This window comes from Salmo salar, chromosome 04 (genome assembly GCF_965601325.2).
Source record: "Salmo salar chromosome 04, fSalSal1, whole genome shotgun sequence".
Classification (NCBI taxonomy): Eukaryota; Metazoa; Chordata; class Actinopteri; order Salmoniformes; family Salmonidae; genus Salmo; species Salmo salar.
In genome coordinates, this window is record NC_138294.1 from 57,078,003 (window position 1) to 57,202,716 (window position 124,714).

The following is a 124,714-nucleotide window of genomic DNA, read 5'->3' on the forward strand; positions in this document are numbered from 1 at the left end:
TTCCCAGAGGAGTACATCCCCACCGTGTTCGACAACTACAGCGCCCAGATAAGTGTGGACGGCCGCGCCATCAGCCTCAACCTGTGGGACACGGCTGGCCAGGAGGAGTACGACCGCCTGCGCACCCTCTCCTACCCCCAGACCAATGTCTTCATCATCTGTTTCTCCATCGGCAGCCCCTCCTCTCATGCCAATGTACGACACAAGTGGCACCCAGAGGTATCCCACCACTGTCCTGGAGTTCCAGTGCTGCTGGTGGGCACCAAGAAGGATCTGCGTGGAGATGTGGAGGCAGTGAAGAAGTTGAAGGAGCACGGCCTGGCCCCCACCAACCAACAGCAAGGCAATGCCTTAGCCAAGCAGATCGGCGCCGTCAAATACCTGGAGTGCTCAGCTCTGATGCAGGACGGTGTGAGGGAGGTGTTTGAAGAGGCCGTGCGAGCTGTGCTCTACCCCATTACCAAGAAAAATGGCAAGAAGTGTGTTGTGTTATAACTATGTGCCTAGACTGTAGGGGGACTGGGGGAAGAGACACGATTGGCGCTGCCATTTTGGCTCCCAATATGCCTTCCATGTTCTAACCCTCACCACTTGTTAGCATTGCCTGGCTTCAATATTAATTGATTGTTTGTCAAGAGGTCCTCTACACTAAGATGTGGTTTTAATTGATGCCAACAACCTTCGTATGGATTCTTTTTTTGTATCTCTGAAATCAAAACTACAGCGACGATGCTAAAGGATTTCAATTGTGCCTTCTCAGCAACTTGCTGCCTTGTCCTCACTGGCTGTATGTTTAAGAAGATTACAATTGATTTGACACCTTTGCTTTTCTCCTTCGTCAGGCCAGTCTTGTAATGTGTTGGTCTTTTTCTGTGAGCTTTGCCCATGTTTTCATCTGATGTGATTCATAGGAATGTTGTGTCAATCAGTAGCCACTGTGTTAAACATTATTCATCCCTCTGTGCCATTACAGTAATAGTTGTAGTGTGGATTGTCAATAAGATAGTTTGCCTTTAACGTGGTTCATAAGCCAGGGTCACAGGATATCTGCCGAACTAGCCTTGCAGGTCTGAGACAAGCAAGGGTGTATGTATGACACTGTCACCCTGAACACATGCACACTTTGATTAGAATAGTCTCTCCTATTGCTCTGTTACTCACACTCTCTCTTACTCTGTAAAACCATGAGCTTGCCATTCCGCACAATGCTTTGTCAAAACAAAGTTCTGATTGTGTCAGAGTGAATACAGATTTGGGTAGCTGCTAAGTAAACATTCATCTTTAGGGCATCTGTTATTTTTGTATTGCTGGTGGGACAAGTCAGGAAGCAATAACAATAATTTGAGTTTAGTGATTACCCCCCCCCAGTCTAACTCTGTCAGCTGACCTGCTTATGGGTAGTCTTTTTTTGTCTGAAGGCAAACAGAAAACACAAGTAAACTGCATTCTATGTTCTATTGTAACTAACTGAAATCGGTGCTGAATAATGCTACACATTAGGATGTCAAAAAAGTTGTTTAGCGTTAATGAGGAACGCTAAACAATGAGGAACGCGTGTTGAAGGTACCACATATCAGCAGTAATGATGCTCATTCCTTGTTAACTTAACTTATCTAAGTGTAATGGCAAGTATGTATGGCTAATACTGCAACAGGAGCTGCAATCCTAACAGTTACTTGTGTTGCATGGGCTGCATGAACATGCTTGTTGGAGAGTGGAGGAGATAGGCCTACATTTTTACCCAAACCACTCTAGCAGGATTTTTTTCAGTGTCTGGTGGTATTATTGGTATGAATGGTTCTGTCGTTTGCCTTGCCCCTTTGTGATGTCATATGGGATCTGTAATGAGTTGGTGTGCAGCTTCTGTAATTAAGGGCCACAGGGTCAGCTGGTTTTTCCCATCAGACCGCACCACTAAATTGAATGTGAAGTATTGCATTTTAGGTATAATTCATTGTAAATTTGCTGACTGGACAATACATGTGGTGGAAACCTGCAGAGTCTGTAGCACTTGAGAACTGAAGTTGCACTTCCTCTGTGTGGAAGTCTTTGCCTTCTCAAAAAGATGGAATGAATTCCACCCCAACACTGACTGATAACAGATTGGTTCTGGTGGAATGTAATAGTTTTTTTTTTGTTAACCAGTAACCTATGACATGTACATCTAATTGCCAAAATAAAGGAAACACTTGAGTAAATGAGGAATAAAACTATATTGAAAGCATGTTCTGCCACACAGGTGTGATTCCTGAGTTTATTAAGCAATAAACATCCCATCATGCTTAAGGTCATGTGTAAAAATGCCCAGTTGCCTGTTATTTTGGCAACCATGGCTAGAAGAGATCTGTTACTTTGAAAGAGGGGTCTCAAATGAGCATGGGGATTTAAAGGATGTGTGTGTGTGTGTGTGTGTGTCAGTCACCAGATCTCAACCCAATTGAACACATGGGAGATACTGGAGCGGTGCCTGAGACCGCATTTTCCATCAACATCAACGAAACACCAAATTATGGAATTTCTCATGTAAGAATGGTGTCTAATATATTTCTAGACACTTGTATAATCTATGCCATGCTGTTCTGGTGGCCCAACACCCTATTTAGACATTTTATGTTGGTGTTTCCTTTTTTTTGGCAGATACCTGTATACAGGTTATAATGGTTAAACTAAGTATTTTTAAGTAGGCCTACATATTCCCTTATGTCTTTGGCACTCAATGCCATTCTGTACTCCAGACTAAAGAGACTTGGTTGTGGTATTTATGATCCAAGAGAGACATTTTGGTATTCATTTTATATTCCATTTAATTCCAGATACAAGTGTCATGGTCTTTACCTTTATGTGTAAAGACTAAACTTTATTATATATTTTTGATTCAATCCTTTTTTACAATGAGAAGTCAATATGTGTACTGTACAATAAATATTTCAGATAAACGATTACCTTACGTTGTGTAGTTACCTTTAGAAAGAATCACATGCATTACCTTTACAAATAATTACTTTGATAAAAAGATGTTTACCCATTTTCTTTTAATTATATAAGCTTAGTAATAAAAGGCAATGTAAATGAATGGGCAACCAATTTCTTCAATCTATTAATGCGTTGTCAGAGCAGTTGCATCAAGGAAACATCACCTGGTAATAAAACATAGAAATAAATAAAAAATTGCTCTCGTATACTTACAAATCACTGACAGGCTCGGTCCTGTATGGTACAGTGAACCCAAACCATAGATTTGGCATTACCTAGACTTGCCCTTCTGCATACAGCCATCGTTTGATTTGGTTGCTGTTGGTCTATCAGTGTACAGATTTACTTCATGAAAAGGCACATTCTAGCATTAGGTAGTGCCAAAAACTCAAGTTTTACCATCTTTTTTAAAATGTTTTTATCTCTACCTGAAAGGGATGACTTGGCATTGAAGTGTCTCAAAGGAGTGTGTGGGTTTTGACTCAAGCACTGTGGAACTTGATTTGTGAGTTAATGTCATTTTAACTGCAAACAAACCCACTTGCATTACTAAATAAATGCAAAAGTTTACATTTGTGTGTATTTCATCTGTGTTCTGTTGTATATAGTGCCTTCAGAAAGTATTCACACCCCTTGATTTTTTCCACAGTTTGTTTTGTTACAGCCTGAATATAAAAAAAATTGCCATTTGGCCTACAGACAATACCCCATAATGTCAAAGTGGAATTATGTTTTTTGAAATGTATACAAATAAATTAAAAATGAAAAGATGAAATGTCTTGTGTCAATAAGTATTCTACCCCTTTGTTATGGCAAGCCTAAATTAGTTCAGGAGTCAAGATTTACTTAAGTTGCACAGACTCAATCTGTGTGCAATAGTAGTGTTTAACATGATTTTTGAATGACTACCTCATCTCTGTACCCCTCACATACAATTTTCTGTACAATCCCTCAGTCGAGCAGTGAATATCAAACACAGATTCAACCACAAAGACCAGTGAGGTTTTCCAATGCCTCGCAAAGAAGGTCACCTATTGGTAGATTTTTATTTTATTTAAAACAGACATTGAATATCCCTTTAGAGCATGGTGAAGTTATTAATTACACTTCTGATGGTGTTTCAATACACCCAGTCACTACAAAGATACAGGCGTACTTCCTAGTTGCCGGAGAGGGAGGAAACCACTCAGGGATGTCACCATGAAGCCAATGGTGACTTTAAAACAGTTACAGAGTTTAACGGCTGTGATAGGAGAAAACTGAAAATGGATGAACAACATTGTAGTTACTCCACAACATTAACCTAATTGAAAGGGAAAAGAAGGAAGCCTGTACATAATAAAAATATTCCAAAATATGCATCCTTTGTGCAACAAGGCACTAAAGTAATACTGCAAAAAATATGGCAAAGCAATTCCCTTTTTGTCCTGAATACAAAGTGTTATGTTTGGGGCAAATCCAATACAACACATTACTGAGTACCACTCTCCATATTTCCAAGTATAGTGGTGGCTACATCATGTTATGGGTATGCTTGTAATAATTTTTCAGGATATAAAATAAATGGAATGGAGCTAAGCACAGGCAAAATCCTAGAGGAAAACCTGGTTCAGTCTGATTTCCACCAGACACGGAGATTAATTCACCTTTCAGCAGGACAATAGCCTAAAACACAAGGCCAAATCTAGAGTTGTTTACTAAGAAGACAATGAATGTAACTGCGTTACAGATTTGACTTAAATCTACTTGAAAATCTATGGCAAAACCTGAAAATTGTTATCTAGCAATGATCAACAACCATTTTGACAGAGCTTGAAGAATTTTGAAAAGGAAAATGGACAAATGTTGCACAATCCAGGTGTGGAAACCTATTAGAGATTTACCAAGACTCACAGCTGTAATCACTGCCAAAGGTGCTTCTACAAAGTATTGACTCAGGGGTGTGAATACTTATGTAAATGAGATATTTCTGTATTAAATTGTCAATACATTTGGAAAAAGTTCTACAAAAATGTTTTCAGTTTGTCATTATGGGGTATTGTGTGTAGCTTAGTGAGAAAACAATATATTTAATCAATTATGAATTCTGGCTGTAACACAACAAAATGTAGAATAAGTCAAGGGGTATGAATGCTTTGTGAATGCACTGTATTTGAGGCACTACTGAATGATGAAAACCTCACCTCCGCAGATAAAATTATTAAATATGAGAATATACACATTTTCTATGAACTGGAGGAGCATTCAGCACCTCTATTGACAGAGCCAGCAAGGGGAAGTCACCAGAAAAAGAAAAAAAAATAACACTTTCAAGATAGTCTGTGATTTTGTTTTACAGTTTGCTCAAAGCCCACAACAAAAGACAGAGAGAGTAGATGCAGTGCATTCTCATTGAACAATCTTACATCCTACCTTGCTGTTCCACCACTGTACTGCTGGTAGCCTAGTGATTAAGAGGTTGGGCCAGTTACCAAAAGTTTGCTGGTTTGAATCCCCTAGGTGAAAAATATTTCAATGTGCCCTTGAGCAAGGCATTTAACCCTAATTGCCCCCGTAAGTCACTCTGGATAAGAGTGTCTGCTAAATGACAAAAATGTACACAAACATCTCATTATCACTTTACTTGGTGAGATGGGCTGACTGGGCTCTTGCCCTGGTGTTTGTCACACAGATTCTTAGTGGGAACAATAGGATAAATGTTGCAGGACACTGTCATAAAGGCAGAGACACCTCAAGCCAAGGATGTTTGCTCTCTTTCTCAGACCAGTGAGCTTGGTTACTTCTTAAGGCCTAAGAAGGGCTAGGAGTCAGGTCAGGTCACATCAGGTAACAACAACACTAATCATGTTGTTTTGGTCACATCATGTCACATCACGTGTGTCAGTGTGTTACTGCACTATCTTCACACGGTCAGTGGTTTGCATTGAACGGCCCTGTACAAAAAGAATGAAATACGCTATCCTGTAGATGGCGACAAATCACGCACCAAAGGAAACAACTGCTGGGGGCAATCCTTCATGGGGCGGAAATGAATTATGCGCACGCGCATTGAACAATCTCACTAGTGTTGGTTGGTGTTGTCTGCATGGACTACACTTGAAAATAAATGAAACCATTACATTTTCTTTCCAAATAACCGTCCTGTGAATTACTTTATACTACGTGCAAGCGTACTCACCACTTTACTGCGTGTGGATAATGGCGTAGTGAAAGGAGATCGCATAGGGTGTTATGGCTAATGTTAGCTTGCTAAACTAAGCTTCGGTTAGGGTCCGAAGATATTATCAAGCTGGCCTCAACCCGAGGCCAATTGGCCTTCCTAACTGAGTAAAAGTAGCGCAAGGTAAGATTAAACCTTCAACAGACCAATTTTTTTTGCATGCATGCAACTCCTGTTTGACATTCCATCCCATTTGTTGTGATCATGCATGCATGAATGTCATTGACACCCCTTTAACTGCTTTCCATTTCTCCTGACAAGTAAGGACTAAATAAACAATGTAAGAGAGAATCTACGAATCACACATTGATATGACTAATTGATCAGTAAATGTTTCTCTCAGGATGTCGGAATCAGACAGTGATGAAGACCAAGACCGCCCCTTCTCTCTCACTGGCTTCCTCTTCGGGAACATCAATGAAGATGGTCAGCTGGAGGGAGACAGCGTGCTGGACACTGTGAGTGACTATTTTGTTACAAGAGAAAACACTCTGCATAGTGTGCAAAAAACACAACTGTTTTGAATGCATACATTAAAGCAGGAATGGGCAATCCTCATGATGAGTTCACAAAAATAAAAGCCCTAGGCTTTTGGGGACCCAGAGTAGGGATGTGACAGAAAAAATGCTTAACTTTTAAACATACTTTTTAAAAATCGGTTTTCCATTAAAACGCAAAGACATTTTTTTATACAATTCAATGTGAATGCAGCTGAGCTGCTGCCAGCAATGGTTTGGGTCTTTTAAAAAAAATGTAATTGTTTTATTTAAGCATTATTTAACTAGGCAAGTCCGTTAAGAACAAATTGTTATTTACAAATACGGCCTACACCGGCCAAACCCGGACGACGCTGGGCCAATTGTGCGCCGCCCTACGGGACTCCCAATCACGTCCGGTTGTGATACTCACGGTGCGTCTCTTTCAGATGGTGAAGCATTGCACCCTTACTAGCTTTACTGTACCTCAAATCCACCTCACTAAGTTTTAATTTCCTTTTCATTTATCTTGTCAAAGTATTACATTTACATTTCAGTCATTTAGCAGACGCTCTTATCCAGAGCGACTTACATTAGTGAACGCATACATTTCATTTCATTTGATGCATTTTTTAAAAATATTTTTGTTTTGTTTTTTGTACTGGCCCCCCGTGGGAATCGAACCCACAACCCTGGCGTTGCACACACCATTCTGGCGTTGCAAACATCATGCTCTACCAACTGAGCCATACAGGACTTTACTGCTGTCGCTTGCCTTTCTCTGCCATTTTTCAGACTGTTAACAATGATGACATAGTAGTGGAGAGTCGACTCCAAAATAATTGATTCCTCGACTCCAGGTGTCAACTCCAATTTCTTAGTGTCAAGATTCAACTCTGCTAGGAATCGACTCCTAAGATTCAATATTTTTGGAACGGAGGAGACCAGTGCTTGACTTGAGCAGTAGCTCACCGGAGCTGAGTACCGGCACCTCACATTTTCCAGTGCTTGGGCTCCCGTTCCTCTTATTTATTTAATCTAGAATATTTTCCCAAAAGTATTGTGGAGCTCCTGCATCTAAATGTAAACAGTACCGACTCACTGCTCCTATTTCAGTCCAGGTCAAGCACTGGAGGAGTCTGATTAGTTGCTGTACTTCCGAGAACACAAAAACTCGCATCTTTCATAGCCAGCTAGCGAGGGATGGAGAGAGAGGGGAGGGGCACAGTATAGGCAGGTCGGCGGTCAGAACCGTGCACTAGGCCAATCTATTGGCAATCAATAGCTGTATCTCGCAATGGAATGCTGTATCTCACAATTTCTTGGCTTGCAATGTCTCACAACTGCAGTGAAGCAGGGCCTATCATTAATGAAGAGGCTAGGATATTGAGATGAGCGAGGTTCAACACTTCACTCTCACACAGTCACACACAGTATCTGCGCACGTGCATGTGTTTGCTTCACACTGTTCACAGTGTGGTAGCCAGGGATATCAAAACAGCAGAGAAGTTGAGCATCGTGCTTTAGAGTCTTGGTTGTTGCGGAAATTCACCCACTATGCGGTTTACTTTCTGCATCTACGTAAAATGTTAATTAATCAAATTTCAATCAAATTGATTTCATAAAGCCCTTTTTACATCAGCAGATGTCACAAAGAGCTTATACAGAAGCCCAGCCTAAAATCCTATGGAGCAAGCAATGCAGATGTAGAAGCACAGTGTTTAGGAAAAACTCCCTAGAATCTAGGAAGATACCTAGAGGGGAACCAGGCTCTAAGGGGTGGCCAGTCCTGGCTGTGCCGGATTCATAGCCCTAGGGCTCAGGTCCTCTGGGAGGGGACAGAGGGAAAGATCCCAATTTCATTAAAAAAAAATATATATATATGTTTACACCCCTAGCCCTAAGCGACATTTGTGAGCAAAACATTTTAGCTGACCCCTTCTTGACAGTGGAGTTTTAGAGTTCGCTTTCATGCAATCTGCTAGTGTTACACGGTATACTGAAACGTAGGTTATTTTTCGATGCTAGAACAGGAAAAACGGTTCGGTATTCCAGTTGTTATTACTTTCTATACTTCTGTCAAAATGTGTCCCACGTATCAACTCTATCAGCGCAGCCAATGTCCCCTTATAGCGCAAGGTGTGCCACGTGCCTGCTCCACCTACTCACTGCTAGCCTACACTGGGAGTCTGGGCTGCATCATGTTAGCTCCACCTACTCACTGCTAGCCTGTACTGGGAGTCTGGGCTGCATCATGTTAGCTCCACCTACTCACTGCTAGCCTGCACTGGGAGTCTGGGCTGCATCATGTTAGATCCACCTACTCACTGCTAGCCTGCACTGGGAGTCTGGGCTGCATCATGTTAGCTCCACCTACTCACTGCTAGCCTCCACTGGGAGTCTGGGCTGCATCATGTTAGATCCACCTACTCACTGCTAGCCTGCACTGGGAGTCTGGGCTGCATCATGTTAGCTCCACCTACTCACTGCTAGCCTGCACTGGGAGTCTGGGCTGCATCATGTTAGCTCCACCTACTCACTGCTAGCCTGCACTGAGAGTCTGGGCTGCATCATGTTAGCTCCACCTACTCACTGCTAGCCTGCACTGAGAGTCTGGGCTGCATCATGTTAGCTCCACCTACTCACTACTAGCCTGCACTGAGAGTCTGGGCTGCATCATGTTAGCTCCACCTACTCACTGCTAGCCTGCACTGAGAGTCTGGGCTGCATCATGTTAGCTCCACCTACTCACTGCTAGCCTGCACTGAGAGTCTGGGCTGCATCATGTTAGCTCCACCTACTCACTACTAGCCTGCACTGAGAGTCTGGGCTGCATCATGTTAGCTCCACCTACTCACTGCTAGCCTGCACTGAGAGTCTGGGCTGCATCATGTTAGCTCCACCTACTCACTACTAGCCTGCACTGAGAGTCTGGGCTGCATCATGTTAGCTCCACCTACTCACTACTAGCCTGCACTGAGAGTCTGGGCTGCATCATGTTAGCTCCACCTACTCACTACTAGCCTGCACTGAGAGTCTGGGCTGCATCATGTTAGCTCCACCTACTCACTACTAGCCTGCACTGAGAGTCTGGGCTGCATCATGTTAGCTCCACCTACTCACTGCTAGCCTGCACTGAGAGTCTGGGCTGCATCATGTTAGCTCCACCTACTCACTGCTAGCCTGCACTGGGAGTCTGGGCTGCATCATGTTAGCTCCCCACTCATGCTGCACAGAAGTTAACACAGTTGAATAATGTGACACGGCTTGTAGAAAAATCAAAACAATGTCCATACAGATGAGAACAATGCAACAAGATACCGCCGCTAGCTTCCAGCTCTGTAAACTTTCCTTGCTAGCTTACAGCTTAAGTGAACATCAATTCACTACCCTGGTACTTTGTGATCATATGCAAACCATAACGCAAGATGTGCTGATTTCAAAGCTGATTGCAACCGAAAACTTTTCATTCACTTAATCAGTCTCTCCATTACGTCGTTCCATCAGCCAAAGGTTATCAATTTTCTCAGTGAACTGTCAGTGTGTGTGAATAGGGCTGTGACAGGCCGTACCCCACTTGCCTCGTGAATTACATTACTGGTTAAAGAGACTTTTATAAAATAAGTTATTTATATGCTAATGTTGATCAGTACAACAAAATAAGTCCCAAATGAAAGGGAAACAGATTGTTTGTCGTCTGTAGCCCCGTGAAATCAGCCAAAACAGTAATTCAGTAATTCAATACGTCCATCTCTGTCAGATGGCGCCGACAGAGATGGTTGCCTCGCTTCAGATCCTTAGGAAACTATGCAGTAATTTGTTTTTTTAATGTATTATTTCTTACATTGTTAACCCAGAAAATCTCAGGTGTTATTACATACAGCCGGGAAGAACTATTGGATATAAAAGCGACGTCAATTTACCAACATTATGACCAGAAATACAACTTTCCCAAAGCGTATCCTCTGTTCGGACCTCCACCCTGGACGTGGGATCTTATCTCAGAGGCCGACCCAAAACAACGCAGTCTCCGCAGGGGAGGCAGACGGAGCGGCCTACTGGTCAGACTTAGAAGGCGAGCACACCATACACCGCTTCCAAGCATATTACTCGCCAATGTCCAATCTCTAGACAACCCAGCACAGTTACAATACCAGAGCTAGTGTTATGTCTTATAAAATCCCAAGAGTAAACAGTACTGCGAGGAGCACCTTTTTCTATACATGCATTTGTCTATGGAATAGCCTCCCCTTGGAGATCAATATTTAGTTTTTATAGAAGTAGTAAGTAAACGCAGGCAAAGGTTTTCATTTGGACAAGGTTGTCTAAGTAAGAGAAACCACTACACTGTCTGCTGGTCAGTATATTTTATTTATTTATTTAACCTTTATTTAACTAGGCAAGTCAGTTAATTACTAATTCTTATTTACAATGACCGGCCTACCCCTGCCAAACCGGGACGACACTGGGCCAATTGTGCGCCGCCCTATGGGACTCCCAATCACAGCCGGATGTGATGCAGCCTGGATTCGAACCAAATCAAATCGAATACAACAGGTGGAGACCTTACAGTGAAATGTAACTTACTTACAAGCCCTTAACCAACAATGCAGTTTTAAAAAGAAAAGTAAGAGATAAGAATAACAAATGATTAAAGAGCAGCAGTAAATAACAATAGCGGGGCTATATACAGGGGGTACCGGTACAGAGTCAATGTGCGGGGGCACCGGTGTCGAGGTAATTGAGGTAATACAGTTGAAGTCGGAAGTTTACATACACCTTAGCCAAATACATTTAAACTCAGTTTTTCACAATTCCTGACATTTAATCCTAGTCAAAATTCCCTGTCTTAGGTCAGTTAGGATCACCACTTTGTATTCAGAATGTGAAATGTCAGAATAATAGTAGAGAGAATTATTTATTTAAGCTTTTGTTTCTTTCGTCACATTCCAAGTGGGTCAGATGTTTACATGCACTCAATTAGTATTTGGGAGCATTGCCTTTAAATTGTTTAACATGGGTCAAACATTTCGGGTAGCCTTTCACAAGCTTCCCACAATAAGTTGGGTGAATTTTGGCCCATTCCTTACATTTACATTTGAGTCATTTAGCAGACTCTCTTATCCAGAGCGACTTACAGTAGTGAATGCATACATTTCATACATTCTTTTTTTATTTTTTTGCGTACTGGCCCCCCGTGGGAATCGAACCCACAACCCTGGCATTGCAAACACCATGCTGGCGTTGCAAACACCATGCTCTACCAACTGAGCAACAGGGAAGACAGAGCTGGTGTAACTGAGTCAAGTTTGTAGGCTTCCTTGATTGCACACGCTTTTTCAGTTCTGCCCACACATTTTCTATAAGATTGAGGTCAGGCCTTTGGTATGGCCACTCCAATACCTTGACTTTGTTGTCCTTAAGCCTTTTTGCCACAACTTTGGAAGTATGTTTGGGGTCATTGTCCATTTGGAAGATCCATTTGCGACCAAGCTTTGACTTCCTGACTGATGTCTTGAGATGTTGCTTCAATATATCCACATACTTTTCATTCCTCATGAAGCCATCTATTTTGTGAAGTGGAACATTCCTTCCTGCAGCAGAGCACACCTAAAACATGATGCTGCTACCCCCGTGCTTCACGGTTGGGATGGTGTTCTTCAGCTTGCAAGCCTCCCTTTTGCTTCCAAACATAATGATGGCCATTACGGCCAAACAGTTTCATTTTTGTTTCATCAGACCAGAGGACATTTCTCCAAAAAGTACGATCTTTGTCCCCATGTGCATTTGCAAACCGTAGTCTGGCTTTTTTTATGGCGGTTTTGGGGCAGTGGCTATTTCCTTGCTTCAGCGGCCTTTCAAGTTATGTCGATGTAGGACACATTTTACTGTGGATATAGATACTTTTGTACCTGCATCTTCACAAGGTCCTTTGCTGTTGTTCTGGGATTGATTTGCACTTTTCGCACCAAAGTACATTAATCTCTAGGAGACAGAACGTGTCTCCTTCCTGAGCGGTATGACGGCTGCGTGGTCCCATGGTGTTTATACTTGCGTACTGTTGTTTGTACAGATGAACGTGGAACCTTCAGACGTTTGGAAATTGCTCCCAAGGATGAACCAGACTTGTGGAGGTCTACAATTATTTTTATGAGGCCTTGGCTGATTTCTTTTGATTTTCCCATGATGTCAAGCAAAGAGGCACTGAGTTTGAAGGTAGGCCTTGAAATACATCCACAGGTACACCTCCAATTGATTCAATGTCAATTAGCCTATCCGAAACTTCTAAAGCCATGACATCATTTTCTGGAATTTTTCAAGCTGTTTAAAGGCACAGTCAACTTAGTTTATGTAAACCTCTGACCCACTAGAATTGAGATACAGATTATTTCACTGTATGTAAACAATTGTTGGAAAAATTACTTGCACAAAGTAGATGTCCGTACTTGCCAAAACTATAGTTTGTTAACAAGAAATTTGTGGAGTGGTTGAAAAACGAGTTTTAATGATTCCAACCTAAGTGTATGTAAACTTCCGACTTCAACTGTATGTACATGTTGTTAAAGTGACTGTGCATAGATAATAAGAGAGAGTAGCAGCAGTGTTCCAGATGGGGTGGGGAGGGGGGGACAGCAATGCAAATAGTCTGGGTAGCCATTTGATTAGCTGTTCAGGAGGCTTATGGCTTGGGGGTAGAAGCTATTTAGGAGCCTCTTGGACATAGACTTTGCGCTCCGGTACCACTTGCCGTGCAGTAGCAGAGAGAACAGTCTATGACTAGGGTGGCTGGAGTCTTTGACAATTTTTACGGCCTTCCTCTGACACGGCATGGTATAGAGGACCCTCTGTAGTGCCTTGTGGTCAGGGGCCGAGCAGTTGCCATACCAGGCAGTTATGCAAACCGTTAGGATGCTCTCTACGTTACAGCTGTAAAATCTTTTGAGGATCTGAGGACCCATGCCAAATCTTTTCAGGCTCCTGAGGGGGAATAGGTTTTGTCGTGCCCTCTTCATGACTGTCTTGGTGTGCTTGGATCATGTTAGTTTGTTGGTGATGTGGACACCAAGGAACTTGAAGCTCTCAACCTGCTCCACTACAGCCCCGTCGATGAGAATGGGGGTGTGCTCGGTCCTCTTTTTCTGTAGTCCACAATCATCTCCTATGTCTTGATCACATTGAGGGAGAGGTTGTTTTCCTTGCACCACACGGTCAGGTCTCTGACCTCCTCCCTATAGGCTGTCTCATCGTTGTCGGTTATCAGGCCTACCACTGTTGTGTCATCAACAAACTTAATGATGATGTTGGAGTCATGCCTGGCCGTGCAGTCATGCGTGAACAGGGAGTACAGGAGGGGACTGAGCATGCACCCCTGAGGGGCCCCCATGTTGAGGATCAGGGTGGCGGATGTGTTGTTACCTTCCCTTACTAACTGGGGGCGGCCCGTCAGGAAGTCCAGGATCCAGTTGCAGGGAAGTATTTAGTCCCAGGGTCCTTAGCTTAGTGACGAGCTTTGAGGGCACTATGGTGTTGAACGCTGAGCTGTAGTCAATGAATAGCATTCTCACATAGGTGTTCCTTTTGTCCAGGTGGGAAAGGGCAGTGTGGAGTACAATAGAGATTGCATCATCTGTGGATCTTTTGGTGTGGTATGCAAATTGGAGTGGGTCTAGGTTTTCTGAGAAAATGGTGTTGTGAGCTTTCAAAGCATTTCATGACTACAGACGTGAGTGCTACGCGTCGGTAGTCATTTAGGCAGGTTACCTTAGTGTTCTTGGGCACAGGGACTATGATGGTCTGCTTGGAACATGTTGGTATTACAGACTCAGACAAGGAGAGGTTGAAAATGTCAGTGAAGATACTTGCCAGTTGGTCAGCACATGCTCGGAGTACACATCCTGCTAATCCGTCTGGCCCTGCGGCCTTGTGAATGTTGACCTGTTTAAAGGTCTTACTCACATCGGCTGCGGAGAGCGTGATCACACAGTCGTCCAGAACAGCTGATGCTCTCATGCGTGTTTCAGTGTTACTTGCCTCGAAGCGAGCATAGAAGTAGTTTAGCTCGTCTGGCAGGCTCGTGTCACTGGGCAGCTCTCGGCTGTGCTTCCCTTTGTAGTCTGTAATGGTTTGCAAGCCCTGCCACATTTGCCGAGCATTGGAGCCGGTGTAGTACGATTCGATCTTAGTCCTGTATTGACGCTTTGCCTGTTTGATGGTTCGTCAGAGGGCATAGTGGGATTTCTTATAAGCTTCCGGGTTTGAGTCCCACCCCTTGAAAGCGGCAGCTCTACCCTTTAGCTCAGTGCGAATGTTGCCTGGAAAATATTCCAGTCTGTGCTAGCAAAACAGTCCTGTAGTTTAGCATCTGCTTCATCTGGCCACTTTGTTATAGACCGAGTCACTGGTGCTTCCTGCTTTAATTTTTGCTTGTAAGCAGGAATCAGGAGGATAGAATTATGGTCAGATTTGCCAAATGGAGGGAGAGGGAGAGTTTTGTACGCGTCTCTGTATGTGGAGTAAAGGTGGTCTAGAATTATTTACCCTCTGGTTGCACATTTAACATGTTGATAGAAATGATGTAAAACTGATTTTAGTTTCCCTGCATTAAAGTCCTCAATCTCTAGGAGCGCCGCCTCTTGATGAGCGTTTTCCTGTTTGCTTATGGCGGTATACAGCTCATTGAGTGCGGTTTTAGTGCCAGCGTCGGTCTGTGGTGGTATGTAGACAGCTACAAAAAATACAGATGAAAACTCTCTAGGTAGATAGCGTGGTCTACAGCTTATCATAAGATACTCTACCTCAGGCAAGCAAAACTTTGAGACTTCCTTAGATATCGTGCACCAGCTGTTGTTTACATTAATGCATAGGCCCCCGCCCCGTGTCTTACCAGGGGCTGCAGTTCTGTCCTGCCGATAGAGTGTATAACCCGCCATCTGTATGTTCTTAATGTCGTCGTTTAGCCACGACTCGGTGAATCATAAGATATTACAGTTTTTAATGTCCCGTTGGTAGGATAAACGTGCTTTCAGTTCATCCCATTTATTTTCCAGGGATTGAATGTTAGGTAGCAGGACGGAAGGCGTGGGCAGATTAGCTACTCGTCGCCTGATCCTCAGAAGGCACCCTGATCTCTTTCCACTAAATCTGCGTTTCCTTCTCCAGCGAATAACGGGAATCTGGGCCTGGTCGGGTGTCTGTATTATATCCCTCCCGTCCGACTCATTGAAGAAGAACTCTTTGTCCAGTTTGAGGATGAGTAATCGCAGTTCTGATGTCCAGAAGCTCTTTTCGGTCATAAGAGACGGTAGCAGCAACATTATGTACAAAATTAGTTACAAACAACGCGAAAAAAAATAAAAAATAGCATGGTTGATTAAGAGCCGATAAGACAGCAGCCTTCCCCTCCGGCGCCATACTATTTAAGGGTGCTATTGAACCAGGGACTACAGTGACGCTCTTGCACTGAGATGCAGTGCCTTAGACCGCTGCGCCACTCGGGTGCCTTTTAAGGACGCAATGTGAAATGAATACGGTTGATTTTTAAGTTTTGGGAAAAGTGCAGTGAATAGTGCCACTTTCTAGGATGTCAATATCAATGAATGTATTTATGTTTGTTTGTAATTTTGTCTTGACTTTTAATCATATGTGTTATTGTTTTTACCATTGAGGACCACTTTGGAAACAAGCATTTTAATTCATACTTTTAATGAATATCCTCAGGGTCCACATTGTACATTTTGTTGTATGTCTGTTACCCAAAATAAGTTTAATTTAATGGATGTCTTTGAAACATTTTGACGTAAACAATTACAAATGTAATGATATTGAACTCAAAAGATGCCCAATGATTGAACAGAGCAGTAGCTGAGTTTATCTGTCAGAATCAAGTGCCGTTCTGTGACTGGCTAATATACCTTGTATTTTTTTCAGTGGTATCGTTTTGGTATCGAGTACAAAGTCCAAAGTCAAAATTCTGGTATCGTGACCACACAACATTTTGCCTTGGGGCGTAGAGAATGTTTTGTTCAATTTTAAAGCAAGTTTGCTGCAATTCTACATAATTTTGCCATTGGCCAAAGAGAAGATTTAGCAATTTTATAACAATTTGCTGCAATTCTACACATTTTGTCATGCAGTGGATTTTTCCATGACTTATGTCATGTTAATATGAAATCTGATTGAGAGTGAAAACAAACAGTGACTGACATAAAAAGAGAAAATGCTGATGCACAACCAAATTTCGAAATTGCACCTTGTGTATTCTACTATTCTAACTCTCAACAGTAAGTTCAGAACCCGGCTGAGTTCCCCCATCCCTGCACAACAGTATGCCCAACAACAGGACTGAGATGTCCATTTGCTGATTATGGGTTTCTTGTTACACTATATATAAACACTATATATACAAAAGTATGTGGACACCCCATCAAAAAATCAGAAGGAAGTTTGTTCTGAAGTGTCTGTCCTATATCTGAGAGATGCAGTATGAGATGCAGTATGAGATACAGAGAGATGCAGTATGAGATACAGAGAGATGCATTATGAGGCAGTATGAGATACAGAGAGATGCAGTATGAGATACAGAGAGATGCCGTATGAGATACAGAGAGATGCAGTATGAGATACAGTATGTTGATCACTTGTCCACTGTCCTTTGTGCAATGGTACTTTTATAAATGTTCTTTCTAGACAGAAATGTTAACACCTGGTATTTTCCAATACACTTGGGCATATCAAATGCTGTGGTTGTTTGACAATGGTATTTCCCTCCACACCCTCAGGAATCCAAAAAGCACTTGGCTGGCCTGGGCTCCCTGGGACTGGGCAACCTCATCACAGAGATCACTGCTAGTGAGGAGGACGATCTGGACGAGGATGGAGAGACAGGGGGCACAGACTCAGAGGGTAAGAGTAAGGCTGTGGGTGGGGTAGTTCCTAGCCCTACAGAGCTGTCTGTCATGTACAGTGCCTTCAGAAAGTATTCATACCCCTTGACTTATTCCACATTTTGTTGTGTTACAGCCTAAATCGATTTGACAAAGTGAAAACCTGTTTTTAGAAATGTTTGCTAATTTATTGAGAATGAAATACAGAAGTATCTAATTTACATTGGTATTCATACCCCTGAGTCAATACTTTGTAAAAGCAACTTTTGCAGCGATTACAACTGAGTCTTTCTGTGTCTCTCTTAAGAGCTTTCCACACTTGGATTGTGCAACATTTTCCCATGATTGTTTTCAGAATTCTTCAAGCTCTGCCAAATTGGTTGTTGATCATTGCTAGATAAATATTTTCAGATCTTGCCATAGATTTTCAAGTACATTTAAGTCAAAACTGTACCTCGGCCACTCAATGTCTTCTTTGTAAGCAACTCCAGTGTAGATTTTGCCTTGTGTTTTAGGTTATTGTCCTGCTGAAAGGTGAATTAATCTCCCAGTGTCTGGTGGAAAGCAGACTGAACCAGGTTTTCCTCTAGGATTCCGTTTCGATTTTATCCTAAAAAACTCCCCAGTCCTAACGATTACAAGCAAACCCATAACATGATGCAGCCACCACTATGCTTGGAAATATGGAGAGTGGTACTCAGTAATGTGTTGGATTTATGCTTGCCATAACAAAGGGGTTGAATGCTTAATGACTTTTCAAACATAATGACATTATGGGGTATTGTGTTTAGGCCAGTGACACAACATCTCAATTTAATCCATGTTAAATTTAGGCTGTAGCACAACAAAATGTGGAAAAAGTCTAGGAGTCTGAATACTTTCTGAAGGTACTGTGTACAGGATTACAGGTAATAACAGTAAGTACAGTTATTTTAACAGTAACCTTCCGTTTTAGGGCATGGGGGGGGGCGCACGCGCATCTACAAAAATTGGATTTCATTATTTTTTGGGTGGGCACTGCTCTGCAATGCAAAGACAACCTCCTAATCAGAACCATCTACCGATTACGGATCTACATATGAAAAGTGTTGCCAAACAGGCACAGCTACGGGCGGCTAATAACCTGCAAGGTGGGTTATGTTGTAAAACCAGACCAGAGTTCCACTCAGGTTAAAACTGGGCTAGGGGAGTTCTGTGGCTGAGAACTGTCATTTAAATGGCTCAACATGAACAGTCAATATGCTTCTTAGTTGTGTTTGTAAGTTGTATGTCTGTAAATGCTGTGATAAATGAGTGACGTTTTAATGTCCTGTTTCTTATGCAGGCTGGGTGAAGAACGATGCCGATGCAGTTGATTATTCTGACATCAACGAGGTGGCTGAAGATGAGACTAAGAAGTATCGTCAGGCCATGGGAAGCCTGCAGCCTACCAGGAGAACAGGTGCAGTAATACCCATGCAACTATTCACATATAATGAGTATATAAAAAATTAAGAACACCTGCTGTTATGTATGTACAGTTGAAGTCGGAAGTTTACATACACTTAGGTTGGAGTCATTAAAACTAGTTTTTCAACCACTCCACAAATTTCTTGTTAACAAACTATAGTTTTGGCAAGTCGGTTAGGAGATCTACCTTATGCATGACACAAGTCATTTTTCTAACAATTGTTTACAGACAGATTATTTCACTTATAATCCACTGTATCACAATTGCAGTGGGTCAGAAATGTACATACACTAAGTTGACTGTGCCTTTAAACAGCTTGGAAAATTCCAGAAAATTATGTCATGGCTTTAGAAGCTTTTGATAGGCTAATTGACATCATTTGAGTCAATTGGAGGTGTACCTGTGGATGTATTTCAAGGCATACCTTCAAATTCAGTGCCTCTTTGCTTGACATCATGTTAAACTCAAAAGAAATCAGCCAAGACCTCAGAAAAATGATTGTAGACCTCCACAAGTCTGGTTCATCCTTGGGAGCAATTTCCAAACGCCTGAAGGTTCCACGTTCATCTGTACAAACAATAGTACGCAAGTATAAACACCATGGGACCACGCAGCCGTTATAACGCTCAGGAAGGAGACGCGTTCTGTCTCCTAGAGATGAACGTACTTTGGTGCGAAAAGTGCAAATCAATCCCAGAACAACAGCAAAGGACCTTGTGAAGATGCTGGAGGAAACAGGTACAAAAGTATCTATATCCACAGTAAAACAAGTCCTATATCGATATAACCTGAAAGGCCGCTCAACAAGGAAGAAGCCTAGACTGCTCCAAAACCGCCATAAAAAAGTCAGACTACGGTTTGCAACTGCACATGGGGACTAAGATCGTACTTTTTGGAGAAATGTCCTCTGGTCTGATGAAACAAAAATAGAACTGTTTGGCCATCATGAATATCATTATGTTTGGAGGAAAAAGGGGGAGCTTGCAAGCTGAAGAACACCATCCCAACCGTGAAGCACGGGGGTGGCAGCATCATGTTGTGGGGGTGCTTTGCTGCAGGAAGGACTGGTGCACTTCACAAAATAGATGGCATCATGAGTAATGAAAATTATGTGGATATATTGAAGCAACATCTCAAGACATCAGTCAGGAAGTCAAAGCTTAGTTGAAAATGGGTCTTCCAAATGGACATTGACCCCAAGCATACTTCCAAAGTTGTGGCGAAATGGCTCAAGGACAACAAAGTCAAGGTATTGGAGTGGCCATCACAAAGCCCTGACCTCAATCCTATAGAAAATTTGTGGGCAGAACTGAAAAAGCGTGTGCGAGCAAGGAGGCCTACAAACCTGACTCAGTTACACCAGCTCTGTCAGGAGGAATGGCCAAAATTCACCCAACTTATTGTGGGAAGCTTGTGGATGGCTACCCGAAACATTTGACCCAAGTTAAACATTTTAAAGGCAATGCTACTAAATACTAATTGAGTGTATGTAAACTTCTGACCCACTGGGAATGTGATGAAAGAAATAAAAGCTGAAATAAATCATTGTCTGTACTGTTATTCTGACATGTCACATTCTTAAAATAAAGTGGTGATCCTAACTGACCTAAGACAGGGAATGTTTACTAGGATTAAATGTCAGGAATTGTGAAAAACTGAGTTTAAATGTATTTGGGTAAGGTGTATGTAAACTTCCAACTTCAGCTGTATATCCTATACACAGACCTCTAGAAGTGCTTGTACCCTAGGTTACCAGAACAGATAAATGAAGCTTATTTCATTTCCTCCATAGTCATCAGAGACTTTGCATAGCCGGTAACTGGATACTTTTTTCTCTCTCTATCTCTGTCTCAGATGATGAGGATGACTATGATGCGGATTGTGAGGATATTGATGCCAAGCTTATGCCCCCTCCACCTCCTCCATGTCTTCCCACGCCTGGTGGCAAGAAAGACGACTCCTCTCCCACGTCTGCAAGTGGTAAGGATCAGATAAGGAAGGGCCAAAGGGTGGCGGTCAATTGTCATTTATTTTGTCTGATCAATCTAGTGCCAGTGAAAATATACTTTGTTCTTGTACTGTACAAGCATAATTCTTCATAATCAGTTAAAAAGTAAACAGGGATATTGATGTATTTAATGTCAAGAATACATGCTAGTAAGTTAGCACTCATCAGAGGGGCTCTAACCCCAGTGTATGCTATTGTGTTATCCACAGTTGGGGATGAAGGAGATGGGATCATCCTGCCCTCCATCATCGCTCCTTCCTCTCTGGTAGACAAAGTGGACTTCAGCAGTTCCTCAGACTCTGAATCGGAGACAGACCGGCCCTCTGCAGGCCCTGGGTCAGGGGGTTCTCCAGCCTGCCTCAGCCTGCCCCTGGCTGGCATCATGCAGAAGGATGCTGCCAAAGCCCTACCTGGCGTCACACAGCTCTTCCCAGAGTTCAGGCCTGGAAGGGTGAGCTGTCCTTTTTGGAAACACTATATAGTACACCACATAACAGAGAGTTGTGATTGGATGATTAAAACATTTCAAAATGAATACCTATCCACTCCTCTGAATCCCTCCAGGTGCTGCGGTTCCTTCGACTGTTTGGCCCTGGGAAGAACATGCCGTCGGTGTGGCGGAGCGCACGGAGAAAGAGGAAGAGGAAGCACCGCGACCCTCAGCCAGGGACACCCCCACCAGAGGGCGCTGAGCCCATGGAGCAGCAGGGACCAGAGAAGAAGTCTGGCTGGGACTATGAATACGCCCCACCTCCACCCCCAGAACAGTGCCTGTCTGACGACGAGGTCGGTGTGCAACAACAATGGTCTTAGTCAAAGATATGTAGGACTGTGAAAACTTGTTTGAAATCCCTTTGACACTGTGTGGTTATTTACCAGTATAGTTTGTCACAGCTAATTTATGAGAGCTTATTAGGTTTAGTAATGTGATTCAGTCTCAGTATAGTTCTGTATGGGATCTTTCTCCTTACAAAAGGAAATGGACAAAAGTGATTGCTATAAGAAAGTCTTCAATAGTTCATTCCTTGTGACTCTGCCCCAGATCACCATGATGGCCCCAATAGAGTCCAAGTTCTCCCAGACCTCTGGAGACGGGGACAAGGTGGCAGAGTCCAGGCCCAAGGTGGCAGAGTGGCGCTACGGTCCGGCCCAGCTCTGGTACGACATGATGGGGGTCCCTGACGATGGCAGTGGCTTCCACTACGGCTTCAGACTGAAGGAGGAGGACGACGATGAGCAGGAGAAACGGGAGAGGCCAGAACCACCGCCACCTTTACAACATCCCAAAGAGGTTAGCACCCATACACTACACTGACGCTTTAGGATTAGATATCATGGAGTTCCTTAAAGGGGCATTCAGCAGTTGAAACAATAACAAAGCGCCCTCCCACCACGATTTTGGTAAAAAGCTGAGGGATGGGGCTTAAGAAATGTAACCACTCTTGATAGCTTTAACCATGTAGTGAGGCTATACAGTGTTTGTTTACAAACATATTACATTGTTTACAAACATTGCAGTAAAACAATCATATATTTTGGGTTCTGGGGGAGTAGGACTGTTGAACTAAGCTAATGAGTAATAAGTTATATTCTTCAAGAATCAATGGGTACCTATCATTAATTGATACGTCCAAAAATGGATGTAGCAACTGCAGATTGCCCCTTTTTAAGAATCAATCACCCATTTCTAGCTACAACTCTAAGTTAGAAGAGAGCAGATTTTTCTGCGAAGAGACAGAATCATTAGATCATTTGTTTTGGTACTGTCCATAGGTAGCATGTTTTAGGTCGCAAGTTTAGGAATGGCTGAAGAATTGCAACAATTACCTGGAGCTAACTCTGCAGATAGCTGTAATGTAATAATACTCTTAGCAAAAATCTTTATCTTAAATTTACAATCTGTAGAAACTATGAGACTGGAAAGCTTCAGAACTTTTGTGAAACAGCACAGTTGAAAAATATATGGCAAATAGAAATCAAAACTGGATGGTGTTCCGAGATAGATGAGAGGGGTTGAGGGTAGCTGAAGGATGGGACTAAAAACAAACAAAGGATAACTATTGTAAAATATACTGTGTCTGTAAAATGTACAGTATATAGTATGTATAAGCTGGAAGTAGAAGCTTAAGGGTTGTTGTCCATTAGTTTACTCCAATTAGGAGAAGGGTGGAAGGGTTAGGTGAAAAAATAAAGGAAAATATATTTTAAAATATATACAGTACCAGTCAGAAGTTTGGACACATCTACTCATTTGCTGTTTAAGTGTGCCTTGAATTCAAAATTGATATCTGACAGTGTAACCAGCAAACCACCCCCACCACATCACACCACCTCCTCCATGCTTCACGGTGGGAACCACACATGCGTAGATCATCCGTTCACCTTCTCTGCGTCTCACATAGACACGGCGGTTGGAACCAAAAATCTAATTTGGACATATTCCCACCGGTCTAATGTCCATTGCTCGTGTGTCTTGGCCCAAGCAAGTCTCTTCTTCTCATTGGTGTCCTTTAGTAGTGGTTTCTTTGCAGCAATTAGACCATGAAAGCCTAATTCAAGCAGTCTCCTCTGAACAGTTGATGTTGAGATGTGTCTGTTACTTTAACTCTGTGAAGCATTTATTTGGGCTGCAATTTCTGAGGGGCAGTTAACTTAAATGAACTTATCCTCTGCAGCAGAGGTAACTCTGAGTCTTCCTTTCCTGTGGCGGTCCTCATGAGATCCAGTTTCATCATAGCGCTTGATGGTTTTTGCGACTGCACTTGAAGAAACTTTCAAAGTTCTTGAAATATTCCGGATTGACTGACCTTCATGTCTTAAAGTAATGATGGACTGTCGTTTCTCTTTGCTTATTTGACCTGTTCTTGTCCTAATATGGACATGGTCTTTTACCAAATAGGGCTATCTTCTGTATACCACCCCTACCTCGTCACAAAACAACTGATTGACTGAAACGCATTAAGAAGGAAAGAAATTCCACAAATAAACTTTTAACAAGGCACACCTGTTAATTGAAATGCATTCCAGGTGACTACCGCATGAAGCTGGTTGAGAGAACGCCAAGAGTGTACAAAGCTGTCATCAAGGAAAAGGGTGGCTACTTTGAAGAATCTCAAAAAATAAAATATATTTTGATTTGTTTAAAACCTTTTTGCTGACTACATGATTCCATATTTTAAAGGTTTTATTTTTTATTTAACCTTTTATTTAACTAAGCAAGTGTTATTTCATAGTTTTGATGTCTTCATTATTATTCTACAATCTAAAAAATAGTAAAAACAAAGAAAAACCCTGGAATGAGTAGGTGTATCCAAAATTTTGACTGGTACTATATACAGTTTACATACACATTAGCCAAATACATTTAAACTCAGTTATTCACAATTCCTGACATTTAATCCTAGTAAAAATTCCCGTCTTAGGTCAGTTAGGATCACCACTTTATTTTAAGATTGTGAAATGTCAGAATAATAGTAGGGAGAATGATTTATTTCAGCTTTTATTTATTTCATCACATTCCCAATGGGTCAGAAGTTGACATGCACTCAATTAGTATTTGTTAGCATTGCCTTTAAATTGTTGAACTTGGGTCAAACGTTTCAGGTAGCCTTCCACAAGCGTCCCACAATAAGTTGGGTGAATTTTGGCCCATTCCACATGACAGAGCTGGTGTAACTGAGTCAGGTTTGTAGGCCTCCTTGCTCACACACGTATTTTCAGTTCTGCCCACACATTTTCTATAGGATTGAGGTAAAGGCTTTGTGATGGCCACTCCAATACCTTGACTTTGTTGTCCTTAAGCCACTTTGCCACAACTTTGGAAGAATGCTTGGGGTCATTGTCCATTTGGAAGACCCATTTGCGACCAAGCTTTAACTTCCTGGCTGATGTCTTGAGATGTTGCTTCAATATATCCACATAATTTTCATTCCTCACGATGCCATCTATTTTGTTAAGTGTACCAGTCCCTCCTGCAGCAAAGCACCCCCACAACATGATGCTGCCACCCCCGTGCTTCACGGTTGGGATGGTGTTCTTCAGCTTGCAAGCCTCCCCCTTTTTCCTCCAAACGTAACAATGGTCATTATGGCCAAACAGTTCTATTTTTGTTTCATCAGACCAGAGGACATTTCTCCAAAAAGTTCTATCTTTGTCCCCATGTGCAGTTGCAAACCGTAGTCTGGCTTTTTTATGGTGGTTTTGGAGCAGTGGCTTCTTCCTTGCTGAGCGGCCTTTCAGGTTATGTCGATATAGGACTCGTTTTACTGTGGATATAGATACTTTTGTACCCGTTTCCTCCAGCATCTTCACAAGGTCCTTTGCTGTTGTTCTGGGATTGATGTGCACTTTTCGCACAAAAGTACGTTCATCTCTAGGAGACAGAACGCATCTCCTTCCTGAGCGGTATGACGGCTGCGGGGTCCCATGGTGTTTATACTTGCGTACTATTGTTTGTACAGATGAACGTGGTACCTTCAGGCGTTTGGAAATTGCTCCCAAGGATGAACAAATTATTTTTCTGAGGTCTTGGCTGATTTCTTTTGATTGTCCCATGATGTCAAGCAAAGAGGCACTGAGTTTGAAGGTAGGCCTTGAAATACATCCACAGGTACACCTCCAATTGACTCAAATTATGTAAATTAGCCTATCAGAAGCTTCTAAAGCCATGACATCTTTTTTTGGAATTTTCCAAGCTGTTTAAAGGCACAGTCAACTTAGTGTATGTAAACTTCTGACCCACTGGAGTTGTGATACAGTGAATTATAAGTGAAATAATCTGTCTGTAAACAATTGTTGGAAAAATTACTTGTGCTATGCACAAAGTAGAAGTCCTTACCGACTTGCCAAAACTATATTTTGTTAACAAGAAATTTGTGGAGTGGTTGAAAACGAGTTTTAATGATGTCACGTCCTGACCAGTATAGGGGTCTATTTGTTATTGTAGCTTGGTCAGGACGTGGCAGAGGGTATTTGTTTTCATGGTTTTGTGTATATGTTTAGATAAGCCTAAGCCACCTCCACTGTAGGAGGTTTGGGGAGGGGGGGGTGTAGCACAGGAGCCGTCGTTGACGGCAGCCACCCTCCTTTCCCTCCCTTTAGTTAGGGGTTTATTTTCGGGGGTTTTGTTGAGGTGCATACGGGGTCTGCACCTTTGGGGGGGAGGGGTAATGTCACGTCCTGACCAGTATAGGGTTCTATTTGTTATTGTAGCTTGGTCAGGATGTGGCAGCAGGTATTTGTTTTCATGGTTTTGTGTATATGTTTAGATAAGAGGGATATTTTGTGTAGAGTGTTTTGGGGGATTATTGGTGTGTGTGTATTGTAGAGGGGTTATGTTGGGTATGTTCTTGTGTTTTGTATTTCTAGGGGCTGTTCTAGTTTTTGTAATTCTTTGTTGGCCTGGTGTGGCTCTCAATCAGGAACAGCTGTACATCGTTGTTCCTCATTGAGAGTCATATTTAGGGAGCTTGTTTTCACCTGTCGTATTGTGGGTAGTTGTTTTTGCACTGCTTTTAGTTAGCCTGCAAAACTGTTCCTGTCGTTCTTTGTTTTCGTGTTTTTCCCGTGTTTTCATATAAATAAATTATGATGAGCACGCAACCCGCTGCGCCTTGGTCTTTACATTACGACACCCGTGACAGAACTACCCACCAAACACGGACCAAGCAGCGGAGGAAGGAGCAACGAGTGGACTGTCTCGAGTCATGGACTTGGGAGCAGATTCTGGCCGGAGAGGGCCCATGGAGGAAGTCTGGTGAGGACCGGGAACGCTACCGGGGAACACGGCTGGCGAGGAAGCCAGAGAGGCACCCCCAATAAAAAATGTTGGGGGGCACACGGGTAGTTTGGCTGGGCCAAGGGTGAGCCCTAAGCCAGCTCCCCGTGCTTATTATGAGGAACGTATGGAGTGGAGGGCACTGAGGTATGCAGAAGTGCGCACATTCTTGCCCATACGCACGCACAGTCCAATGCGAGTGATCCCAGCCCCTCGCAAATGCCGTGCTAGAGTGGGCATCCAGCCTGGTAGGAGGATGCCTGCGTAGCGCATCTGGTCACCGGTGCGCCTCCTAGGTCCAGGCTACCCTACGCCCGCTCTACGCACGGCAACCATCAGGCCCCTGCACAGCCCAGTTCGCCCTGTACCAGCACTCCGCTCGTACAGGGCTACTAGTTCCATCCAGCCAGGACGGGTTGTGCAGGAGGTGCGGTCAAGACCGCCTGTGCGCCTCCAAGGTCCGGTATATCCACAGCCAGCATCACGCACCAGGCCTCCAGTGCGTCAGCCCAGTCCAACTCAGCCTGTTCCCGCTCCCCGCACTAGCCCTGAGGTGCGTGTCCTCAAACTGGCACATCCAGCACCACGCATCAGGCTTCCAGTGCGTCAGCCCAGTCCCGAGTGTCCGGCAACAGTACCTCGTCCAGAGTGTCCGGCAACAGTACCTCGTCCCGAGTGTCCGGCAACAGTACCTCGTCCCGAGTGTCCGGCAACAGTACCTCGTCCAGAGTGTCCGGCAACAGTACCTCGTCCAGAGTGTCCGGCAACAGTACCTCGTCCAGAGTGTCCGGCAACAGTACCTCGTCCAGAGGTAATGACAAATGACTCCAACCTAAGTGTATGTAAACTTCTGACTTCGGAGCTGTGAGGGGAACGGCACCGCCGTACCTTCAGGCTCTGATCAGGCCCTACACCCAAACAAGGGCACTGCGTTCATCCACCTCTGGCCTGCTCGCCTCCCTACCTCTGAGGAAGCACAGTTCCCGCTCAGCCCAGTCAAAACTGTTCGCTGCTGTGGCACCCCAATGGTGGAACAAGCTCCCTCACGACGCCAGGACAGCGGAGTCAATCACCACCTTCCGGAGACACCTGAAACCCCACCTCTTTAAGGAATACCTAGGATAGGATAAAGTAATCTTTCTAACCCCCCCCCCCCTTAAAATATTTAGATGCACTATTGTAAAGTGGTTGTTCCACTGGATATCATAAGGTGAATGCACCAATTTGTAAGTCGCTCTGGATAAGAGTGTCTGCTAAATGACTTAAATGTAAATGTAAATGACTTCAACTGTATATTTAAAAAAAAAATATATATGGGGGATTAGAAATGATGCAGACAATTACATTGATGGAATTTACAATATTAAAACTGATCTACCCCCTAAAATGTTTTATAAATAATAATTTAGAAGAGAACAGACAACATGATTTAAAGACTTATTATTTGTGTGTATTTCTGTCTTTTTTTTGTCTAGGATGGCAGTGGTGACGAGAAGGACAAACAGGCCCTGGAGAATGAGCTCTTCCTGATGGTCACCCAGCTTCAGTGGGAGGACGACATCATTTGGAACGGAGAGGACGTGAAACACAAGGGCACTAAGACCCAGCGAGCCAGTCTGGCAGGGTGGCTGCCTTCCAGCATGACCCGCAACGCCAATGCCTACAACGCACAGCAGGGTGAGAGACCCACTCACTCCAGTACCAATTAACAGACTGACCTGCATAATGGAGATTCCTACCTCATTGATATCCTATCACCAAAGCAAAAAACCCAATTGTCTTGGGGACTTAGGACAAAAGTGGCAAATATAAACTGTTATAACTGTTGTGTATTTGTCTGCTTTGGGTTATCTAGGTATTCATGATGTCTATCTACACTCTACAGGTCTGAGTAGGAGTAACTCTCAGCTGGTGCCCCCCACTCCTCCACCCATGCCCAAAGCCCCTTCCATCGGCTCTGGCTCCAAGAGGGACAAACACCACCACGACCATCATGGTACTATGAGGCTATTTTACCTGGAATCTGTTGTAGAGTGTAATTTACTTTTAGAATGATGAATAATGTGATATTACAACATATTCCTACATATCTCCGTTAATTGATGTGTTAAAAAGTACCACTAAAGCAGGGGGCTCCAGTAGGTCAACCGCGAGCTACTAGCAGCCCACCTATGAGTAGCTCGCCAAACAATTCTGAAAGTACATGCAATTTTCACGTTTCACCGCAAACTGTCATAAACAAACCTCACAAGTATCAGACACCTCAAGCTCCCAGCTACTATCTAATCAATGCAACATTGATATTATCCCAAGGCCAGAACTCGTGGTTAGCCTTTATTGGCTAAAAAAGCCAAACCTAAAACAATATCTGCCAATTAATTTCCAACAATATTGTCCCTGTCTGTCTGTGTGGGCGCACGTTTTTCTATCACTCCCGTGTGTAGCCAGTTGATGTGATAACCATCTTGTGGGTTTGCAGAAATACTTTCCCCAAAACCTTCTCACTTAAATATTAACTACAAAGTAGGCTTACCTGGAAGAAGTATATCATGAGTAAGTATATACAGTGTATTCAGACCCCTTGACTTTTTCCACATTTTGTTACGTTACAGCCTTATTCTAAAATTGACTGAATTCATTTTTTCCCTCATCAATCTACATACAGTCCCCCATAATGACAAAGTGAAAACAGATTTTTAGAAATGTATGCAAATGTTAAAAAAAAGAAATACCTTATTTACATACGTTTTCAGACCCTGCTATGAGACTCGAAATTGAGCGCAGATGCATCCTGTTTCCATTGATTATCCTTAAGATGTTTCTACAACTTTGTTGGAGTCACCTGTGGTCAATGAAATTGATTGGACATGATTTGGAAAGGCACACAACTGTTTAGATAAGGTCCCACATTTGACAGCGCATGTCAGAGCAAAAACTAAGCCATGAGGTTGAAGTAATTGTCCGTAGAGCTCCGAGACAGAATTGTGTCGAGGCACAGATCTAGGGAGGGGTACCAAAATATGGCCTCCATCATTCTTAAATGGAAGAAGTTTGGAACAACCAAGACTCTTCCTAGAGCTGGCCGTCTGGCCAAACTGAGCAATCGGGGGAGAAGGGCCTTGGTCAGGGAGGTGACCAAGAACCTCATGGTCACTCTGACAGAGTTCCTCTGTGGAGATGGGAGAACCTTCCAGAAGGACAACCATCTCTGCAGCACTCCACCAATCAGGCCTTTATGGTAGAGTGGCCAGACGGAAGCCACTCCTTAGTAAAAGGCACATGACAGCCCACTTGGAGTTTGCCAAAAAGGAACCTAATGACTCTCAGACCATGAGAAACAAGATTCTCTGATCTGATGAAACCAAGTTGGAAATCTTTGGCCTGAATGCCAAGTGTCACTTCTGGAGGAGACCTGGCATCAGCCCTACTGTGAAGCATGGTGGTGGCAGCATTATGATGTGTGGATATTTTTCAGCGGCAGGGACTGGGAGACTAGTCAGGATTGAGGGAAAGATGAATGGAGTGAAGTATGAAGAGATCCTTGATGAAAACCTGCTCCAGAGTGCTCAGGACCTCAGCCTGGGACAAAGGTTCACCTTCCAACAGTACAACGACCCTAAGCACACAGCCAAGACAACACAGGAGTGTCTTCAGGACAAGCCTCTGAATGTCCTTCCGTGGCTCAGCCGGAGCCCGGACTTCAACCCGATCGAACATCTCTGGAGAGACCTGAAAATAGCTGTCCAGCGACGCTCCCCATCCAACCTGACAGATCTTGAGAGGATCTGCAGAGAAGAATGGGAGAAACCCCCCAAATACAGGTGTGCCAAGCTTGTAGCGTCATACCCAAGACGACTCAAGGCTGTAATCGCTGCCAAAGGTGCTTCAACAAAGTACAGAGTAAACATACTGAATACTGAAGTCGGAAGTTTACATACACCTTTGCCAAATGCGTTTAAACTCAGTTTTTCACAATTCCTGACATTTAATCCTAGTAAAAATTCCCTGTCTTAGGTCAGTTAGGATCATCACCTTATTTTAAGAATGTGAAATGTCAGAGTAATGGTAGAGAGAATGATTTATTTCAGCTTTTATTTATTTCATCACATTCCCAGTGGGTCAGGAGTTTACATACACTCAATTAGTATTTGTTAGCATTGCCTTTAAATTGTTTAACTTGGGTCAAACGTTTCGAGTATCCTTCCACAAGCTTCCCACAATAAGTTGGGTGAATTTTGTCCCGTTCCTCCTGACAGAGCTGATGTAACTGAGTCAGGTTTGTAGGCCTCCTTGCTTGCACATGCTTTTTCAGTTCTGCCCACACATTTTCTATTGGATTGAGGTCAGGGTTTTGTGATGGCCACTCTAATACCTTGACTTTGTTGTCCTTAAGCCATTTTGCCACAACTTTGGAAGAATGCTTGGGGTCATTGTCCATTTGGAAGATCCATTTGCGACCAAGCTTTAACTTCCTGACTGATGTCTTGAGATGTTGCTTCAATATATCCACATCAATTTGCTCCTTCATGATGCCAACTATTTTGTGTGGTGAACCAGTCCCTCCTGCAGCAAAGCACCCCCACAACATGATGCTGCCACCCCAGTGCTTCACGGTTGGGATGGTGTTCTTCGGCTTGCAAGCCTCCCCCTTTTTCCTCCAAACATAACGAAGGTCATTATGGCCAAACAGTTCTATTTTTGTTTCATCAGACCAGAGGACATTTCTCCAAAAAGTACGATCTTTGTCCCCATGTGCAGTTGCAAACCGTAGTCTGGCTTTTTTATGGTGGTTTTGGAGCAGTGGCTTCTTCCTTGCTGAGCGGCCTTTCAGGTTATGTCGATATAGGGCTCGTTTTACTGTGGATATAGATACTTTTGTACCTGTTTCCTCCAGCATCTTCACAAGGTCCTTTGCAGCTGTTCTGTGATTGATATGCACTTTTCGCACTTTTCGTACATTAATCTCTAGGAGACAGAACGCGTCTCCTTCCTGAGCGGTATGACAGTTGGATGGTTCCACTGTGTTTATACTTGCGTACTATTGTTTGTACAGTTGAACATGGTACCTACAGGCGTTTGGAATTTGGTCCCAAGGATGAGCCAGACTTGTGGAGTTCTACAATTTTTTCTTCTGAGGTCTTGGATGATTTCTTTTGATTTTCTCATGATGTCAAGGAACGAGGCCCTGAGTTTGAAGGTAGGCCTTGAAATACATCCACAGGTACACCTCCAATTGACTCAAATCATGTCAATTAGCCTATCAAAAGCTTCTAAAGACATGACGACATTTTCTGGAATTTTCCAAGCTGTTTAAAGGCACAGTCAACTTAGTGTATGTAAACTTCTGACCCACTGGAATTGCGATACAGTGAATTATAAGTGAAAATTGTCTGTAAACAATTGTTTGAAAAATGACTTGTGTCATGCACAAAGAAGATGTCCTTACCGACTTGCCAGAACTATAGTTTGTTAACAAGAAATGTGTGGAGTGGTTGAAAAACAAGTTTTAACGACGCCAACATGTGTATGTAAACTTCCGACTTCAACTTTATGTCATATTTCAGTTGTTTTTTTTTGTTGCAATTTGCGTACATTTCTAAAAATCTGTTTTTGCTTTGTCGTTATGGGGTATTGTGTGTAGATTAATGAAGGACATTTTTTTTTAATCCATTTTAGAATAAGGCTATAACAAAATGTGGAAAAATTCAAGTTGTCTGAATACTTTCCGAATGCACTGTAATTTGTATGTATTGAACAAACATATAAATGCTCTAAGATCCCAGAAATGTTACATATGCACAAAAAGCTTATTTCTCTTGGATTTTGGGATCAAATTTGTTTACGTCCCTGTGAGTGTTGTATAATTTGCCAAGATAATCCACCTATCTGACAGGAGTGGCATATCAAGAAGCTGATTTAACAGCATGATCATTACACAGGTGCACCTTGTGCTAGGGACAATAAAAGGCCACTCTAAAATGTGCAGTTTTGTCACACAACACAATGCCACAGATGTCTCCATTTTTGAGGGAGCGTGCAATTGTCAGCTGACTGCATGTATGTCCACCAGAGCTGTTGCCAGAGAATTGAATGTTAATTTCTCTACCATAAGCTGCCTCCAGTGTCGTTTTAGAGAATTTGGCAGTATGTCCAACCGGCCTCACAACCGCAGACCACGTGTATGGCATCATTTGGGCATGCGGTTTGCTGATGTCAACGTTGTGAACAGAGTACCCCATGGTGCCGGTGAAGATATGGTATGGGCAGGCATAAGCTATGGACAATGAAGACAATTGCATTTTATTGATGGCAATTTGAACACACAGAGATACTGTCACGAGATCCTGATGCCCATTGTCGTGCCATTCACCCACCGCCATCACCTCATGTTGCAGCATGATAATGCACGGCTCCATGTCGCAAGGATCTGTACACAATTCCTGGAAGCTGAGAATGTCCCAGTTCTTCCATGGCCTGCATACTCACCAGACATGTCACCATTGAGCATGTTTGGGATGCTCTGGACTGATGTGTACAACAGCGTGTTCCAGTTCCAGCCAATATCCAGAAACTTCGCACAGTCATTGAAGAGGAGTGGGACAACAGGCCACAGTCAACAGCCTGATCAACTCTATGCAAAGGAGATGTGTCGCACTGCATGAGGCTAATGGTGGTCACACCAGATACTGACTGTTTTTCTAATCCACGCCTCTACCTTTTAAGGTATTGTATCTGTGTCCAACAGATGCATATCTGTATTCCCAGTTATGTGAAATCTGTAGATTAGGGCCTGATGAATTTATTTCAATTGACTGATTTCCTTATTTGAACTGTAACTCAGTAAAATCTTTGAAATTGTTGCATGTTGCGTTTAAAATTTTTATTCAGTATATTATTTCTTAGTTGCGAACTTTGCCATAAAATGAGCACCAGAAATAGGCTCCAGAACCATCGCTAGACCGTCACATTACATGGCACATTCCTCACTCGCTAGATGTGGACGTAAAGGGCATGATTACACACACAATTTTTATTTTCTTCAAGACCAAAGAAAAATGGTTTTTTTATGTGATTTAAACATTGATATGGACTCAGAACATCCAATTCAATTGTTTCTCTATGAACAATTCTAATTTTGAGAATGAAAAACAACACAATTCTAAAACCAGGAAAAATCAAACTGAGAACATAATTTGAGAAAATATAAAACAGAATTTGGTGGGGGGAATCGGTGAATTTATAGGAGCCTCCTTAGTTGTTTATTAACCATTATTTGACCAGGTATATTAACAGAAAACATAGTGCACTACTTTCTCTTGTACGCAAAGGACCAGGAGAAGAGTTGCAGGGCAGAGGAGCTAGAAAACAATGAGTAGCTTGTGACATGTACATTTTTTGGAAGTAGCTCTCATGCTAGAAAAGGTTGGAGACCCCCACTCTAAAGAGAGAGTAAATCTATCACTACTGTTTTCCTATTGGTCTTTCCATAGCCACTCATGAAGACGATGCCCCCTGGTTCTCCATCTTCCCCATTGACAACGAGGAGCTGGTGTACGGGCGCTGGGAGGACAACATCATCTGGGACGACCAGGCCATGGACCGCATGCTTTCACCCCCTGTCCTCACCCTGGACCCCAACGATGAGAACATCATTTTAGGTACTGCCCCTTTCTTAGTGAACTGTGTGTACACTGTTTTTCAGTCAGTTTAAACAAGATCTGAAATATCTTGATGGTCTCTGTAACCTATTGAATGCTTTGATCTATCCACTAATCTCTAAATTTGGCCTCTTGCAGAAATCCCAGATGAGAAGGAGTCTGAGTGTATGTCCCACTCTCCGTCCAAGGAGAACAAGAAGGAGTCATCACTAAAGAAGAGTCGCATCTTGTTGGGGAAGACTGGGGTCATAAAGGATGAGCCTCAACAGGTACTACAGGACTGGAACATAACATAGATCTGCCATTCAACAGGGACTACAGTCCCTGAACTAACCTGTTCTAACTCCTTTTCTGTTTTGTCTGCTGCCTACAGAACATGTCCCAGCCTGAGGTGAAGGACCCATGGAACCTGTCCAATGATGAGTTCTATTATCCTAAGCAGCAAGGCCTGAGGGGCACCTTCGGTGGCAACATCATTCAGGTGGGCACTAGATTCTCTCCTGTGAGCTCTGTTCCTATACAGGTTGATTAGCAGTTAAAGAGGATCATCTTAAAGATGGACTATGCCGAAATCACTCTGCAATTTCCTGGTTGCTAAAATTCAAATAGTTCACCTAAATTCAGTTTGTGACAAAACAAGCAGTCATTGTGTAGAGAATAATCTAAACCGCTCTGAAATATATTTTCCATAAAATGATCGTTCTTTTCAGCTGTTTGAAGCTGGTGTACGAAACCCAAAGTAAAAGACGCAAAAACTAAACTTGGTAACGGGAAGCATAGAAATAGCGCACATAGAACATATCTAACACTTTTTAGACTTGCTTTTAAAGAGAATTAAATATCTATAACTCACATTTATATGTAAATTTTGTCGAGTCGCACAACAAGTTACATATTGTAGCTTTAAGGTCGATGTCCACACCCCCGCGGAAATCTAATTAGCATAATAATAATAAATCCCCATAAAAATCTGTCAGTTTAATATAGAGATCTGTTTTTTTTTTTGCATTGGATGCATCTCAATCCACCACATCACCAGTGTCACACTTCCGCATCTGAAAGGTGACAGAGCTAGAGAGGTGTTTGTCAGACCATGAGACATCCCGAAAATCAGAACGGTTTGGCCTACACGACTCAAAAAAAAGAGATACAGTATCTCTCAGATGTAGAACAGACATTTCAGAACAAACGTCCTTTAGATTTTTTGGCTGGACTATCTGTTGTTTCATGTAGTGAATCTGTTATTCAATGCATTTGTATGGGCTAATAGCAGTAAGGATGAATTTTGTTTTTCATTAAAGAAATTTGTTCTATTTAAAAAAATGTTTAGACTTCAAGAGGTCTTAAAATTCCAAATCAAATAGCAAAATGATCCTTGGTATGACCTTCTTTAAACAATTCCATATAGCTTAGTAGAACCCCACCCCCGGTTTAGACAGTTCTTAAACTGGTTATTGCCAAAAATAAAGGATTAAATACATGTATTAAAAATAGCTAAGTAGAACCACCCCCGTCTTAGACAGGGCATAGACTCTTATGGGTTAACTATAGTGTAGGATAATCTTAACAACACTGTAGTTAGCATATGCTATATGAAACATTTCCTTGTCTATCTTTCTCTCCAGCACTCCATCCCTGCAGTGGAGCTGAGGCAGCCGTTCTTCCCTACTCACATGGGACCCATGAAGCTGCGCGGGTTCCACCGGCCCTCTCTGAAGAAGTACTCATTCGGGACGTTGTCCCAGCCAGGTCCCCACGCAGCCCAGCCCCTACTCAAACAGATCAAGAAGAAGGCCAAGGTGAGGCCCCAGCACACCTCATTCACCTCCATCTTTCTCTCCGTCTTGACACAGGTCGTCAAGAATGCTTCTGCCTCTCTGTCTGTGTTGATAACCTTGTTTGTGTGATTTGTGTTAAATGTCCCTTTTTGTGCCTGTAGATGCGAGAGCAAGAGCGCCAGGCTTCCGGTGGAGGTGACATGTTCTTCATGCGTACAGCTCAGGACCTGACAGGGAAAGACGGAGACCTGATTCTGGCAGAGTACAGCGAGGAATATCCTCCACTCATCATGCAAGTCGGCATGGCAACCAAGATCAAGAACTACTACAAGAGAGTGAGTCACTGCAGTAGTCTTTCAATTACCATTTCCCTTGTTTCAACATTGTTTAGCATTTACTAAAAGCTGAACCACCTCAGTCGTTCTTTTCCTTCCTCTGTTGATATGAGTTGTTTTTATGTGAAGAAAATGCATTTTAAGGTCTAATTAACGTGAAACATGGCTGTTTTCCCTCAGAAACCAGGGAAGGACCCTGGAGCTCCAGACTGTAAGTACGGAGAGACCGTGTACTGCCACACCTCACCGTTCCTGGGATCCCTGCACCCCGGACAGCTGCTGCCGGTCAGTACCACAGTCATTACAGTCAGTCACATGACAATTCATTCAGCTGCTGCCGGTCAGTCCCACAGTCATTACAGTCAGTCACATGACTATTCATTCAGCTGCTGCCGGTCAGTACCACAGTCATTACAGTCAGTCACATGACTATTCATTCAGCTGCTGCCGGTCAGTACCACAGTCATTACAGTCAGTCACATGACTATTCATTCAGCTGCTGCCGGTCAGTACCACAGTCATTACAGTCAGTCACATGACAATTCATTGATGTTTGAAAAAGTCATTCACTGTGAATGTGAATAGCCTGATACCTAGAAAGAGAACATTTAGAGACCTAATTGCAAATCTGTGTCTTTCTTTTAGGCTTTTGAGAACAACCTTTTCCGTGCCCCCATCTACCTCCACAAGATGCCAGAGACAGATTTCCTGGTGCTGCGTACACGGCAGGGCTACTTCATTAGAGAGCTGGTAGACATCTTTGTGGTCGGCCAGCAGTGTCCCCTCTATGAGGTCCCTGGACCCAACTCCAAACGAGCCAACACCCATATCAGAGACTTCTTGCAGGTATACCTTACGATACACACACACACACACACACACACACACACACACACACACACACACATTATGACATCTGCAAATCCACACACACACACACACCCACCCACCACACACACATTGTCAAATGAGTTGTTCCACAAAATAAGTCCCTTTTAGGTAAACAAACAAACAATAGGTTTATTTCACAAAATTGTCAAATTATGTCATGACGAGTACATGTTCAACTTCATGAAAAACATGTTTTCCCATCTCCAGAGGTTAAGTAAAAACAATACATAGTATGTGTCTATTAAGTGCCAAATAAACAGGGTTGACCGTGCCAGGGTTGACCGTGCCAGGGTTGACCGTGCCAGGGTTGACGATTTCATCTTAAATCAGCAATAAATCTCACTGTAACAGCTTGTTGTGTGCAGCAGGGAGGGACAAAAAAATGCAAAATTTCTATCTAATGGTAACAGGGTTGATGTGTTATGCCGACCCACTCAGTTTTCCACCACGGAACACCAGAACATGGAGTAGAACCATCTTACCTGGTTTGAACTATGATATGACTGTTAAATGTTTTATTTTGAACAAAATATTAAAAAAGTAATAGTTTCACCATATTAAATGAGAGTTGAGTTCACGTAACAGTGTTGACCTTAGAATGGCCAGATTATTGTTTTAACCTTAAAATGTATCACTAATAACATTAAATAAATAATAATCATCAGAAATGACTTTGTCAAAGCAAAACATAACATAACTAGGACTTTACAATGATGGTGACATGTTTTAGAAATGTTGGGGTTAAGTAGGTAAAAATGTTCCTAGTCACAAAGGGTGCACAGAGGGACTTCAAAATGCTGAATTTAGAATTTTCCACGCTGTTTATATTAAAGGGCACTTCATTTAATATAACAGGCTTTTAAAATCAAATATTGATGCACAATTTCTACTTCAAATATCAAAGGGATGCAAAAGGGACTCATTTCATGGAATGACCCACATACAAGAGAAAGCACACTTACAGAATGCATGCTTGCCTCATGTCTTCTCTTCTCCGCTCTTCTGTGCAGGTGTTTATCTATCGGTTGTTCTGGAAGAGTAAAGATCGTCCTAGGAGAATCCGCATGGAGGACATAAAGAAAGCTTTCCCCTCACATTCAGAAAGCAGCATCCGCAAACGCCTAAAACTCTGTGCTGACTTTAAGCGTACAGGTAGAAACGGCTAACCCTGCCATAACCCAATACAACCGTATAACCTCATGTTTGTCAATAGTACGGTATGACACACTGCCCTTCATTGTTTGCCCTCACAAAGATGAATAAGTAATGCAGAAATGTGAATATGCCTCGTGAACGTTGTCATTCACAACTGTCCAACAATCCTGATTTCCTCTTAACGTTTCTACTCCCGTGTGATCTCAGGGAAGTGTTGAGGTGTAAGAGAGAGTGTTTAGCTGTGTGATCTCAGGGAAGTGTTGAGGTGTAAGAGAGAGTGTTTAGCTGTGTGATCTCAGGGAAGTGTTGAGGTGTAAGAGAGAGTGTTTAGCTGTGTGATCTCAGGGAAGTGTTGAGGTGTAAGAGAGAGTGTTTAGCTGTGTGATCTCAGAGAAGTGTTGAGGTGTAAGAGAGAGTGTTTAGCTGTGTGATCTCAGGGAAGTGTTGAGGTGTAAGAGAGAGTGTTTAGCTGTGTGATCTCAGGGAAGTGTTGAGGTGTAAGAGAGAGTGTTTAGCTGTGTGATCTCAGGGAAGTGTTGAGGTGTAAGAGAGAGTGTTTAGCTGTGTGATCTCAGGGAAGTGTTGAGGTGTAAGAGAGAGTGTTTAGCTGTGTGATCTCAGGGAAGTGTTGAGGTGTAAGAGAGAGTGTTTAGCTGTGTGATCTCAGGGAAGTGTTGAGGTGTAAGAGAGAGTGTTTAGCTGTGTGATCTCAGGGAAGTGTTGAGGTGTAAGAGAGAGTGTTTAGCTGTGTGATCTCAGGGAAGTGTTGAGGTGTAAGAGAGAGTGTTTAGCTGTGTGATCTCAGGGAAGTGTTGAGGTGTAAGAGAGAGTGTTTAGCTGTGTGATCTCAGGGAAGTGTTGAGGTGTAAGAGAGAGTGTTTAGCTGTGTGATCTCAGGGAAGTGTTGAGGTGTAAGAGAGAGTGTTTAGCTGTGTGATCTCAGGGAAGTGTTGAGGTGTAAGAGAGAGTGTTTAGCTGTGTGATCTCAGGGAAGTGTTGAGGTGTAAGAGAGAGTGTTTAGCTGTGTGATCTCAGGGAAGTGTTGAGGTGTAAGAGAGAGTGTTTAGCTGTGTGATCTCAGGGAAGTGTTGAGGTGTAAGAGAGAGTGTTTAGCTGTGTGATATCAGGGAAGTGTTGAGGTGTAAGAGAGAGTGTTTAGCTGTGTGATCTCAGGGAAGTGTTGAGGTGTAAGAGAGAGTGTTTAGCTGTGTGATCTCAGGGAAGTGTTGAGGTGTAAGAGAGAGTGTTTAGCTGTGTGATCTCAGGGAAGTGTTGAGGTGTAAGAGAGAGTGTTTAGCTGTGTGATCTCAGGGAAGTGTTGAGGTGTAAGAGAGAGTGTTTAGCTGTGTGATCTCAGGGAAGTGTTGAGGTGTAAGAGAGAGTGTTTAGCTGTGTGATCTCAGGGAAGTGTTGAGGTGTAAGAGAGAGTGTTTAGCTGTGTGATCTCAGGGAAGTGTTGAGGTGTAAGAGAGAGTGTTTAGCTGTGTGATCTCAGGGAAGTGTTGAGGTGTAAGAGAGAGTGTTTAGCTGTGTGATCTCAGGGAAGTGTTGAGGTGTAAGAGAGAGTGTTTAGCTGTGTGATCTCAGGGAAGTGTTGAGGTGTAAGAGAGAGTGTTTAGCTGTGTGATCTCAGGGAAGTGTTGAGGTGTAAGAGAGAGTGTTTAGCTGTGTGATCTCAGGGAAGTGTTGAGGTGTAAGAGAGAGTGTTTAGCTGTGTGATCTCAGGGAAGTGTTGAGGTGTAAGAGAGAGTGTTTAGCTGTGTGATCTCAGGGAAGTGTTGAGGTGTAAGAGAGAGTGTTTAGCTGTGTGATCTCAGGGAAGTGTTGAGGTGTAAGAGAGAGTGTTTAGCTGTGTGATCTCAGAGATGGTGTGCCTTACTTTGACAGACAGGCGCCAGGAAAGAGAGAGATCAGCATATTATGGATATGGAATTTACTGTGGAGGTAAGGTGTGGTCTAAGGAAAGCATCGATAAGGACCCAGAGGTTTGCAGGGTCCTTCGTTAATATCTGCTGTTCTGCTCCTGCAACACCTCTGCTTTAAGCCTACAAGACACTTCAGTTGAATGAAATGATGGTAAATTTGATGCGGCAGGGAAGCTTTCTAATCAAATGTATGGCCATGCAAAATGCATCCATGAATCTTACAAAGCTGTAAGTTGGGCAGTAACTGTGGACTAAAGAGAACGTGGGTAATACTTGTTATATGATTGAAGCTCATTTGCCCTGCCTCTGTCCCCAGGGATGGACTCTAACTGGTGGGTGCTGAAGCCTGACTTCAGGCTGCCTACTGAGGAGGAGATCAGGGCCATGGTGTCTCCAGAGCAGTGCTGTGCCTACTACAGCATGCTGGTGGCAGAGCAGAGACTGAAGGTAAGACTGACAGGCTATTGTGTGGGTACCGGCTGTGATACCGATTCTCTTTACGGCACTGTGTGAACTATACCAGAACTTTTCTCTCTCCTCCAGGATGCTGGATATGGTGAAAAGTCCTTCTTTGCCCCAGAGGAAGAGAACGAGGAAGACTTCCAGATGAAGATTGATGATGAGGTACAGCTCTATTTTTTTCCTTTTCAGGAAACATTGATTTTGATGCTCCATTGATGTTGAAAAAAAGGATGATCCATGATTTCACCAATATTTCTTTGGTGCACCTTAGGTCCGCACAGCCCCTTGGAACACGACGCGAGCCTTCATCGCTGCCATGAAGGGGAAGTGTCTGCTGGAGGTCATGGGGGTGGCCGACCCCACAGGCTGTGGAGAGGGATTCTCTTACGTCAAAGTGCCCAACAAGCCCACTCAACAAAAGGTACTTCCTCTCTCTCTTACCCCCAGTGCTCTGAAACACTTCTGCCAGATCAGGGGGCCCTAATTCCATTCATGCGTTCACAGCCTCCAGAAAAACAAGACCTATTTTCCTGTTCTAACCATTCAACGGTTGTTTGGTGATTATTACTAAAGCTTACGGTTATTTTGTTATTTGTCGTGTTCAGGCCCAAGACGACCGGGAACCACAACCCGCTAAGAAGACTGTGACAGGGACAGACGCTGATCTGAGAAGACTGTCACTCAAAAACGCCAAGCAGCTGCTGCGCAAGTTCGGTGTTCCAGAGGAGGAGGTAACAACACAGTAACAACATTATAATAATCATAATTTGGGAGGTGCTTATATTTGTCCTGTAATGAAAATGTGTTTTTTTTTGCATATCACAACTCCCCCTGAGACAGCCACAGGGAGTGGGCTCACGGCCAGGGTCACCATTGTACAGCGACCCTGGAGCATTTAGAGTGAAGTGCCTTGCTCAAGGGCACAGCAACAGATTATTTTACCTTGTCGGCTCCGGTATTCGAACCAGCAACCTTTCAGTTACTGGCCCAACACTCTAACTTCGAGGTTACATGCCACCATATAACTTAAATGTCTTCATTCCCTCATTTCATCCTCCAACCATTTTCATTGGTCTTCCCTGTGGCTCACTTGGTAGAGCATGGTGTTTGCAACGCCAGCATGGTGTGTGCAACGCCAGGGTTGTCGGTTCGATTCCCACGGGGGGCCAGTACAAAAAAAAAAAAAAAAAAATGAAATGTATGCACTCACTACTGTAAGTCGCTCTGGATAAGAGCGTCTGCTAAATGACTCAAATGTAAATGTAAACCTACGTATGATCAATCTTTCAAACCAGTGTTTCTGTGTGTGTTTCAGATAAAGAAGCTGTCTCGTTGGGAGGTGATTGACGTGGTGAGGACCATGTCCACAGAGCAGGCCCGCTCTGGCGAGGGGCCAATGAGCAAGTTTGCCCGTGGGTCCCGCTTCTCTGTAGCCGAACACCAGGAACGCTACAAGGAGGAGTGCCAGAGGATCTTTGACCTGCAGAACAAGTGAGGCCCTCCCATCCTCCCCTTTTCCAAATAACCATAATTCACCACCCGTTTCTTATAGGGACGCTGTAGTTGTACACTATCTGATGTTCCAGCCTGTCTGCCTTCCCTCCAGAGTATTGGATTCCACAGAGGTCCTGTCCACAGACACAGACAGCAGCTCAGCGGAGGACAGTGACTTTGAGGAGATGGGGAAGAACATTGAGAACATGCTGCAGAACAAGAAGACCAGCTCCCAGCTGTCCAGAGAGAAGGAGGAGCAGGAGAGGAAGGAGCTGCAGAGGATGTTGATGGGAGAGGAGAGCGACCGCGACCACAAGGGACGCAAGGGCTTCTGTAAGTGTTGTGTTTGCGTTTCAGGCTTTTTTTGTGTGTGTTTACAGGAGTGTGTTTTTACAGGAGTGTGTGTTTACAGGAGTGTGTGTTTACAGGAGTGTGTATGTGTCAGGGTTTACGCTAGGAAAATGTGGCGCCGGACAACGTGACCAGGAAGATTCATATTTACCGGACCCATATGCAATGGGTGCATAACTCATTATGGCGTCCACCCACTGCTCAGAATGACAGAAATCACATTTATATTATGGTAATGCTCTTAACAGAACGTTGCAACTCATGTAATGAAGCAGCCAATAAAACGGACTTTTAAAACATTTGGCAAAATGCAATTTGTGGGAAAACACCTTTCTAAGCAGCACACCTGGGAAAACACCATTCTAAACAGCACACCTGGGAAAACACCATTCTAAGCAGCACACCTGGGAAAACACCATTCTAAACAGCACACCTGGGAAAACACCATTCTAAACAGCACACCTGGGAAAACACCATTCTAAGCAGCACACCTGGGAAAACACCATTCTAAACAGCACACCTGGGAAAACACCATTCTAAACAGCACACCTGGGAAAACACCATTCTAAACAGCACACCTGGGAAAACACCATTCTAAACAGCACACCTGATAGCGGTTGCATAAGTGAACGAGATGAAATCTCAGTTAGAAAAAGAGGGTTAATCTAAAGATGCAACAACCAAGATGGGTTGCTATTATGACTAGTACAGTATGGTGCCTTTGGCTTCTGGACATCAATAGAAAGTTGAGATGAAAACCAATAGAACAGGAGAGAAATGGCATAGCGGTGGATCCAATAGGAAAGTAAATGGAAATGACTCCTATCTACTCCTATCTATAAGGAAATAAATACAATTATTCAAAACACTTCACAGAAAGCATGACTTAGCCACAAAGGAATCAAGGATCATTAGCTTCTTTAAAAAAAATCCTGTGGATTGTTTCAAATCACAAGCTTGTAGGCCTATTCCTATTTAGTGGCAACACACATGGCAATAGTCCTAGCTGATTATTGAGTTGCGGCTGTCAGTTAAAAACATCTAAAATATGTGTGAACATAATGTGTCTTGAGTATAATTTCAAATGTTGAGACAAGAAGAAGGGGAGGGAGGTGTGTGGCGAAGATAGTCTCTCGCCAGAATGTCTCAGCTGTCTCCTGCCAATTGTTACACATTCGTTGTTTCATTGTGTGAATTGTTTGCCCTTTTTATTTTATTTTGATCAATTCCTCATTACATACAGTACCAGTAGTAAAAACATCATTAATTCCCGTCATTTGGTTACATACATTTCTGTTAATGCATGTATTAATTACAGCCGTTTACCGTTTTCATTCTCAGAGTAGACATGTTTGCAGAGTTCACACCTGCTACACTTGAGTAACAGGTTTTGGTTTATTTCATGGAGTGCTCCATGTGAGCAATGAACATGTCTGGTTTCTCTGTTCTGATAATGTTGAGGGAGAGTGTGCCTGAGTACGCATGGAAGTACCTGGCCTGCTGCGCAGAAATGTAGGAAAGTGTTTTTTTTAACATCCATAGCAAATGATAATACATGGTGTGTACAAAACATTAGGAACACCTTCCTAATATTGAGTTGCACCCACTTTTGCCCTCAGAATAGCCTTAATTCATCAGGGCATGGACTCCACAAGGTGTCGATAGCGTTCCACATTGTTACTGGCCCATGTTGACGGTAATGCTTCCCTCCGTTGTCACGTTGGCTGGATGTCCTTTGGGTGGTAGACCATTCCTGATACACACAGGAAACTGTTGAGCGGGAAAAACCCAGCATTATTGCAGTTCTTGACACACTCAAACCGGTACGCCTGGCATCTACTACCATACCAATGGAGGCTCCTCAGAGGAGGAAGGGGAGGACCATCCTCCTCATTGAATTTCATAAAAATAGTGAAACATTAAAAAAGTGATCCTTTTTAGATTAAACTATACTAAATATATTCACATCATCAAATAATTGATTTAATCACACTGTTTTGCAATGAAGGTCTACAGTAGCCTCAACAGAACTCTGTAGAGGAGCACAATGGTGTAGCCGGAGGACAGCTAGTTTCTGTCCTCTGTGCCCTCTCCTCTTCTCTCTATACACCAAGTCACTCGGCTCCGTCATATCCTCACATGGTCTCTCCTATCATCGCTATGCGGATGACACTCAACTCTTCCCCCCTTCTGACACCCAGATGGCGACACGCATCTCTGCATGCCTGGCAGATATGTCAACTTGGATGTCGTCCCACCACCTCAATATCAACCTCGACAAGACGGAACTCCTCTTCCTCCCAGGGAAGGCCTGTCCGCACGAAGACCTCTTCATCACGGTTGACAACTCCAAAGTGTCGCCTTCCCAGAGTGCAAATAACCTTTGCATGACCCTGGACAACACCCTGTCGTTCTCTGCAAACATCAAAGCAGTGACTCGCTCCTGCAGGTTCATGCTCTACAACATCCGTAGAGTACGACCGTACCTCACACAGGAAGCAGCGCAGGTCCCAAATTCAGGCACTTGTCCTCTTCCGTCTGCATTACTGCAACTCGCTGTTGGCTGAGTTCCCCGCTTGTGCCATCAAACCTCTGCAACTTATCCAGAACGCTGCAGCCCGCCTGGTTTTCAACCTTCCCAAGTTCTCTCATGTAAACCCACTGCTCCGCACACTCCACTGGCTTCCAGTCAAAACTCTCACTCCAAGACCATGGTGCTTACCTACGGAACAGCAAGAGGAACTGCCCCTCCCAACCTTCAGGCGATGCTCAAACTAAACACCCCAACATGAGCACTCCGTTCTGCCACCTCAGGTCTCTTGGGCCTCCCACCCCTACGGGAGGGCAGCTCCCGCTCAGCCCAGTCCAAGCTCTTCTCTGTCCTGCCATCCCAATGGTGGAACCAGCTTCCCCCTGAAGCTAGGACAGCAGAGTCCCTGCCCATCTTCCAAAAACATCTGAAACCCTACCTCTTCAAACAGTATCTTAAATAATCCTCCTCCTCACTTTTAAATGTAAATGCAAAACCTGGGGGGTTCGTGGTTCTCACCCCCTTCCCTAGACTTACACAGTAATTATGACAACTTCCGGAGGACGTCCTCCGACCAATCAGCGCTCTTGCAGCATGAACTGACATGTTGTCCACCCAATCAAAGGATCAGAGAATGAATATAAAACTGAAAGCATAAGCTACAACTAGCTTATGAGGAGGAGGATTATTACATGTGGTGAGTAGTTGACTTAAAGACAGTTGAACAGTTTTGAACAAATACATTTCTTGAAAAATGAAGGAGAAGCAAGAGAAAGGGAGAGAGAGAGCTAGCTATATTTCTATATTTTTAGCTAGCGAATGCAGCTAAATAGTTTAGCCTACTCAAACACCCGGCTCAAACGGAGAGGGATGCTATCTTACCTAGCTGGCTATAGCTATCTAACACTAGAACTCTTCACTAGAACACTAGAACTTTTGGTTTTGTGAATTTAATCCCACCGGGGCCCACCGGTATAACTGCTCAACTGCTTGCTAACTGTACACTGTACTGCATGATTGTAGCGGGTTTACTAACGTGTTAATCCTAGTAGCTATGTTTACTTGACGTTAGCTAATATGGTGACAATGATGTAGGCTGTGTATAGTGGTTAGCGGTTATGATATGAGGGATTGGCTTAAAGGTTTTTTCGCCTGGTCACACTGAAGTCCACAAGCGAAGGAAAAAGGTGAGAGGAGGAGAGCGTGTAGATGCGAGAAGGAATTATCCAATGATCAAAGGGATCATGTTGTTTGTATGTGGCTGCTAATAAAGGGAACGGACGATTCTGTTGAAAACATTTCTTAAGGAAGCAAACGGAACAAAACGGATATTCATACCTGAATTTGTCCAATAGAAACTCTCGTTTGCAACTTTTGGTGTAATGATTACACCCTAGATCAGCTAGGGTGTAAGGCGGTATGGATTCTGCAAGGCTGTATGGATTGTGTCAGTGTCTGTCACCTTGATTACTCAAATTTCTCTCGAGCTGTGCACCTACCTTTGTAAACTGTCATTCATAGGCTAGGTTGTAGCAACCTCATGATGGGTATAGGGAAGATTTGAGTATCATGTAGTAGCCTAAACCTATCAATGTCACATTGAGCTGGGTGAATGGAATATGAATGAGAGTCATCCAATGTACTGTAATAGAAATAAGGCCATGCTCATAAAAATATATCATCCTCCCTCATCTTCAACGGCACCGACCACCGCTGTACCGTACCCCATTCAAAGGAACTGAAATATTTTGTCTTGCCCATTCACCGTCTAAATGGCACACATACACAATCAAGGCTTTCACCTGGATTCCTGCTCAGTTTATGTCATGGAAAGAGGAAATGTCCTTAATGTTTTGTACACTCAGTGTATATTAAAAGTATTAGTTCCTCACAGTAAGCTATTTGAAAAATCTTTCCAACAATCTCCCCCTCGATAGTCACCAATCCTCAGTGTGAAAGAGCTATAGAAGTTATAGGCCTACTGCTGCGTTGGACTGTAGGAAATAAGTTCCATGCACAAATTTCTTGTATCATTGTAGATGGATGATCACGCGCCGCCTAGGAAGTCTATAAAATAATTGCCTCCACGTTTCCATGGTCGGATTTTGCCTTTAGGCTACTTTGTAGCAAGGTAAGATATGCCTCATAATATGAAATATAACATTCCAGTTTCAAACAATTAAGTATGCTTTCAAAATGCATACTGCCTCCAGCTCACATTGTAAAGTGGTGGGTGACGGGCTGATAGCCTGTTGCCTGCACTTAAATGGCGAATGAGAGGCGCGCTTTAATTACCAGTTGAGAAATAAAAATAGTAGCTCTCTTTATCGTGCACCAAAACGTTTTTTTTAAACACACAATTGTTGCAGAATGAATGGGCTGATAAAATCAGGTTTTACTCCAGCAGCAACCAGCTGAGGAGCTGCAGGTGAAATCCAGCTTAAAATGTGCACGTGTGATAGTTGTGTTAGATAAATAAGATGCATGATGACCAACAAAAATACACACAGGCCAATTTAATTCCACAAAATTATGCAAATGAATCTGTAGACCCTATAAGCATGACGGTCAAATGTATTTCCATCAATGAATAAAAAAGCATTATTTTGCCATGCGATTTTTTTTTCTTCTTCTCCCTGTCATTTTGGCTGGAAACAGTTTTATTTATCGGCTTTTAATTTTTTGGGGGGGAGGGAGGGTCAAAAGCCGGCAATTGCCGGCTAATGGAAACCCTGGTGTGTGTGTAACTTATCTCTCTCTCTGCGTGTCCCTGCAGCCAGTGCCTTGTCCACAGGCTCCCATAAAGATGACGACACGTCCTCGGTCACCAGCCTGAACTCGTCCGCTACGGGACGGCGCCTCAAAATCTACCGCACCTTCAGGGACGAAGATGGCAAGGAGTATGTCCGCTGTGAGACGGTCCGCAAACCCTCCGTCATAGACGCCTACACCAGGATCAGAACCACCAAGGATGATGAGTTCATGTGAGTCCGTCCCTCTGTGTAGTGTGTGTGTTTGTGTGCGCATGAGCTCTGTGTGTCTGCACATGTGGTCTGTGTCTGCGCCCAACCTGTCACTAAGTCTCTGTCTGCCTGTCTCTGTCTGCCTCTACAGAAGAAAGTTTGCTGTGTTTGACGAGCAACACAGAGAGGAGATGAGGAAGGAACGGAGGAGGATCCAGGAACAGCTGAGGAGGCTGAAGAGGAACCAGGAGAAGGACCGGTTCAAGGGCCCCCCGGAGAAGAAGGCCAAGAAGGTCAAGGAGAGGCCAGACCTCAAGGTAAAAGTAAGCTTGCCAGCCCATAATGATTCAACTCCAAGACTATCCTCCCCTGCTTTTCCATAACCTACTGTCTGTTTTCCTGCTGACCTGCTCTGTTTCTAAAATAGGATCATTCAATTCAAGATTAACCTTCCTCGCTGTTTTCACACTTTCCTTTAGTAGCAATATATTATATTGCTTATAATAAGCATGATAATGTAGTGTTTGCATGTGATGTGGCAGTTATTGTGCCATGTGATGCAGTGAGTTGCAGTTTCCATTCCTATATAGGGTGTTTGTCTGATTGTTAACTACATCTCTTTTTCTTCCTCCCCTGCCCTAGCTGAAGTGCGGAGCTTGCGGTGCCATTGGGCACATGCGAACCAACAAGTTCTGCCCGCTATACTACCAGACCAACGCCCCGCCCTCCAACCCGGTTGCCATGACAGAGGAGCAAGAGGAGGAGCTGGAGAAGACTGTCATCCACAACGACAACGAGGAACTCATCAAGGTGGAGGGAACCAAGATCGTCCTCGGCAAGCAGCTTATCGAGAGGTACAAACACACACAGGCTAGACATTCAGGAGAAATTGGAAACTTAAACTGAAATATTTCCATGTTACTAGAGTGACCAAAGTCCTTTTTACTATATTTACTCTTTTACTGAGTCGGTAATGTCAGCTTCGAAGCACCAAAAGCTATTGCACAGCTAACTGAGCTTCTGTAGGTCTGTCCATTATGCTCTGTACGTCTGTCTAAATAACCACGTTTCCATCCAACCATTTCATGTGGATTAATTACCTGTCACATTATAGTCACAACCGGGCTGATGGAACATGAAACGCCAAATACGCTCAAGTATTTATATAATAACCATCATACCATCATGACTTGCCTAGTTAAATAAAGGTTCAATAAAATAAAAAAATGTAAATACAGAAGTAAACCTCGAGTCAGGCGGTGGATGATATGTTGTGTGGTCCTCCCACTAGGACTCAGGAAAACATGCAGTTTATTAGGCTACAGATGAAATAAATGATGATGAAAGTGCACGGTGATGAGATTAATGCTCCTTTCCAATGAGAGGGTCTTATTCTGGTGAGATGATGGTCGATGCTTGGCTGCTGTTTGACAAATACAAATAAAATCGCTCTTATCCATAATAATCTCATAATGTAGGTAGCCTATCCGCACTGTATCTGTAAGCTGTTGGCTAGAGATCATGTGCCATGACCAAGGAAGGCACATTTTCTATAGACCCAAAAGTTTTTGTGACAACCAGAAGAGTTGAAAATGTGATGGAAACCCATTTAACTTGTGTTCCTCATTCAGTACATTGGAATTTAATGGCAGTTATTTGTATGTGCCCTCCTACCATGTAAACCATTTACCACTGCCACACAGTCACACCTGACACCCCAGTGCTCCCACTACAATCCTCCCTCCTCTAGAACAGTTTGCTCCGTCTGTCGGTCTAAGAATAAGTAGACCTATACAAACAATATTTATTGAATGGAGTATTTTCTATAGAATCTTAAGATAAGTGAATATTAACATTAACATAAATAAGAAATTGTAGAAAATGTAACATTTGGAAAATAATAAAATATAACACTGAGCTTTGGCTCTGCTGCCTGGTAATTAGTCCAGTCCTCACAATATGATACAATTAGCTTTGTATAGACAATGTAAACATAAGCCAATAGGCTATGGCTGCAGCTATATGTCTTAAAATAGTCAAATAAAACCTATACATCTATGTGATTAACTTTGGTTCCCTCTACAGCCTGGGCTTTTTCAGCATCAGCATGGACACCAGTCTGTCTGGACTGTCTGGAAGAAATTGAGAAAGTATGTCACACATAGTTAAGCAGTCATTTACACAAATGCACTTCTGCCATACAATCTTAAATGTTACTAAGTGTGTAACATTTGAGTGTTTGAATTAAAATAATACCATAAAAATATTCTTCTTCTGCACTTTCTTGAGGAACAATCATCAATGATGTCATCGTAGGACATGTGTTTCCCCACGTCATGATTTCTGCTCATGATGGCCAGACCGCTCAAACGTTCCTGTGACATGGAAGACCTCCGGTAGCTTTTGATGAGCTTTCATTTTGAAAAGCTCCTCTCTGCCGATGCTACTGTTACTGGTAGGGTGACTGCAATTCTTAGGGCTATCCAAAGGTTAGGATAAAGTTCTTCCAGGTTTTTCTCACAGAGAAAGGAAAGCAGCTCAAAGGCAGTCATCTTATCTGATGGCAGATCAGGTCAATTCTGAATGTCGTGTGCCAGATCCATTCCACTGATGTCACAGTCATCTCTGAAGGTTACAGTGTTTTCAACTTCCATGCAGTGAGCCTTTAAAGATTCACTGGACATCTGAGAGGCAGTGCTGAAGTTCAGCAGCACTCCATATTTGGTTTTCACCTGGTTGAGTGTTTCAAATCTCTCATCCATGGATGTCACAGCAGAGTCGACCACAATGATGAAGTAGTTGACTTCAAGGTTTTTCAGTGCATCAGTCACTGGTTCATCAGGAGCCTCATGGCTGAAATGCCTCTTGCTGTTTCTCAGTCTCTTCTCTTTCAGAACAGCCTCCACATTCATTTCTTCACAAATGCTTTTGGCTGTTGTCTGGGCCTCAGAGAATCCAGTTTCCCTGTATGTAGTGAGGAAGACCTTTGCATTTGAGATTAAATTCACTGCGATATCCAACTGCATTGAGGCGGATTGGAGGAGCTTGTTCACCTTGTTTGTCATTGTCAGTATCTTACACCAAACGACACAGTAAATCAAGAAGCGGTAGGATCCAACTTCCTCTGCAAGCGCTTGTGCCTCCACTTTGGACACAGGATCGTTGATCGTCTGTCTGGCTTCCAGTAATGCCTCCCGAACGGCAGAAGCCTGATACCTGATTGCATGAACACTTTGGAGCCTACTCTCCCATCTTGTGTCACTCCATGACTTCACAGTTATGTTCACGTGTTTCTTCAAAACACTCCATCTTTGTGTGCCAGCTGAAAAGAAGGGGAAGAGCTTTTGCACATGCCCCAAAAAAAACAAACTGCATCTTTTGAAGATTTGGCAGCATCTGGTTTAGAGTATCTGCTCCACATGGGACATACACGACTCTGGGATGTTTTTTGAGCAGTCTGGCTTTACTCCTTGGTGCTTGCCCTTCATGTTGGCCCTATTATCATAAGCTTGCCCTCTGCAATCTTCAAATGGAATCTTCAGCTCATCTAAGATGACAGTGGACAGATTCAAGCCTGTTGTAACCTCAACATTCACAAAGCTGAGGAAGTGATCTTTGATCTCTGGCTTTCCCTTTAAAGCCACGCTTCTCAGAATAATGGACATTTGCTCCTGGTGACTAATGTCATGTGTACAGTCCAAGATAATGGGGAAGTATTTTGAGTCTCTTCCTTGAGTCACTATTGCTTCTAGAATCTTGTCACTCACAATCTGTATCAGCTCATTCTGTGTGCGCTTCCCAAGGTAATGAGCATGTGTCTCTCCATCTTTAATTTTGCTGACATGATTTTGCCAGTAATTCAACCTCTTTTAGGAAGTTTCCATTATCGGGTTAGAAGAGTTTGTCTGATGCTAGGTTTCTTTGAGCCAGAGACTAGGTGATACGTGTAAGGACATCCCGCCATCTCTTTCTTTCAGCCTCCAAAATTGTCATTTGTATCTGGTCAAGAGTCTGTCCCCGACATCTTGAATTGCGCTGTTGATTAAGGGCTTGTAAGTAAGCATTTCACCGCAAAGTCTATACTTGTTGTAATCGACGCATGTGACAAATAAAGTTTGATTTGATCAAGTTCTAGCTTCTTAATCATATTGTTTGTGTGTTCAGGACTACCCTCATTGTGTTTCAGAATGGCGATGATATTTGACCAGTCATTCACGCCTTCCTTTATTATTTTGTAGTCTTTTGTAGAAAAGAGTTTACAGCAAAAACAATACACAGCGTTGTTTTTGATTGCGTATGAAAGCCAGCTCCTGGTAATCTTTTCCCCATTTGACAGTTGTCTCTGTAATAAGCCTGAATGAAAACCTCTTCATAGACTTGTCTTTAGGGTAAGAAAAATCCAGTCCTGGTTTGAATGGACCTCTGCGCACTAACTCAGTCCTCATAAATTCTGTTAAGCCTGGGGGCCAATCTGCTGGGTCATTTGGTTCTATTAGGGTCTGAGCTGCTAGTACTGGCTGAGGCTGCCTGTACTTCACCTGGGTCTGTGTTAGTACTTGCTGTGTTAGGTCTGTGTTAGTATTTGCTGAAGCCAGCTGTACTGGGTCTGTGTTAGTACTTGCTGAAGCCAGCTGTACTGGGTCTGTGTTAGTACTTGCTGAAGCCAGCTGTACTGGGTCTGTGTTAGTACTTGCTGAAGCCAGCTGTACTGGGTCTGTGTTAGTACTTGCTGAAGCCAGCTGTACTGGGTCTGTGTTAGTATTTGCTGAAGCCAGCTGTACTGGGTCTGTGTTAGTATTTGCTGAAGCCAGCTGTACTGGGTCTGTGTTAGTATTTGCTGAAGCCAGCTGTACTGGGTCTGTGTTAGTATTTTCTGAAGCCAGCTGTACTGGGTCTGTGTTAGTATTTGCTGAAGCCAGCTGTACTGGGTCTGTGTTAGTATTTTCTGAAGCCAGCTGTACTGGGTCTGTGTTAGTATTTGCTGAAGCCAGCTGTACTGGGTCTGTGTTAGTACTTGCTGAAGCTGCCAGTACTGGGTCTGTGTTAGTATTTGCTGAAGCCAGCTGTACTGGGTCTGTGTTAGTATTTGCTGAAGCCAGCTGTACTGGGTCTGTGTTAGTACTTGCTGAAGCCAGCTGTACTGGGTCTGTGTTAGTACTTGCTGAAGCCAGCTGTACTGGGTCTGTGTTAGTACTTGCTGAAGCCAGCTGTACTGGGTCTGTGTTAGTACTTGCTGAAGCCAGCTGTACTGGGTCTGTGTTAGTACTTGCTGAAGCTGCCAGTACTGGATCTGTGTTAGTATTTGCTGAAGCCAGCTGTACTGGGTCTGTGTTAGTACTTGCTGAAGCCAGCTGTACTGGGTCTGTGTTAGTATTTGCTGAAGCCAGCTGTACTGTGTCTGTGTTTAGTACTGGCTGAGGCTGGATGTGGATCAACTGAGGCTGTGCTTGTACTGGCTGATGATCCAGCATCCCCTCTACTGACAAACTTAAGCATAGCACCTGTAAATTATAGATAACAATACTATCATTCATTTTATCAGCTGCATCAGGCCCATTCAAACTGGCTCCCCCAGATTTCCTTTTTATACTCTGGCTTGGCTGAATACTTGATGGTTATTATTTACTGAGATCCATATTGCCCAGTATACCTAGCTAATCAACATTTTAAATTCAATATATAAATCAATAGTCAAGATCAATCCATTGCTTTTCTTCTTGCATTAGTCCAGAGTTGTAACTAAACCTTGACTGAGAGACTAGATAATCATTGTCTTGTTTTAAAATGATGTGTGCCTATGAGGAGTGCCATCACGCCCATATCTTGTCTGGACTGGTCCTCACAGAGGTTGCTGCTGGAAAGCGCGAGTTTCATTTCGTGCATGCGCATATGAACGCATGTTCACGCGTGACACAGTTATCTTTTCCGAACTGCAGTTTATAAACACCATTGCCCGTTGGCGTTTATCAAACGTAATAAATAGTTGTATTTCACTCTCACTTTTGTCAGGCACAAAGTCACAGAACACAGCCCTGGAAGTGGCTGGCAAGCAAGCAAGACACTGACAGACCAAGAGATGCACTGCCCAGCTAGGTTAGCTAGACAGACAGACGAGAGAGAGATGCACTGCCCAGCTAGGTTAGCTAGACAGACAGACGAGAGAGAGATGCACTGCCCAGCTAGGTTAGCAAGACAGACAGACGAGAGAGAAATGCACTGCCCAGCTAGGTTAGCAAGACAGACAGACGAGAGAGAGATGCACTGCCCAGCTAGGTTAGCAAGACAGACAGACGAGAGAGAGATGCACTGCCCAGCTAGGTTAGCAAGACAGACAGACGAGAGAGAGATGCACTGCCCAGCTAGGTTAGCAAGACAGACAGACGAGAGAGAGATGCACTGCCCAGCTAGGTTAGCAAGACAGACAGACGAGAGAGAGATGCACTGCCCAGCTAGGTTAGCAAGACAGACAGACGAGAGAGAGATGCACTGCCCAGCTAGGTTAGCAAGACAGACAGACGAGAGAGAGATGCACTGCCCAGCTAGGTTAGCAAGACAGACAGACGAGAGAGAGATGCACTGCCCAGCTAGCACATCAACTTAACGTTACTGTTATTTGCTGACATCAAACTTGGAGAGGAGAGAACACATGTTTACCTGATCGCTGTTCCTGCAATTCACTCAGTGTTTTGTTTCTCTCTCTTCGTGACCAGAAGGATAGTTCTGCTTCATCCTCTCATCCAAGTTGTAAACATTGACACCCGCTTTGACACGAGGGGGAGGCGGGCCCTTGCGTTATTTGCGGGGCCCTACTCAACTTGCGTAGTGAACGTAGAGGGCCGCCCGGCTCTTTGTGTACTACGTCATCACACACAGCCTTTTATCCGCAAAAAGTCCGTTTGATGGAAACGCATCTCTGGTGGGAAAATGTGCATATTGTTTTATGAAGATTTTTGAGTATTCACATGGAAATCTGTCACAAATTGGATGGAAATGTAGCTAAAGTTTGTGAAATATCATGTTGTGCTGCTGTGTAAAGGACCGTGTTGTCTCCTCTTCCAGTGCTGATGAGGTGCGCAGGAAGTCCCTGGTTCTGAAGTTCCCCAAACAGCATCTTCCCCCCAAGAAGAAGAGACGTGTGGGGACCACTGTACACTGTGACTACCTCAATGTGAGCCTAGTTGTCATTATATTGACTGTTGTTGTATATGACTATTCAGTTCAAGCATGGTCTAGAAAATCTTTAACGCTGTGATTGTTGTTTTGTTGTTACTTGTCGTCCTCTCACAGAGGCCCCACAAATCCATCCACCGCCGACGCACTGACCCCATGGTCACCCTGTCCTCAGTCCTGGAGAGCGTCATTAATGACATGCGGGATCACCCTAATGTAAGATACACACACATTCACACAATTCACTGCTTACAGACAGACAGACTGCCTATATTCCTCTGACCATTTTATAGTCTCTCTCACTCACTCACTCACACACAATTGTGTTGTCTTTACCTTGTCACAGACGTACCCCTTCCACACGCCGGTCAATGCCAAGGTGGTGAAAGACTACTATAAGGTCATCCCTCGTCCCATGGATCTGCAGACGCTACGGGAGAATGTGCGCAAGCGTGTGTACCCCTCCCGGGAGGAGTTCAGAGAGAACGTGGAGCTCATCATCAAGAACAGCGCCACATACAATGGTACAACTTTAAACCACTTGAAGCCTTAGAGAATGACTGTAATATTGGACTCTGTGCGACGGTTATGTAACTTATTGAGACTGTAATTGTTTTGTGTATTCAGGTGCCAAACATCCAATAACCCAGGTGGCGCAGACAATGCTGGACCTTTGTGATGAGAAACTGAAAGAGGTACGTGTGAACGCTGATGGATTCCTGGATGGGTGCCATTTTGGACACCGCCCAAAGTCTGCTGCTCTGTTTGCAGAAGGAGGAGGCAAATGTTCAGCAACTCGTGGAAGACAATGGAAGTGGCCTTCAATAATAGTACTTGTTTATTATTAAAGGGGTAAATTCCTTTGTCCTGTGCAGAAGGAAGACAGGCTGGTGAGACTGGAGAAAGCCATCAACCCCCTGCTGGACGATGACGACCAGGTAGCCTTCTCCTTCATCCTGGACAACATCGTCACTCAGAAGATGATGGCCGTGCCTGACGTGAGTGGACCACCCGTCATCAGGGTTACTACTTTCTTTCAGATGTCACTGAGACAATATTTGCTATTAGTATTTTCTCTGTGTCTAAGTCATTTTACTGGCCAGTCTTTTCTTTGCCCTTAACAAATGCCTAGCGGTTAGAGCGTTGGGCCAGAAACCAAAAGGTCGCTGGTTCGAATACCCGAGCCAACAAGTTGACAAATATGTAGATGTGCCCTTGAGCAAGGCACTTAACGCTCATTTGCTTTAGGGGTGCCGTACTTCCATGGCTGACCCTGTAAAAACACATTTCACTGCACCTACCCGGTGAATGTGACAATAAAATATATCTTTTTAATGTATTAAAATATTGACAATTGCGGCAAAACTTCAATCAAGCACTCAGTTGGATGATGTTATAACTGTCCTTTCTCTGTCTCTCTCCCCTCTTCAGTCTTGGCCGTTCCACCATCCAGTCAACAAGAAGTTTGTTCCAGATTACTACAAAGTGATAGTCCAACCCATGGACCTGGAGAATGTCCGCAAGGTGAGTTAGTTTGGGGAAGTGGACTTCAGTGCCAGCTTTGAGGAAAACCACAACAAAGACACCTTTTGGATCCTTCCATGCCAAGATGGATCAAACCTATATGGTGTAGATGAGTGTACACTGAGTGTACAAAACATTAAGAACACCTGCTCTGTCCATGACAGACTCACCAGGTGAATCCAGGTGAAAGCTATGATCCCTTAGTGATGCCACTTGTTAAAGGATAGGATAAAGTAATCCTTCTAACCCCCCCCCCCCCCCTAAAAGATTTAGATGCACTATTGTAAAGTGGTTGTTCCACTGGATATCATAAGGTGAATGCAACAATTTGTAAGACGCTCTGGATAAGAGCGTCTGCTAAATGACTTAAATGTAAAAAAATGTAAATGTTAAATCCACTTCAATCAGTGTAGATGAAGGGGAGGAGTCAGGTTAAAGAAGGATTTTTAAGCCTTGAGACAATTGAGACAGGATTGTGTGTGTGTGTTCCATTCAGAGGGTGAATGGGCAAGACAAAAGATTGAAGTGCCTTTGAACAGGGTATGGTAGTAGGTGCCAGGTGCACTGGTTTGTGTCAAGAACTGCAACTCTGCTGGGTTTTTCACGCTCAAAAGTTCCCTGTGTGTGTCAAGAATGGTCCACCACCCAAAGGAAATCCAGCCAACTTGACAGAACTGTGGGAAGAATCAACATAGGCCCAGCATCCCTGTTCTGAAGCGGTTCTATGGTCAAAAGGGGGGGGTGCAAATCAATATTAGGAAGGTGTTCTTAATGTTTTGTACACTCAATGTATATGTAATATACAGAATATATTACAGAATGTGGTAGATGGTAATATATGCAATATAATAATTTATGTTATTTAAAAGTCTCTCTGTGTGCTGTGGTCCAACAGAACATATCCAAACACAAGTACCAGAACCGGGATGTGTTCCTGTTTGACGTCAGCCTGGTCCACACCAACAGTGTCAAGTACAACGGTCCAGACAGCCCTTACACCAAGACGGCCCTGGAGATAGTCAGCGTGTGCAAGCAGACCCTGGCAGAGGTGTGTGTATGAAACAGCGAGAGAGGGACATAATGAAACTCTTTATACTTTGTCAAATGACGAATCATGTTTATGGCTTCATTATGATGTGTAATGAAACTCTTTATACTTTGTCAAATGACGAATCATGTTTATGATCCTCCAATAAGCATCATTTGATTGTTGCTTGATATCTCCCCAGTATGATGAGCACCTGACCCAGCTGGAGAAGGACATCTCCACAGCTAAAGAGGCAGCTCTGGATGCAGCAGACCTGGATTGCCTGGACCCCATGACTCCTGGAACCTACACATCACAGGTAGCAATGTTCCTGTCCCATAAGTATGGGCCAAAAACCAGCCAGATAAACCAATGGGCCCTTACATCTCTATCACCCTCAGTCACCAAATAAAATACCTCAACTCAACCCTCACATGCTCCAGAGTTAGGGAATGCAACTTCTCTCCCAGGACCTATTTTTGTCTGTCTGCTGTAGTCTCTCTATTACATAGCCTCTTCACATTCTAGTCTTTCTCTTCCTCGTAGTTCCTCTTTAGCACTGTTGTCTGCAATTAGTTGCTGTTTCTATAGCCTCTGTATATCTTAATCTCTATGCTATCCTTCCTACCCTGTGGTTATCATTTCTCCTCCCTCTTTCCTGTGTGTGTGTGTGTGTGTGTGTGTGTGTGTGTGTGTGTGTGTGTGTGTGTGTGGGGGTGTGGGCAGCCTGCCGATGTGTTTGACAGCAGTGCCTCTGTGAGCCTGCACAGAAAGACCAGACTCTTCTCTGAGGTTAAGGCATCTCTTATGGCTGTTCCAGAGAAGAGGGGGTTAGGGAAGGTACGGAGAGATCCCCCAGGAGTATAACGGCGTCTGTCTCATCCAGGGATGACCTCTCCTTTAACCGCCCTCTCACTTCCCATCCCCCCGTTCCTCCTTGCACATTCACCTGGTCGTCCCCTTCCAGTTCTTCCCTCTCCATTCCCACAGTGTGGATCCTGACTGGTGCATGCTCCTCCTAGCTAGGAGCCATTCCAAGATCCCTTTGTGCATTTTATTCCTAAAGCAAAGATGGTTCCTCCCCATAACTCATTTGGTTCATGTGTCTGCCTGTTTTGCTTGTGTGTTACTTCTGCTCCTAATTGTGACTGCTTGTCATACTAGTGTTCTGTTTGCCCTGACAATTATCCTTTTTCAGCCATCATCTCTATTGCTTCACAAGTCATCACTCTGTCTTTCCCCAGAAGTATCCCTCCTGTCTCTATCAGTGTTGCTTAACTTCTCTGTGTGTCTCCAGGGTCGTCATAGAAGACTAGGAGAGGAGGAGTCGGACGTGGACATCGAAGGCTTCGAGGAGGAGGAGTATGACTGCAAGCCCAAGACACCAGCTCCTGTAAGACTCTGATGGTGGAGAAACAATATGGGGTTTAGAGTGGATGGATTTTGAAAGGGAGGGTTTACGTATTTGGAGACTGTTTGTAGATCAGTCTAACTAGTCCTGATGATGATGATGATGACTGTTCCCCAGGCTGAGGATGGTGAGGGAGACCTGGAGGATGAGGATGATGAAGAGGAGATGCTGTTGCCGCCGCCCCGCAGACGACTGCAGGGCCACAATGATGATGATTATGAAGAGGATGAAGGCTCCAGTCGGCCAGCCCAGGCCAGTGTGCTGTACCAGGACCTGCTCATGTCAGACGGAGAGGATGACGCCAGCGAAGAGGAGGGAGATAACCCGTTCTCCTGTGAGTCACACTAGGGTGGAGATTGTCATAGGATGGAGTGAGATTATAAATAGAGATTAAATTGACATTAAGAAGTTCATCAAGGTTAATTAAAACCTACATCCTATGATTTGGGGATATCTGTAGGACACTACAGACTGTATGTGAGATATGAGGTTCTAATGGTGTATCCGGCCCTGTCCCACCCTAGCGATCCACCTGTCAGAGAGTGGCAGCGACTCAGACAGAGAGGTGGAAGTGCGCCCCCCGCCCCCTCCCAGACCCCACCAAGAGACGGCCCGCATGGGCCTGGAGCAGGACGACAGCATGATGTCATACGGGGAAGAGGTGCCGGATGAGACCCACCTGGAGGACAGTAATGTCAGGTACAACATGGAGCCGTCAACCACCATGGCCGACATTATGTACATGGTGGATTTTCAACGTTGTTTGGCTCTTGGGCCCTATTAACCCATACTTTACCCATCCCTCTCTTTCTTTCCCCCTTCCCCATAGTTATGGGAGCTATGAGGAGCCGGAGGGTCAGACCCAGAACTCCAGCATGGGCAATGGAGAAGGCTACGGCATGAGTGAGGAAGAGGAGGAAGATGAAGAGGCAGCTCGGAGGAGAGGTCCCAGTGTGCTTTCCCAGGTGCAGCTGAGTGAGGATGAGGAGGACAGTGAAGAGTTCAGGTCCATCGGGGGTGACAGTGACATGGACTCAGACAACTAGAGAAGTGTTCCACCACACACACACACACACACACACACACACACACACACACACACACTTAAAGACGCAAATGTGCTCTACAATCATTATAACAGACAGATCCACATCCATACACGTGAGTTCTGGCTCACTAAATGAATACACCTTAAACTTGCAGGCTGAATTCCAATCACGTATTGTCATCACAACTTTATCTCATGTCAGTCAATCCCCCAATGATAGTTAAGACTGTTTGCTGTTCAGTCATTACCACACCTATGAAGTCTCTATGATAAACTCCTGTGAGATCAATGTTGTACAAAATGTTCAATCAAACTGAAGTGAGCTTGTTTATCTATAATGGCAGGATTAAATTGGAGTTGATGCTTTAAGTCAATGTTTTCTACTGGTTATGCTCTTTTCAGTGTACCGACACATGTATATATTTTTTTACAATTGAATAATGTTTTATTTTAAGGTTGTGCAGAACTTTGGCCAAAATGAAAATATTTGAATAGTCACCTTTGACAATTGTTTGTTTTCAGTGCCAGGTCTCATCTCAACCTTTTGTCTTGAGACACCGGGTTGAGTGATCGAACAATACTGTTATTCCCCATTAACTATTATGATTGCAGCCTGGATTTTCAGGCATTTGAGATGTTTCCAGCACTGTTACTAGGAAACTCTCAAACTTCCAAGAAGATCCTAAATAAAAACCAGAGATAAGGCCATCATCTTTTCATTGTTTGTTTTTGGGGATAAATGTTAGCTGTATCTGATGTAACCACGTTGAAGTTGTCCTTTCGTGTTATGCTGTGTTGCTTATCGAAAGTAAGAGGCACTGTTGAATACCAATCTGCAGTAACACATTAACCATAATATTAAATGTTATTACAGAAGTGTGTTGTGTGTTATATGACCACGGTGCTTCCTGTTTCCCTGCTTTTTCCTATCCTGCCATACCTTACAGGCTTGCCCTCGTTCATATCTCAGTCAGAACAGTGGTCATACAAGCTGAACATGAACTCTGCTCCACCGTAAACTCATTATTGTTGTAAGGAGTCACGTACAGTATGTGTGTGAAGATGAAGGGCTATAGTTTGCTGTGTTTAATATTTCTGCTCCCTGTCACAGTTATTGGACAAACGACACCAGATCGTGAGTAGCAATTATTTTCTGTTGAAATCTGTAAAGAAGCCTGTCTTTTAGTATGAGTAGGATATGTATTACTGTAGCATTGAATCAGATGACATCTCTAAAATGAACATGTAAATATACTGTACTGTATACTGCTGCTTTTTGAGGTTTTGGGGGGGAGTAGGTTAGGCCCTCTGTTTGAAGATAGTGCTTTTTATCAAATTGTGTCTTCATTTTCTCATGATGTTGCTGGGCCAAATCACTATCACGTTTCAGTTACATGTTTTCTTTTTACATCCAGCAAGTTGTGTAACAGTAGATGACTTTGAAGTGTGCACAGGAACTGCATATACATGCAATGCTGAGAAAAGCAAATGCTACTGTAAGGACAAGAAACCTTTCTGTAGGTATGTTTCAGCGCTTCCCACACTTGACTCTACAGCTTAATCCTCAATATTTGTTCATTTTGGAAGTCAGATATTTTAAATTCTTATATAAATATGTCAGTTACCTCTGTTATGCTGTTCTTTTCAGGTGTAACAACTACATAGACAAGTGGTACATAGGGGAGAAGTGTGACTTTGAGTGGACCATATTGAACTTTGCCCTGGTAGCATCTCTACCAGGACTGGCCCTGGCTGTTATTGTTGGTGTGACGGTCCAGTGTGTCCATTACTTAAGGAAACCAGCAAAGAAACAAAAGGATCGGACAACGAGGTGAGAGGGGGAGAGGGTTTGGACAAGATAGAATTCAGAGGCTCAATATTTCCATGTGTATGGCACCTAGTATCAGGAAGTTAGCTTGTTAAAAAATAATAAGAAAAAGAAAATAAGATGTTGGGCATTAACTAAATAGATTAATATTTGTCCACAGTCTTGTTTCAGGTTTGAAACGACTACTCATGTCTTTATAATGTAATTTTCACTTTTTTCAGTTACACAAACTATGCAATGTCACCGACAACATATGAAAATAACCAAGATGACATGTTCTCCAACACAGTGTTTGCCTCAGACATGCCCGTGAGTAGTTTGAGTTCCTTTACTCTCCAAGGTATTAGATCAACCTAAGACCAAATGGTATTTCCAATGGTGATGTCACATCCAGAGATTCTGCTAAGTTAGGGTTTCCTTATCTCCCAGTAGTGATACAGTTTGTAAATCATTCACCTCACCATCATTCACCCACCATCTTTTTTTTTGTCATACCAGATAGATGCATTGAAATGTTTTATTTTTCAAGCCTCTCAAAAATGTTTTCTTGCCTAACATCATTATTTGGAAACGGTATATTGATCATATTTTTGTTCTATGGAGGGATGATGCAAAACAGCTTCAGGCATTCCATGCTTTTCTTAACTCCTGTTCTGAACATTTGAGATTTACTATGCAATCTGACACGTCAAATCAGTTTCCTTGATCTTCTGATGTTGTGTGAAGATAATGTTCTATACACTGATCTTTACAGTAAACCTACTGATCGTAACAGTTTGTTGAGGGCTGATAGTTGTCACCCACTTCCCTTGAAAAATAGTTTGCCCTACAGACAATTCTGTCGAATCAAAAGAATTTGCTAAAAACAATCAGATTTCGACAGAAATATGGCTGAGACGCAAAGAAAATTCAAGGAGAGGGGGTACAAAAATGGTCAAATTAATACTGCCATTCAGAAAATTCAAAACAAGACATGACCTTTTTTCAAGCTCAGTCTCGCAAAAAGAAGCATTCTAACTACCCACTATTCAAAATGCTCTGAACAAATTAAGGGAATCGTTCACAAACATTGGCACATTCTAAGATCCGATGATAGTATCGGTAATGTGTTTTCGGACCTTCCCTTGGTTGTCTTCTCGCGGGGCAGAAACCTCAGAGATCAACTGGTAAACTCTGATTTACCACCCCAAGATATCCCTGCACAATGTCTATTTGCGCCCCTATTGGATGGAAACTACAAGTGTAATGGCTGTGCTCAATGCAATGGCACGTATAAATGTAGATCCTTCAAACACCCCCAAACAGGGAAACAGATCCCAATCAAAGGTGTTATAACGTGCAGTTATTTATCTTATAACTTGTCCTTAAGGTAAAAATGATGTGGGTAAAACAAAGCGTGAATTAAAAGTACGTATCTCAGAGCATCGTAGCACCATTAGGTGCAAAAACACGACTTACCCAGTTGCGGCCCACTTTTTGGAAGCAAACCACTCGATTTCGTCTCTATGTTATATTGGCATCGAACATGTCACCCTCCCTAGGAGACGGGGTGACCTCAATAATTTATTGTTAAAACGAGAGGCTGCCTGGATCTTTAATTTAAAGACTCTTGCTCCCTTCAGTCTCAACGTCAACTTTGATCTGAAGCCATTCTTGTGATTTTGCTGTTGTAAATGTTTGTAGGCTTATGTAGCCAAATTGTATCTATGATCGTAGCCTATCCATTTATGTTTTTTGTATGCTATTTTAATATGAGAATTAACCAATGATAGGCCAATAACCGGCCATGATTACAGACACCTGTGTGTGTCTTTTGACACTATATAAATGAGTCACCCCGCAATGTTTGTCATTATACCCTGATGAAGACAGCTTGTCTGGCGAAACGTTGGCTCTCCTTTATTTTTCAAGATGTCTTACACACCATCTCTTAAAGAGCGATTTGAATCTACTGTCTCTCCTGGACGTGGTTTGTGTCGTCCAAGTAGTGTAGTGTAAAGATACCATAAGTGCAGATGCAGAGCAGACACATTCAGTAACAGACATGGCTGTCAACCAAAAATGGTACATGTTGCATAGTAAACATGGCCCTGAGCAACTGTCTCTATTTTTCTTATTTCTTCAGAATCGGCCAAAGCCCCCCAGTGTCCAGCCCACCCAGGAGAGGTTTCCCATATCCAACTTACCCAACCGCCCTTACAGGTTAGCTGTCTGAACACAATTCAACACGCCATTGGTTTTCACTTTCATTATAGGGGCCCTTATTATAGTGTATGCAATGTTATAATGTGCTTTCATTGAAATGTTGATCTCTCTACTCTCTTAGCCTTCAACCAAACGGCATGCGGCCCACTTTAGATAGATTGTCTTTGACCAACCCTACAAGCCAGCCATACAAGTAAGAACCTTGGTGTTGTTTGTTTTCAGTCTGATACTTTGTTCAATGGCAGTGATGTCATACCCATTCTGTGCGTATAACCATGTTCTGGGTGGTGGACTAAAAATGGAAACAAAATTAGAGACCACAACAGGACAAAGCCCCCTCGACAGAGAATGAGTAGTCGCCCAGTGATTTGAGGAGCATGAGTCATGATGACACGGACATTATCCTTATCAAATCTTATTAGTCACATGCGCCTAATACAACAGGTGTAGACCTTAGTGAAATGCTTACCTACAAGCCCCTAACCAACAATGCAGTATAACAAAAAAAAAAGTATGAATAAGAATTGAAAGTAACAAGTAATTAAAGAGCAGCAGTAAAATAACAATAGCGAGACTATATACAGGGGGAACCAGTACAGTGTCAATGGGCGGGGGCACCGGTTAGTTGAGGTAATATGTACATGTAGGTAGAGTTATTAAAGTGACTATGCATAGATGATAACAACAGAGAGTGGGGGGGGGGCCATTTGCTTAGATGTTCAGGATTCTTATGGCTTGGGGATAGAAGCTGTTTAGAAGCCTCTTGGACCTAGACTTGGTGCTCCGGTACCGCTTGCCGTGCTGTAGCAGAGAGAACAGTCTATGACTAGGGTGGCTGGAGTCTTTGACAATTTTTAGGGCCTTCCTCTGACACCGCCTGGTATAGAGGTCCTGGATGGCAGGAAGCTTGGCCCCAGTGATGTACTGGGCCGTTCGCACTACCCTCTGTAGTACCTTGCAGTCGGAGGCCGAGCAGTTGCCATACCAGGCAGTGATGTAACCAGTCAGGATGCTCTCGATGATGCAGCTGTAGAACCTTTTGAGGATCTGAGGACCCATGTTAAATCTTTTCAGTCTCCTGAGGTGAATAGGTTTTGTCGTCCCCTCTTCGACCATGTTAATTTGTTGGTGATGTGGACACCAAGGAACTTGAAGCTCTCAACCTGCTCCACTACAGCCCCGTCGATGAGAATGGGGGCGTGCTCGGGTCCTCTTTTTCCTGTAGTCCACAATCATCTCCTATGTCTTGATCATGTTGAAGGAGAGGTTGTTGTCCTGACACAACACGACCAGGTCGCTGACCTCCTCCCTATACGCTGTCTCGTCGTTGTCGGTAGTCAAACTTAATGATGGTGTTGGAGTCGTGCCTGGCTGTGCAGTCATGAGTGAACAGGGAGTACAGGAGGGGACTGAGCACTTACCCCTGAGGGGCCCCCGTGTGGAGGATCAGCATGGCGGATGTGTTGTTACCTACCCTTACCACCTGGGGTGGCCCGTCAGGAAGTCCAGGATCCTGTTGCATAGGGAGATGTTTAGTCCCAGAGTCCTTAGCTTATTGATGGTGGAGCAGTAAGACGTGCTTGTTTTCGTCCCATGTAAATATTGTCTTTTTCGGGGGGGTTTGTATACATTTCATTATATCTCAATCTCTTTTTTCCATTTTCGAATTAAATATACCTTCCTGCAACCCGCCTCACCCAATGTGGTACGGATCTGCTATTATTTTTTATTTTTAAGACCTTATAACTGGAACCTCCATCAGCAGCTAGCCAGCTAATTAGCTACTAGCTTTTTAGTAATTGTTAGCCACTGCTAGCGGTCTTTACCTTTTGCTCGGACTCCAGCCGCTTTAGCCCGGATAGCCCGGATAATACCTGCCAGTCTGCACAGCACGATATCAGCCCTGAGCATATCAGACTGATTTTTTCCCCTCCAACATCACAAGATTCCTGCCGCAAGCTCTGGACCATCACACTGGATCTTCACTGCTAGCTAGATACTACCGAGTGGCGACTGTGGCTAACGCCCTTGTCCAGAAGCATGCACCAGCTAGCCTCGAGCTAGGCCCATTTCCCAGCTAGCAAACGAAGTACACCAACTACAATACCTCTCTTGCCAATTGGCCTGGACCCTTTGTCGACACAGAGCCCCGCCGATCCATCACGACTGGTCTGCTGACGTAATTTGGCCGATGTGCGCTCAACCGGCCTCTGCGTCGTGGATGTTGGTGTTGATCCATCTGCTAGCCCCAGCCTGCTAGCTTCCTGAACGCCGTGTCTCCCGCTCGCCTTACATAGTAATCGACTACCTGAACTGCTCCCTGTTTCATCTTTGCTGCTCATTGGACCCTATGATCACTCGGCTACACAGCTGATGCCTGCTGGACTGTTCATTAACACGGTACTTCATTTTGTTTATCTGTCGGACCCAGCCTTGAACTCAGGGCCTGTGTGTAGCTAACTGACCCTCTCTGCCCATTCATCGCCATTTACCCATTGTTGTTGTCCTAGCTGTTTACCTGTTGTTGTCTTAGCTCTCCCAATCAACACCTGTGATTGCTTTATGCCTTTCTCTAATGTCAATATGCCTTGTATACTGTTGTTTAGGGCAGCTCTCATTGTTTTATTTTACAGCGGAGCCCCTAGTCCTGCTCAACATGCCTCAGATAGCCCCCTTGTCCGAACCCCCACACATGCGGAGACCGCACCTAGCTTAACTGGCGCCTCCAGAGATGAAACCTCTCTCATCGTCACTCAATGCCTAGGTTTACCCCCACTGTACTCGCACCCTACCACACCCTTGTCTGTACACTATGCCCTGAATCTATTCTACCACGCCCAGAAATCTGCTCCTTTTATTCTCTGTTCCCAAAGCACTAGAAGGCCAGTACTTATATCCTTTAGCCGTACCCTCATCCTACTCCTCCTCTGTTCCTCTGGTGATGTAGAGGTTAACCCAGGCCCTGTGTGTCCACAGGCGCTCTCATTTGTTGATTTCTGCAACCGTAAAAGCCTTAGGTTCATGCATGTTCATCAGAAGCCTCCTTCCTAAGTTTGCTTTATTCACTGCTTTAGCACACTTTAACCAACCCTAATGTCCTAGCCGTGTCTGAATCTTGGCTTAGGAAGGCCACCAAAAATTCTGACATTTCCATCCCCAATTACAACAATTTCCGTCAAGACAGAACTGCTAAAGGGGGCGAAATTGCAATCTACTGTAGCGGTAGCCTGCAGAGTTCTGTCATACTATCCAGGTCTATGCCCAAACAGTTCGAGCTTCTACTTTTAAAGATCCATCTCTCCAGAAATAAGTCCCTCACTGTTGCCGCTTGTTATAGACCCCCCTCAGCTCCCAGCTGTGCCCTGGACACCATATGCAAATTGATTGCCCCCCATCTATCGTCAGAGTTCGTACTGCTAGGTGACCTAAATTGGGATATGCTTAACACTCCGGCCGTCCTACAATCGAAGCTAGATGCCCTTAATCTCACACAAATTATCAAGTAACCTACCAGGTACAACCCCAAATCTGTAAACATGGGCACCCTCATAGATATCATCCTGACCAACCTGCCCTCTAAATACACCTCTGTTGTTTTCAACCAGGATCTCAGCGATCACTGCCTCATTGCCTGCGTCTGTTATGGGTCCGCGGTCAAACGACCACCCCTCATCACTGTCAAGCGCTCCCTAAAACACTTCTGCGAGCAGCACTTTCTAATCGACCTGGCCCGGGTATCCTGGAAGGATATTGACCTCATCCCGTCCGTAGAGGATGCCTGGTTGTTCTTTAAAAGTGCTTTCCTCACCATCTTAAATAAGCATGCCCCTTTCAAAAAATGTAGAACTAAGAACAGATATAGCCCTTGGTTCACTCCAGACTTGACTGCCCTTGACCAGCACAAAAACACCCTGTGGCGTACCGCATTAGCTTCGAATAGTCCCTGCGATATGCAACTTTTCAGTGAAGTCAGGAATCAATACACACAGTCAGTTAGGAAAGCAAAGGCTAGCTTTTTCAAACAGAAATGTGCATCCTGCAGCACTAATTCCAAAACGTTTTGGGATACTGTAAAGTCCATGGAGAATAAGAGTACCTCCTCCAGCTGCCCACTGCATTGAGACTAGGAAACACTGTCACCGCTGATTAATCCATGATAATCGAGAATATCCATAAGTGTTTCTCTACGGCTGGCCATGCTTTCCACCTGGCTACCCCAACCCCCAGCCAACAGCTCTGCACCCCCCACAGCAACTGGCCCAAGCCCCCTCGCCCCGCTTCTCCTTCACCCAAATCCAGACAGCTGATGTTCTGAAAGAGCTGCAAAATCTGGATCCCTACAAATCAGCTGGGCTAGACAATCTGGACCCTCTCTTCCTAAAATTATCCGCCACCATTGTTGCAACCCCTATTACTAGTCTGTCCAACCTCTCTTTCATATTGTCTGAGATTCCTAAAGATTGGAAAGCGGCCGCGGTCATCCCCCTCTTCAAAGGGGGAGACACTCTTGACCCAAACTGTTACAGACCTATATCCATCCTGCCCTGCCTTTCTAAAGTCTTCGAAAGCCAAGTGAACAAATAGATCACCGACCATTTTGAATCCCACCGTACCTTTTCCACTATGCAATCTGGTTTCCGAGCTGGTCACGGGTGCACCTCAGCCACGCTCAAGGTCCTAAACGATATCATAACCGCCATCAATAAAAGACAGTACTGTGCAGTCGTATTCATCGACCTGGCCAAGGCTTTCGACTCTGTCAATCACCGTATCCTTATCGGCAGACTCAACAGCCTTGGTTTCTCTAATGACTGTCCCGCCTGGTTCACTAACTACTTCTCAGATAGAGTTCAGTGTGTCAAATCGGAGGGCCTGTTGTCCGGACCTCAGGCACTCTCTATGGGGGTGCCACAAGGTTCAATTCTCGGGCCGACTCTTTTCTCTATTTATATCAATGATGTCGCTCTTGCTGCGAGTGATTATTTCATCCACCTCTACGCAGACGACACCATTTTGTATACATCTGGCCCTTCTTTGGACACTGTGTTAACATACCTCCAAACGAGCTTCAACGCCATACAACACTCCTTCCGTGGCCTCCAACTGCTCTTAAATGCTAGTAAAACAAAATGCATGCTTTTCAACCGATCGCTACCCACACCCGCCCGCCCGACTAGCATCACTACTCTGGACAGTTCTGACTTAGAATATGCGGACAACTATAAATACCAAGGTGTCTGGCTAGACTGTAAACTCTCCTTCCAGACTCACATTAATAAGCATCAATCCAAAGTTAAATCTAGAATTGGCTTCCTATTTCGCAACAAAGCCTCCTTCACTCATGCTGCCAAACATACCCTCGTAAAACTGACCGTCCTACCGATTCTTGACTTCGGCGACGTCGTTTACAAAATAGCCTCCAACACTCTGCATCCAATTTGCTGAATAGTCTATCACAGTGCCATCCGTTTTGTCACCAAAGCCCCATATACTACCCACCACTGCGACCTGTATGCTCTCGTTGGCTGGTCCTCGCTACGTATTCGTCGCCAATCCCTCTGGCTCCAGGTCATCTATAAGTCTTTGCTAGGTAAAGCTCCGCCTTATCTCAGCTCACTGGTCACCATAGCAACTCCCACCCGTAGCACGAGCTCCAGCATGAATATTTCACTGGTCATCCCCAAAGCCAACACCTCCTTTTGGCCGCCTTTCCTTCCATTTCTGTGCTGCCAATGACTGGAACGAATTGCAAAAAAGTTGAAGACTTATATCTCCCTCACTAACTTTAAGCGTCAACTGTCAGAGCAGCTTACCGATCGCTGCAGCTGTGCACAGCCCATCTATAAATAGCCCATCCAACCATCTACCTACCTCATCCCAATATTTGTTTTTGTTTTTCTGCTCTTTTGCACACCTGTATTTCTACTTGCACATCCTCATCTGCACATATATCACTCCAGTGTAAATTGCTAAATTGTAATTACTTCGCCTCTATTGGCCTAATTATTGCCTTACCTCCTTACTTCATTTGCACACACAGATTTTTCTATTGTGTTATTGACTGTACGTTTGTTTATCTCATGTGTAACTCTGTGTTGTTTTTGTCGCACTGCTTTGCTTTATCTTGGCCAGGTCGCAGTTGTAAATGAGAACTTGTTCTCAACTGCCTACCTGGTTAAATAAAGGTAAAATAAAAAATTGATGAGCTTTTGAGGCCACTATGGTGTTTAACGCTGAGCTGTAGTCCATGAATAGCATTCTCACATAGGTGTTCTTTTTGTCCAGGTGGGAAAGGGCAGTGTGGAGTGCAATAGAGATTGCGTCATCTGTGGATCTGTTAGGGTGGTATGCAAATTGGAGTGGGTCTAGGGTTTCTGAGATAATGGTGTTGTGAGCCATGATCAGCCTTTCAAAGCACCTCATGGCTACAGAAGTGAGTGCTACGGGTCGGTAGTCGTTTAGGCAGGTTACCTTAGTGTTCCTGGGCACAGGGACTATGGTGGTCTGCTTAAAACATGTTGGTATTACAAACTCAGACAGGGAGAGGTTGAAAATGTCGGTGAAGACACTTGCCAGTTGGTCAGCGCATGCTCGCAGTACACGTCCTGGTAATACGTCTGGCCCTGCGGCCTTGTTAATGTTGACCTGTTGAAAGGTCTTACATCGGCTGCGGAGAGCATGATCACAGTCTTCCGGAACAGCTGGTGCTCTCATGCATGTTTTAGTGTTATTAGCCTCGAAGCGAGCATAGAAGTAGTTTAGCTCGTCTGGTACGCTCGTGTCACTGGGCAGCTCTCGGCTGTGCTTCCCTTTGTAGTCTGTAATGGTTTGCAAGCCTTGCCACATCCGACAAGCGTCAGAGCCGGTGTAGTACGATTCGATCTTAGTCTTGTATTGAAGCTTTGCCTGATTGATGGTTCATCACAGGGCATAGCAGGATTTCTTAGAAGCTTCCCGGGTTAGAGTCCCGTTCCTTGAAAGGGGCAGCTCTAGCCTTTTGTGCAGTGTGGATGTTGCCTGTAATTCATGGCTTCTGGTTGGGGTATGTACGTACGGTCACTGTGGGGATGACGTCATCGATGCACTTATTGATGAAGCCAGTGACTGATGTGGTGTACTCCTCAATGCCATCGGAGGAATTCCGGAACATATTCCAGTCTGTGCTAGCAAAACCGGCATGTAGCGTAGCATCTGCTTCATCTGACCATTTTTTTATTTATCGAGTCACTGGTGCTTCCTGCTTTCATTTGTGCTTGTAAGCAGGAATCAGGAGGATAGAATTATGGTCAGATTTGCCAAATGGAGGGCGAGGGAGAGCGTTGTATGCATCTCTGTGTGTGGAGTAATGGTGCTCCAGAGTTTTTTTTCCCTCTGGTTGCACATTTAACATGCTGATAGAAATTTGGTTAGACTGATTTGAGTTTCCCTGCATTAAGGAGTGCCGCCTCTGGGTGAACATTTTCCTGTTTGCTTATGGCGGAATACAGCTCATTCAGTGCGGTCTTAGTGCCAGCATCAGTCTGTGGTGGTATGTAGACAGCTACAAAAAATACAGATGTAAACTCTCTAGGTAGATAGTGTGGTCCACAGCTTATCATGAGATACTCTACCACAGGCGAGCAAAACCTCGAGACTTCCTTAGATATCGTGCACCAGCTGTTATTTACAAAAATACATAGTCCACCGCCCCTTGTCTTACCTGACGCCGCTGTTCTATCCTGCCGATACAGCGTATATCCATCATGGTAATTTCTCTTTTGTCATTGAAGAAAGGGAAAAGTCCACGAGTATGTGACCCAATTTAGATAGATCATCTTTATCCAACCCTGAAAGCCAGCTATACAAGGAAGCCTCTGTTTTTTGATTTGTGTGTTTTCAATCTGATATAGTTCTTTGTTCCATGACAAGTTATGATTGGGTGCCCTTTGAACTACATTATTATGATTGTTTTTATATGGTTTGTCTGCTTCGGAAAGTTGACTAGTTTTCTGGATTCAGCTATGCTACAGGTATGACGCAGCCCCTGGGTAACCCCTATCCCAAGTCTCCATCGCCAAGGAACCCATATGACGACAGAGCGCCACCTCCAGACCGTTATGACGACCAGCACATGAGACCAACACAGCCCCCACCAGGACACAATGGCATGATGGTGAGTGATTGATTCCCCCTACTGAACAGTAGGATGAATTCAACTGATCAACTGGACAAGTAAACTGCAGGGTGAAACTGTGGCTAAAACATTTGGTTTTGATCTTAGCCTAAAGGTCCATATTAGTTAGACCCTAGGTGACCAGGCTGATATAGAAAAGCAGAATTTTGCACTGTGTTTTGACATGAGATCTGTTTCTATCTTCCAGAGAGAAGGCATGTCTGGGTATCCTGCGCCCAGTTCACCTGCTCCCCTCTATTCAGCACCGGAGTACAACCCCAGTTCCCAGTTTCCCAGAGCCCAGATAGGGAGACACTACTGAGGACAAACAGGGGTGACCATGGCCTGAATTAAAATGCCACCAATTTCACTATCACAATTCAAAAAAGTTCAACTCGTATATAATTTAAAGTGAGTGGAAAATGTAAACATTCAAGGACTTTGTAAACTTTAATTTAACGTACTAAAAAATGTATTGTGGCTGGCTGCTAAATTTTATGAGTAATCCCCATTGACTGATTATGAAATTTGCTCATATTTTTGCTGTTTTAAGGTTTATTGTTTGACAATTTTGTTACTAATAAAGGCTATTATTCCTAGATTCAATCCGTAGCGTGGATCCACACTAAAGCGCGATTGAAATGTAAAGGCAATGTTCCCATGTTTCAATTTCCGATCGCTTTAACCCTGATCTCCACACTACAGATTGAATCTAGGCCTAAGTAACAGGGTTGGGGTCAATTCCAATTTCATTTGAAATTCAAATTCAATTCTTGAATTCACTCATGAAGTGGAGAATTTAAGTTGAATTAAAATTTCAACAATCTTCAAGTTTTGGAATTGGAATTAGACTGTTTGAATTGTAAAAAAAAATGTAGTCTTTGGAATTTCATTTAATTCAATTCAATATTTGTAAATTTCAGAGTTAGTATCAAAATTGGACTGCAGGATTTGTTTTAAATCATTTCAACTTATATTTCTATATTTACAGTATAGCTACACTGTATGAATAGTGACATAATCAGCCTGAAGGAATTAAATTCGAATTGGAATATACAGTATCGAACATTGGAATTGAATTATCTCTAAATTCAAAGACTGGCCTGGAATTTGAATTGAATGGAATTTTCAGGGAGAGGGAATTTTATTCGAATTTCATTTGTAGAATTGACCCCAACCCTGCTACGTAATAGGCTAGTCTGATTTGTTACCATTTTTTGGTCATGAGGGTTATCTGCCAGTGGTTCCCAAACCGTGGGTCGGTACTAGGGGAGAACGACTGACCCCTCTCATTGAAGCCACGGAAGTTCAAGGCTGACCACAGTACTGCAGGCATTGTTAGCAGAAAACAGGATCCCCCCATTATAGTGAATTTTAACAGATTGTTTTTAAATTGCACACAGAAGAAGTTATAAGGATAATTTAGTTGCTAATGGCAGCCTGCTGTACCCCGGTCGGCCTTCAACTTGAGTTACTCAATGAGAGCGTGCATCACTGAGCTCGCATGCAACGTCACTTCCTGGTGTAGCTCACACTGCGCATAATAGGTCTCCATGAGACACCTAAAACCTGTAAATGAATTACCTCTTGTTCGTTCCTATGTGGGAAATGAATGGGGAAATAATAGGATTTTGTTATAAACACAGAAAATAAGGTCTGAGGTTTACACAGCTTAGGAGATCTTATACGTTTTGTTTATCCAAAAACACAATTTCCACATAGGCTTTGTCCAACGAACCATGGTGGAGTTGGTGCCTACAAGAAGACAATATTACTATTTGTCTTACAAAGGAATGAATGGTGTCACGTGATCTAGGGTTTGACGGTCGCAGGGGTCCAGGTGTGACGTTTTTTGTGCATTGCAAAAAAATATATATATATGTTGTTTAAGTTTGTGTAAACTTAAACGACTAAAACCAATCGAAAGTATGTAGAAAAGATAATGGACATATAATACCCTATAATCAGAGAATTTACAATCAGCAAAATAAAAGCTAGATAATCAGGCACACATTGATTTTATGTTTGAGGATAAGAACACATCAAAATGTGTAGAATTGACAGAACTTAGCTTAAGTGAAAATTCTCAGCTCCTTGAAAAAATTTATAGAATTGCAACCTTTTATTTCAGCTCCATGGCAAAATGTGTAGAATTGCTGGAAATTAGCTTCAAAACGGCACAATCTTCTCTCTGCTGCCAAGATGATATTCTTTGTTCTATGTATGTTTTTTTTCTCCGCTCGACCCTTATGGTGGGTCGCGACTCAAGACACCTCAATTGGTTGGTCATGAAGCAAAAAAGTTGTATACAATGGTAAGTCAAGCAACATCAATTAAAGATACTTTCAAAAAGAACATTTATTTTCTACAAATCAGATGTTAATCATTTTAAATCAATAAACAAAATACAATCTTAATTTCACCTCTAGGTCAATCATGGGATAACTTGGTGTCAGTAGGCGCCCTTATTGTAAGATGCAAAACACTGTCATCTTAACACAAATCCACTTGTTGGTACATTCTTTGTTACTGAATGATGGCAAAAAGAGTGAATGAAAGTAATGGGTTGAGGTGAACAATTCATCAGGAGATGTCTTTATTTACTAAAGAAGCTCCTAATATTTCAGTTGACAGACATAGATAACACTGATTTGGATCTGATACATGAGACATTCCTGATAGTAAACATGTTATTGGCTTTGAGCAACATGATTTTACCAGTGCACACATGGGAAAAATTAAAACCCCTGATTGTTTGACAAGCGATTATTTCAAAGCATAAAGGACAAATACAAGTAAAAAGCTGGGTTGTCCACATCCCCTTTTCATGCTTTTGAATACAGAGAAAACTGATACAGATGACTGTTTACGTTTGAAATTAGAACTGGGTCTTTAAATGCATGTTTTTCACAATTTGCTAGCAGTAGCATTACTAAAAATCATACAATGACTTGTCAGATAATGGTTACCCCCAGGTCAACAGTGAGAATACAGTCAACAGATAAACACGCCATTAGTTAAAATCAAATTACAGCATTATCTTACCACTGATACTGCATATGACAAGTGGTGTGCTATTCAAACAACCCAGACAAGCATACTACTGAGAAAATGTGTGCTTTCAAGCAGTGTTCTGATTCAGGATTTACCTGACTTGAGGTTTATTTGAATAGCACCCCAGGTTTGAGTACTAATGGTGATGTGAGGACAAGTTAATAAATTACTAATGCAGTTCGAAGAAAATGTGACAATTGTCATCCTTTATTTATCACATTGAAATAATTGTATTTCCCTGCTCTATAGTGAGTGAGAATCGCATTGTTCTGAATATGGGAAAGGGTGTGTGAAGAAGCACTTTACATTAAAACATCCTTGTGATGCCGCGCAATGTGCTGGCTCTTTTCAGAGGGTCTACGGAAGCCTTTAGTGCAGTAGTCACAGCGGTGGGGATAGTCCTTGGTGTGGATGGATATGACGTGCCGTTTGAAACCTGAAGCGTCCGAGGAGCTGTACTCACAGTACTGGCACTGGTACACTTTCCGCCCACTGTGGGTCTTCATGTGCTTCTTCAGTTCCAGCTGATGCCTGAAGCCCCGTCGGCAGCGCTTGCACTTGAAGGGCAAGTCTTTGGTGTGGACGGACAGGATGTGGCGACTGAGTATGAAGGGGTCTGGGGTCTTAAAGTCACAGTGGCGGCATTGGTGCAGCCTGGCACCTTTGTGAGTCTCTGTGTGTTTTTTCAGCTCCGAGGGCCGGTGGAAGCCCTTCTCACACACGTCACACTTGTGAGGGAAGTCCTTGGTGTGCACGGAGATGATGTGGCGCTTCAGGTCGCTGGAGTTGGTGCTCTTGTGCTCGCAGTGCGGACACTGGTGCGTCTTGTGGCCCTGGAATATCTCCATGTGCTTCTGCAGCTCCCGCTCGTCAGAGAAGGCCTGGGGACAGTGGCCACACTTGAAGGGCAGCTCCGCTCCATGCTTGCTTTTTATGTGGGTCTTCAGGTTAGACTGGTCGGCACAGCAGAACTCACAGTGCTGGCAGTGGTAGGGCTTCTCACCCGTGTGGGTCCTCATGTGCTTTTTGAGCTCAGAGGGGTGGCGGAAACCTTTAGCACACTCCACACACACATGGGCAAAGCTCTTGCTGTGGACAGCTAGCAAGTGGCGGTTGAGAAGGCCCTGCTCGGCTGTCTCATAGTCACAGTACTTACAGTGGTGCAGCTTGGGCTCCTGGTCACGTAGAATGAGCTTATTGGAGCTGAGTGGGCTCTCCACACAGTAACGCCTCGTGACCTCCGTGAACTCTGGGACCCGGTCACTCTTCACTATGAGCTTGTGGCCCTCCAGGTGGTTGTGGAAGTTGACCTTCTTGTTGGTGGTGAAATCGCAGTCTGTGCACTGGTACTTCTTCTTGAAGATGTGGTCGGGGTGGTTCTTCATGTGGATCTTCAAGAAGCCTCGCGATCTGAACTTCTTCCCGCAGATGTGGCAGGGGTACACAGTCAGAGGCTGGCCATCTGGACCAATGATCACAGCTGAGGAAAAGTGTGGAGGCAAAAAAGAACAGGAATTGTTAGGCCTACATCTAAAAAAGAAAAGTATAATCTTACAAAATGATGCAAGCTTTTAGAAAATGTTTTAATGAACATAGAACCCCATACCTGTCTGACACTGACGTGTCTCTCCCTTCTTCTTTTTCTTGATCTTCTGTTTGAGAGCTCTACTTGTACTCAGGCTGTCGCTGATCTTCAGGTAATGTGTCCCTGTGTTGTTCTTGTTCTCCAGCCTGGAGTCCAGACTGTTACCTAAGGAAAATTATCCACCAATTCAACACTTAAAAATTGTGACATGAACAAATCTAAATGTTAGGCTGAATGTAGAATTCTCTTACGCCATACTGAATGTATGTCTCTGAAGAACTTGTGTCTATGGAGAAAAGGAGTAGGCTTTACCATAAGCTGAAGCCCAGGCTACGGTGCCGAAGTTCTTATTGTGGCTGGAGTCATCCAGTGAGTCCTGGATGGCAGGGGCATCCTCCTCTCCCACTATCACCTCCATGTACACCTCATCTGCCATCTCAGTGCAGTCTGCTCCCAGACAAGGAAAACTCAGTCACTTCATTTAACACTACAACCATCTATTGGGAGAACAATAATAAGGCAGCCATATCGTTTAATATGCTGTGCTGTATAAGAGATTGGAGGAAAGGCTGCTAATTCAGGGGACTCACTAATCTCTGAATCCTCCTGGGACGGGTCTTTCACTGCCATGTAGACCATCTTCTCTCGAGACAGCTTGCCAATGCCCCCAGTCTCCAGCACTGCATGACCGTTGTGGAAGTCGCTCTCAGCTACAATCTCTGTGCCACCTGCACTCACAGTAAATGTCTGAATTCAGGGAAACTGAACAGAGGTGTATCTTTCAAATTGATCGTAACTTTCAGAAAGCCATGCAAGAGTCCTTACCTATGTCAACATCATCATCAGCCTCTGCCTTGAAGATGTAGACTTTGATGCACTCAGAGTCATAGTCACCCTCTTTGGAGCCATCCTCCATCACCTCAGAACCCATCTTCAGGGGCGTGTCCTCCATGTCCAACTTCTCCCCAACATCGTCCACTGCACAAACAATAGCACACATCATTATACACTATCAGATTCATCCTATTATTAGAGTCAACATTTGTGTTGGAGCAGTCTAGTAGTACCAAGAAAATAAGACGTGTCTTACAGGAGATCATCAGGTAGTCCTCGGAGACGCTCTGTCCAGCCTCGTCGTCCGGCTCCTGGATGGTGACTGCAGAGTCTTCCTCCTGCTCCTCCACATACGTCTCTGAGTTGCAGTTGGAGACCATGACCTCCTCAGTGACAATTTCAAACACCTGGTCAGGAACCCTATCAGATTCCTCTATGAGATCTGCTGTCAGCACATGGTGATGGTGGTCAGAATCCAGCACGTCCTCAATGGCCACCTCGGCCCCCAGGACCGACTCAGTCATGATTATGCCGTCAGGCTCGTCGCTGCAGCAGATGTCTGGCCCCTCTACAACCTCTGACCCCAGGTCATGCTCAAACATGATTCCCTCGTCAGTCACCACGTCTGACACCAGCACCGCCTCTGGCACAGAAACCACAATGTGATCACCGTCAATGTGGGCCATACCTGCTACCGGGGAAGTCAGGAGGAACTGTTACTCTTATCAATTCGAGCACAGACAATCAAATAAACAAAAGGCCATGGACTATTAGTTCTCTGCATTGATGGAGTGGACTTACCAAAATCCTGCATTATCATTGTGTGTGGCATCTTTGAGTCTTGCATCTGAAAGTTCAAGACCCCTCCACCGTGGTCCATTCTCTTTTTATCCTGTCTGCTACAAACACAAATGAGGATTCTTTTATTTTTCTTCCTAGCTCTGACTTTGCTGGTTGCAACTTTATTGAGGAAAAATGTACTTACTGTGATATGTGGTTGTCCAACCTAGCTATGAATGCACTAACTGTAAGTCGCTCTGGATAACAGCATCTGCTAAATGACGTAAATGTAATGTAAATGATTAAGTTTATCAGATCAATTAGGACCTCTGTCAATGCATAACTCATTACAAATGTCTCAACACACTGATTCAATGCTGAATAAACATTAACATTGAATAATGCATTGTTGGGTTTGGAGCTTGCAAAAAAGACATTTCACTGTACTCGTTCATGTGACGTTAACACTGAAAGATTAAAAACACATTGCTAATGACAGTATTTCACCACTCACATTTGATTCTGAGCTCTCAAACCATCAGGGAAGTGTTATGTTTTTTTTTTTTTTTAAATCAGCCGGGGAGGAGAAACACCTGAAATAGAGAAAAGAAAAACACATAAAAGATACATCAGCTTCAATGATTTTATCTATCCTGAAATATAATTGTGGTAATGGAAATAAAGCAGACTGCTATAATCCTTTATTACTTATAAGAATGTGCCTTTATAATGTCTTAGTATCAGGAGACATTATGGTTTGGGTGCGGAAGGTAACCTAGAGATTAGGCCAGTAACCCAAAGGTCGCTGGTTAGAATCCCTGAGCCAACTAGGTGAAAAACCTGTCAATATGAGCAAGGCACCTTAGCCTAATTGCTTCTGTAAGTCGCTCTGGATAAGAGTGTGCTAAATTACTAAAATGTAAAAATTAGAGGGTAAACTATTGGATAAATGCAGAAGTATATTATGTTATTACATTGTTGTCTTAGGTCTCTCTTTATGCAGTGTTCTCTCTCTTGTCATGTGTGTTTTGTCATTTTTAATTTTTTTATCCCAGCCCCTGTCCCCGCAGGAGGCCTTTTGGAAGGCCATCATTGTAAATAAGAATTTGTTCTTAACTGACTTGCCTAGTTAAATAAAGGTTAAATAAAAAAACAAGTAACGTGGACATCTAATGGGAAGCAAAAAGCTACAATGTGTTTATATTCACACACTCACAGGTGATACTCCTTGGTTTGGATAAATTGAGTAGACTGGTGTTACAAGTAAAGGGACACTTCTGGCACCAACAAATACATGCCTCCAGGACTAATTTGTAAATGTAACATAATTTGCACTGGGGCTGACAGTAATGGGGCGGCAGGTTGCCTAGTGGTTGGGGCGTTGGGCCAGTAACCGAAAGGTTGCTAGATCGAATCTCCGAGCTGACAAGGTAAAAATCGGTCGTTCTACCCGAGTTCCCCGGGCGCCGAAGACGTGGATTTCGATTAAGGCAGTCCCCCGCACCTCTGATTCAGATTCCGTAATGAATCAATACCACTGTATTACTTATAAGAATGTGCCGTTATAATGTGCTAGTATCAGGAGACATTATAGTTTGGAGGCGGAAGGTAACCTAGCGTTTAGGCCAGTAACCGAAAGGTCGCTGGTTAGAATCCCCGAGTCACGCTAGTATAGATATTGCTCCTTGTTCTGTGTCTGTGGTTACAGTGACAGACACGGGAAAGTAGCTGGCAAGTGATTCACACGCACTGCTTTCGCCCAATGCAGTAGTTGACTGACCGTAGAGAGCGCGCGCAGACGCATTAAATATGGCGGCTTCTGTTTACATTGTGGACACATAACCCCGACAACAAAGGCGCTTGAGTGCGCACGGTGAATTTAGCAAAATTAATGGCTTTGCATGAATGATAAGCATAAATAAAATCTATGCTAAATATTTAATGAAATCCAAGTTATGCGCTTGTTTCAAGATTCCAACAACAAGCGTGCAAGACTGACGCTATGCGACATCCTGACCGCAATGCATATTTTCTGCCCAGTCTGGGCCATTGTTGGGCTAAATTAGCGAGCTAACTAGCTAGCAATAGCATTCCCAGCAATTGCAAGCGATATCATTAGTAAAATAAACGCAGTAAACCTACCATACTTTCGAAAGTGTGCACTGGAAGATGGCATAAATGACTATCGTCTTACAAAAGTCACAATATATTTCCGAGCGAGTTAGCTATGTCGTTAGTTAGCATAGCTATCGACGGCTAGCTAGCCGTCATTGTTGTTGTTTTTTCGACTTGGGTGGAGGCCCATAGGCCTTCGTGACAAGGCCCCATCATCATATCGCATTAAATGTAATATATACTTACCAAATCAAGTCACTACTGTCTTTTTTAAATTCCACTTTTCCGGTTTGAACAGTATTTCCGTAGTCGTATTATTAAATTAGGTTATATTTCTCATGGTGCGAATGCAAGGCCTGTACAACATTCTAGATCCTGAAGGCTGTTTTTCAGGCCTGGACCAATCACGTAGCTCGCTGTTAGCTCGGAAGGGTGGGGGCGGTGGGGAAGTCGGTGACAAACTGCACTCGGTCTTCAACAGTTTATTCTAAAACTGCTGGCCCGTTTCTTACAACTTCACATACGTAATAATATAATTGTAAGGAATAGAAACATTAAATGAAGGTGTCTGGATGCACTAACTAAAAGGTGGAGCAGTAGTGTATACCACAACTGATCAATTTGCAACAAAAACTAAATAGGGCTCAATACTGTAACTGTCCTCAAAGTGTTATGATAGTTTCAACTGAAACATATTGTGGTATAACTTTTAGTATGCAGAATTAGATGGTGTTTACAACCAAGCCCTGTGAGATACTCTACAGTAACAATTAATGTAATAATGATATACTGTATCAGTTCTAAGTATGTGAATTTGTGTGTCAATTCCCAAATTTGAATCAAATTAAGATTAATTTCATTGGCGATCATTTGGATTTTTAGCATTGAGCAGCACCTTGCATTTACAGCTGAGAAAGGATGGATAAGGTGTCCAAATCCAGTGGAAAGATTGTGAAGCCACACAAAATAAACCAGCACTGCATGATTGGCAGAAGAAAACGATGACTAAATTAAAATTCACAGAAACCAAACCTACTGTTTAATGTGCTTTAATACATTAAGTGGAGTTATTTTGAGTGAGAGTATGTTACAGATTACTGAGGAATTACTGAGAAACATTGAGTATACCTTTTTACCTATGGGTATTGGCAGGCTGCCCCAGTCTGCCCCAAGCCAGGGTAGTGGACCTCTCAGGGGAGGCATAGACACGACCATGACTTGATAGGTACCCTCCAACTGAAAAGTCCTTACTGGGACAGGGGATCCTCAAACCAGAGGGGCTGAGGGACTGGGCTCTCGGTAGCCCTCTAATAGACAAGGCCTGAAATGATTCTCTCAGGGACTGCTGTGCTACTCCAGTTGCAGGGTCACTGGAGTTCAAGGTTTTGGCAGAAACAGATGAAGATCGGCCACCACTCCTAAGCCTGACTGAAGACTCACCTAGGAGGCAATCACAAGTTTGGAAATGTTATGGACTAAACATGTCTGTCTGAAATAAAGCCAAGTTAAAAAAAAAAAAAGGCAGCTCCAGAATCTTCTATAAGTGTTCAATTGGGTTGAGATCTGAACCCGTATCCACAAAGCATCTCAGAAGAGTTCCTAGGAATCCTGTTAAAACCTGTTTTAAGACAACAAAAAACTCACAGGTCAGTTAGTTTTAGGATGATGGTAGCCCTATCCTGCAGTCAATGACGAAAAGTGCCTTGTTTGGCCTCATGGGTGGAATGTCCATATTTTTCATAATTTCATCGTTAATGTTTTTTTTTTTTAAAACAAACGAAAATCCAGTGTTTCTATGTCAAACAGTTTTGTTATATTTCAGTCTTCTGTGATGTATATAAAGTGCAATATTGGGATGCAAACTCCACATTGAATACACAAGCATTTCGCTACACCCACAATAACATCTGCTAAACACATGTATGTGACTAATACATTTTTATTTAAACTCTATAAATGACATGGTACAGGTGTCTTCTTTTTTTAAGCACATAACCATGTGTGTGAGTTGTATACTTTTCAAAATAGATCTGTTTAAAACTACCAAGAATCACTCTGCGTGACCCTGATTAAGCCCACTGCAGTAAAAGGCTAGACACTGCTCAGACAAACTCTGAGCCAGGAGTAAAACCGACTCCTCTGTGGAGATGGGAGAACCTTCCAGAAGGACAACCATCTCTGCAGCACTCCACCAATCAGGCCTTTATGGTAGAGTGGCCAGATGGAAGCAGTAAAAGGTACATGACAGCCCACTTGGAGTTTGCCAAAAGGCACATAAAGGACTCGCAGACCATGAGAAACAAGATTCTCTGGTCTGATGAAACCAAGATTGAACTCTTTGGCCTGAATGCCAAGCGTCACGTCTGGAGGAAACCTGGCACCATCCCTACGATGAAGCATGGTGGTGGCAGCATCATGCTGTGGGTTTGTTTTTCAGCGGCAGGGACTGGGAGACTAGTTAGGATTAGGGTTGCAAAGGGTCGAAAACTTTCCAGTAATTTTCCATAGGAAGTTAAGCCCTGGAATTTAGGCAATTTTGCTTAAATTCATCAAAAAAGTTTGCTTATAACAGCTAACCTTTTTTTGTGGGATACACAAAAGGCAATTCTAGGTCTTGTGGCATATTTTGGTTAAACTATCCCCAATTCAATGGAATTGCAACTCTCTGCATGCACAGTGCATTCGTCCATCACATGTACAGCTGATCTTCAAGATCTTGCTCACTAATGAGATGCTATTGAGTCCACACTACTACACTGTCTGAGCCAAGGACTACATGCTTTTGATTACAATACTGGGTGGGGTGAATATATTTTATATGACATACATTATTTTTTTGTTAACTAGATGCAGAATCATCTGGCCAAGTGCATAACGTTCCCTCAGTGCTCACAACAAGCACCCTCTGACAAAAGTCCCCCTACTTCTATTTGAGGTGAAAATGTTGAATCAGACACCTTATCGATAGCAACAGCTCATGGTCCTCCTGGAATCAGAAGTTTTTTTGACTCAATGGAGGAACGTAGTCAGAGAAATGCTGATGAATGTCTTGCTCGAGCTGTGTATACCACTGGTTCACCTCTGATGCTCACAGGCAATATGTATTGGAAGAGATTTCTGAATGTTCTTCGCCCAGCATACACCCCTCCAACCAGACATGCTTTATCTACTAATTTGCTGGATACAGAGTTCAACAGAGTTTAAGTGATGGTCAAGCAAATAATAGAGAAAGCAGACTGTATTGCAATCATCTCTGATGGGTAGTCTAATGTTCGTGGGCAAGGAATAATTAACTACATCATCTCCACCCCTCAGCCAGTAATCTACAAGAGCACAGACACAAGGGACTACAGACACACCGGTCTCTACATTGCAGATGAGCTGAAGGCAGTCATCAATGACCTTGGACCACAGAAGATATTTGCACTGGTGACAGACAATGCTGTGAACATGAAGGCTGCTTGGTCTAAAGTGAAGGAGTCCTACCCTCACATCACACCCATTGGCTGTGCTGCTCATGCATTGAATCTGCTCATCAAGGACATCATGGCACTGAAAACAATGGATACACTCTACAAGAGAGCCAAGGAAATGGTTAGGTATTATCAGCAATCTAGTTATATCAGCAATCTACCTCACCAAGCAAAGCGAGAAGAATAAGAGCACCACATTGAAGCTGCCCAGCAACACCCGTTGGGGTGGTGTTGTCATCATGTTTGACAGTCTCCTTGAGGGGAAGGAGTCTCTCCAAGAAATGGCCATATCACAGTCTGCCGATATGGACAGCCCCATCAAGAGGATCCTCCTGGATGATGTATTTTGGGAGAGAGTGGTAAGCAGCCTGAAACTCCTGGAACCTATAGCAGTAGCCATTGCACGGATTAAGGGAGACAATGCCATCCTGTCTGATGTTCAGACTCTGCTTGCAGATGTAAGAGAAGAAATCTGTACAGCCCTGCCCACTCTACTGGTGCTCCAAGCAGAGGAAACTGCAATTCTGAAATACATCAAAAAGCTTAAAGACTTCTGCCTGAAGCCCATACAAGCTGCAGCGTACATGTTGGACCCCAAGTATGCTTGCAAGAGCATCCTGTCTGGTGCAGAGATCAACAAGGCCTATGGTGTCATCACTACCATGTCTCGCCACCTTGGCCTGGATGAGGGCAAGGTTCTTGGCAGTCTGGCGAAGTACACGCCCAAGCAAGGGCTTTGGGATGGAGATGCAATATGGCAGTCGTGCCAACATATCTCATCAGCTACCTGGTGGAAGGGACTTTGTGGATCTGAAGCTCTTTCCCCTGTTGCCTCCATCATCCTCCAAATCCCACCAACACCAACCGCCTCAGAGCGCAACTGGTCCTTGTTTGGGAACACACACACCAAAGCATGCAACAGGCTGACCAATAAAACGGTTGAAAAATTGGTGGCCATCCGGGAAGATTTGAGGCATTTTGAGCCTGACAACGAGCCATCCTCAACAAGGTTGGAAAGTGACAGTGAAGATGAAGCCTCAGAGTCTGATGTTCAAGAGGTGGACATTGAGGAGGTCCAGGGAGAAGACATGAGAGGAAGACAACCAAAGCTTTAGTTTCTAGACTATCATTTTACAGCTGTATGTTGAAAACATTTTTGGGAGATACGATGGATCATTGTGGATCATTCAATATTCCCTTTCTTTTGTTGTTCAGTGAAATCATCCCATGTGAAGAGTCAACTCATTTAATTAAAGTTAAATTCGTAACTAAATTGTTTTTTGAAATTTATATTGGAAGGATTTAATCATTTGCAATTACGTCTACTTATGATAAGGTAAAATGTTTCTGTTTCTGTCTCCATATAGTAAATACAGTTGAAGTCGGAAGTTTACATACACTTAGGTTGGAATCATTAAAACAGTTTTTTCAACCACTCCACAAATTTCTTGTTAACATACTATAGTTTTGGCAAGTCGGTAAGGACATCTACTTTGTGCATGACACAAGTAATTTTTCCAACAATTGTTTACAGACAGATTATTTCACTTATAATTCACTGTATCGCAATTCCAGTGGGTCAGAAGTTTACATACGCTAACTTGACTGTGCCTTTAAACAGCTTGGAAAATTCCAGAAAATGGTGTCATGGCTTTAGAAGCTTCTGATAGGAAAATTGACATCATTTGAGTCAATTGGAGGTGTACCTGTGGATGTATTTCAAGGCCTACCTTCAAACTCAGGGCCTCTTTGCTTGACATCATGGGAAAATCAAAAGAAATCAGCCAAGACCTCAGAAAGAAAATTGTAGACCTCCACAAGTCTGGTTCATCCTTGGGAGCAATTTCCAAACGCCTGAAGGTACCACTTTCATCTGTACAAATAATAGTACGCAAGTATAAACACGCAGCCGCCATACCGCTCAGGAAGGAGACGCTTTCTGTCTCCTAGAGATGAACGTACTTTGGTGCGAAAAGTGCGAATCAATCCCAGAACAACAGCAAAGGACCTTGTGAAGATGCTGGAGGAAACAGGTACAAAAGTATCTATATCCACAGTAAAACGAGTCCTATATCAACATAACTTGAAAGGCCGCTCAGCGAGGAAGAAGCCACTGCTCGAAAACTGCCATAAAAAGCCAGACTATGGTTTGCAACTGCACATGGGGGAAAAGATCGTACCTTTTGGAGATATGTCCTCTGGTCTGATGAAACAAAAATAGAACTGTTTGGCCATAATGACCATTGTTATGTTTGGAGGAAAAAGGGGGAGGCTTGCAAGCCGAAGAACACCATCCCAACCGTGAAGCATGGGGGTGCCAGCATCATGTTGTGCGGGTGCTTTGCTGCAGGAGGGACTAATGCACTTAAACAATTTAAACAGTTAAACAATTTAAAGGCAACGCTACCAAATACTAATTGAGTGTATGTAAACTTCTGACCCACTGGGAATGTGATGAAGGAAATAAAAGCTGAAATAAATCATTCCCTCTACTATTATTCTGACATTTCACATAATTAAAATAAAGTGGTGATCCTAACTGACCTAATACAGGGAATTTTTACTAGGATTAAATGTCAGGAATTGTGAAAAACTGAGTTTAAATGTATTTGGGTAAGGTGTATGTAAACTTCCAACTTCTACTGTTTATCCAAGGCAAAAACATTAATTTGCATATATTTCTGTTAACTCCCATATATTCCCATTAATTCCCACGGAAAGTTTCCACCTCTGAATATTCCCCAAAATGTGCAACCCTAGTCAGGATCGCGGGAAAGATGAACAGAGCAAAGTACAGAGAGAGATCCTTGATGAAGTCCTGCTCCAGAGCGCTCAGGACCTCAGACTGGGGTGAAGGTTCACCTTCCAACAGGACAACGACACTAAGCACACAGCCAAGACAACGCAGGAGTGGCTTCAGGAACAAGTCTCTGAAAGTCCTTGAGTGGCCCAGCCAGTGCCAGGACTTGAACCCGATCGAACATCTCTGGAGAGACCTGAAAATAGCTTTGCAGCGACGCTCCCCATCCACCCTGACAGAGCTTGAGAGGATCTGCAGAGAAGAATGGGAGAACTCCCCAAATACAGGTGTGCCAAGCTTGTAGCGTCATACCCAAGAAGACTCGAGGCTGTAATCTCTGCCACAGGTGCTTCAACAAAGTACTGAGTAAAGGGTCTACATACAAACGTGGTCTTTTTTTTGCTTGCTTGAGTAAGGCAGCTCCAAAATGCAGGTGTTTCAGCATAGCTCAGTTCTTTCAGCCAGCGGAAAATATTAGGGGTTGGTAATGTTCTTTAGTTGGCCATGATTGGCTTAGTGTTCTTTCACTCATGGGGACACTACGTCACTGTAAATTTATGGGGAGAGCTTGAAAATGCAAGCCCCTTGGGTGCTGCCATAGAGTTACATTAGAAGTGCCCATCCAAGAAGGCTCAAGGTCATTGGCCACAGATAATATTACGTCAAATCACATTATATCTATCGTAGCTTTGACTTGACTGATCATGTCAACATCATACTTTCAAAATCTTAGCTAGCAAGCTAGACAAGCAGTCATCATCATGAATCAAGTCGACAATATACTGGCAAAACCTTTTCAATCCTTGTCATATGAAGAGAAATTACAGATAAAACTTATCGATGCTCATCGGCCATTGGACATAAACATTATACAACAGGTTGGAAATCGCAAATTCAACAATGAGTGGTTTGGAAGGAATGAGTGGCTTTCTGCAAGCGTTGCAAAGCAATCACTAGCATGCTATTCAGTGGAGTGGGTGTGTGGTCCAAGTCTGCAGTTTAAGGGTCTCTTTTCCAAGCTTAAAAGGATAAACCTTCAACACCATGGGCCAGAAAAAGTTAAATACATTGGCCATGCTGTCAATCCAGCATGACTTCTGCCGCGTTCTAAACAAAAAATTTGCTCGGAACGGGAAAATACATTTTGAACGGTCATCCAACTCGGAATTCCAAGTCGGGATTTCGGGCCTCTTTCTAGAGCTCCAACCTGAAGATCACTGACGTCATGATTCAACCCTGTTTTTTTTCAGAGTTCCCAGTTGTTTTGAAAGTATCATAAAGCCAGAGTATGCCAGACTTTGATGACAAAGTTTGATGACAAAATTTGCTCACAAGGACCACCGCGCCACCTTACTGTTCAAGTGAGAACAGCACAACATGAGTCTAAAAATGTATTGTATGCTGCTGCATAAATTATGTAATATGCCAGGGCGATATGTATACTGTAGCTAAGAAAGTAATACTAAGTGTATGTTGTGTAGTAAGCTGTTTGTAGCCCATGTACCTCACCCTAGTAATTTGGTCCCTTTCCCCCTCATAACTTAGCCTACTGTTCTGATTTGGCGGTGCACATGTAGCCACTAGCCTGTTTTAGAGAAATGTAATCATCGAATATTGTAAGAGCTTTCATTGTCTGCTTATATTCCCCCTTTATTTATCCTACGACCTAGTGTACAGGGAGAACACTGTAAGAAGGGCCCATGTTCTGAATTCTGTCGCTGTACATTTCAAAAGTGCTGAAAAAAATAGTTATATTGACTACGCCCGTCCTAGCTCACTCATTAATGTCTTAATTGAAATTATGGATTGCCTCTTCTTCACCTTATGTCATAGTTTGTACATCTCAATTGTCAGTAGAAACCACATTTGTTTAAGCAAGTCAGCCATATCAGCAGTTTTTTTTAACGCAGTAAATGAGGCTGAATGAACTGTTTCGATAACCAGGTGTAGCAGTGGTAAGGATTCACTCCATGGTGCTGAAAAGAAAACTCTGCTGTTGGGATATCTTTATGTAGGCCCTAACAGTTTGTAGGTACCGTTTGTCACCGTTAAAGTGCAATTAATGTATTGTTTAGTATTGTGGTGTGTAGTGGCTTTGCTGGCATGCATCAAAAACATTTGTTATTTTCTGCCAGACCAAGATTGAAATGCTAAAGTCGCCACTGCATGTAGGTCTAGATTATTTATGCAGGGCTCTACGTTTACCTTTTTTACAAGCAGCACGTGTGCACCTAAGTTGAACAATGTAGGCGCACACAAAGACATTTAGGAGCACAATAAAAAATATTTGAGATATTAAAACTAGAATCCTTAAGTATTCTAGGCGCACTGGTGCTCCTAAATAAAATGTCAAGTCGCACAGCAAAATATTTAGCCTCACATGTGGGCAAAATGGTTGCACTGTAGAGCCATTATTTATTGGTTGATCATATAGAAATATCAAAACATTCTTTCAACAACTCCAAAGCAATTGGTTGTCTGTGGCACAGGAACCACTGACTCGCTGTATTTTTCTATTATCAAGACACCTGTTGGTAACTCTTAACTAGTTAGGACAGCTCATGAGGTATCCTAAAAATAAAGTAAATGTATATATTCTCAGGACTTACAACCAATTTTGTACTCCGAGACGCTTTGTCGATACGGGCACTGGTGAGTGAGTGAGTGAGTGAGTGAGTGAGTGAGTGAGTGAGTGAGTGAGTGAGTGAAAGATGAACCAGACTTGTGGAGGTCTATCATTATTTTTCTGAGGTCTTGGCTGATTTCTTTTGATTTTCCCATGATGTCAAGCAAAGAGGCCCTGAGTTTGAAGGTAGGCCTTGAAATACATCCACAGGTACACCTCCAATTGACTCAAATGATGTCAATTTGCCTATCAGAAGCTTCTAAATCCATGACACCATTTTCTGGAATTTTCCAAGCTGTTTAAAGGCACAGTCAACTTAGTGTATGTAAACTTCTGACCCACTGGAATTGTGATACAGTGAATTATAAGTGAAATAATCTGTCTGTAAACAATTGTTGGAAAATGTACTTGTGTCATGCACAAAGTAGATGCCCTAACCGACTTGCCAAAACTATAGTTTGTTAACAAGAAATTTATGGAGCGGTTGAAAAACCAGTTTTAATGACTCCAACCTAAGTGTATGTAAACTTCCGACTTCAACTGTACACGGTGGCGGGCAAGGTTTAGTCATATCTTATCCCTACTAAAATGCCAACCCACCTGGTGGAGACCTGGTTGAACCTGCTACAGGGTAGGTGAGGCGGGAGGTGGGGTGGTCTGTGAGGAACTGGCCGTTGGCCTCCAGGTTGCGGCTGTTCCTGACTGCCTGGAGAGAGCGGAGGCTGGTGCGAGGAGGAGGTGAATCCTGGTTGGACATGCTTCTCAGACCCTCTACAACAACATTCTGGGTTAACTCCCATTTCACATACAACCGGGTGAAACACACATAGCAGATCATGATAAACTGATAGGAGTAAAGAATGTTCTATGTGACATCACACCACTTTAAAGAGTGCTGTCGATATGTAAAACAAAAATGTATTAGTCAATGTGTATATTTGTGTGTCATAAGGGATTTTCCATGTTGCCTGTTACAGGTGCTCTTTTACCTCTGCTCTTTGCAATCTTAAGCAGCTTAGATTGAGTGGTGGCTTGACTGGGAGGCCTTGGCAGCTGGCTGCTGTAACCAGGCTGGGCTATGGCTCTGGGTGATTGGCCCAGTGGGGAACGGCGGTAGTGGGGCAGCTGGCTGGGAGGCGGTGTGTATGCGACTGTGTCCTCCAGGCTATACTTGTCGAACTCTAGGTCACTGTAGCTATAATTAGAAAGTGACAGCATGGATGCACCAGGACTCCTGAACGGTGTGGCGGCAGCAGGGATGGAGGCATAGTCCTGTCGTAAACCTTGGGACAAGGAAAACACTGTCAAACACCCTGTCCACAAGTAAAGTAAATATGCATAGTATTTACACTGAACAAAAATATAAACGCAGCATGTAAAGTGAGCTGAAATAAAATTTCACAGAAATGTTCCATAAGCACAAAAATATTATTTCTCTCAAATGTTATGCACAAATGTGTTTTCTCCTTTGCCAAGATAATCCATCCATCTGAAAGGTGTGGCATATCAAGAAGCTGATTGAACAGTATGATCATTACACAGGTGCACCTTGTGCTGGGGACAGAAGGCCACTCTAAAATGTGCCGTTTTGTCACAACACAATGCCACAGATGCCTCAAGTTGAGGGAGCGTGCAATTGGAATGCTGACTGCAAAAATGTCCACCAGAGCTGTTGCCAGAGAATTTAGTGTACATTTATTTACCATAAACCGCCTCCAATGTTGTTTAAGAGAATTTGGCAGTACTTCCAACCAGCCTCACAACAGCAGACCATGTGTATGGCATCGTGTGGGCGAGCAGTTTACTGATGTCATTGCTGTGAACGGAGTGACCCATGGTGGCGGTGGGGTTATGGTACGGGCAGGCATAAGCTACGGACAACGAACAAAATTGCATTTTATCGATGCAAATTTGAATGCACAGAGATACTGTGGCGAGATCCTGAGGCCCATTGTTGTGCCATTCATCCACCACCATCACCTCATGTTTCAGCATGATAATGCACAGCCCCATATCGCAAGGATCTGTACACAATTCCCGGAAGCTGACAATGTCCCAGTTCTTCCATGGCCTGCATACTCACCAGACATGTCACCCATTAAGCATGTTTGGGATGCTCTGCATCAACGTGTACGACAGCATGTTCCAGTTCCTGCCAATCTCCAGCAACTTCGCACAGCCATTGAAGAGGAGTGGCACAACATTCCACAGGCCACAATAGACAGCCTGATCAGCTCTATGCAAAGGAGATGTGTTGCGCTGCATAAAGCAAATGGTAGTCACACCAGATACGGACTGGTTTTCTGATCCACGCCCCTACCTTTTTTTGTTAAGGTATCTGTGACCAACAGATGCATATCTCTATTTCCAGTCTTGTGAAATCCATATATTAGGGCCTAATGAATTTATTTCAATTGACTGATTTCCTAATATGAACTGTAACTCAGTAAAATCGTTGAAATTTTTGCATGTTGCGTTTATATTTTTGTTCAGTATATGAATCAAAACTTTCCACACTCACTCTCTTCCTGCATGCGAGCCATGATCTGGACATCAGTGAGGTCCTGCAGCCTGTAGCCCATGGTGATGGAGTCATCTGAGAAACTCGGCTCATTCTCATCCATTGATGGTGGTAAAATAGCATCATTGCCATCTGAAATACCAAGGCAATAGAGACACTGAGTAAATACAACCAGAACAATCTGGAACTTTAGTTGGTTGGAGTTACAGAGCATTTGGAAAGATTGATTTTATCCTCATCAATCTACACACAATAACCTATAATATCAAAGTGAAAACAGGTTTTTAGACATTTTAGCAAAGTTATGAAAAATTTAAATAACTTATTTACATAAGTATTCAGACCCTTTGCTATGAGACTTGAAATTGAGCTCAGGTGCATCCTGTTTCCATTGATCATCCTTGAGATGTTTATACAACTTGATTGGAGTCCACCTGTGGTAAATTCAATTGATTGGACATGATTTGGAAAGCCACACACCTGTCTATATAAGGTCCCACAGTGGACAGTTCACGTCAGAGCAAAAACCAAGCCATGAGATCAAAGGAATTGTCCGTAGAGCTCCGAGACAGGATTATGTCGAGGCACAGATCTGGGGAAGGGTACCAAAACATTTCTGAAACATTGAAGGTCCCCAAGAACACAGTGGCCTCCATCATTCTTAAATGGAAGAAGTTTGTAACCACCAAGACTCTTCCTAGAGCTGGCTGCCCAGCCAAACTGAGCGATCAGGGGAGAAGGGCCTTGGTCAGGGAGCCTTGAGAAGGGCCTTGGTCACTCTGACAGAGCTCCAGAGTTCCTCTGTGGAGATGGGAGAACCTTCCAGAAGGACAATCATCTCTGCAGCACTCTACCAATCAGGCCTTTATGGTAGTGGCCAGACAGAATCCACTCCTCAGTAAAAGGCACATGACAGCCCGCTTGGAGTTTGCCAAAAGGCACCTAAAGGACTCTCAGACCATGAGAAACAAGATTCTCTGGTCTGATGAAACCAAGATTGAACTATTTGGCCTGAATGCCAAGCGTCACATCTGTAGGAAACCTGGCACCGTCCCTACGGTGAAGCATGGTTGTGGCAGCATCATGCTGTGGGGACGTTTTTCAGCAGCAGCGACTAGAAGACTAGTCAGGATCGAGGGAAAGATGAACGGAGCAAAGTACAGAGATATCCTTGATGAAAACCTGCTCCAGAGCGCTCAGGACCTCAGACTGGGGTGAAGGTTCACCCTCCAACAGGACAATGACCCTAAGCACACAGCCAAGACAACGCAGGAGTGGCTTCGGGACAAGTCTCTGAATGTCCTTGAGTGGTCCAGCCAGAGCCCGGACTTGAACCCGATCGAACATCTCTGGAGAGACCTGAAAATAGCTGTGCAGCGATGCTCCCCATCCACCCTGATTGAGCTTGAGAGGATCTGCAGAGAAGAATGGGAGAAACTCCCCAAATTCAGGTGTGCCAAGCTTGTAGCGTCATTCCCAAGTAAAGGGTCTGAATACTTATGTATATGTTGCAAAAATTTCTAAAAAGCTGTTTTTGCTTTGTCATTATGGAGTATTGTGCGTAGATTGATGAGGGGGAGAAAATGATTTAATCTATTTTAGAATAAGGCTGTAACGTACATTTTTGGGGGAAAAAGTCAAGGGGTCTGAATACTTTCCGAATGCATGTACAGGCACCCATGGGAGAGAACAGTTTTACGAATTGGGAATTGTTTTCTCCAGATTGCACCCTACCTGAGCTGTTAGGTTTGTTGGTTTGTTGACTTCTGTCAGTTGATCTGTGGTACCGAGGAGAAGGTGAGCCCATGCAGAGATGGCCAGTGTCAGGGAAGGCTACAGGACGTCTGTGGGAGCGACTGCTGAAGATACTCCTCCATCTTGTCTCTAACGGAAAGAATAAGGAAATTAAATGAATAGGAGCTACCTGTTCAAGATGATAAAGCATTATGGCCACTTTTAGTCTGTGTCCATTTGTGTGAGAGAGATTGTAATATACAATGCAGAACTTACTTTGGTCCAGGATATTAATTAGTGTGCGACATGCCACCTCTGTTTCCGGGCTGGGGTTGTCCAGGACCTGTCTACACCACTTTATAGGGGTCTCATCACTTCTCTCAGCAGATGCCCCTTTCTTGGGTGACTCATATAACCTAATAATGAACTAGAATTAAGCAACTGAGGTATTAAAAAAGGTGGTTTGCAAAGGCATGGACAAAAATGTTGCCTAAAATAGTGAAGTTGCAAATTCTTGACACTATACAGTTTAGAGTTTTATCAACAAATTCTGCAGGTACCTACCAGCTCACTTCATTCTCCACCTCACAACACTCCTCTAGGTCCAGGAGGTCCACTAGCTCCAGAGAAGACTGCTCTGCTCTCTTCTCTGTGTCCCTGACCACCAGCTCCTCTGACCCCATGCATCCCTGCCTGTGTGTCTCCTCCAACATTTCACTGTGGGGCAAGTGTGTATAACAGCCATCATATACATGTCCATCCTGCCTCACTGGTGTATCTCTGGGGCTTTCAAGAGGAGGTGGAGATATAGCATCCCCACCGTTGACCTCTGCTGGTTCAGGGTCACAGCAATTTGGATTTTCCTCCAGCAAAGAGGGACAGCTGATAAGCACACCAGAGAGAGCCTGGTTTTTGGTGTTGATATTTCTTCGCCTCTCGGTTAGAGATTCATTTTGAATTTCCAGTCTCCGCACTAATTCATGTAACTTTCGAACTTCTACCAACTCCAGTGCAGCAAAGTCCTGCTCCATCCCGATCTCTGGCCTCAACTGCTCTCCAATTCTCCAGTGTTCTTCACTTTTCACTGACTGAAAAACAACTACTTGACCACACTGAAAAATACAAAACAGCTGAATTATACACTAAATTCAGAACACAAATCAAACATTTCTTTCAAAATGACATCAAGTAAAAGCGATATTATCAATGTCCAAAGTAGCTCTCAAAATGTAGAGCCACTGAATAATGTTACCTCCACTACACTCAGTACTGACACAGATTTGCAGCAGGAGAGACTCAACAGCTTGGATGGCTTTAAAGCAGTGTCAGGGTCTTATGTGGATTAAAGAGTCGACAAGCTGCCTCTGAGAAAGGATCAGACTTGGTGACAACAGCAGTCATAAGTGATGAGTAACGTTAATGATTTTCTAGCAATCACACAGGAGAAGTCAGATCACACACCAGTCACTCATCAATCTTGTCCTCGGCCATAATAAACCCCTAACGTTACTTGGCCAGCCTGTACTGTAGCAGATCCGATAGTGTTGACCTCTAATAAAACCGCCCACTGGGACTACTTGTCAAAACATTTTGAAATGACCAAGTCAAGGATATAAGAAGGGGTTAACCGTCTTGATTTATTCATATAGCTCGCTTATCTACTACATCTCAACATACCCTACAAGACAGAAAAAACTAGCTAGAGCACACATTTAGCTAGTACAGTAACGTTACCTAGCTACAGTAACGTCAAAGTAAAAAAAAGTTAGCAGGCGATATAAAGTTCTGGTTTAATTAATAATTAATCTCTAGCTAGCTAATGCTCGTATTCCAACAAAAATTGCTACATGGCTCCATTAGTACAAAACAATGTGCTTTTGTTTGATAGGGATTATTTCATACTACCCACAAAACAAGGACCACAATCTTGTTGTTGCCTGGCTTGCTGGCTGTTGTTGATAACGGTAACCAACGGCCGAAGAAGCTCCCCGGCGTTCCATTGAGATGTATTTATTCTGTTAGCAGCGCCAGGTAGGCTTCATAACTACTGCTGTGGACACCTTGCTTCACTCATTATTTGGTAGTAGGCATGCAGTGTTTTTGTGTGATGCATCTATCCCAAAGGAAATTGTTTTATTACACATCAAGGGAATACAATGCATACATATGAACATAACAGGAACTTTAGACTAAGCCCTCTGACTGCCAAGTTCCCCACTCCCATGTCGTTAATTTGAATTGCATAGATAAACAATTTTTTATCTATTCAAAGTTCCAGATATAATTTTATTGTTCCAAGTTCATAACCCAATACATTCATTTCTAGTCTCGATGTTGTGGAGAAGGCAGGAAATCTTACGGAAACAATATTACATCTGGCACATTTTCACTTTAAGGCAACAGGGATCCTCAAATCAATCAAGAGGTGTCAGAGTAGGTTTAAAGAGCTATTATCTCAGCTAAAATCAGACACATTTACACACATTGGCTTAAACAGTAAAATCAGATTCGATTCTGGGGTATAATGGGCTTGGTGTGGATTGCTTTTACCGAGTATTGAAGCAGCTACAGCCGTGTATGAGAGTTATAGGACGGACTGACAATACTTAATACTCGAAAGAAAAAGATGTAAGCAGGCCTTACACATGGGCAGGCTTTGAGCTACACAAGCCATTGTTTTCGAAATAGAAGACTGAACTGAAGTTTTTAAAGGGTGCATGCTACCCCAAGTGGCGAGTGCCCTTAGGCTTCCCGAGTTTTAGCGTGGAAGTTAATATAATTTCAACTTCCCGATATCGCTACGCAAAACCACTTGGATTTGTAAAGCTCAAATAATGTGACAGCTACATTAGGTTCCATGCACTACATGCCTTATTGCCTGATGAATAAAATATGGCAGATGTGCATGATATTGAATCACATTCATTAGGTAGAGGTAAATACCAAAATAAAAGGAAACACTTGAGTGAATGAGGGATTCAAAGTATATTGAAAGCAGTTGCAGCCACACAGATAGGGTTTCTGAGTTAATTACGCAATTAAAACATCACATCATGCTCAGGGTCATGTATAAAAATGCCCCTTTTCCCATTATTTTGGCTACCATGTCTAAAAGAGATCCCAGTGACTTTGAACGAGGGGTCTCAAAGGAGCATAGGGGGTTTAAAGGGTCTCAACCCAATTCAACACTTATGGGAGATTCTGGAGCAGTGCCTGAGTGTTTTCCACCACCATCAAGAAAACAACAAATTATGGAATTTCTCATGGAAGAATGGTGTCGCATTCCTCCAATAGCGTTCCAGAGACTTGTAGAATATATGCCAAGGCACATTGAAGCTGTTCTCGCAGTGCCCCCACGTCCAATTAAGACACTATGTTGGGGTTTCCTTTATTTTGGCAGTTACCTGTATGTTTGCACTGCAAGTCATGCTTTTATTACAACTACATACAAATCATGCAACTAAATATTAAAATCATGGTATCAACACACCAAGGCATAGAACTAAGGACACTTGGAATTGGAACTGCAAACACGTCCTAGAATATAGCTTGAAATACATAGGCATAAAAACAACAAAAGTTTAACTAAAGCGTGGATGTAAACAGTACACAATGCTTTGTTGTTGAACTGTGTAAACGCAGAGTTCTATCAGTACAAGCATCTCAAAATTATAACATTATCTAGGAAATGCAAGTGGATAGTCCGCCTTGTAGCGGAAAAAACAGATCAGTAACATAAAATAACAAGCTCATTAAACATAACTCGCCATATTGGCGTGAACATTTCTCTCAAAATGGCTGTCAGCAGCAATGTAAACTAGAGCTTTTCTATCTTGTAATACACAATGCCTATGTGAAACATGGCAGACAATGCCAATATGAAAACAGCCTGGCATATTAATACACCAATTAACTAAAATCTTCATTTGGTAAGTCAAAAGGTCAAACCAGTTGATAGCCAGTGCACTGTAACAGAATATTGGCAAGGAGCTTTTTTTAATTGACCCCACATTATTTCCTTCCTTCCTGAGATGGGGAATAAATGGATGGGCTGAGATGATGGTGGTGCTCCAGACATCCGTCCTTTGGTACAGGTTTCCGGTAAAAGCAGGGTGGGGTTGTTCATGGGATGTTACAAGGGAACATGGCTGAAGAGATACGACACTGACTCGCCGTTGTGTGTCCGGCGAATAGCCTCAGCCAGAATCATGGAGATGTCAATAACCTGAAGGGATGAGTGGGGGGGGGGAAAAAAAAGTATAAACCAAATCATCACCCAAACTTATTTCGCCCACAGATGAAACTTTCAAGCCACAAAGAAAGCAATTGGTTAACGAAATAACACCACCAGTAGGTCAGTGTTTCTGCTACAGTTATTTAGCAGTGGCGCTGCGCCACGGCAAAATCATTGCACTCAAAAAAAATATGGAACAAAATGTTTTGCCAAGGCACACTTTGAAGATCCAGGATCAGTCCACATTTACTTCCTCTGCAAACAAAATGAGTAATGAATAGAAAATTCAGACAACCCCATACTAGAATAGTTCATACATTTTTTGTCAACATGTTTTAGTGTGTTCTACGTGAGATAAATATTCCTCGAGGCCCATTCAAGTTACAGGTGCCATAGGGAGTGAAACATGCATTCTGACAAGCAGTCAATGCACAACAATTCTTCCTATCGCGGGGAAAACAGGGGGATCCTAGCCTTCGATTCCTACTTTATTTATTTCTCATCTCCTAAATATGCATGAACTGCACCATTTTAAACCCTGAGTTTCTAGCAGTGGCATGGTTAAGCATGTTACCACTCCACAATTTGCTGTTAGTACATAGGGGAGAGAGGGGCTGAACGTAGCACAGGTCAATTGTAGGGTAACTTGGGGTAAAACGGCATTATAACTATAATTTTGGGGGAGTGACTTCAATTTCGATGAGAGATATTTTGTTGAGTAGTGGCAACCGGGGGGATGGTGGGGTCCTTTAAAAAAAATCCTTCATTAATATTATAGAATCCCTATTACAAATTCTTCCAGAGGAAGCACTGCAGTAACTAAACTCACAGATTTGGAAATGTTCAAAACAGTAAGGAGTTAGACAATGCAATACACAGTAAGAATCAATCAAGCAGAAATGTAAGTAGACCAGGCAACATGCTGAGCCACTGAAATTAAGATTGTTGACAGCCTGCTGCTTAGGTGAACATTGTTTGGACAAAGTTTGAAAGGTTTTCATGGGGTGGAGGGAGGTTGGTATGTGTGCTTGTACTGGTGTCATGTGATCTGTTATTTGTGAAAGAAAAACATTTGTCAAAACTTAAACATTACATTATTTTCAAAAAGTATGTTTCAATTCCCCAAGAGAACTAAACTCTGCAACTACAAGGAAACATCAGGTGCTGAGCCCCTGTGATGAGCTTGGGATTCTAACCTGTATTTTTGAACAGTGTTTCATCTTATCCTCCTGAGGGATGGTATTTGTGACAACCACAGCCTCAAAACAGGCGTTGTTGATGCGGGTGATAGCAGGGCCTGAAAAGATCCCATGGGTCAAGATGGCATAGACCTTTGTGGCTCCAGCAGACACTAGCCTGGATATTCAGAAACAAAACATTTGGTTGAATCTCCACATTTTGTTTGTAAAAAAAAATAAAAAATAAAACTTTGCTATCCATACATTTTCTTTTCAGAGACTTCCTTAAAAACGGATGTAATAGCTCCGGTCTGTATTTGTTGTACATTTAAAAGATTGAATATTCAGTCTGTGCTTTGTAAATGTATGCAGCTTAAACACAGTAGCGACTCACTTATCTGCAGCGTGGCAGATGGTGCCGCAGGTGTCTGCCATGTCATCAACCAAGATGGCCACTCGGTCTTTCACGTCCCCCACCAGGACCATGCGGTCCACCTCGTTAGCCTTCTTCCGCTCTTTGTGGATTAGGGCGAAGTCCACATTCAGCCTGTCTGCTATAGAGGTGACCCTGCAAAGGGAATCCACAGATTGGTGAGGTTATGGTACTGCAGATGATGTCTACCATTCCACAAAGTCACATCTATAGGAGGAAGGGAATATATAGTAAGACACAGGTTTATGATTCTATGATTAATCTCAAGCACTGTAAGGACAGTATCAAAAATTCTTTTAGGCTGAATGAGGTGAACTTGACAAATCCCTTAAATAATTAATTGAGCAAGAACAATCCTTTCAACAATGCTAATATTTCTAACAACTCAAATCTGTCCTTTTGACCCATTGTAATGATGAAGCATCTATAGGCTTATTGGCCTCCTCCAATCTACCTTTTGGCTCCTCCAGCATCAGGAGACACAATGGTGCAATTCTTCCACTCATTGATGTTCTCTTTGATCCATTTCAGCACAGCTGGCTCCGCATATAGATTGTCCACAGGGATATCAAAGAACCCCTACAGAGGCATACAGTGAGTAAACCCATGATAAGATAAAGGATCACTAGTCAGCGTCTTTAAACGGCCTTACTTGCAACAGATTTTTGGAGAAACTTTCACGTGGCTCACTATTGACAGTGTGTTGTTTAGAAACAAAACCAATGCACGCACCTCTTCGGGGCAATACAGACGGGGTTGACAACATGTAAACTATAATTTGATCCAAATGTTTAATAAAAACAAATACATTTGTAGAATAAGCACTTATACAGTTTACATGTTTACAAGATAAGTCACAAATACATCGTAACAGTTGTTAGTTAGCAAAATTGTCATATCAGACGTGGCATAAGTCAAAATAAGACATGGTATCATGAACAAGATACTAGTGCGGCGGAAATAACTTAATTTGAGGGGTTTTTCAGTTATTAAACAACTAATTGACTAACGTCGGTTCAATTGCACTGAACAAAAATTATAAAACATGTTAAGTGTTGATCCCATGTTTCATGAGCTGAAATAAAAGATCACAGAAATGTTCCATACAAAACACTTAGTCTTAAAATTGTGACCAAATTTGTTTACATCCCTGTTAGTGAGCATTTCTCCTTTGCCAAGATAATCCATCCACCTGACAGGTGTGGCATATCAAGCTGATTAAACAGCACGATCAGTACACAGGTGCACCTTGTGCTGGGGACAATAAAAGGCCACTAAAATGTGCAGTTGTGTCACTCAACACAATGCCACAGATGTCTCAAGTTAAGGGGGCATGCAATTGGCATACTGACTGCAGGAATATCCACCAGAGCTGTTGCCAGAAAATGTTATTAATTTCTCTACCATAAGCAACCTCCAATGTCATTTGAGAATTTGGCAGTGCATCCAACTGGCTTCACAACTGCAGACCACGTGTAACCACACCAGCCCAGGACCTCCACATCCAAATTCTTCACTTGCGGATCATCGGAGACCATCCACCCAGACAGCTGATTAAACTGAGGGTTTGCACAACCAAAGGATTTCTACACAAACTGTCAGAAGCAACCTCAGGGAACCGCTCATCTGTGTGCTTGTAGTCCTCACCAGGGTCTTGACCTTAGTGCAGTTCAACATAGTAACTGACTTTAGTGGGCTAAAATGCTAACCGTCGATGGCCACTGGCACACTGGAGAAGTGTGCTCTTCGCGGATGAATGCCGGTTTCAACTGTACTGGGCAGATGCTGACAGCATGTGTGGCATCAGTTTGCTGATGTCAACGTTGTGATTTCCCCATGGTAGCGGTGGAGTGATGGTATGGGCAGGAATAAGCTATGGACAACACACAATTGCATTTTATCGATGGCAATTTGAATGCACAGAGATACCTGTACATGCACACGAGATCCTGAGGCCCATTGACATGCCATTCATCCGCCACCATCACCTCATGTTTCAGCATGATAATGCACGGCTCAATGTCGCAAGGATCTGTACACAATTCCTGTTAGCTGAACATTTCCCAGTTCTTCCATGAGCTGCATACCCAGACATGTCACCCATTGAGCATGTATGGGATGCTCTGGATCAAGGTGTACGAAAGCGTTTCAGTTCTCGCCAATATCCAGCAACTTCGCACAGCCATTGACGAGGAGTCGGACAACATTCCACTGGCCAATCAACAGCCTGATCAACTCTAAGCGAAGGAGATGTGTTGCGCTGCATGAGGAAAATATGGTGGTCACACCAGATACTGACTGCTTTTCTTATCCAAACCCCTACCTTTTTTTTAAGGTACAGTACATGTTGGCCAACAGATGCATATCTATATTTTCAGTCATGTGAAATACTTAGATTAGGGCCTAATGCATTTATTTAAATTGACCAATTTCCTCATATCAACTGTAACTAAGTAAAATCTTTGAAATTGTTGCATGTTAGGTTTATATTTCTGTTCAGCGTACTTGAATCCCATTTAGTTCGCACAGGTTTTGTGAGCCCAATGCAACATTTATCTAGAGACATCAAATCATTCATGAGAGAAATGAAGTCAACTATATGGGATGCTGGGCTGAAGGGAGTTGTAGTTTTCATTAAGAAAATATTCAACCTAGTTCAGCACAGAACCATGGTAGTTAACTACAATGACCATTGTGCCGGTTCTTTTCCATCTCGGACAGATGGATTCACTGATGCCTGCTACGTTAGGTTAGATACACCCAGACCACATGGGAGGAATGTAGACAAAACGACAAGGTGGATAGAGAGTTCGTGAAAGTATGCTTTATCTACTTTGAAGAACTAGCAAAATGATTATCAGACAGCTCTGCAGCATACTTAGGCCGGCTGGCCTAGCTAAATAGGATGACTAAAGACAGTACAGTATGAGGAGAATAGAGATAACGTTAGATGGTTTTCTGGCTGGTTGCTACTGCCTGAGCAGTGATCAGATGACTTTTAGGAATGAAAAAAATATAAAATAAGATTCCTATGCGGACCTGACAGACAAGGGAATATTTTCAATGTTTTGGTAATTGAATGTTCACCATTTTTTACTTTAACATTAAAAATCTTTAATAATTTTATAATGCATTTAACTCTTTAGGGATAGGGGGCAGCATTGGAAAGTTTGGATGAAAAGCGTGCCCAGAGTAAACTGCCTGCTACTCAGGCCCAGAAGCTAGAATCTGCATATAATTAGTAGATTTGGATAGAAAACTCTAAAGTTTCCAAAACTGTTAAAATAATGTCTGAGTATAACAGAACTCATATGGCAGGCAAAAACCTGAGAAAAATCCAACCAGGAAGTGGGAATTCTGAGGTTTGTAGTTTTCAAGTGAATGCCTATCGAATATCCAGTGTCTGTGGGATCAGAATGCGCTTCCACTAGATGTGTCTTTAGAAGTTGTTTCCGGCTTCTATTGTGAAAGGGGAGCGAATAATAGCACTCTAAGCAGATGGCCCAGGTGAAAGCCTTTAGTTTAGTCACGTGCGTGGCCGTTAGAGCGAGCTCCGTTCCCTTTCCTTTCTAATGAAAACAGTATTGTCCGGTTGAAAAATTATTGAATATTTATGATAAAAACACCCTAAGGATTGCAACTTTTTTGACTTTTCGTCTAGACTTTGTGCCCGTGCTTTGAGCATTTGGTTTTCCTGGACTAAACGCGTGAACGGAGGTATTTGGACATAAAGATGAACTTTATCGAACAAAACAAACATTTGTCCAACATGGAGACCAGGGAGTGCCATCAGATGAAGATCAAAGGTTAGTGATTCATTTTAATGCCATTTCTGACTTTTGTGACACCTCTCCTTGGTTGGAAAATGGCTGTATGGTTTTTGTGGCTAGGCGCTGACCTAACATAATCGCATGGTGTGCTTTCACCGTAAAGCCTTTTTGAAATCGGACACTGTGGTTGGATTAACGAGAAGTTTGTATCTTTAAAATGGTGTATAATACTTGTATGTTTGAGGAATTTTAATTATGAGATTTCTGTTGTTTGAATTTGGCGCCCTGCAATTTCACTGGCTGTTGGCCAGGTGTTCCGCAAAAACAAATATTGAAACTGAAAACCATGATTATTTTGTAATAATCGAACCAAAACGACTTCAAAAAGCTCGTATTTCTCAGCACTACAAAAATACATTTCTGAAACCAGCCACCTAGGATTCCCCACATAGCAGCTTTTTGTAATTGTTGCTTGACATCTTATCGCTCAGAATCATAACACAGCCTTCTACACTTGCGATGCGCGTGCATCATGTGACGTTGTCAGGCAACCCGTTTATAGTACTGAACTATCTCATAGCCTAATCAATCATTTGTACTTCTTAGTTGTCACACTAGTGACTGCACTATAGATGGAACAAACCAAATAATGTGCCAGAAGGCTCACCTGTATCTGCGAGGCATGCAGGTCCATCGTGATTATGTGATCAGCTCCTGACACTGACAACATGTTGGCCACCAGCTTTGCAGAGATGGGAGCCCGACTCTGTTTAGAAAAACATTGCTAATCTCTATTCTCATACAATGCTTGCAGAAGGTCCATTGAGAAAATGCAATTAAAACAATTTACTAAGAGGGAGACCCATCTTCTTTCTGAATTAGCTTTGGCAGTTATATTCTAATCAACCAAATTGGTTTGCCCAATATGGCATTTCTGTGAAGCAGTCAAATATATGAGATCAATCAAAGCAAATAGACTGATTATGTGGATAGTGTGAAGTATGTTGATGCTGTGAACAGAACAAACTATTTAAGTTTCCCTCACCCCCACCTTGTCCTTCTTGTCTTGTCTTGCATATGGGAAACAGGGGATGACAGCCGTGACTCGTGAGGCAGAGGCAATCTTACAGGCATTGATCATGATGAGGAGCTCCATTAAGTTATCATTAATCTCACCACAACCACTCTGGACAATGTAGACATCCTCTCCTCTGACACTCTCCCCGATCTCCACGCTGCAGGATCAAATCATAGACTGTGTCAGACAGTAGGCTATACATGGTGACAGGTAGAGAACATGAAGACCAATCTGTTAATGTACATAAATCATGGCATCATGGGCTTCCAGGTCAATAGACAAAAAACACAAAAAGGCTGTTTGAAATTTTAAAAACCCCTCTCGCTCGCACTCTCAATAAAATCAACTATATGTAAGCTACTAAGATTGTCTGATGCTTTAAGCAAACGGTGATTCAATAATTAAGACAAATGACTCAAGAGGGAGCCAGAGATCAAGATAGCCTAACCAGCAGGGAAAGAAACGGTTCCCGAACCACCACCTCCCACTGGCCTTCCCAGATTCTGCCATTATACTCCCGAAGTTTCCGATAATAGGTTACACACCAGGGGGCGGCAACCTTTTCCATTTGGAATGCCAATTTATCTTACCCTTTCTAACGATCTGCTTGCCAGTTATGATTTTCATATGCACATTTGTGGAAACGTTTCATTTATTTTATAATAAAGTCTTCGTATCGCAAAAATCATTGTCATGTGATTAATAAAAATTATATACAAATGAATTATACAAATCTAAAAGTAACTATTGCCATCTATGTAAAAATAGCCTATATAAAGTCAACAAATAAAAACATTGCAGCCAGCAGTAAGAAATATCCTGATAAATCACATGGTTATGCATGGCCTGTCTGCAAGAAACTTGAAACATTGGATCAACTAGGTCCAGCCACAAGCTTGCACAAATAAACTTAAAACATTGTATAAAATATTCTGGACCCTTGCCAATGAGCTTCAGACAGACACAGATGTAGGCTATTTGCCCTAGAGATAAGAAGCAATCAGGTAAGACAATTTTATGGTGTTTCCACCAGATCAGAGCATGACTCTTCCCCCCCCCCCACTCCCTTCACTCCAAGTGGTTATCGAAAGGGAGAGAGCTGGTAAGATTTTCAAATAGGCTACATTGAGGAACTATTGTCATTCTCTATGGATTAGTCCAGTGAACAAAAATATAAGCGCAACATGTAAAGTGTTGGTCCCATATTTCATGATCTGTATTAAGAAAGATCACAGAAATGTTCCAAACAGCCTGATCAACTCTATGCGAAGGAGATGTGTTGGTCTGCATGTGGCAAATGGCGGTCACACCAGATGACTGGTTTTCTGATCCACACCCCCACATTTTTTTTTTTTAGTATCTGTGACCAATAGATGCATATCTGTATTCCCAGTCATGTGAAATCCATAGATTAGGGCTTAATGAATATATTTAACATTTACTGATTTCCATATATGAACTGTAACTCAGTAAAATCGTTGAAATGTTGCATTTATATTTTTGTTCAGTATAAAATTACTTGTTGTTTGAGGTGAAGAAAAACGTACTTTAAGAGGTTCCTCAGCTCATTAGTGGTGGTGAGTGAAGACAGACATACTATCAGATCTTCAAATGGGCACATTTATAAGCCTACATTTGTGCGCAGGCCAGGTAGCCTAGGCATACTTTATGCGTATTCAGGTGTACATCCTTAATCAACATTGACAGGAGCACTCCAAACAAAACACAATGAATAAATTGACAACTTGTAAATGGAAAACCAAAACTTGTTTCTCACAAGTGTAGCCTGGGTTGTGCGCTCTGAAAACAACGTGTCAAACTCTGAAAATGGGAACTGTAAAAGACTAATAATAATAATAAATGCATTAACAGAAATTAAGTTACCCAATCAAACATTGTAGATTACAAGTTATAGGAATTAACAGTAAATGTACTACTGGTGATATTGGTGTGCCCTCCCCGTGGCCTCCGCAATGGATTAGTCCACTCAAACAGGTGTCAATCAAGACGTGCCATTTTTTGGAACTGCTCAACAAAAAAATATCAGGTCGACCAACAGCCTATCAACCAGTCAACTAAATGGGGTCAGGCCCAATTCACAGTCATACATTCCTGTCCTAACAACTATTCTGTGGTTTAAAGCTACAATATGTAATTATTTGGGCAACTCAACTAAATTCACATAGAAATCTGAGTTATAGATCGGTCTCATTTAATGCAAGACTAAGGAGCTGTAAATCTGTTTGTGTGCATTTTCTATGCTTCCCATCTTTTACTTTTCAGTTTTGTACACCAGCTTCAAAACAGCTGAAAAATACAATATATTGTTATTGAAAAGATATTTTGCAGCGGTTTAGATGGTACAGTGACTATTTTATACATTGCTTGTTTCGTCAACCTGAAATTAGGCGAACTATTATAATTTTAGCAACCAGGAAATGACAGTGATTCCTGCATATTATACCACCAACATTTAACTTGAAGAAACTGTGGAGTTTGAACAACCCTATGGATGTCAACGCTCAGGATCAGCACTATTATTACAAACCTCCAGGTAAACCAATTCCTGAGGCTTTTTACATCTCAAAGGCACTTGTTACTTATACCCGGCATCAGGTAAGCAAGTCAAAGACTACTGGATCATGGCATTTTATATCACTAATACAACAACTCACGAGTAGCAAGTAATATGGCAATATGAAAAGATCATTGGTTTGATAAGACAACTTATGTTGGAGGGAAAATCAGTTGTTGCAAATGGAGCACATCAAAGTACCCTTACTAGAGCAGTGGTTCCCAACCCTTTCCGGTTACAGAATTTTGCTCTGTCCAGAGTACACCCTCATGTGCATTTTACCAGTAGAGCTATGGTCTCTTGTAGCCCAAAGGACACCAGATGACGGTATTGAGTAGTGTCATCTTACCGTCCAAATGCATTGTAAGCAGCAGGCAGTACATTTGTATCTCTCATGGACCGGTTCGTACCTAAAACATACCCCATACAGGCTGCAATTTCATCAACTTTATTTAATGGTAAGAAGGCAAAAAAATATATAAATAACAGGGAAAATATGCATACTTTCCTTATGAAACACCATTTTCTACCACCATGCTAGTGGCTAAATGCAAATCCCGGATGTTGTGTATCACGTTCGACAATCAGGTCTTTATTCACCCATAACACTAATGCGATACAGTGCTGCATTAGGTGAAGAGTAGTGATAAATCGATATTACATTTTTTTGGCCGATATCAATATCCAATATTTTCCTTTCCAAAAAAAACCCCCAATACCAATAGCAGCCTTTGAATCATTCTAGTACAGTTAAATAGTTAAAACACACACACACACACACACACACACACACACACACACACACACAGAGTAGTCTAAGGCACAGAATCTCAGTGCAAAAGGTGTCAGTCCCTGGTTCGAATACAGGCTGTATCACATCCGGCCGTGATTGGGAGTCCCATTATCTATTCTAAATATGGCACGATTCCCCCAATTGTAACCTTCTGCATCACTTTCAAAGATGTACTTTTATTATGAAGGCAAACCGCAAATTCAACTACGGTGCCTAATCCTTATTGTGGCTAGCTACACAACACATAACCCGGTCCGGTCGAGCCTCACTAGCCAGATGAAGCTAGCTGGCTGCTTTTAACGTTAGCTTTGGGCTTCAGGGGAAAGTAGCTGGCTAGCTATTTATTTTCATGCACTGAAGTTCAATTTCAATAGGCGAACAAGAAGTGGCTACCTAGGTAATACTTACAAGGATTCCTAAATCATTGCTAAGAATAGTGAAAATGACTGCAGTTTTTACTGGTCCTTGCTTTCAGGCTGGTTGTATTGGTGCTAGCTAGGTACCAAGCTAAAGCAAGCTAGCTACCCCAGAAGTTGGGGGTCGAACAAATAATGCTTTATTACTAACGCAGTATTGTAAACACATCGTTTGTGGCCAGTGTTTGCAGACTTTATTGTACAGCTTTGACAGTGCTACTGATAGTAGTGGTGGTGCTTGGTTTGCACGTGCAAATTCAGAACACACAACATTCTATAATAGAACTGTGTTATTTTACATGTCAAATTAAAAGCTTATTTAATAACCTCTTGGCGTTCCCCTAGGATAGGGGGCGGTAAAGCGATTTTTGAAAAATCGTGCGCATTTTAAACGGCCTCCTACTCAAACTCAGAAGCTAGGATATGCATATAATTAATACTTGTGGATAGAAAACACCCTAAAGTTTCTAAAACGGTTTGAATGGTGTCTGTGAGTATAACAGAACTCATATGGCAGTCAAAACCCCGAGACAGATCGAAACAGGAAGTGGAATTCTGAATTGCGAACTCAACATCACGTTGCCTATTAATCACACCGTGAGCTATGGTTCATTGAGCACTTCCTATTGCTTCCACTAGATGTCCCCAGTCTTTACAAAGTGATTTGAGACTCCTACTGTGAAAACTGAATGAATGAGACGCTGTGGAACGTGGTCACACGGAGAGGGCCATCACCATTATGACGCCGGCGCCCCTGGTTACCCTCCCCTTTCGAAACGTTTTGAAACACAATGCAATCGTCCCCCTCAAATCTTATTGGCTCTCTTGTTGAAAAACGCCCTGAAGATTTGTGTTATACAACGTTTGACATGTTTGAGCGAACCTAAATGGGAAAAAAATGCTTTTTGTCGAAATGGCTGTCCCGCGCCCGACGGAGGATTTGGATCAGCCTTCAGACGCGCTAACAAGAACAAGCTAATGGAACATAATGGATGAACTTTTTCGAACGAAAATACATTTGTTGTGGACCTGGGATTCCTGGAAGTGCTTTCTGATTAAGACAACCAAAGGTAAGGGATTATTGACAATAGTATACAAGACTAGATGTGATATGCGATTGTTCCAAGATGGCGCTGACCTGTAACGTTAGCCTATTTTTCAGAGTATCGCATCCCCTTTCATCGCAAAGTATGATTACCCAGTAAAGTTAATTTTAAATCTGGCATTACAGGTGCTTTCAAGAGATATTCATCTATAAATCTTAGAATGACAATATTACATTTTTAAAATGTTTTCGAATAGTAATTTAGTAAATTGTAGCTCTGTTTCATCGGATGCATTTGAGGGAAAATAGTCAGCGTTACGCACCGATGTAAAATGCTGTGTTTTTATATATAAATATGAACTTTATCGAACAAAAGAATGCATGTATTGTGTAACATGATGTCCTAGGTGTGTCATCTGATGAAGATTGTCAAAGGTTGGTGCTGCATTTAGCTGTATTTTGGTTATTTGTGATGCATGTGGTTGGTCGGAAAATGGCTATGTGGCTACTTTTACGATATACTCCTCTAACATAATCTAATGTTTTGCTTTTGCTGTAAAGCCTTTTTGAAATCGGACAACGTGGGTCGTGTTTTTTTTTTTATATTATTAAATTTTGTTATGCTAATGGCGATATGATTTTTCGCTGGATGTCCGTCCCGTATGCGTCCCGTAGGCCGCACAGGGGTTAACCCGTCAAATAGTGTTATTTGACGTGTATATTTTTTGACACACAAAGACCCAAACAGCGTTCCATAGTATGTAGCTATTCTGGTTAAGTGTACCTTGAATTCTAAATAAATCACTGAGTGTCACCAGCAAAGCACCACCACACCACCTCCTCCATGCTTCAGTGGGAACCACACATGCAGATATCATTGGAACCAAAAATCTCAAAAAGGACAGATTTCCACCGGTCTAATGTCCATTGTTCGCGTTTCTTGGCCCAAGCAAGTCTCTTATTGGTGTCCTTTATTGTTTTGTTGCAGCAATTCAACCATGAAGGCCTGATTCACACAGTCTCCTCTGAACAGTTGATGTTGAGATGGGTCTGTTACTTGAACTCTGTGAAGCATTTATTTGGGCTGCAATCTGAGGTGCAGTTAACTCTAATGAACTTATCCTATGCAGCAGAGGTAACTGTAGGTCTTCCTTTCCTGTGGCGGTCCTTATGAGAGCCAGTTTCATCATAGCGCTTGATGGGTTTTGCGACTGCACTTGAAGAAACTTTCTTGCTTGAAATTTCAGGATTGACTGATCCACATGTCTTAAATTAATGATGGACTGTCATTTCCCTTTGCTTATTTGAGTTGTTCTTGCCATAACACGGACTTGGTATTTTACCAAATATGGCCATCTTCTGTATACCACCCATACCTTGTCACAACACAACTAATTGGTTCAAGCGCATTAAGGAAATAAATTCCACAAATTAACTTAAGGCACACGTGTTAATTGAAATGCATTCCAGCTGACTAGTTCATGAAGCTGGTTGAGAGAATGCCAAGAGCGTGCAAAGCTGTCCGCAAGGCAAAGTGTGGCTACTTTGAAGAATCTCAAATACATTTTGATTTGTTTAACACTTTTTTGGTTACTACATGATTCCATCATTTTGGATGTCTTCACTATTATTCTACAATGTAGAAAATTGTAAAAGAAAAACCCTGGAATGAGTAGGTGTCCAAACTTTGACTGGTACGGTATATATGGAAAACTACATTTAAACATTTTGACCAGTTAATTGGTTTTAAAAAATTATAATAAAAGACGACTTTTTCGGTCGACCTATATCTTTTTTCAGTTGGACTCAATATCACCATCTGCCGGCCTTTGGAGAATGGTGCAATTGCGGCCTGCATTCAGGGCGTTCCTGCATGGGAGAATTCCTGCATCTGCAGGAACCCCTCTTTATACTTTAATTGGTCCATTTTTAATTTATTAGGACTCCGGTACACAAGCGGAAGGGCTCCAGTACAGTAGGTGGTGGTAATGCACCATAACGTTGAATGCAAACTGCCGATAAACCCCACAGAAGAGGCGACGCGACTACGCCATTAGTTAGGACTCCGGAACTAGGCTGGACACATGACATTTAACAACGCTTTTTTTCTGATGAAAACTAGTTCATTGCATCTGCCGCGGAGCCCAGTTTCATAATATGGCCATATTTCCCAGCTGCTTCCTGTCGTTTTGAAGTAATCACAAAAAAGTGCCTTGTTTTAGGGCACGTTTCACCCTGCCAGCTCCTATTAGTTCTATAGAGCACCGTGGCACCAACTCACCTTCCGAACGTTCTATTCCCAGCTTATTGTTCTACATCACAATGCCTGCTTTGCTATTGTTGGCAATGAGACCCGCTCAAGTTGTTTATAAACTCAGCAAAAAAAGAAACGGCCCTTGTTCAGGACCCTGTCTTTCAAAGATAATTCGTAAAAATCCATAAGTTTACAGATCTTCATTGTAAAGGGTTTAAACACTGTTTCCCATGCTTGTTTAATGACCCATAAACAATGAACATGCACCTGTGGAACGGTCGTTAAGACACTAACAGCTTACAGACGGTAGGCAACTAAGGTCACAGTTATAAAAACTTAGGACACTAAAAGAGGCCTTTCTACTGACTCTGAAAAACACCAAAAGAAAGATGCCCACGTTTTTCTCACCAGGGGTGATGGTCGGATTCGCATTTATTGTCGAAGGAATGAGCGCTACACCGAGGCCTGTACTCTGGAGCGGGATCGATTTGGAGGTGGAGAGTTCGTCATGGTCTGGGCCGGTGTGTCACAGCATCATCGGACTGAGCTTGTTGTCATTGCAGGCAATCTCAACGCTGTGCTTTACAGGGAAAACATCCTCCTCCCTCATGTGGTACCCTTCCTGCAGGCTCATCCTGACATGACCCTCCAGCATGACAATGCTACCAGCCATACTGCTCGTTCTGTGCGTGATCTCCTGCAGGACAGGAATATCAGTGTTCTGCCATGGCCAGCTAAAAGCCCGGGTCTCAATCCCATTGAGCACGTCTAGGACCTGTTGGATTGGAGGGTGATGGCTAGGGCCAGTCCCCCCAGAAATGTCCGGGTACTTGCAGGTGCCTTGGTGGAAGAGTGGGGTAACATCTCTCAGCAAGAACTGGCATATCTGGTGCAGTCCACGAGGAGGAGATGCACTGCAGTGCTTAAAGTAGCTGGTGGCCACACCAGATACGGACTTACTTTTGATTTTAAACCCCCCCCCCCCTTTGTTCTGGGACACATTCAATTTCTGTTAGTCACATCAGTGGAACTTGTTCAGTTTATGTCTCAGTTGTTGAATCTTATGTTCATGCAAATATTTATACATGTTAAGTTTGCTAAAAATAAACGCAGTTGACAGTGAGAGGACATTTCTTTTTTTGCTGAGTTCAGTTCAAATGTAAACAAAAATGAGAGTAAATATAGACATGTCTACTTCGCCAAATATCTCGCGTATATGTCGATTTTTTTCAAGTCGGACGTCATTTTAATCATGAGAATCTCCACTGTCTAATTATGTAAGTCTGGGCAGCGAGCTCAGTTGTCAAATGCTAGCCCCAAAATACTTTTTTTCCCCTTGGAACGCTGAGCGCCCCCCATTGTTTTCCTCTGGAGAGGCATGCCGGTCTATTTCGCCAAATATCTCACAATGTGTTTATTTGGATTTTTAAATCAGGAGAATCTTTGTAATTATGTAAGTCTGGGCAGCAAGCTCGTTTGTCATCATCACTAGACCAGAAATAGTCAGAAGTTTTTCCCCTACATTCTAATTACGCAGACATAAGCACAATTGACACCATCGAGATGCAGATGTTTACTGTATACACAAGTTGTTTACCACTACACAAGTAGTGGTAAAATAAAAAAGGGAAAAGATGTGCATTTTAGGCGAAATGGAATTCTAAACATCACTCCAGTCAAAACGGGCTCTGCGAACGTTCAATTCCATTAATTTGCTATGGGCTCGGGCTAGTGTTCCAGCTTAGCCAACGTTCTTTAGCGTTTTTTTTCAGCAATTTTGACTTGTTCTATTGTCCAGCCAACCGGTAGACAGCAGGCGGGATAGGTAGCTAGCTAGCTAACGATAGATTGGACACCGGTAGACAGTGTCCTTCGCCCCCGCCTGTCAGGTTACGTTTTCCCGCAGTTCTGTTATCGACATCAGGTGTTCGGCAAGTGGGAGCGAAGGACACAGTGTTCTAGCTAGTTAACTAGGACACCGGTCATAGCAGGCAGGATATGTAGTTAGCGTACTTCGCCCCCGCCTGCTTTCCCGCAGTTAGCAGGTTTTCGGCAGGCGGGATCGAAGGGAACGGTGTGCTAGCTAGCTACGATGTCTAATAATACCGGTAGATAGTGTCCTTCACCCCTGAAAAAAAGATGCAGGAATGGCCATATGCAGGAACTCCCAGGGCCACAATCACACACGATTGGGCCTTTGTGATAGGTCTCGAGTCATAATTATGGCTAAACCGCTACGATTTCTGCAAACAATTATTCAAAACTGATTTGAAACCTAACCTTAACCACACTGCTAACATTGTGGCTAACCCTAACCTTAAATTATGGCCACAATTTTTGTTTTTGGCTGTGGTAACCAGTGACAACCTGCGTATTGTTGCTTTCCTCTTCCATCCTTGTTTTGGTCTTACATGCTGAGTGCTCATTGGCTATTGGCAGTAGTCCTTGACCAATCGCGTCGTAGCACTGCTCATACTACAATAAACATTATCAGACAAGCATCCGACAAGGGTCTGGAAAACGGAACAGCCACCATCGGCATGCCCTTCACCCGCTCAAACTACGCGAGTCCAGAGGTACTGATCCTAGTCCAAGTTCATACATAGGATTTCACCCTTATCATGAAAATTCGTCTGGGCCGGCAAAAAACGTGTTGTGTATGCCCGGCATTACAATAGTCCACATGGATTTTGGGAGTTGCAGTTCCAACGTTAGGCCTCCTGCCCTTACCGTCTCATTTTTAAGTTGCCAACAAAGCTAAGTAATGCTAGTTAGCTAGCTAGATTAGTTGTGGAACACGTTTGCAGTAAGCTAATTTAGTTAGCTAACTGGCAACAATAACTACCACACTCACTCGCGCTTTCAATCGGCCATGTGGGCTAACTTTAGCTAACTAGCTAACGTTACTGTACCCTAGCTAACAACCAAAGCAACCTTCCCAGGCAGAACATTCACCCACTGGTAAATAACTAACCGTAGCTAGCTGGTACTCGGTCAAATATATTAATTGTTAACCTACCATGTCTCCTGGTTGCTGAATTTTTTGGTCACAACCTTCCCCAGCTCAAGTCCCAGGCGGTCGGAAATTTTTTGGCCAAGGTCCGGATGAGAGCTACCGCTGAATATCTTTATGTTAGGCATTTTGAAGGAATCCGGATTAAGTAACAAAACACCCTCACATAAATACACGGCTAACAAGCAAAACAAGTTCGCTAGCTTCTCTGTATCTATCCCACCAACAGGAGACTAGAACTTGCGACGGTGACTCCTTTCCACTGTGGTTTAGTTTCAGCTGCCAAGCCAGAATGAGTTGGGTCGCTGTCTCACGTCTTTTTCGGATTCTTTCTTCTTATTAAAATGTGTATTGTCGGATCGCAACCAACTGAAAGTTGCATACACCGCCACCTACTGTACTGGAGTGTGAGGCCGACCTCTTCTTCTTCTATGAGGTTTACCGGTGGTTGGCATCCAATGTCAATGGTGCATTACTGCCACCAGCTGGACGGGGTATTGAATGACACAATTAAAAAACTGCGTGAACGGGGACAAACGACATCATACAAAATACCAAATTAGACACGTTAACTAACAAAACCCATCCCACTTCTTCAGTCACAGTCCACTCCAAAATACATCCTTACACAGGCTCGGGGGCCTGTGATGGCGGAACATTCACCGACAGGATTTCTTGCATGGCCTCAGCTGTGAAATCACAAAGATCCAAAAAAGGTACAGCTGCATTCACAATGATTCCAGTTTTCTTCAACTTCTTCTCCACTTGTGCTGTACAGATTATGTTAGTAGAGCCAGCAAGACCAGTGAAGGATTCTCATCAACAGAGGGATAGTGAAATGCTACATTTTAAAAAGGTGGACTTTGTATTATTTAATGCCGTGTTCATAGTTTTTTCCCCACCACTCGTTCCTTCCAATCTTCTCACCGCCTCCAGATAGGAGACACACTGGACACTCCTTACCCTTGCCACCTCATTCTCTTTCACCCTAACAAGGCACCCCAGGAATTCAGGCACATGTTCACCTCCACAGTTGCAGAATTTATCTTCATGATACTCTTCCCTTCTGCACACACTTGACATGTGACCAAATCTTTTACATTTATGACACTGAAGGGGCTTGTGCACAAAAGATAACTTATATGAGAAGGGAGAGACTCTTTATCAAAAAACAATAGCATGGATGAAGTGAATTTCTTTTCTCCATCCACCATACAGGTCAGTCGACGTGCACCAACCACTCCATCTACAGTACCAGACAAAAGTTTGGACACAGCTACTCATTCAAGGGTTTTTCTTTATTTATTTCGAATAATAGTGAAGATATCAAAACTACGAAATAACACATGGAATTATGTAGTAACCAAAAAAGTGTTAAAAAAATCCAAATATATTTTATATTTAAGATTTGTCAAAGTAGTCACCCTTTGCTTTCATGACAGCTTTGCACACTCTTGGCATTCTCTCAACCAGCTTCATGAGGTAGTCACCTTGAATTAAGTTTCAATTAACTTGTTATGGATAGGGGGCAGTATTTTCACGGCCGGATAAAAAACATACCCGATTTAATCTGATTATTACTCCTGCCCAAAAACTAGAATATGCATATAATTATTAGCTTTGGATAGAAAACACTCCAAAGTTTCTAAAACTGTTTGAATGGTGTCTGTGAGTATAACAGAACTCATTTGGCAGGCCAAAACCTGAGAAGATTCCAAACAGGAAGCGCCCTCTCTGACTATTTCTTGGCCTTCTTGATCATCTCTATCCAAAACAGGGGATCTCTGGCATAACGTGACATTTTCTAACGCTCCCATAGGCTCTTAGAAGGCGCCAGAACGTTGAATGATGACTTTGCAGGCCATGGCTGAAAAACAGTAGCGCATTTGGATAGTGGTCGATCTGAGAACAATGAGACTGGGGCCGCGTGCACGAGACGACTCCATGTTTTAATTTTTTCGTCTTTGAACGAAAACAGGGTTTCCCGGTCGGAATATTATCGCTTTTTTATGAGAAAAATCGCATAAAAATTGATTTTAAACAGCGTTTGACATGCTTCGAAGTACGGTAATGGAATATTTTGATTTTTTTTGTCACGAAACGCGCCGGGGCGCATCACCCTTCTTTACCCTTCGGATAGTGTCTTGAACGCACGAACAAAACGCCGCTATTTGGATATAACTATGGATTATTTGGAACCAAACCAACATTTGTTATTGAAGTAGAAGTCCTGGGAGTGCATTCTGACGAAGAACAGCAAAGGTAATCCAATTTTTCTTATAGTAAATCTGAGTTTGGTGAGGGCCAAACTTGGTGGGTGTCAAAATAGCTAGCCCGTGATGGCGAGCTATCTACTCAGAATATTGCAAAATGTGCTTTCACCGAAAAGCTATTTTAAAATCGGACACCGCGATTGCATAAAGGAGTTCTGTATCTATAATTCTTTAAATAATTGTTATGTTTTTTGTGAACGTTTATCGTGAGTAATTTAGTAAATTCACCGGAAGTGTTCGGTGGGAATGCTAGTTCTGAACGTCACATGCTAATGTAAAAAGCTGGTTTTTGATATAAATATGAACTTGATTGAACAAAACATGCATGTATTGTATAACATAATGTCCTAGGAGTGTCATCTGATGAAGATCATCAAAGGTTAGTGCTGCATTTAGCTGTGGTTTTGTTTTTTGTGACATTATATGCTAGCTTGAAAAATGGGTGTCTGATTATTTCTGGCTGGGTACTCTGCTGACATAATCTAATGTTTTGCTTTCGCTGTAAAGCCTTTTTGAAATCGGACAGTGTGGTTAGATAAAGGAGAGTCTTGTCTTTAAAATGAAATAGCTCCGTTTTGTTCGTGCGTTGAGGTCGCTATCCGAAGGGTGACGCGCGAGCGCATTTCGTGACAAAAAATGTCAAAATATTCCATTACCGTACTTCGAAGCATGTCAAACGCTGTTTAAAATCAATTTTTATGCTATTTTTCTCGTAAAATAGCGATAATATTCCAACCGGGCGACGTTGTATTCATTCAAAGACTGAAAGAACAAAATGGAGTAGTCTCGTGCAGACCTCTCATTCCACTTTCTGGCGCCTTCTGAGAGCCAATGGAAGCCTTAGAAAATGTCACGTTACAGCACAGATGCTGTATTTTCGATAGAGAGGCTACAGAAGGGCACTTCCTGTATGGAATCTTCTCAGGTTTTGGCCTGCCATATGAGTTCTGTTATACTCACAGACACCATTCAAACAGTTTTAGAAACTTTAGAGTGTTTTCTATCCAAATTATATGCATATTCTAGTTTCTGGGCAGGAGTAGTAACCAGATTAAATCGGGTACGTTTTTTATCCGGCCGTGAAAATACTGCCCCCTATCCCAAACAGGTTAATGCGTTTGAGCCAATCAGTTGTGTTGTGACAAGGTAGGGGTGGTGTACAGAAGATAGCCCTATTTGGTAAAAGACAATGTCCATATTATTGCAAGAACAGCTCAAATAAGCAAAGAGAAACGACAGCCCATCATTAATTTAAGACATGAAGGTCAGTCAATCCGGAAAATTTCAAGCACTTTGAAAGTTTCTTCAAGTGTAGTCGCAAAAAACCATCAAGCGCTATGATGAAACTGGCTCTAATGATGACCACCACAGGAAAGGAAGACTCAGAGTTACCTCTGCTGCAGAGTATAAGTTCATTAAAGTTACCAGCCTCAGAAATTGCTGGCCGAATAAATCCTTCACAGAGTTCAACTAAAAGACACACCTCAACATCAACTGTTCAGAGGAGACTGTGTGAATCAGGCCTTCAGTGATCAAATTGCTGCAAAGAAACCACTACTAAAGGACACCAATAATAAAAAGAGACTTGCTTGGGCCAAGAAACACGAGCAATAGACATTAGAATGGTGGAATCCAAATTTTAGATTTTTGGTTCCAACCGCCGTGTCTTTGTGAGACGCAGAGTAGGTGAACGGATGCGGAGATCACATGCGGAGATCATCCGTTCAATTACTCTGCGTTGAGTAGGTGAACGGATGATCTCCGCATGTGTGGGTCCCACCGTGAAGAATGGAGGAGGAGATTTATTTAGAATTCAGGGCACACTTAACCAGCATGGCTACCACAGCATTCTGCAGCGATACGCCATCCCATCTGGTTTGCGTTTATTGGGACTATCATTTGTTTTTCAACAGGACAATGACCCAACACACCTCCAGGCTGCGTAAGGGCTATTTGACCAAGAAGGAGAGTGATGGAGTTCTGCATCAGATGACCTGGCCTCCACAATCACACGACCTCAACCCAACTGAGATGATTTGGGATGAGTTGGACCGCAGAGTGAAGGAAAAGCAGCCAACAAGTGCTCAGCATATGTGGGCACTCCTTCAAGACTGTTGGAAAAGCATTCCAGGTGAAGCTGGTTGAGAGAATGCCAAGAGTGTGCAAAGCTGTCATCAAGGCAAAGGGTGGCTAATTTGAAGAATCTAAAATCTAAAATAGATTTGGATTTGTTTAACAGTTTTTGGGTTACTACATGATTTCTGTTTTTTCATAGTTTTGATGTCTTCACTATTATTCTACAATGTAGAAAATCGTAAAAATAAAGAAAAACCCTTGAATGAGTAGGTGTGTCCAAACTTTTGGCTGTTACTGTATGTCTTCAATTACATCCTCTGCCTTTACTTCTTGCACCTCCCCAGAAATAACACCTTTGATAGGCACACTGCTACAAAAACATCCATACAGGAAACATTCCACTCCGATATCGTTTTGAGTCTTAAAACAAGTTTCTTCTGATCCGCAGACACACACACATAAAAAGACCCCTTCTTGTGAATCTCACCCACACTTCCTCGAGAAGTTAAACGGATTTCCCAGGTAGCATTGATTCAAAACCCTCACTCTGAGTAAAACAAATCAAGTGGCTTCCTGTTTTCCTCCACAGCTTTACTTCTCTAGTTTCCCTTTTTCTTTGCCACTGTAACACTCTCATTCTCACTCTGTGCTATTATCTTCACCCGACTCACTGGCAGTTTCAAACCAAACCTCCGTTTCTGCCATCTTCCCGCTTCCTATCGTGGGGCCGCCCTATACATTTATTTATCTTATCTAGCCCTGTGTTTCCTCCTACTGTTCAGGAGTGTGAATTCATTACAGTCTGTGACACAAAAAGGGAAGGGAGAAAGGACAGAGAAATGTGCCTTACCAGCTAACCCTACACCCATTAAAACCTCACCACTATTCCACTACTTGGCCCTATCGTGTTCAACGCACTGTGGTATCCCGGGGGGTCTACCCCGGGGGTTGGTGATAGAGGGGAGGTACGTGCCGCGACGTTGGCTCCCTCTGCTGGGAGTACCCAGGCTGGGCACCCCGACGCTGATGGCACCAATTAGGGGTAATTAGGGGAGAGTGCCAACTAGCCGTGCAGGCCACATAAATGGAGCACCGTAGCGCAACGCAAGAGAGAAAAAGAGAGAGGCAAGGGGTGAGCCTATATGGGGAAATAAAACTCCCAGAGACACGGAGCTGAATATGAGAAGAAGGACCGAGCCAACCCTGTTATTATGTTGTTACATCATTTTTTTGTTGCCTAGTAAAGTCGTGTTTTCTGACTAGAACCTCCCTGTCCCTGTCTCTGTGTCCATCTCTGTGCGCTCAACCCAACACCCCACAGTTTACCACATACGGTAGAGAACGCAAGCATCTCAGTAGCTTTAGGTGCCGTGGGGTCGAGCATACGGAGATTACCATGGAGGAACTGGTGGCTCAGTTTATCCTGAGCCACCAGCTCTTTCAGGCAGTGCGGAGGAGGGACCTGGGGAGGTGCGTGAGGAAAAAGGACGGTCGCCTGCGCAACCCACATCCCGCCGTGAGAGGTGTCCACTGTCGGACCAGGAGGAGGGAGATGACCCTGCGCACGGAAATGAGCCATCGTCAGAGGAGGACCTCAGGCTCCCCTTTATGAAGGTGGAGGCACCAGACGGGCCGCCCAACAAGGGAATCCTCACGGGCCAGTTCGAGACGGCCCAGTTAGAGGACCCCAACCTCCAGAACGCGAGGGGCAGGTGATCGCGGTGAAAGGCGTGCTGTTACCTGGGGTAAGTGAGTGGCACTACCCACACTTCGCCATCAAGCGTAGTTTATTATATCAGATAGTAAAGCGCAACGGGGAGACAAAATAATTGTTCATCATACCCAACCAGTATGTTAGTACTGTCATGCAGCTCACCCACACCCAACTGCTCGGGGTACACCTGGGGAAGGAGAAAACCAGGGAGCAGATTGGGAATCAATCCCACTGGCCCGGAGTCAAGCGCGGAATTGAGGACTACTGCCGTACCTGCCTGGAGTGCCAAATCACAGCCCTGAGGGCACATTATAGAAACCCTTTGGTTCCCCTGCCCATCATAGAGGTGCCGTTTGAGCGGGTGGCGATGGATCTGGTGGATCCGTTGGTGAAGAGCACGAGGGGACACCAGTACATCCTGGTAATCGTGGATTATGCCCCCCGGTATCCAGAGGCGTTACGCGCAATGACAGTGAAAGGTATTGGACGGGAGCTCTTCCATTTATTCAGTCGGGTGGATATTCCACGGGAAATCCTGACGGACCAGGGCACCACATTCATGTCTCGTGTAATGAAAGATGTCTGAATCAAACAGGTGAGGACCAGCATGTACCATCCACAAAAGGATGGGCTAGTCGAATGATTCAATAAGACCCTAAATCAGATGCTGAAGAAGGTCATCGAGAGAGACGGGAAGAACTGGGACCAGCTGCTGCCCCACATGATGTTCTCGGTGAGCGAGGTACCACAAGCGTACACTGAGTTCTCCCCCTTTAAGCTCCTGTATGGCCGTCGGCCCTGCGAACTGCTGGATCTAGCCAAGGAGGTCTGGGAGGACCAACCGAAGCCCCTTTGCAGCGTGGTGGAACACGTGGAGGAGATGACGGAGAGGATTAAGGTGATTTGGTCAGTGGTGAGGGAGCACATGGCCCTGGCGCAACACGCCCAGGAGCGCGTATACAACAGAGAGCAAATTCCTGGCTGCGTGGCACGGGCCCTACGATATTGTTGAGCGGGTAGGTGACGTCCATTATAAGGTCCACCAACCGTCAAAGTTTCCATGGGGGAAGACCACAGCCCAACCCAACGACAAGCGCTCTGAGAGTTGGTCCAGCGGAATACGTCCGTGTTCTCCAAGGCGCCAGGGCACACGGATCTTGTGGAACATCATATACACACACGTCCGGGACAAAAAGTGTGTAAATGGCCATACCGGATACCAGAAGCCCAGAGGGAGGCGGTCTAGCGGGAAGTGACGACAATGCTAGAGATGGGGGTACTGGAGGAGTCCCAGAGTGAGTGGTCTAGCCCTATAGTGCTGGTACCAAAACCGGACGGAACTGTCTCATTCTGAATGACTTCCGGGGCCTGAACGAGGTCAGTAAATTTGACGCCTACCCCATGCCCCAGGTGGACAAACTGATTGACCACTAGAGGGGAAGGCGATATACAGTTGAAACCGGAAGTTTAGTCAGTAAAACTCATTTTTCAACCACTCCACAAATTTCTTGTTAACAAACTATAGTTTTGGCAAGTCGGTTAGGACATCTACTTTGTGCATGACACAAGTAATTTTTCCAACAATTGTTTACAGACAGATTATTTCACTTATAATTCACTGTATCACAATTCCAGTGGGTCAGAAGTTTACATACACTAAGTTGACTGTGCCTTTAAACAGCTTGGAAAATTCCAGAAAATTATGTCATGGCTTTAGAAGCTTCTGATAGGCTAATTGACATCATTCAAGTCAATTGGAGGTGTACCTGTGGATGTATTTCAAGGCCTAGCCTCTTTGCTTGGCATCATGGGAAAATCTAAAGAAATTGTAGACCCCACAAGTCTGGTTCATCCTTGGGAGCAATTTCCAAACGCCTGAAGGTACCACGTTCATCTGTACAAACAATAATATGCAAGTATAAACACCATGGGACCACGCAGCCATCATACCGCTCAGTAAGGAGACACGTTCTGTCTCCTAGAGATGACCGTACTTTGGTGCGAAAAGTGCAAATCAATCCCAAAACAACAGCAAAGGACCTTGTGAAGATGCTGGAGGAAACGGGTACAAAAGTATCTATATCCACAGTAAAACGAGTCCTACTGTCACAGGCGTCATATAGAGGAGACCAAGGCGCAGCGTGTTGCGTGCTCATAATATATTTTAATGAAAAACGAACACTTATCCAAAAGAAACAAAACGACAGCAAACAGTTCCGTCAGGCAAAATACAACTAAACGGAGAACAACTACCCATGAAAACTAAAGGAAAAAGGCTGCCTAAGTATGGCTTCCAATCAGAGACAACGATAGACAGCTGCCTCCGATTGGAGAACATACCCGGCCAAAACATAGAAATACAAACATAGAATGCCCACCCTCTATCACACCCTGACCTAACTAAACAGAGAAAAAACAGCTCTCTAGGTCAGAGCGTGACAGTACCCTCCCCCCCAAAAGGTGCGGACTCCCGGCCGCAAACCTGAACCTATAGGGGAGGGTCCGGATGGGCATCTATAATTGGTGGTGGCTCTGGTTCAGGGCGTAGCACCCCCACTGCCCACTAATCCCCCCGCTTCTGTGTGTCTGGAGGAACCAGACCGTGGATCATTGCCAGAAGCTTTGGGACGCCAACCGCCGATGACGACTCTGACCTGCAGGCCACTGCTGAAAACTCTGGTCTGCAGACCGCCACTGAAGACTCTGGGCTGCAGACCGCCACTGAAGACTCCGGGCTGTGGACCGCCGTTGAAGACTCCGGGCTGCGGCCCGCCGTTGAAGACTCCGGGCTGCGGACCGCCGTTGAAGACTCCGAGCTGCGGACCGTCGCTGGAGGCTCCGGACTGGGGAGCGTCGCTGGAGGCTCCGGACTGTGGAGCGTCGCTGGAGGCTCCGGACTGGGGAGCGTCGTTGTAGGTTCCGGACTAGGGACCGTTTCTGCAGGCTCCTTGCCATGGATCATCTCTACAGGTTCCGCGCCATGGATCATCACTGGAGGCTTCGTGCCATGGATCATCTCTACAGGTGCCGGGCCATGGATTATCCCTACAGGCTTCGTGCCATGGATTATCCCTACAGGCTCCGGACCATGGATAATCCCTACAGGCTTTTTGTCATGGATTATGTCTACAGGCTTCGGACCAAAGATTATCACTGGAGGCTTTCTTCGTGGAGCTGGAACAGGTCTCACCGGACTGGGGAGACGCACTGAGGACCGAGTGCTCAAAGCAGGCACCGGCCGTACTGGGCTATGGAGGCTTACTGGAGGAAGAGTGCGAGGAGCAGGCACTGAACATACTGGACTATGGAGGCGCACTGGAGGGAGAGTGCGAGGAGCAGGCACAGGACGTACCAGGCTATGGAGGCGCACTGGAGAGAGAGTGCGAGAAGCAGGCACAGGATATATTGGACTATGGAGGCGTACTGAAGAGAGAGTGCGAGAGGCAGGCACATGCTCACCAAAATAAGCACGGGTAGTTGGCTCAGGTCTCACCCCTGGCCCAGCCAAACTACCAGTGTGCCCCCCCCAAAAAAAATATATATTTTGGGGGTGCCTCTCGTTCCTCCCCGGTAGGCCACGACACTTGTCCAATACCTGTTCCCCTGGGAGGTGCTCCTCTCCTGCCCCTAACTCCTCCAAAACCCAA

At 43.4% G+C, this 124,714-nt stretch overlaps 6 protein-coding genes and 1 long non-coding RNA gene across 26 annotated transcripts in view; 4 read left to right on the forward strand and 3 right to left on the reverse strand.

Annotated features, from left to right (window-relative positions):
* LOC106603386 (rho-related GTP-binding protein RhoG) overlaps positions 1-2,224 on the forward strand; it is a 3,263-nt gene extending 1,039 nt beyond the window's left edge. For both annotated transcript variants that reach the window (XM_014197001.3, XM_014197002.3), the window contains exon 2: positions 1-2,224. This exon is cut by the window's left edge and continues 113 nt beyond it. In XM_014197001.3, coding sequence (XP_014052476.1) covers positions 1-495 — 495 coding nt within the window. In that variant the 3' untranslated portion in view covers positions 496-2,224.
* Positions 2,225-6,013: 3,789 nt separating this feature from the next.
* Positions 6,014-61,384, forward strand: LOC106603388 (transcription initiation factor TFIID subunit 1). 6 transcript variants are annotated; one of them, XM_082974585.1, is made up of 40 exons: positions 6,014-6,316; positions 6,537-6,651; positions 17,448-17,571; positions 18,877-18,993; positions 20,857-20,982; positions 21,220-21,461; positions 21,575-21,796; positions 22,053-22,301; positions 28,262-28,463; positions 28,642-28,782; positions 34,277-34,444; positions 34,583-34,713; positions 34,818-34,925; positions 36,070-36,243; positions 36,384-36,557; positions 36,738-36,842; positions 37,203-37,403; positions 38,459-38,600; positions 40,845-40,975; positions 41,072-41,152; positions 41,262-41,411; positions 41,596-41,721; positions 42,306-42,481; positions 42,597-42,817; positions 48,142-48,349; positions 48,480-48,651; positions 48,971-49,182; positions 55,388-55,496; positions 55,616-55,714; positions 55,845-56,022; positions 56,126-56,193; positions 56,374-56,496; positions 56,930-57,022; positions 57,918-58,070; positions 58,252-58,368; positions 58,776-58,889; positions 59,347-59,442; positions 59,578-59,794; positions 59,985-60,159; positions 60,290-61,384. In XM_082974585.1, exons 2-40 carry the CDS (start codon positions 6,538-6,540, stop codon positions 60,504-60,506), a joined length of 5,976 nt encoding a protein of 1,991 aa, XP_082830711.1. In that variant the 5' UTR covers positions 6,014-6,316; position 6,537; the 3' UTR covers positions 60,507-61,384. The 6 variants fall into 6 exon arrangements, with proteins under 6 accessions (XP_082830711.1, XP_082830712.1, XP_082830713.1 ...); XM_082974586.1 differs by having other exon boundaries at positions 48,480-48,645; XM_082974587.1 differs by having other exon boundaries at positions 28,672-28,782.
* Positions 61,273-75,110, forward strand: zgc:158432 (uncharacterized). The gene is made up of 8 exons (XM_014197017.2): positions 61,273-61,643; positions 61,924-62,029; positions 62,157-62,339; positions 62,558-62,645; positions 64,462-64,538; positions 64,663-64,734; positions 72,540-72,693; positions 72,902-75,110. The coding sequence occupies exons 1-8, from the start codon at positions 61,559-61,561 to the stop codon at positions 73,013-73,015; spliced, it is 879 nt and encodes a 292-aa protein (XP_014052492.1). The 5' UTR covers positions 61,273-61,558; the 3' UTR covers positions 73,016-75,110.
* LOC106603389 (zinc finger protein 711) lies at positions 75,034-81,519 on the reverse strand. Of its 10 annotated transcripts, none has more exons than XM_045717070.2 (10): positions 81,308-81,519; positions 79,461-79,539; positions 79,152-79,217; positions 78,968-79,062; positions 78,423-78,857; positions 78,158-78,310; positions 77,923-78,060; positions 77,645-77,779; positions 77,354-77,497; positions 75,034-77,227 (listed from the first exon to the last, which is right to left on the reverse strand). In XM_045717070.2, the coding sequence occupies exons 4-10, from the start codon at positions 79,044-79,046 to the stop codon at positions 76,050-76,052; spliced, it is 2,262 nt and encodes a 753-aa protein (XP_045573026.1). In that variant the 5' UTR covers positions 79,047-79,062; positions 79,152-79,217; positions 79,461-79,539; positions 81,308-81,519; the 3' UTR covers positions 75,034-76,049. The 10 variants fall into 10 exon arrangements, with proteins under 10 accessions (XP_045573026.1, XP_045573028.1, XP_014052487.1 ...); XM_045717072.2 differs by having other exon boundaries at positions 78,423-78,854; positions 79,152-79,220; XM_014197012.3 differs by having other exon boundaries at positions 79,152-79,220.
* A 575-nt stretch (positions 81,520-82,094) lies between these two features.
* Positions 82,095-96,334, reverse strand: LOC123742470 (SLAIN motif-containing protein-like). Of its 2 annotated transcripts, none has more exons than XM_045717077.2 (8): positions 96,125-96,334; positions 94,780-95,327; positions 94,492-94,631; positions 94,216-94,365; positions 92,482-92,613; positions 90,950-91,243; positions 90,561-90,731; positions 82,095-82,501 (listed from the first exon to the last, which is right to left on the reverse strand). In XM_045717077.2, the coding sequence occupies exons 2-8, from the start codon at positions 95,244-95,246 to the stop codon at positions 82,194-82,196; spliced, it is 1,662 nt and encodes a 553-aa protein (XP_045573033.2). In that variant the 5' UTR covers positions 95,247-95,327; positions 96,125-96,334; the 3' UTR covers positions 82,095-82,193. The 2 variants fall into 2 exon arrangements, with proteins under 2 accessions (XP_045573033.2, XP_045573032.2); XM_045717076.2 differs by lacking the exon at positions 96,125-96,334 and adding an exon at positions 95,468-95,841.
* Positions 96,319-115,329, reverse strand: prps1 (Ribose-phosphate pyrophosphokinase 1). 4 transcript variants are annotated; one of them, NM_001140365.1, is made up of 7 exons: positions 115,011-115,265; positions 104,876-105,065; positions 104,498-104,596; positions 100,515-100,639; positions 100,022-100,195; positions 99,646-99,805; positions 96,319-98,440 (listed from the first exon to the last, which is right to left on the reverse strand). In NM_001140365.1, the coding sequence occupies exons 1-7, from the start codon at positions 115,130-115,132 to the stop codon at positions 98,348-98,350; spliced, it is 963 nt and encodes a 320-aa protein (NP_001133837.1). In that variant the 5' UTR covers positions 115,133-115,265; the 3' UTR covers positions 96,319-98,347. The 4 variants fall into 4 exon arrangements, with proteins under 4 accessions (NP_001133837.1, XP_014052065.1, XP_014052068.1 ...); XM_014196590.3 differs by having other exon boundaries at positions 97,182-98,440; positions 104,882-105,065; positions 115,011-115,329; XM_014196593.3 differs by lacking the exon at positions 115,011-115,265 and adding an exon at positions 114,359-114,447 and having other exon boundaries at positions 97,182-98,440; positions 104,882-105,065.
* On the forward strand, positions 114,482-119,620 carry LOC145878655 (uncharacterized). The gene is made up of 2 exons (XR_014392161.1): positions 114,482-114,567; positions 119,191-119,620. It is a non-coding gene; the product is annotated as an uncharacterized LOC145878655 (long non-coding RNA).
* The last annotated feature ends 5,094 nt before the right edge of the window (positions 119,621-124,714 follow it).

Coding starts and splice junctions, on each gene's coding strand:
- LOC106603388 (XM_082974585.1), top strand. CDS start 6,538: ATGTCGGAATCAGACAGTGATGAAGACCAAGACCGCCCCTTCTCTCTC. Junction 36,558..36,737: donor TCAAGAACTACTACAAGAGA/GTGAGTCACTGC, acceptor GTTTTCCCTCAG/AAACCAGGGAAGGACCCTGG. Junction 60,160..60,289: donor CTGGAGGACAGTAATGTCAG/GTACAACATGGA, acceptor CCTTCCCCATAG/TTATGGGAGCTATGAGGAGC.
- zgc:158432 (XM_014197017.2), top strand. CDS start 61,559: ATGTGTGTGAAGATGAAGGGCTATAGTTTGCTGTGTTTAATATTTCTG. Junction 64,539..64,662: donor TTACCCAACCGCCCTTACAG/GTTAGCTGTCTG, acceptor CTACTCTCTTAG/CCTTCAACCAAACGGCATGC. Junction 64,735..72,539: donor CCTACAAGCCAGCCATACAA/GTAAGAACCTTG, acceptor TTCTGGATTCAG/CTATGCTACAGGTATGACGC.
- LOC106603389 (XM_045717070.2), bottom strand. CDS start 79,046: ATGGACCACGGTGGAGGGGTCTTGAACTTTCAGATGCAAGACTCAAAG. Junction 78,858..78,967: donor AATGATAATGCAGGATTTTG/GTAAGTCCACTC, acceptor CTTCCCCGGTAG/CAGGTATGGCCCACATTGAC. Junction 78,061..78,157: donor TGATGATGATGTTGACATAG/GTAAGGACTCTT, acceptor CTGTGAGTGCAG/GTGGCACAGAGATTGTAGCT.
- LOC123742470 (XM_045717077.2), bottom strand. CDS start 95,246: ATGGAGCAGGACTTTGCTGCACTGGAGTTGGTAGAAGTTCGAAAGTTA. Junction 92,614..94,215: donor CAACAAACCTAACAGCTCAG/GTAGGGTGCAAT, acceptor TTGGTATTTCAG/ATGGCAATGATGCTATTTTA. Junction 91,244..92,481: donor GGCTCGCATGCAGGAAGAGA/GTGAGTGTGGAA, acceptor CCTTGTCCCAAG/GTTTACGACAGGACTATGCC.
- prps1 (NM_001140365.1), bottom strand. CDS start 115,132: ATGCCTAACATAAAGATATTCAGCGGTAGCTCTCATCCGGACCTTGGC. Junction 105,066..115,010: donor TTCAGCAACCAGGAGACATG/GTAGGTTAACAA, acceptor TTGATCCTGCAG/CGTGGAGATCGGGGAGAGTG. Junction 100,196..100,514: donor GATGCTGGAGGAGCCAAAAG/GTAGATTGGAGG, acceptor TTCCCTTTGCAG/GGTCACCTCTATAGCAGACA.